Genomic DNA, 143826 nt, shown 5'->3' on the forward strand with positions numbered 1-143826 from the left:
AGAGTGGAAACATTTCTGCTTGCAGCTGTTGCTTCAGTGAATATCTACAGATTACATGTCTTCACTTTCACAAAGTATCTCTTTACCTTTTCTGTATTTAAGTCATTTCAAACTATTCACTCAACTGTTTCAACATTAAAATAACATGAGTAATTGATAATATTTGAGTCAAAATGACCCAATTAGATATTTTTTTGAAAAGATACAGTAGCAAGATGTGCTGCTGCGGGAACAAAACAGAATTTGTTACACCTGTCAGTGCATTATAAATGCCTGGATTGAACAGAACTTCACCAGTTTGAGGACTCCTGTTCAACTCTTCTCAATCTACCTTGACAATAAACATGTACTAAATGATCTCATCTCTGCGCTGCTCCCTTGACTCCAAACAGCGGGGAAGTATTCCTCCCTCTCACCCACAGGTAGACAGGGCGACTGTCAGAGAATGAAGATGTATTTGTCTGATCCGGACATAGCTGTGTGACAGCTAGTGCACCCCCCCGGAGAAAGACTCACACCCCGGGGCAGAAGAGCGACAAACACACACACACACACACACACACACACACACACACACACACACACACACACACCCTCCAAGGAGGAGTCATGGGGCAAAGCGGAGGAGGGGGGAGGGAGCACAAGAGAAAAAGAGTGTGTATCTCTCATACATGGTGGGAGGGAAGGTGTGTGTCTGTAGAGAGAGGCAAGAGAAGAGAAGGACTCACATATGCAACTGTTGTGCAGCCAGTCACACATTCGAGAGAGAGAGAGAGCGAGAGAGAGAGAGAGAGAGAGAGAGAACAAGAGGACAACTACTGGTTGCTCACAGACACTCAAGCTCAAGGAGGGGATAGACAGCCTGCCTTATGTGTGGCTCTTCTCTAGGCTTCACAGTAAGTATGCAACCTCTATCACTCCTGAAATTGATCCTAATGATAACTATTCTAGAATAAGTAGCACAGAAAAACGAAAGCTTCTGTTGCAATCCATCGATGTGTTTTCTACATTGCAATCTTCAGCCAAAAAAAGAGTCACATCAAGGTGAAATGTGCTTTCTAGAGTCAGTGCGGTACATGCAGTCTTGCGAGCTTCGGCTGCAAGCCTTTTGACTCATGTCTTGATTTCTCAAAGACTATTTTATGCTGTATCAGAGGGTTCGGCAGTTTCAAAGTGAGCTGTCACACTTGTGACAGTCATTCCATGTCAGCTGTGGTGACACACTTCAGAGAAAAACAGAGTGAAACATCCCATATAAAAGCCCATTCCTGCGCACTCTTAATTGCATTTATCTTATTCTGAGAAAAGCTTGCCATGTTATGTCAATAGCATACACGTCACGATTGTAGAAACGTGCCAAAGTACCGCATGAGATTTTTAACGCTATCTGATGACGACCTCTTGTTTTTCATAAGTCAAAACGTATGTGCTGATTTTGGAAATGTTTCATTGGTTCGTCAATGATGTTTAGTTTTTTAGTTGAGTTTTTGTCTGTGCAAGAGGGAACATAGGTCATGTGAGTGCATCCCAAATAATCCCAAGCACAAAAGAGGTCTAAAAAAACAAAAAAAAAAACACAATCATTTAATTTTCTCATTTTCACTTTGTCTCTTTTTCACTGATTTCCAATCAGTAAAGGCTTTGTGCTTTTGTTTGGACTAAGCTACCTGCCAATACACTCTGTGAGCAAAAAAGAGCAAAGAGACTGTCGGGAGCAGACAGAGCGAAAGAAAGAAAGTTCAAATCTGGCCGAGAGCCAAGTCTCATTCAGTTCAGAGGAAGTCTGGTTGATTCACGGGGCGCGCTGGTTTCCTTGTGAAAGTGGTCCTGCTCCTGGGCTGACGTGCACAGGAACCTCCCTTACAGCTGAAGGGCTGTGTTTCGGAGGGTGACAGGATGTGTGGGACAGTGGGGCCAGTGGGGCAGCCAACACGAGAGGCTCCCCTTTGAAGTTTGTTTGTCCGGTACAACCAGTTGATGGGAGTCTTCATCCATAACACACACTGTGTGATTTTAGTCAAAGCATTTCCTTCAGCTGTTGTTTGCATTGTCAGTGTTTGTTTCTGAAAAGGTGGAAGAAAAGCGAGGGGAAAAAAATGTTGTTGCTCAACGGGTGAAGTTATCCCTATAGCCAGAATAGTGCATTTAGCTGATAATATAATGAGATGTGATGTGGAACGATGCATACTCTGAAGCGTATAAGCGCATGACTGAATCCTTCTGTCTTTCCTCTAGGCCTCCTCCTCTGAGTACAACAAAGCCATGTTAACGTCAGAAAGATCATCACAGAGCAGAGGGCTCAGCAGTGCAGCGATGCCAGGGACAGAGGATGTCGACATGACGTTGTGGAGGGAGGCAGACTTTGAGGAGAAGTGCACTTACATCGTGAAGGACCAGCCTCTGGAAGAAGAGTCTGAAAATCACAGAAAGACACAAGCGGAGAGATCCTTACCCAGAAACCTGACTCTGAAACGCTGCCACAACTCAACAGAGGTACAAAAGGCTTCCTTTGCTTGTTGGTTATTCAAATCTTAAGAGGAACACAAGTCCTTATAAAAAGCTTACAGTCTTATTCTCAATGATGTCACAAAATTATGCAGAGATCTATTTAACCAAATCCATAAATATCTTACATTTATGTAGGTATTTACAGCAGTTGTTTATCCACTTCTGACTCCTTGCGTCAGTCCGACATCCTTCCATGCACTCATCCATCCCCAAGCAGGAAGTACTTGACATGTTGTTGTCTAATTTCAGCTTTTCCTCTCTGGTAAGTGTGTGTAGAAGCAAAGACAGAGACAATGGCTGAAGTACTTCTGTACAAGCTCAAAAGCTCAATAACCTCAGATTTCCATCCCTTCGTTCCAGCAGAATTTGCACCATAAAGAAAATGTGATGCACTGGGACCTGTTGTAGGGATAACACCACACAATGGATCAAGTGTGTAACAGTTACAATGAAGGACAGGTTAATTGTGACTGAGATTAACGTGTTAACATATCAGAAATAGTATGGAAAATATATGAAAAGCTCTACCAAACAGGACAAGTCATGAAAAGGAATCATTCGGTTTCCTTTTTTAAAAGAAACATGAAAGTAGCCAAGAGTCGCTGTGCCTGAATAATATAAATCAGGTCAGACCAGAGGAAGCAGCCACTCTGTCTGTTTCAGAAATACTTGCATTACCACTTTGACCTTCTAATGAGATATGTTTGAAGTCTCAGTGAGACTAAAAGACAGGATGCATAACCACAGATACAAGGGCATCTTATATGCAGTCATAAGGCAAAGCCAGAGAAGCAAGGGCAAAACTAGCTCAATAGAAATAAACTGCAAGGACAAGCAAAATGTGGCTTATCTCGCTGCATACACGGTCAGTACGCACCTAGATGAAAGAGAGAGTACATCATTGCTTTGGGGCTTTTTCTTTTTTAACATGGAGCTCAAGGTGCAGTCAACTGCTCAGGGTGTGACCGTGACACCTTATCCACTCTTCCCCACCCTGCAGGCTTCAGACAGGGAGGTGAGTTTCACACCTGTAGCTAGCAGAACAAGAGTGGTGGTGAAATTTTAATATGGTCGAGAGAAACTGAAGATAACTCGGTTGATTGGCTTATGAAAAATTCAGCATGTGAACAAGGCAACATGTTATGTCACAGCTTTGCAAAAGCCTCATTTTCTCTATGGCAGATTTATCACCAAACTAAATAAGTAATGACAAGAACAAGGAATGTAATTTTCTGTTCCTCCTTACTCAATAATGACAATTCTCCATGGAATTGACTCAACTGTCTTGGTCAACCATAGATAAGAAGACAGAGGGGTAAATGATCTGATGAAGTACGAGAGTGTCAAGAACCTCATCCAGTCCAATTATGCTTTTCAATACAGCCTACTTCTGGCTGATTACTCAAACCTCCAGCTTTGGATACGCTGGTTAATTGATTCAATGTCCTCTGTGTTGAACAGGTGCTCGGCGTGTCCAGCAAGGAGCTGATTCCTAAGGGCACACGTTTCGGCCCTCTGGTAGGGGAGAGTTACACCAACGAAACCCTGCCCAAAGACGCTGACAGAAAGTACTTCTGGAGGGTAGGTGACTCGTATGTGAGCCTGGATTTATGCACATGCATGTCAACTTCAACTTCTTTTCAGAACTGTTCACATCCTGTCTCTCCAGCCAGAGAAGCTGCTGTGGCGGCGGAGTGGCACAAGTTAGCAGTTGTGGTCAATGTTTGACATCCTGTGAAACCATGAGTCTGCCTGTTGTTGCTTGGGCTGGGTATTGTAAAGATGGTTCACCTGTATGAATGTGCACATACTGCATTGTGCATCATATGTTTGCCAGCTCAGTGCACAGCTCATCTGAGGTCACGCACACACAGCTGTTCGGTTTCAGTGACGCAGCATTTCTCCTTTCGCCCCGCTTTGCTCAGTAGCGGTATCACTGCCAGTAAATACGCCATACACGTGTCCGCACATCTCCATGCTCACAAACTCTCACACTGACTAAGCAAGGATGTGGCTTCAAGCCTGAGAACTGTTACGCCTCAAGTCAGCAGCATCAGGGCATCTTCCATTACAGACACACTTCTGTGTAATTCTACATTTGAGAGTCAGCAACCTTGAAACCGAGCAGCTCTAACCAAAACCTACAGAGAATCTGTTCAGCCATGACTTAAGCAGCAGCACGCTTTAAAAGTTTCAGATAGCACGAAGTAAACTCTTTTTACTGTAAAGCATCGGTGAATGTATAACATCAGGGTCTCAGATTCAGACCATGCCAAATGAATTGTCTGTAATGTGTCTAAAATTTCACACTCTATAGGTCTTCTCGGAGGGACACTTACACCACATTCTGGATGGTCTGAACGAGGAGCGAAGCAACTGGATGCGTTATGTGAATCCAGCGTGCACTGTGGAGGAGCAGAATCTGGTCGCATGCCAGAGTGGCTTGGACATTTTCTTCTACACAATCAAGCCACTACGGCCAGGCCAGGAGCTTCTGGTGTGGTACTGCCCTGAGTTTGCCCGCCGGTGTGGCTACCCTCCGCTTGGACAGCTGGTTGTCGAGAATATCGGTAAGTGTCATGGTGCTATCCATTTTGCGGAGGAGTGTAGCGTAGATAGAGTAAACAGAAACCATCCCAGAGCCCACGCAAATGAGACATATCTGGTGTGTACTGTCATTGTGAAGTAACGCTCCCAGTCAAAACGCCAGGCGACTGACAAGTTCTTTGTGTGGGTGTTTAAGAAGTTACTCAGTCACACCCATCGCCGCTTTGTTAAAGGAGAACACAAAGGAGGATAGTGGAGTGCTGAAAGTAGAGAGGGGCTGTCTCCAGGTGCAGTCACAGAACTGAAGTAAGATGACACCAATTTCAGGATTTCAAGCAATGTTTCAGTTTCCCTTTTTAAGTCTTTATAGAAAAACCGCTGGCAGCACATGAACACAAACCTTTAGGCTTTCATTCACAAAAAGCGTGCATACCAGCAGAAGTAACACATGAGAAATATCACTTACATACGCACATACACACACAAGGCCACTGGAAGTGCTGACGGCATTTTGGCACAACTCCTCTTATTTATTTGGCTCTTAAGAGGGAAGAGAGGTAGGAAGTGTTCGGCTGACTACTTGAACTTCCTGACAAGGTGACCTGCTGACAGATTGATATCTCACTGAGTGTTGGCTGTTTGTTTGCTGAGAGCTGGCCCCTCAGGAGTGGTGGGGGACGCAACAGAGGAGTGAACAAAAGATAAGGGTTGCTTTGTTTGTTTATGTTGATGTTAACTGGGTTAGAGAGTTGGTGAAATGTGCATGCATACCTCTGTTTTGTCTTCTGTTGTTTGTCAGATTGAGTGCTTTGTCTAACTGAAGGTAATTCAGTAAAGTAGGATTTCTTACTTGAAACTTTTTGAGTATGAAGTGGGAGCTTTCCCTTTACGGTAGAAAGATTATGGATCCAGATGTTATAGACATAACCGGTACATGGAATTCAGTGATATGTTTGGTTTTTGATTTGCACTTGATCGTGCAACTTTTAAGATGATCTATCCTGTGATACACTAATCCCCTTTTACAAGTTTGTTCCTTGTATCCGGTAACCTGTGTATCCTGTTCTGCATATGATAAAAAAAAAAAATACAAGGCAGGCCTCACTAATGCAAATAACATACTGTATCCACTCGCTCATTATCTGTATCCTGATCGGACACCTATTGTTTTACTTCTGGTGTCCACTTTCATGGAGATCAAGGGTCTGAGAGAGACAGACAGACACACCTGATAAAATCATGCCTTGCTATCTTGTTATGTTTAAAGAATAAAACAACAGGTCTTGATTAGAGTAGATGCTAGGGTGAAGAGTGAATGAGTGCAAACATGGAAGTGTACCATTGGGCAGGATACTGGTTATTGCAACAACTTAACTTCTATATAATTTTCTCCGTTTGTGTTTTGTACCACAGATCAAAGACAGGCTTCTGAGAAGACAACAGGAAAACGAGGACACAGTGTTTCTGAAATCCTCAGAGAAGAGCCCTCCAAATCACACTCTACCTGTCCGACACATCTAGAAAGTGGTCCTGTGCCTCAAACCAATGCCTCAGCAATCTATCCCATGTGTCCTCATGTTGTCTACCCAGTCAAACCGATCTCAGACTCTATCCAAAGCCTTAGATGTGCACCTCTGCCATCTATACCATCCTACAGCCCCCCAGCTGCCAAAAGACCAGCATTGAATAGTCCTGTCCCCTCCGGTGTGCACTTCACTTTTCAGCACAATCAAAGCCCTGTCATAGCCAAAGCTTATCAAGAGCCCATTGTGTTTGATCATGCTCATCCTGCTCTGAGGCACAGTCCTTATCTCCTGCCTCCCTACTCACTCAGCCTCCTACCTCATTCATACCCATTCTACAGTGATCAATTGAAACCTCACTTTGCCCTCTCATCCCATTTACTACCTTTTGACAACTATGCACGTTTTCTACATCCCCTGGCCAACAGATGCAAAGACTTTACGCTTGGTTCTGCTCATACCAAACAAGAACTTATTCCTTCGCCAACTAGTGAGTACAAAGACGACAAAGACCTCATGTCCAAAAGGACAAACTATCTCAGGATCCCCTGCCATGACCTCAGAGATTACAAGCGCTCTTCTACCAGTCATATTCCTGCAGACCTCACTGTACCTGCCACACATTGTGCCTCGTCCATGGTAACAGAGCGCAAAGGAGCACTGCCTTCTCTTGCTCCTGGAGGATGCTCACCACCAGTGGGAGTGGGCGCCTCGTCGGACTGCCACCCATCCAAACCTACCTCTGCCACACAAAGCAACACTCAGGATGCAATGGACCTCAGGAAGAAACGAGGGGGGCAGTACATTGGCTACAAGACCCTGTCCTACCCACTCATCAGGCAGAATGGGAAGATCCGATATGAGTGCAACATCTGCGGAAAGGTGTTTGGGCAGCTGTCAAACCTCAAGGTCAGTTCCACTTAGTACAGAGTTACAGCTGCTCAACAATACTGACAATTTACATTTTTACAGGTTTTTTCCTTTTTCTTTTTTGATTTCTTAGAATAAATGAATGATAACACTGAACTTAGATGTACTTTTCACAGGTCCATCTGCGAGTACACAGTGGTGAGCGTCCCTTCAGGTGTCAGACTTGCAACAAGAACTTCACTCAGTTGGCTCACCTGCAGAAACACTACCTGGTTCACACAGGAGAGAAACCCCATGAATGCAAGGTTGAATAAAAATCTTTTAATGTCACCATTCACGCTGAACATTGAAGCTAAAATTGACTGAGACCTAAAAATTAATGGAAAGTGCTTTACTTCCGCACAGGTGTGCCACAAGCGATTCAGCAGCACTAGCAACTTGAAGACCCACCAGCGTTTACACTCAGGTGAAAGGCCATACCAATGCAAGCTCTGCCCAGCTCGGTTCACTCAGTTCATCCACCTGAAGCTCCACAAACGGCTTCACAGTGGGGAGCGACCGCATCGCTGTCCTCGCTGTCCTTGTGCCTATCTCCACTACTGCAGCCTGCAGGTGCATCTCCAGGGCTTCTGCCCTCTGTCTCCCTCAGCGTCCCGCAGACACTCACCAGAGGAGCTACATGGAGTCAACACAGAGATTGAAAGGTTTGACTTGAGTGAAGCTGCAGAGCAGCTGGAAGCCATGGCAGCAGAGGTAGAGATGGACAATGGGATTGTTATCGAACTAATACAGAAGATAGAAACTCGTGTTTCCGGCCACCTGGATGGTGGCAGAGGAGAACCTAAGCTGAAGATGTACAAATCAGAAAATCAGTGTTCTGGCGTTGTGCAGCATCATGACAGTCCTCTACCTCTGCACTCATCCAGCATCAAGCTGGAGTCAGGCTGCATATCAGAGTCCTAAGACAGCCTTGCTAATCCATCCATATAATCCTTACAGGTCAACTCAGCAGCTGTCCGTTACTGCCCTATTTGAAGTAAAGCCTTATCTCAATCATGGATTGCCTAGCTTATACTGTAAAGAGAGAAGAGCTCATGAAGAACCAAGACTTTACCAGCATGGCCTGGGACCAGTATTTTCTATTTTTGATTTGATGTATGCATTTTTCTAATTTATTAATTCTGTCATTTTTACATAAATTGCATCTCATGACACATATGACATTTTTCTTTTGTATCTATGAATTATCTTGGTGTAAAAACAAGTAAATACATGATTATGTATGGAAGATAATTGCTTTTATTTGTGGTTTTGCTGTGTGAGAAAGACATTCTGTTTGTTTACACTTGCGTAATTATGTCTCCTGATTAAAGTGACAATCACTGACCAAACAAGACTGTGTAGTGGAAGTGGACGAACCTCTGAAGTGTCAACACTGTGATCCTCAGCTGCTTGTAAGCAACATAAGCCTATGTTTGATTGTACTGTGCTAATTTTGAGAATTGATGATGTAGATAAACATCCTATTATCCATCAGCCCTTCAGAAAAAAACATCCTGAAAAAGAACAGCAGAGAACAAAACAGGAGTTTCTATTGATCTGATCCTGAGGAAAATTTCAACCTAATTAGATATGCCAGTTTTGAAGAAAATTAGTATGTATTTTGACTTTGCTTTTAATATTGAGATATGGACACACCGCTGATTAGGCCATGGGGTACTCACCAGCTGCCGTAGAGCTTCTCCTGCGTGGAAGACAATGAAAGGGAAGAGCAAATGATCAAATGGGTGCTGCTAATTCCTGTGTACAGAGTCTACCAAATTATCAGATAATCTGAGTAGTATGATCTGTCTGCTGATTTCGATCCTCTGGTGACAGTGTCTTTCATCTTATCAAAACAGACATCTTTGAGGAAGTTACTTTATGAATACCCTTTCATAAATGAAGCCCATTTTTTTAGGTTATAAAGTCAGCTTACTATTGCTGCATTTCATCCACCAGTATAATTTAATTAAAACCAAATTTCTGGAGAAATGTGAGTGCAAAATAAATAAATAAATAAATAAATAAAAATTGCATGGTATTAGCTTTGTGGTACACTTTAGGGCATATAGTACTACATGCCACTTAATTCAAATGAAACCTATTCTTAAATTTTGAACTTTTGCCTGTTTTGGTTTGTTTGTTACGTCTTTCATTTGTAACTGCTTTTTCTCTTTTTAACTGTAATGCTGAAATGCTCTGGTGGATCTGTCAGGGGATTCAACATGCAAACAGCTGCCCGGTCTCCAAACCAAGAGTGCAAACCACTATAGCAACGTATAAAAATTAATCAATAAATAGATTGAAAAACTAAATATAATGATGAAGAATTGATCAATAAATGAATATCTAATCCTTTAAAGATTTAGGCGCATTGGGTCAAGTCAGGACCTCAGTTGTGGGGGACCAGGACTGATATCCTGATGGCGGCAGAAAGGGAATCCAACATGAACTCTATCCAAGTCTGTGTATATATTGTAAAAAAAAAAAAAAAAAAAAAATACTGCAAAAGACTGACGAAACTGCAACAAATGATGTTTCCAAGCTCTATGCATTCATGTAAATTCAACCTGACAGACTTTCAAATATGGAAACATAACTCACAGAAAATGTGATTATTCAATGAAAAATCCTAAAACAAAAGGTCAAACTGTCCCTCTTCTGAACAGCAGATGCACATAATAATAATAAAAAAATCAACTGATTTGAGAAAACATAAATAATGCAAATCGGTGACAGCAACTTTAAATAAGAGGCCTGAGAAAGAGCACTGTTAATTGGAAGAACACAACTCAAAGGTCAAAGATATTATCATCATCCAGTGTTTGTATTTAACACCAATCACGCTGCTGTTTACCTATTATGCTGATGAATGAGAAGGCTGGGGTTTGCTGTTCAGGGTAACAGACAAAAGAAGCGGAGCTGGAAGTGGAGGGACGGAGGGGGGAGGGGGAGGCGCGTGCAGTCACGGCGGCCGCTCGGTAGAAGATGCCCCTTTAAAACCTCCGGGTGACGTCACATATTTTGACAGGGGGCAGGCAGCGGGAGAAGAAGAAGAAGGAAAAGAGAAGAAGAAGAGCAGGAGGAGGAGGAGGAGGAGGAGGAGGCAGCGGGCAGGCAGGCAGCGGATGTACCCGGGCTGAAGGATGCCCAGCACGGTGTCACCATCATGATAAACGCCGCCGGAGCGGTGGTCCGCAGGATGCCGGCGGCGGCGGCGGCCCGGCGGAGCGGCTGCTGGATCGCGTGGTGCCAGGCGGTCCTGCTCGGCGTGTCGGCGCTGGTCATCGTGGCCGAACGGAGCGCTCGTAAGTGGGGAACGCCGCTCCCGCTCGCCCCCGGGGCTGCTAGCTTGCTTTGCGTTTTGATCACAAGCCCGCGAGGCTGAACCGTGGCAGTGCCCGGGGGTTGTTTACCGTGTATGTGTGGCGGATGAAAGGGTGCTGCTGCACAGACATGGTGCTTCGTGCTGGAACCGCCTCAGTTCAGGTTGGAAACACCGTTATGATGATAGCGGTGTTGATGCTCACTCGCTACTGTTAACCTGGCAGCTGCTGGGAGAGTCCAGAGCAGCTCACGGTGGATAAGTGGGGCTCCAAGTCCTCCAGGGGTCACAGATCAGAACTTTCAGCCAATGACTCAGTTTAACGATCAGCATTTATAACGATGTCCTCGGCAGCCACGTGAATAATCCTTAGCTTTCACCTTTGATCTGCCCTCTGTACCCTGATCGTATTGATAAAATAATAGATGGATAATATCTCAGGTGCTGTCATTATTGCTGCTTTCCAAAGCGTGCACGTGCAGTCTGCATGGTGCAGCACAGTGTGACGATTCCCTGACTAAGCAGATCAATGGGGCAAGGTCAGGACACAACACAGAAGAGATGACTGGACGTGGACTAAGTGTGACTTTGTCTTTAGCAGATATAAATACCTGACACGATACTTCCCGGCACTGTTTAGTCACCCTTGCAGAGGATGAAAAGGTGTTACACAAAATTATCACTGTAAAGCAATGATATGCCCTGACACAACAAGCTTTCTGGTGCTACATAAGAATAGAGGTTATGTAACTAAGGTAATTAATGCTTGTGTTCTAAGGATTTTGGTGCAGCCTGTATGATCTTATTAGAGAAGCTTTCTATTTAATTAAAGGGCAGCTCCAAGTGTGTGTGCTCTTTCATTTCTCAAGGACTTTGCAGTTCTTTGCAGCTGTCACAGTGCAACACATACATGCAGGGTTTTCTTTGCAGCTGCACTGATGTGATACAAAACACATAACCTTGCACCTCTGTGTGTGTTGTTTGTGTGTGTTGTAGTCATCTACTGTATAGGGTTCTACCTTTGGAATGAAGAGACACAGTGGGCAGGCCTCACACTCGGCCTCTTTCTACCGGGGACGACGGTTCAACTGCTCAGCGTGAAATGGTACTACGACGATGGAGATGACAGGCGATGCTACCTCTCTGTCATACACATACTCCACCTCGGCATCTTTAAAAGGTAAGCATCTTCAGATATTTTATGTATTTGATGCTGTTAGAGTTGAAATACAATGTGCAGTTTAACATGCACTGTTATTATGTTTCTTTTTCTTCAAATATCTACTAAAAGATGTATTTCCATCATTTTTTGTCATTGAAACCTTTGTTGAGGTTACATTGAGTTTCTGCCCTGATGTGTGCCTCTATCTCCCTCTTCTGACAGGCTGTGGGACTGCATGAGGTCTGTGTTGCAGATGCAGGGCTCGGTGGCAGAGCTGGGAGCCGCCGTCATGCAGCAAGCAGATGTTTCTGCCCTTTGGCTTCTGGAGGCTCTTGTTCTCACTCTGCCCCAGAGCCTGCTGCAGGCTTATGTCGTGGTGTCCACTGATGTGGGCATCATGTCGCCAGGTAATGTGGTGTATCGATTGTTGCAGAACTGCTCTGAAAAGGAGATGATGTGTGTTTTTATGCAGTTTTACCTCTGTTTTACCCCTAGTGGCCTACTGCTGTGGTCTGTGTGTGCTGTCTATATCCTGGTCCTTGGTATTGTACAGCCGAGCCTGCTGTCTGATACGGCCGGGTCACCTGGCCATGCCTCCAGCGGCCTTGCTCTGCCAGCTGGTGTGGAGGGCAGGCATGTTGGGTGCCAGGGTGACATGTCTTATGTTCTTTGCCAGGGTGTTTAACTGGTGGGTTTGTGGAGTAGCAGGTGAGTAAGAAAAAAAAAAGTGTGCTTTTGTTATGTTGGCCATATACTCCAATAATGGAAAACTTGTGGAACTAAGCAATCAGTTAGCAGCATACATCAACAACAGAAAGGCTATCGGCTATTTGAGGCGCTGAATGCTGTGTTCCTAATAGCTCTAAATTCATGAATAATTGAGGAGACTTGATATTTATTGAGTTGAAGTTAATAAAAAGATTGTGTAATTATCCGCAAAGTGATGCAGCCTGTCCTCTTGATCTACTTTTCAGTTGATCCTCTGCATCCACTGCACTTGAACATTCTGGTCTATTTTTACGTTGACCTCCAGGTTTTCACTGGCTCACGGCCTCTTTCTGGCTGGTGTCTCAGCAACCGGACATATGCACCGGTCCGTGGTGCTGGCGCGCCTTTAATGGCATCATGGGCCTCGTCCATGTCTTCCTCTTCCTCAACGTCAAAGACGGACCTTCACGCTTCCGCATGGCCAGTTTCTATGCCGTAAGATGTGACTTCAGTTAAATATGTTGCTCTTGCACTTGTTTCCATGTATTTTCAGTATATTGTTTGTACTCCATGTGCCCATCAGCCTCAGCAGGTACACACACAGATGTGTGTACACAAGCAAAAAGATTTCAGTGTCACTGTCACCTCTGTGTCCTTAGAATGCAGTGACGTAAAGCTGTCAACAAATGACTGATGGTGTGACCTTCTCTCTTCCTTCAGTTCATGTTCATAGAGAATGCCACTCTGCTGCTGGCCGCGTCCGACTTCCTTACTGAAGCATCATGGGACAACATGACCCTTCCCACCTCTGTGCTGTGTAGCTTTGTCCTCGGTGAGTCATTCCCTCCATATCTGCAGTATTCAGCCGGCTTCTCCCCAGATGTTTTGATGTTCATTGATCATAATTAGACTGACGCGGGCTTGTCAGATAGTTTCAGCAGCATCAGGCTGACGAACCCACAGGGGTGAAACGCAAAGGTCAAAACGATCGCGGTAAATACCAAGTCTTTTCTATGTTTTCTTTATTGTCCTTTCCAGGTGCGATCTCTCTTGTCCTGTACTATCGGTTCCTTCATCCCAAGTCGACAGAGATCTCCCAGGGCATGAATCGCAATCACATGGGCAGCACATGCATCGAGCAAGGGGAGTCCTCCTTCTCCCTTGGCGACAAAAGTCTGCCAGCCCCCTCCATTCAAAACCACGGCAGCTTCTCCCTCTCGGGTGTCGCTGGTTCACTGCTGGAGCACCCGGGGAACTGCGGGGTCCGGCCGAACAGTGCCTGCCCCTGCTACCATCATCACTGGCTTTTGATCCGCCTCGCCCTCAAAACAGGTGACCTTGGTAAAATTAACAGGGCATATGGAGCTGGAGGTGCAGCAGCCATACTGGACATGGAGGAGTACAACCAAGAGTATAAAAGTAATGAGGGCATGACCATTACAGCTGGAGGCAGCTGTGAAGGTCTTTCCACCTCTGAGTCCCAGGGGAAGGGCCTGGCACCCCTCTCAGACTGCAAAGATGAGTTCCAGAGCGTAAGCGAACCCACATCGACTGAACAGCCCGAGGAGGATGACAGTCTGGAGATGGAGAGCCCCATGGAGTCACCCGCATCAGATTTCAAGCGCAGTTCACCCGAAGGAAAGTCTGTGTTCGGCGACAGCCCGGAGCCGTACTTTTGCCCTACAGAATCAAGTTCAACTTTGTACTTCAGCGCCGATCCTCAGTCTCCCAGCAGCGCCAGCAACCCTCGGTTGGACCGAGACACCGGGGGGCTGGAAGAGGGGGTTTGCCTGAACTCAGTGCCGAGCGACCCTGCCCTCCACAGAGATGTTCGTGGACTCATGGGACGGGTCGGCCCGCGCTGCACTTCCACTCCCAAACTGGACTCTGGAGTGTTGGACTCTCCTTCCAGTGTCCCTCATCTCACGGGTCCCAGGAGGCAGCTCATAATGTCCCGGAGAGATGAGGACGACAGTTTCTAGCTGCCTCGTGACAGAGCCAGGGAGCAAGTAACAGCAGCTTCTCCCTCACTGAGAGAGTACACCAGCTTTTCAGGAGACAGATTATTTATCTTCTCATTGACATTGAGAATATATAAAATATTCACATTTCTTTGTTTCTATACATGAAGCACACTGTGTGTATGCAATTTTTGGGAATAAGCATAACTGTGACTCTTCTCGAGCTAGAACTTTTCTCAAGGCATTGCTTTCCCAAATGCTGAACAGCCTGAGGTCACTCCAGTAGAACTGCCATTGAACATCAAGAAAACATAACAGAAGAACTCAGTAGTCACAGCTTTGGGGTATTTAGCTCGGGCAAATCATCTCCCTGGCATTCAACTCGACAAACATATTTGTTTGGCAGCAAAGAGCTTAAGCCTCCAAGATTATAAAGTGCAACAAAACTCCGGTTCTACCAGACTGTAATCACAACAAGACGGTGATCAATAGGTTGATGATCGTCTGTAAAAACACACAGCTGCGTCATGGAGTGAAACGGCTGACGCTAAACACTAATACTGCTGTCGTTCATATAAACAGTCAGCATCAGCTTTTACACTAGAGAAGTTATTTCCAGATCTAAGTGTCTGACCTCTGAATCTTAACCATCTCAGTATAAGCCACAGCTATTTTGGCATCTTAAAGCACAAGTATCTTCTGTATCATATGACTATTGCTGTGATGCTGTGATTTTATTTATTTATTTTTATTAACCTAATAAGAGGGAAAATAAATCCCTGCCTCTCTAGGCTGTATTTTTTGTAAATTAACTGCCATTGCATTTAGTTGGGCCACTCGGTCAACCTGGGAATACTGTGTTTGATGTTTTATTAATATTATTATTTACATGTTGATCATGTAAGTGCTGAAATGTTTTTGCAAATTGCATTATGTAGGGGGAAAAATTAATGTCTCAGGCATTGACTTCAAAAAGCTTTCAGCTGTCTGTTGTGTAACAAATATGGTTTCTGGGACATTTGTGGTGATTTTTTTTTATGTGTTCTTGCAGTTTTCAGGGGGCAGATTTTTTTCCCCTCCAATGCTGTTTGAAACCCACAAACAAAGAAGTGAAATGATGCTGGGTTTTGTGTGTTACCCAGGTGACTGCCTATATGACACTTTGAACTGTGAGGTTCAAGGCCACTGGTGGCTTGAAATAAGCAATAAATAACCTACATGTTGGGGTTATTGGAATACAAGTGTGTGTTTCTTTCTTTCTTTCTTTTTTTTAAATAAATTGAAATAAGTCAATACTTCACTATATTCAAAAAACAAACGGTGCTACATTGTTGAAAAGTTCAGTCGTTTTTTTACCTTTTTTTCACGGTAGAGTGAAATCAGCTTATTGTGTAAATGGCCTCGAAGAAGGTATTTATGGCACTCGCCCTTTAAGACGACGCGCATGCGCAGACCGCCGAGAAAGTTAACTCCTGAACTTCGTAGTCAGAAAAATTCTGATTTATAAAATACCAGGGAATACTCCGTTGAGTTGACATGGCATTTCGCCGAAGAAACAAGAGTTACCCCTTCTTCAGCCAGGAGTTCCTCATACAAAACCACGCAGACATCGTTTTCAGTCTGGTGATTTTCATTTTGATTGGATTGATGTTTGAGGTGAGATGAACTCTGCTTCTTTTTTTTTTCTTCCCTCGCCTCACTCAGCTGTTTTAAGATGGCATGCCTGCTGCACGGACAAAGATGGAACGTGAAAAGATTTCTTCTGCTTTCTGAAGCTACAAACGCCTTCAGGACGCGTGTTTTCTTGTAGTCCAAACCTCCGCGGGCTTTAGGTCGCTTCTTCAACAACTTTTAGTGAACAATGAATACTGCTCTGTTCTCAAAGTAGCTGTAAAGTGTCCATACCGAGCCGCACAGAGACACTTTTTAAACTATTTCCCACCTTTTATACGCGTGCTGCTTTACACGTTAACTTTTCTGTGCCTTGCTTTTTAGTATTTACGTGTTTCGTACTTTGGGGTGCACCTGATGAAGAAACCCCTTTGTTGTTACGGACGTGACAAACTTCTTTAAAAAAAACACATTTTCCATCAATATTTACCTTCTTTTACGTGTCTTCATATCTTTTAAGTAAGTCTGCTGTTGTATTTAGTTTTTTTAAATCTGTCCAGCTACTGCATAAAGTCCCAAACAAGACAGGAAGTTAACATTTTAGGGGGAGTTAAAATAAAAATCGCTCCTTATGAGACGTCAGCCGTCAGTGGTTTTATTCTGAAACGTGTAACCGGAAGTTGTGTGTCTAGTTGGCGATGGCCTGACGTGAGTGGTTTACTGCCACGTCTCAATCTCTGAGCCGCTGCGGTGGGCTCCGCTGCTGGCAGCCCTGATCTCTGAAGACATCTATCTGCTCACAGTAGCAGCGTGCATCAGACTTTTAGTCGGCTCGTTGTTTCTGCTCTGTAGCTGCAGCCCGGGCGCATCGCAGCTGGGTTTCAACCCGGATCCCTGGCTGTGATCACACAGCTGGTCTAGTAGAAAATAACTAGGGGATTTCCTTGTTTTTTTTTTTTCTTTTCTTTTTTTTTTTTCTCGCTTTGGGGCGAATAGGAGAAAGAATAGCGGTGCAATAGATTTAGTCTTGAATTTCACATTTCAGTGTCGGATCACTCTCCACTGGGAGCCCAGGGAAGAACTGGTGACATGTTACACCGTGAGGGTCTCAAACAAGTCAGGGAGCAAAGTCCTCCATACAGGAGAATATACACAGAGAATATATTATTAAGAAAAAAAAGAGCCAAACCTGACAACTAATTCCAACCAGAAAACACACGTAAACACATTCTCTCTCTCTTTTTTTTTTTTACTATTTGCAATTCCCCCAAGTTTCTCAATATTGTGAAGTTTTCTGCTTTTTTAATCTACTGCATATTGAATATTTTTAAGTTACATGCTTCTAGAGACATCTAGCAGTTAGAAACCACTTTTGCCCCTCACTGACAGTATCCCCAGATGAGTCCATGTTTCAGGGCCTTTCTGCATGGAGTTTGCATGTTCTCCTTATGTGTGCATGGATATTCTCCCGTTGCTCTGGTTTCCTTCCATGGTCTAAAAACATGCCTATCAGAATAATCAGTGACTATCAATTAGCCCTTAAATGTGTGTGAGATTGACTTTACAGAGTGGGCACTTCCTTTGCTATTAGTCACGTGGGATTTGTCCCAGTGACACTTAGTTGTATGAAATTGTATGGATGATGGACTGAAATTGATTCCTGCTAAGGTGTATCATTTCAGGCCACTCTGATCGTCACTTTAATAATGAAAGTAGTGTAAAGTTTCCACTTGACTGAGGGTTTGCACCTTGAGGGAAGTGGTTGACTATAGTTTGGTGAGTTACCAGACAGCACTGTGCACATTAGTTTGAGGTTAGACACGTTTTTAACTGTGACAAGACTATCTTCGTCATGAAATCAAACACAAGAGTCCCATACTTCCTGTTCAAATTACTTTCAGAAAGAAGTTTTATTTCCTTTTTATGATACGTGTTTGTGTGGGAACTTCACACAATAATTGGCATGTCTTCAGACCAACGACTGGCAGGACGACTAATCCATTTGCAACAAAGTAAATGCTGATGAATAGATAAATATTTGTCAAGCTCTCATAAAATTCTGTCATATTTAACATGTGTAATATAAAAGCAGTTGGGGGTCACACATTGGGGATATTCATGCTGCAAGGTGAGGGATAACCCTGTTGTTGGATACTCTGTGCTTTAAAGGTTCTAAACCAGTTTCTTCAGATCGCATTCAGACTTGTGACTAATCACAGTTACTCTTCATTTCCAGGCAACAGCCAAGACAGCTATCCTGTTTATTCAGCCACAGTACAATGTCACCACATTATCACCAGGTATGATAACTGGCTCAATTTAAAATCATCTTTATTGAGTAAACATTGATTGACACAGTTGAAGTGTTTCACTTTCGTTTCTGCCTCTGCTGCTCCTGCACGTTGTCGCCGTGTCAACTGCCACTGCTGTGATTAATGAACCGTTTTCTATCACATCAGGATGTGCAATGCAAACCTGATTACAAGCATGCTCCTGTGTGTTTCCCTCCCCACCTATGTGTGCTTAGAGGGAGAGGTGACGTTGTACCATTACGGGTGGAAGGACTGCGCCACCATCCTGTTCTATTTCTTCATCGCCATCATCCTCCATGCAGTAGTCCAGGAGTATCTACTGGATGTAAGCACCTAAACACACACACTGACTGAACCTCTTTGTTTTTTTGCTGTCATTAACGTTAGGTTTGAAATGTTTGTGTTTTATGGTGAGGAATATATCACAAGTGCATATTTTATTCCTGCTGAGTGTGGAGTCTTACCAGCTGATAACAGACGAAAAGTTTTACCGCTTGGGGCTCGTCGTCGGTCTATCACAATGACACACACACACGCACACACTCCCTTGTGGGCAGCGTAAGAGATAACAATTAGCCTAATACACATGTCTTCAATATTGCAGGAGGAAAATCCACACATGCACAGAGAGAACATTCAGTAGTTCTATTATTTCTCTGCACGCACAGAACTAGAAAGCCCAATTTCTAAATTACGCAGGAATTCCCAAAATATAAAAATATTTCTCCACTTCAGATTTTTGCTTTCAGCATGAGTAAGGCTGCAACGACAGATGACAAAAATACTTCACATATTGTTTTCATCCAGTCATTCAGTGAGTCCATTTGAGCTATGCGTTAAAAAAAACAAACAAACCCCAAAACACATGGTGTTTGGTGATTTTAGATCAGGGAGTGGATAATATCGCATTACTCTGTGGAACGAGTTGCGGAGACAGAAACCCGGAGTAGCTCTTTATTTGTTTTAAAGCATGAGCCCGTGTGTGTTTGTGTGAAAATAGGTCATCAGGGAGGAATGAGGTTTTCATTTTAGCGCCATCGCCACATTTTCCAAAGTGTCTTGAAAGGATTACTCGTTCAAAGGAGGATTTTCAGCAGCAGCCATAAATAGTATCTGCTGTCTTTTCGCGTCCTACATTTTTGTGTTTCTGTGACACTTCCTTGTGCATGACACTGACAGTGTCAACATGTCACCCATCGTGGCCGGGTCCAGCAGTGCTCACATGATCTGCCGTATTGTTCCCGCTGCAGAAAGTGAACCGACGTCTTCACCTCTCCAAGAGCAAGAATACAAAGTTCAATGAGTCGGGCCAGCTGTGCGTGTTTCACCTGGTGTCTAGTGTGTGGAGCTTCTACATTCTCATAACGGTGAGTGAGACTTTCCTGCCGTCAGCATTCAAATGTCAACTTCCCAGTCGAGGAAATACCGCATGCTTATTTTTAAAGCTCAAACAAACACACATAACATAAACACACAAGCTGCTAACAATACGAAAGTGTTTAAGGATTTGTCTGTGCTTTGTCACACAGGAAGGATATCTCCTGCATCCCAGCAGCCTTTGGGAGAATTATCCCCATGTACATCTCAGGTATGATTAATTTCTTGGAAAATATACTAATTATGTTGGGATTTTTTCCCCTGCCTGACTTAGAATATGGCAAGAAAACAGTTGCCACTTATTGAGTCACCTCTTACTGGTAATGTTCAGCTTAGTTCTTACTTTATCCAGCGTATTTGCATTTCTCCACGTGTATTACTTCTTGTATGCACACAGCTCTATCCAACTGAGCAAGCTGATCCCGACTAATTATGGGTGAAGGCAGGATACACCCCAGCCAGGATGCTTTAATCACAGGGCAAACAGTCTCACACACTCGCATTCACACCTACAGACAGTTTAGTTTCACCAGCTAACCTCTCGTGCATGCGTCTCCTCCACGCATGCAAAACTGAGCAGACTTGGCGTGGGATCGTTCCAACATGTGCTCAGATTAGACTTCAACCTGAAACGGCTATGTAAATTTGGAGGCCTCCTGGTTCCTGTGTGAAACAAGCAGTGCAGAAATGTGTAAAGCTCTTTAGCATAAATGACACGTGTCTCGGCGCAAGGAAATATTTGAATGAGCTCGCTTCTCCCTGCGTTTATTTCCGCTCCAGGTTTCAGGTGAAGTTTTTCTACCTCACTCAGCTGGCCTACTGGCTCCACGCCTTGCCAGAGCTCTACTTCCAGAAAGTACGCAAGGTCAGTAAAGAGGCCGTGGGAACTGGAGGAGCACTGGAGTGTGACCAGATAAGCTCTGTTTACATTTCAGGATTTTGATGGCTTGTATATATACCCTGCTCTACAAACGGACTGAAAAACTTGAACTGAATGAAGTTCGTTTGTCTTTAAGGAAGAGATTTCTCGTCAGCTCCAGTACATCTGCCTCTACCTGCTGCACATCTCTGCAGCCTATTTGTTAAAGTGAGTATCCTGCCGAAGCAGCTTGCGTGAAGTTTATTTCAAATTTTCAGTTCACCGTTCAGCCGAAAATCTCAGTACAGCGAACCATCAAGTCTCTAAACGCCTTTGTGACCTGGCTCCCACTTCTTCTTTTCTGTGCAGTTTGAGTCGTGTGGGTCTGGTCCTCTTGTTCCTCCAGTATGTCTCAGAGCTGGGCTTTCACATCGCTAGACTTTTGTACTTCACTGATGAGAATCATCAGAAAATGTAAGTCTTGTTCGCGATCAAGCTTCATTAATGTCACCACTGGGTAGAAGTAGGGTGTAATAGTTAAAGGGATTGAGACAGGAAGACAGAACAGTAAAATATTTTTACAGGTGTTCCTAATGAGTGGAAGTGCTCTAATGAGCTGCCTCCTCATGGGGTGCAAGAGGAGACTGTCACATTTCAGATTAAATTTTCTGCATCACAAGAGCTGAAATCTTGCACCTGCACATATTATACCACGTGCCTTCAGTCACTTCCACAGCACCGTGCGTAACGGCCTTGTTTAGCTTTATGGTCATTATATTGAGTTGATTGTCGCAGTTTGTTTTATCTCTCCCTCCCCCTTTTGCCAACAAATGCGCTGTGTGCCTCCTGTCAGGTTTGATATGTGGGCGGTCAGCTTCGTGTTTACGCGGATGTCTACGCTGACCCTGATGTTCCTCTCGGTGGGGTTTGGTTTGTCTCGTGCTGAGAACCAGGGGCTGGACCTGGACATGGGCAACTTCAACACTGTACTGATAAGGTGGCGTTACTGTTTACAGCTCCAACAAACACGCTCAGTACACTTTGTACCCATTAAAAGTGCTGATTTCTTTTTATGGGTATTTTACAACATGCATGGTTCATATTTGCAGTGGAAGCACATAATTTTCTTACATTAGTGTAAAAGAAATGTGTGAATTACCATAATTCTAACCTTTTTTTTTTTGTTTGTTTTTGCTGTGGGCCCATTCAGGATGACTGTTCTGCTGCTGGTGTGTTTAACCCAGTCTTGGCTACTGTGGAAGTTTATCCGTTTCCAGCTGAGGCGCTGGAGGGAGTTCAGACATGAACAGGCTGTTCGCAAGAAGGCTGCCACAAAACAACCCCTGCGGCCACTGAAGAGGGATTCACGTGAGTTTAAATGCGATTCAGGGGCTGCACGGAGCAAACGATTCCAGAGAAATCAGCCAGTATTAACAAAAACAACCTGATTCTCCCTGACAGTTGGTCACCACGAAAACGGAGTCCTGAAAGCTGAGAACGGAGCCTCCCCTCGAACGAAAAAACTGAAATCCCCCTAAGAGAGCACACTGACTGGCCCGATCATTTGCCTGAGCGCCGGCCGAGGTCTCTCATCGGCGCCACAAGTGAAGCTGGGAGCCGCTGGCCGCCAAGCGTCTGGTTGAGTATGTCCTGAGGTGTCACATGGACTCTTGCCGTGACAGACTCGAGCCTGAATGCTGGAAAAATGAAATCCAAGGAAATGCCTTGAGCCCAACAGACATTTATTCTTATCATATCAGTATTTTTTTTTTTTTTTTTTTAATACATCCACGCATCCTGCTATCCCATCCTAAAGGCACACTATTGTATGCAGAGTGATTTAAAAGTAAAGTGAACTCGGTGCACACAGCGCGTGTGTGTCTGCGTTGAATGTGTCGAAGCATATCCTCAAACAAAAGTACTGTATCGGTTGTAGTGTTGTCAGATATTGCAGCTCTTGCCATTGAGCCAGCTTTGCTTGTTTTCTATACTGGTCCATTCTGAAGCTGAATCGTTACTGATGATATGAGCTTACTGTCTGAAAATTGTACATTTGTCACTGGTCACTTAACAGATACGCATCAAGTATGCACGTTGGATATTACAGCATGCCATTCCATGTCTTTTTGTTGTTTTTTTTTTTCCATTTTATTTTTTGATTCCTTTATTAAAAAAACATGCAATTTTCAATAATGTGCCTGGTTTATAAAACACTGCAAGCTGTGGGAAAACAAGTAGTTGTGGAATAGAAATAAGCGTAACTGACACTGCAGAGGCTGTTCGTGTTGAAAGACAAATTGAAAAATAAGGTGATTTGCTCCACAAGAATTTATTCACCATTGTAATCACAGGACTGGCTTTTCGTCGTGAGATGGTTCTGCAAGATCTGACAAAGAGAGGACAGAAATATCTGCATGAGTACTTTAACAGTTTGTAGAAGATAAGTGACATTGACAGGATGAAAAGTTATTATTTTTACCGGTTTGGTCAGCTGGCTGCTTGTTCGCCGTCCCCTCATCCAGCTTTTGCCGTATAGAATCCAGAGTCTGGGAGGGGATCTGATCCCAGACGGACTCCAGGTATGTGAGAACATAGCGGTCAGCGTCGGTCAACACGAAGCGGTGGCTGAAAACTAACGGATATCAAATGTGTTACAGTCCCTTATCAGAACACAAAGAATTCTAGATGTCAATACATCACGCTCACTATAAGCTATGAACGTCTTACCCTCCACAATGGCTCCGATGGCGAAGTCCGCAGGCGAGTAGTACTCTGGGTTTTCCACCGTGGAGCCAGGTTTGGGGACACGAGTCTTTTTTAAGAACTTGCCACCAAAGAAACAGAGGCTGGAGGACTTTTCAAAAATACTGATCATGTCATCTGAAAGGTAGTATGAGAGTATGAAACGGCGGCTTTCATCCTCGGGGTGTGGGGATTCCTGCGAGGTGAGACAGAAATATGTTTTCTTGTTTCTATCTGTAGATTGAGTTAAGTTTTGAGTCACTAAAGAAACTTCATCCTACATTGAGATAGAAATTGAGAAATGAGGTTTAGACTCGAGGATTTTATCTTACTTTACAGTAATGGAGTGGTACAAGTCGATCTGTATAGCAAGTTTATCAAAAAGGCAATGAAATTGGAAATATCTCACCAGCCGGGCACTGTAGCGCAGCACCTGGTTTTGTTTTTCCAGCTTCTTTAATGGATTGATTTTGGGAGGCTTCGGGTTCAGAAACAAACAATTCTGAAGTGAGTCTTCAAGAGAACCGAAACCATTGTAGGGAGGAACCTCCTGTAAATATGTGAAGGGAAGAAATTAGTGACGATTAAAAAAAAACAAACGCAAAACTACAGAGAATTTTGCACAAAATAAATCTCAATATTTCACCTTCTTCCTGTCCTGAACAACATCAGATTTCTTTGGAATCTCAACCGATTTCATCTCCATGTCTGGGTGGTTCTTCTGGTAGTATTCTCTGGTAAAGCCATCGCACTGGTACAGCGTGAAGCTTCGACCAAGCAGATTTATCGTTTGACCCAGCTGGAAGTCTTTGGGGGAATAATACTCCACCTCTTCATCTGACACCTCCATCACACAGATGGGGAAGTTCTCTGAAAAGAACCATTTTTAATAGTAGAAAAGTGCAATAAAAGGAAAAACCAATCCCAGAATTTGTTGTGTTAAAAAGAAAACTGAAGGTTTGATTGTTTTTTCCTGAAACATTAAATCACACCTTTTTTGATTTGCTTGGGTATCTTCAGTCTGTGCAGCAGAACAGGGAAAGGATCGTCACTGCTGCCTGGCTCCTGGACGTTTGTGATTTCTACTGTGTCATCAACCAGGTAGTAGTGGATTTTAACAAACCGGGTCTCATCAGCATCATCAAACAGAGCAAAGAAACGTAAGACCTGCAAAGACAAAGGTTGCATTTAGACAAAGAGCAGAACTGGCATTACTGTCAACATCAAATGACAACAACAATATTTATTAGGTTTTGAAACTTGAGGTAGAGGCTCTAAAATATTATTGAAATCTTATAGATTGTTTGTACTAGATTGGTTTTTATAAAATCTGATGTGTGAGGACACTAAAAGCATCCAAGTGACTGAGTTTGGAATTAGTGGCATGTTCTTCACCTTGCCATCCATATTGAGGAACTGGTACAGCTTGTCCAATTTGGAGGGAGTGCTGTACGGCGGCTGAGGCTTCTGGTGATCTTTGCTGTGAGAATCTACCGGCATCGGCTCCGGGTCGTTCACAAGTATGCCCTCACTTTCCATGAACTCCTGATCATGAGAGAGAGACACAAGTGGATACATATTCCAACAAGAGAAGAGGTTCTTCAACGGAATAAATATTTAAGCCAGGCCAGTGTTGTACCTTTGTGAATGCATCACATTGTGTGATGTGGTATTTGACCCCATAAACATCCAGGTCCATTCTGAGGTTGAGGTCTTTCCACTTGTAATACTCCCCACGGTCATTTTTAGGAAAACGCTGGCGTTTGATGCGTTTTCCCTGCTGCGTCCCGGAGTTCTGCACTCTGGGCTCAAAGATGCACATGCTGTCATCCACTAGGTAGTAGTAGATGACCACAGGGCGCACGCACTGCCCCACCTCTGGAGAATCCAACACGTCCTCCACAAAGTATGCATAGTAACGCAGCACCTAAAACACAGCGAATGAAGGACATTATTGTGGTTGTGGATTACCCCACATTTTCCTTTACGTCTGGGTGTCACTGGACCTTCTTGTCCAGGGTGACGTGGGCTGGAATGAAGGCTTTATGCAGCTTCTGGTCGGCGGGTCCATAAGTAAGGTCAGTGATGTCCTGATGGGTCAGATGATACTCTGATAAAAGACTGTCCTGCGCAGGGCGAACACTGGCTCGATGGGGCAGAGCGTAGCCATTCTTATAGCCCAGTGTCTGGCTCCGATGAAATGCTGACTTCTGGAGAAAGAGATCATTTAAGAGGAAACAAATGAGCAAAGTTGAATCCAGTAAAAAAAAAAAAAAAAAAAAAAAAAAGGGAAACTGGATACGTTCCCCCCCCCCAAAAAAAAAAAAAAAATAAAATCAAGTAATGTATAAACCACCAGTGAACAAATTTAATTACAACAAAAAATACCAATTTTAATCCTTCTCTGGGTGGTATGTCGTTGCCATGCCAACGTTATTAAGTGGAGAAAGTTACCATCCCAGTTCCAGTTGCTTATATTTATTACCTTATGGCTAAAATAGAGAATTATATCTAGTGTAACACTAAAAATAATGTTCAGATTGATGATATTATAAGTGTAACTCAAAGTTTGCTGATAAAAATAAATTTATTACAATATTATTAATTTAATAACTGATGTGTAAGTTTCACATTCACAAATGCAGATTGGCAAATGTAAACCCAAATTTTAAGTTCTTTATTGAATATAAGAACACATAACAATAAGTTAAACACACAAAAAAGTCTCAAAAGAACAATGTCACCCTCTGCTCTCCTTTGTACCAAATGTTGCTTTTATTCAAAGTTAAGCAAAAACTCTGGAGTTATAACTTCTAGCATAGTCGAGAATGGCATTCAAAACGTTAACGTTCAAACTTGACGTACTTACCGACACGTCCCGGAATGAGTATCCTGGTAAAAACGGTATTCCGTGGTTGTTGAAATTGTAGGTCATTTTCGATCCCAAATTGAATAGAAAGAGTAGTATATGTTCCCAAATTCTTCTCCCGGGTAGTTTTTTCTTCTTCTCTTATTTAGCGGTACCGTTTCTTTTCTGTGTAAAGCTGCTTCACGACCCACAGTGAGTTTATGGTCTCCATGGCAACGGCAGGACAAAAGCGATTTGATACATTTCATGAAAATTAAGTTCCGATCCAAAAAAAAAAAAAAAGTGAACACATTTTAACAAATAAACGAACACGTGCAGTCATGAAACAGGTTTTCTTATTAATATCAGTAGTATTGTCCTTGTGATCTTTGAATCTTGTTGAGGTCTAACATCACCACCAGGGGGCGACCTCCGCCAATAAAGCTCGCTGATGCAGTTGCCCAGGCTTTTAAATGGATAAAAGAATAAAAAATATATACATATACTTCATTAATCCCTGAGGAAAATGACTTAATACGTACATTGATACTTATGTAAGTCATGCACCATCTGCAGTATCAAACTGTTAACTGAACAAAGCTGCATCACATACAAAACACCAAACTCAAGGATGGGAGTCAGCTTTTTGTTTTTTTGTTTTTTTGAACAGTTTATTCCAAGCACAGAAGTCATATTTTGGTCTTGTGTAACCAGTAATTGGCACTTTATATACCTTTTTTTTTCTTAAAAAAAAAAAAAATATGCAGAGTGGTGGTCTTGAGGAGGAACCTATTATATCCTGTGTACAATATATTTAAACTCTCGTTCATAAAAATACAGAGCTTTCTGATGAAAACTGGTTATTGTTATGCTTGTATCCAGAGAAGCACAAACAAGTCTGGATTAACAATAGCTTATATCAATAAACTGGCAGCATGATCTCAGAGACACAGGTCATATGTCTGTTGTGAAGTTTTTTTTTTGCAGTGCCATTTCCTTCTTCAGATGGACATGAACATCTGTTTAGCACTGATACATTTGAAATAAGGGCATAGTTGGCACGAGATGTGAAAACAACACAATCTTTTGTGAGCAATGACCAGAAAAAAAAAAAAAAGATTCTAGCAAAAACTACTGGTACAAAGTTGGCATATTCTGGTACATCATACTTTACATCTGGGGAAATGGCAAGTGCAATGTTCAACAGAAACATTCAGATTTGTACAATGCTCCACTTCAGCAAAGCAACAGTCATGACCATGAGGGAAATATTTACGATGAGGAAAAAAAAAAAAAAACGCAAAATTTCCAATTAATAAATAGTTTGACCAGTTAGACACACTAGCTGTAATCTTGAAGTTAAACAAACTGCATCAAAAGATAAGTTTAAGCCACTAAGACCTCTTTGAGGCTCTTTATATGATAGCTAATTCTTTTCAGGAAACGCTGACAAAGCTGTTCAAATGGGCTGATCCCCTTCTTAGGAAGCAAATACATCAACCAAACACAAACACTAGGATTGCATCCCTGAGGTGCCGGACAACCTTCGCCAAGTATAAAAATATCTCATAATAAACCATACTTGAGAACAAAAAAAATACACAACATCAATAAACTATTAAATATTATAAAATATATTTCATAAGGGTCGCGATAAGTCCCCCCACGATATCTTTTGGTTTTGACATAGCTCAAAAAGGCAGTGTGGTTTATTCACTGGAAAGATTGTCTTCCACTGTCCCGTCGCGAATGAACTTGCTCTGCACTCTGTTAATGTTCACACTGGAATACTGGAGGGTACTGAGCGGAAAGTCTCTTCCGGCTGCCCTGCGTTCTGCGTGAAACAGGCCACCCGAGGCCCTGGTCCTTCGGTCACCATGTAGTTCCTGCAGGCCCGTTTCGATCGCATAAATCCTCACTTCAAAAAAAAAAAAAAAGGCCTGCTGAGGTCTGGGGCAAGGCAACGTAGCCTTTCAACCGCTCACTTCCGGGAGTGAGTGCCGGCAGAAAGGTGAGCTTAGAAAGCGGAGTGGGAGCTTCTTCTCCTGTGAGCGGGGTATCGCTAATGACACCCGGAGGAATAAGCAAACCGGTTCAGTCTGCAAAGCCTTCCACTCTTCTCCTCAGGGCGGACAGTCGTCGGCGAAGCGTCTCTTTCTGCGTCCAGCTCAAGTTCATCATAAAATTCGGTTTTAAGACTAGTGAGCCCTTTATGGACGCTCCTCAGCAGGCTTTAGTAATACCGATTGAGACTCCGTGTCCCTGGTATGTCGGGCTGCCCGTTCATCCAGATTTCCCGAATAATCCGCTCCCTCTCCTCCAGCCGCTGCGCTCTCTCCAGCTCCTCCGCCGACGTGAACACGTTCATGTTAAGCGTGCGCTCGAAGCGCCGGTGCCTCCGGGCCGACAGGTCCGAGGTGGTGTCCCAGTCCGAGTCCGAGTCGCTGGAGTCGGAGGACGAGTCGGCGGGGCGCGCTCGCTTCTTGGCGGGAGGCCGCTGCCGGGGCTGGCAGTCGGTGCGACAGGAGATCTGGACCACCAGGGCGAAGAGGGTGAGGAAGAGCCCCAAACACACGCCGCAGACGAAGAAGAGCGCAGCCCTCTCTGGGTGGTCTGTAGCAGAGGAGGACAGAACATGAAAATGAGGAAGGGAAGTGCTACGCTCAGTTGATTTCCGACACAAAACATTTAATCTGACCTTCATTTATCTTCCTTGCACTGGTAATTCACTTCCTTTGCTTGTCCTTTTGGTTTAGTAATGACATCTAAAAAACCCTGATGCACCTGCAATGTTCTGCAATGTTTCCTGTCATCTTCAGAAACTGAATCTGAATCTCCTCTTCTTATTGAAATGACATTTTTCAACTGAAAAACAATACCAAAGGCCACACGGCTGAGTAGTGAGAACTTCTGCCTCTTTACAGGAATACCAGGACAGGACTGGAGACCTGCCTTCACCCAGAGGTGGTAGCATTTATACACGTGATCGAGAGCCACGCTGGGCCGTCCGACCTGATATGTAGGTGTACGCTGCCAGCGCGTTGCTGATGAGGGCCATGTTGGCGCCGGAGGTGGAGTTGATGATGGGATTGACCTCCGGGAGCCGCGCTGGACGTTCACCTCCTCCCTCGCTTCCTGTTTCTGAAGACTTCTCCTCGTTTGGGTTGGTCTCCCTAACCTTTTTCTTATCTGTACAAAAACAAAAAAAAACATAAAGGTTAAGCAGTTTAAGACACATTTAAATGTAATGAGAAACTCTCTCAGACACGTGTTTATATTCACCATTTTTAAAAGCTTTTACAATACGGGCGCACTGAGATCCCAGCCAGGGAGTCTTGGCCACATCTCCAGTCAGGTTATGACGGTGTTGTTTGGATTTACAGTGAAGCTGGAGTGTATCGTCTGAGGTTACGTGACGACACCAGTGAGAACAGTGAGTCACTGACGGCCTCTGAGCAGCTGGCTGCAGATCCTCTCCCGTAAAGAGGAGCATGGTGTGTGAGACGCAGACATGTTCTGTGGAACCGAGTGACTCAGAAGACAACCAAACATCCGTTTCTGTTATGTTCATTCTGACTCAGGTCGTTTGGAAACAGAAAACCACATGGCCTGAGTTTGCATGTTGGGATTCTGAAGAGTTTTTAAATTGCTGCCAGTGAGAGTTCTATTTTTAGACGGAACAACTACTTCCTTCTTGTCGATTTCCCCCCCGCCCCCCATCACCTGTAGTTTCATTCTTGCATTTCCGAGTGTGCAAACAATGAGAAGCCAGACACATAATATCAATTTCTGTTTTTAAATGAAAAATCCAAGATACAAAAATACATTCAGAGGAGTGACCTCAGGCTTAGAGGTCTGAGTGAGTGTGGAGATATTCAGACGTTTCTGTCAATGTTAAGTATGTTTTGTTGAACCGTCACCCGCACCGCTGACCTCTAATTGCAGAGTCCCCGTGGTGCGTCAGGCTCTCTTTATCTAATAAATGCAGTTTAGACGGGAATTGCTGACGGAGGACGTAAATGTTTCCACCTGGATGTACTGTTCTACAGCTCGGCAAATATTCACCGGCGGGCTTTTGTGACACATGAATTACCAGTCAATAGAAAACAGTTTCAATTGTGTCACTTCACTGCCATGAACTGAGGTGTGTTCTGAGAAGAAAGAGGAGGATTTGGGTACTTTTGGGTATAATACGTGATACAGGAAAAAAGGATGAAAAATGACTTCACTGGAAAAATACAGAAATACTTGAATATGCCAAATAATCTGTGGGAAGAGAAGTTCCTAAATGCCACAGTGAGTAAGTAGCATTTGGGACCCGAGATGGAAGTAATAACACGCCAAAATCCTGCGGTCGATAACTTGAATCTTTTGTTTTGAGCTGAGTCTGACAAAATGATCCCGATCTGCCAAACAGGGTTTAAAGGCACACAGATTTGTTTAAAATCTGAGACAAGATCAAAGTTCACAAAGACATAAAATAAGTCCTCTAGCTGAAATCAATATTCAACTTTATATGACGGTGTTCATTTAAAATCCTTGGCAGAAAGATTTGACTTGCTGTAAGCCACTTCTACTGAAGTATATTAACAGAGGGAGAAAATACAGTGTTGAAGAATTTAATACTACATGTGATCATCACTTTATGAAATGTTAGTGAATTCCAGTATAAAATTATTTAGGATTTTTTTTCTTTATCGCTCCCAAATATCAAAATAGGTCGATTTTGACCTGAGCAGGATGTGAGGGTTAAAATAAACACTGAACTGAGGAAAACTGACTCCTATTCATCTGAAAATAACATGAGCCTAATAAATAAATATCAACTGTGCCATAAGATTTAATCCATTCAAACAATTTGTGCTTACAGTGTCACTTTTCTGTTAATCTCACTGAATTCTTTCCAGCTGAGAGATCACGTTGTCCCATGTACATGAATATCAAAACACATTGATTTGCAGATTTAAATGCACCAAGAATGTCATCTGATTTGATTTAGACTCCGATGTTGCCGTTTGTGACGTGCACACCACTTTAACGAGGAGCTGGCACTTTTCTTTGCAAAGAATCCCTCTCTTTGTTCAGACTAAGATCAGAAAGAGACGAGCACAAAGTGCTTCTGTGTGTGACGTGGCGGCGTTTCTCCTACCTTTCCTGTCGGCGTTTCCCTCAAAACACAGTTTGAAAAGCGACATACGCCGATTTCACACAAAAGGCATGCACACACACACACACACACACACGCCGCAACAATGGGAAGCAGTAATCCAATGTGCCATTCACATGGACTCTGATCAGATCATAAACTCGAGTTGCACCACCTTCATTGTGCTTTCTGTTATATAGGTCCAATCTCATCAGACAGATATGTAAACACGTCGTGTATGGCTTTCACAGTCTCCTTCTTCTGTTTGCTATCACACAATCAAACCGGAGGAAAAGCAGGTTCTTCCAGGCCGACTGTGTTAAAGGCTGTTAAAGGCCGGCGCACGGAAGTGAAGCCATTCATGCATCGGACGCCGTCAATGCTGGGGCACACATCTTCTGTTGTCTCCCCCCTCGGAACTCCTCATTCATTCATCTATCTTCCTAATCACGGTGCCGGTAGCTGAGCAGAATAATTATGGTGCTGGATGCGGGCCACCATCCTTCATGAATGACTTTTTGTTGGAGTTTCTTTCCTCGCTGGCGTCTCTGTTTTCATTCCTTCATTTAATTGTTGTTGTTCTGTCTACTACTTCCTTCTTCCTCCCACAGTATTTGGGAGTGTAGTGCACTCACTGCATCTTGCAAAACCTTTTCTTTCATAAATGCTCTAAAGCAATAGTTTTATGTTTCATAGCAGATGGAAACACTTGAACTTGTATGACTTTCAATATGCGTACATATGCGGCCTGGTTTGAGACTTGAATTATGGATGCCCTTGGTCGCTGGGAGGCCCCAAGACTGTTTAGTGTTAACTGCTCTCTGTGGGGGGCCCATGAGTGTGTGTGTGTGTGTGTGTGTGTGTATAAGCTTAGATGTTTGTCATTTCTGCTCACCTGGAACAGCGTCGGGCCTTTTGACTGAGCTCCCCTCCGGAGGGCCGTCTCCCACTATGTTGGGGTCATGGGTGCTGGGTGGCGGGTGGTACACAGGTGGTCGGGGGCCCTGCTCCTGCAACAGCTTCTTTGGAACTTTGAAGAAAAGAAGGGATGAAGACAGCAAGGTTAGTGTTAAAGGAAATAATAATAATAATTTAAAAAAAATGCAGGTATTTATTATGCAATTCATTACAGTATTTTTCTGGACACCTGAACTACAAAGCTCTTTCATCAGTGCCTCTTGTGCTCCGTTTCTGGAAACAGCTTTAGTCATTTCAGTTCATTAGCAGACGACTGCAGCTCTGTTGAACAGAGCTTGGAAAAACATGGCAGTGATTCATTTGTTCTAATGCGCAGAGAGTCATATTTTATATTTCACAGAGGACGTTGCTGACCACGATTAAAAGAAAAGCAATGCATTTTATCAGCATTAAATAAAAGCAGAAACACTGATGGGAGGCTAAACCCAGTAGACGGCTGCAGTCAGCGTCATGGCAGTGATTCACATACTCCCCCTGACCTTGCACGCCGATTCCCAAAAGCGAAGCTGCTCCCACCTCCTCAGCCCCCAACCTAACGGCGTCCTGTGAGTCAGGGAGTCTGCCCTCCTCCTCCCAGACGCAAAAACCCACGCAGCGGAGCGCGGCTCCATACATTCCTGCCTGCTCACATGCGGTTTTTGGAGGCGGGGCCACGCTCCGGTCACCGTGCTCATCTGCCCCGTCTGATGGGTGGTGGTTTCCAGCTCAGCCGGTGACTGCCCATCCAGCTGTTTCTCTCTCCCTCTCTCTCTTTCTTTTTTCTATTTTCAATAGTCTGGACAAACAAAACAGGCCATCGGGGGGATATCTGCCTCCAGGTTTTGCTGACATCGGTGGTCGTGCGAGTTCATTTCAGTTCAGACAGCTCCATTTATGCCATTCATGTGTAGATTCATTCCATAAAGTCAGTCAACGGCAGAAATAATCTGTCAAGGAAACACACTGAAGCGTGGGGCAGAGGGAAATGTCAAAACGCTGCAAGTAGCCAATGTATACAAGTCACAGAGCAAGATGGAAGAAGATAAGATGAATACAAATCAGGTAAAAACAAAACAAGAAAATGTAAAAACAGTAAAAAAAAAAAAAAAAAAAGGCAGTAATTCTTTTGAGGGGAAATTGGGGTAAAAAAAAAAAAAAACTTGTTTAGAAACCAATGAATAAACATACTGATCAAATATCCAGACATTTTTTGGCACTGTTCCAAAAGCCAATCAAAGCACAGGAAGGAGAAATACAGACCACGCTCCCCCCATTTCCACTACCGCCTGTCTCCTGGACGCATTACAAGCTTTTTCCAATTGTAAGCACTGATGAAATGATTGCGCCGGGGCATTTAACCACTGACATTTACAGGTTTACGCTCAGAAGTTCTGACAGAGCGGACTGAGAGGAAACCTTGGTTAGAGGGGCTTTTCTTGGGGCGATGTTGCAGCGGTCATGTAGTTTGCGGACAGACAACTGGGTCAGTATTACATCTGACTCAAAAGCACGTCACATGGAAAACACTTAACAGCGGTTTGTGAGGAGGCTGCGGAGGACATCTTATTTCATTTTTATGATATTCTGAGTCTAAACTAGCCGTCTCAGCAATTATATAATCATGTAGCACACGTAAAGGAATCGAAACACAATTGCAAAGCTTTCAAAGTCAAGTTTTATGAGAGCGATCTGTTTTTTCTATACTTTGAGAACCTTAAGCTGAGCGTCGACACTGGGAGAATTTTTTTGGAGCCAAGTTTGAAGTGAGAAATGAACGTGAGACAAAATGTTGAGGTGAAGACGTGTTTTAGGGTCGGCGTTATGGTTAGGGTTGAGCAGTTATGGCTCAATTGAGAGTAAGTCAGCAGGAAATGAACGGACAGCGGAAGGCCCTGTAAGGCCTTAGAAACCCAGCATGTGGGTCTGTGTGTTATTTTAACGAAAACAGCGATGTAAGCAGGATGAAAGCTTGCGATGCTATCATACTGGAGAAAAGTGCAGAGCCAATCAGGTTCACATGCGCTCGGAGAAGCTTGAGCAGTAAACCACTTCTATTCTTTCTTCCAGTCTGCCATTCACTACCCTGCATAACACGGTGAGAGCGGAACTCCTCATATATGTAGTGCGAGGCGAGTTGCATATTATAAAAACATATATAGTTGCATTTAAATACCTTTCTGTAATTGCATCATCCCCTGTGGCAAACCACACCAATCTGTCGGCTGGAAAGGTTAAAGCACCATGAATCTGAAACCAGGTTTTACCCGGGTCTGGTTGGCTCAAGCTAAATAAACACAGGCCCCCAGATGAGGGGGTAGAAACTGCTGCAAACCGAAGAAATGGGATTTGGCCTGGCAGCTCCCCCCCCCCTGTTCTTCATCACCGTCCTGACACACTAATCACGGGGTCCTACTACCCCCCCCCACTGCCACGCTGCCACCATCTTAGCGCCACGCCCTGATTACAGCTCTCTGATTGGTCCTAATTGGCTGCACATGTGGCCCAGGGTCACAGCTGAGAGATGTGACATTCGCATTCCTTCACAGTTAAAGGACTTATAATTGACACACGGCTGGAAAATGAAAGCAAGCGCAGGCTGGCATAAAACAACACTCAGATCAGTCCCTTTACCGTGCAACACCGCTAGCATTTTGGGGTTTTCTTAAATTTTGCAAAGTACAATATAGTACATAGATGACTGCTTTTCTAAAAATAATTAAAACCTCTGGAATAAACGACCCACAAACCACACTTCAGGAGCCAGGCATTTAAGACTGAACCAGTAAAACAGTGGAAGAAGAGTGCAAGGGAGCGAAACCCAAGCACATAAATCACACTCCGCAGCATGCATTATAATGACACGGCCACATAAACACAGGACAAACGACTCCGAGGAGTTCTTAAATATAACTGTACTGAGTGGAGCTGCGCCAGAGTGCGGACCTCTCAGAGCCCCGGATCGCCACAGGGCGCGAAGATACGAGGCGGGAAAGAGTGCCCATAACAATGGCCTGTGTTTACACTGGCAGAGCCCGGCTTTGTTTTTACTGGGCTCTGCAGGCTGGAGTCTGTGTGCATGTCTGTACGTGTCTGTGTTTGCGGGCCATGTGCTGACCAACGCAGAACACAGCCGGGACAAAGCCCCGTAAGCCAAAGGGGATATAATGAAATATTAAACCGCGCAAAATCGGAGAGGAGATCAGACCTCAGTCAATAATTTGGAAACGCTTTGGCCTTTAAGATATACATGGGCATCTGCTGAGAAGTAAACATTTTGGATATTGTTTTAAAGCTTTTCCTGATGCTCGGATCGCTTTGGCTCGGTGACATTTTGCACTAAATAGACACAGCCTGATCTAAAGTAGTTTCTCTGAGCTGTTTTAAAGGGGTAAACTGCACTGCAATTCTTCCTTTTTCTGGGCGAAGCATCATTTAAAAGTGATATGTAGCTCGATTAAAGTCTGGCTTAAATATTTGAGAAACTGTGTCCGTGCATTTGATATGGGTTGCAGCTCATTTATAGCTGGATAAAGGCATTCATTATTCAAAGTGGATTCATCCTGGAGCTGTCATAAAGTAAATAAACAAGCTTGAATGAGAAAATATAAAACACGATGGAAATATATTTTCCTTAAATGGCTCGTTTCAGAAAAAGTCCATTGAAACAATGTGTGGGCTTACGTGTGTGTGTGTGTGTGTGTGTGTGTGTGTGTGTGTGTGTGTGTGTGTGTGTGTGTGTGTGTGTGTGTGTGTGTGTGTGTGTGTGTGGAGGAAGCCTAAGCAGAAGCGTCTGGTTTCAATCAACCAGTGCCTACTTAATCCACAACATTAAAGTGCTGGTGGAGACTCAACATTCATTTGATACGCTAAAAAAAAAAAAAAAAAAAGCAGTGCCTCAAAAATTAAATCAATGTTTAGAGACACTTAGACTCACTTCTTTGGGTTTTTTCCCTCCCATTTGGTTTTGGATGTTTTGTTTTTTTTAATTTTATTTTCCAAACAGATAAGCACAAACACACACACACACACACACACACACACACACACAAAACTATTTTTCACCGGGGTAATGGCACGCCTGCAGAAGAACATGCAAGGTGAACAGGGCAGAAGCTGAAGGTGTTGAGGCTGCATTCCTCTTTTCACTCCCTCTTTCTTTTCTCTCCATCCCCCAGCGTAACACTCTAACAGTATCCAGCTGACAGCAGCGTATTTGAATTGTGTGGGTGCATGTCAGTGTGTGTGTGTGTGTGTGTTTGGGATGTGTTATTACATTGATGTTTATCCACCTCCTAAATGAATGCACTGCCTCGACCTCACACTATGTCCTGCTGTAAGCGTGGCAAACAGTGTGTGTGTGTGTCACAGGCATCATTAACACACTTGCATACAAAGTGTATCAGGTTGAGCTACTTCTATATTTCTGATATTGCTCCATTTCAACTGATGATTCCATTTGCACCAACTTTACGAGAGTTTTACCCAAAAGCTCATCTCTACTCAACCCAAATCAACTCATGAGAGTCAATGAGAGTCGACTAAACTCCAAAAGTCTTAGTTATACTCTGACAGTATTCTATAATACAAAGCATGTAAGCAGCCACGCTGCCTCGGAGCGGCTATGTAAACTTAAGACATAGCTGGATGGTGACATAGTAGAAAAACATCCAAGGTTTGGGTCGTGGCGGTCGGGATTACATTCCACACTGTGAGTGAGTGGAAGCAGTCAGCCCCCTCCTCCCTCCCACCATGTCTCAGTCAGCCCCCCCGACTTTCCCCACATTCAGCTGCAGAGCGTAAGAAATTTACTTTAATGCAGAACACACAACCCCTCTGCTGCGAGACACCCGCAAATGCAAATGTGAGCGCAGCCACACGCAGATACAGACGCCACAGCGCGAGCCCTGAACGTGGCCACTCTCACTTCACCACAGCTACCAATTAAAACTCCAAAATCCCAGCTGTTTTGGCCGTTTAAACCCTCCTCTTACACACCACAAGTGGGCACGTGCACACACACACACACACGCACGCACACACCGAGCTGGCGTCATTAACATGGGTGCATGACAGAAATAGATGATCTGTTGACAGTGTGGGGTCATAACAATCATCGAGATAATCACTCGGTTGTGGTACTCCCCCTTCGGACCCCCCACAAACACACACACACAAACACACACACAGGCCTGATTTTATGACTTCAGCACTGATAATATCGACAACCTCGTACGGTTGGCATCAAGCAGACAAGCTGCCACATTCATGGCATACTCCTCTTACTGTAACATATTCTGCATTCTCCTCTCCGGCGTGTCCCTGAGCCGTCTATTTTCTTCCCAGCACTCCTGTGTACGTATATATAACAAGCCACATTTCTCAACACTGTGACTGTGGAATCCGTTCTAACTATATCATTAAATTATCCCCATTGTTTACAAGAATTCACAGCCATGCACGACCTTGTGTGTTTTCAAACTGGAGCTGCCTACAAAGCTTGAACGCTGGAACGTCCACATCTATTGTAGCGCGATCAGGGAGAGGCTTCGTTGTTATCTGATGCTCCGCCGGATCAACGTGGGTGTGACCGACGTTGAATACAGAGCCGTCGTCGGGACGCAGAGCTGCTGAACTCATCAAACGCAGACAGAGACGCAGATTTACCGCCACTGATGCGGAGCGCAGAGAGGACAAACGGTTGCAGGACTCGACCAGTAAGGCAACGCCGAACAAGCATGTTCCAACATATGTCAAGGCTAATCTAAACAATGGTGCTATCTTTAGCTCAAGGCAACAACTGTTCACTCAGGGCAGTTAATAAAATCAACGCTTGGCAACATTACAGCTATCTGAGACCCGAGGACTGCCTGGCATTTTGATGAAGGATTAATCCTGATAAAAGTAGCGCTTTTCTGAATGCGCCCTCATATACAGGTGGATTTACTCTACTGTGGTGTGTAGGGTCAGGTCCTTGTCATTTAGTGACACTTTCAAAGGCTGCTACGAACGCTGGCAGAGTTTCATTAGAGCGCTTGGATCATCTTCCGAGAGTTGATTATCTGAAAGGGATGGGTTCATCTTTTTTGAAAGACATAATCTAAAGTCTAAAGTTTTGGTTTACACTTTTCAGGTTTATACAGATGGAATTTTCTTTGCTTTGTGGGCACAGTTCCCTTCTGAAAGCATTAAAAATAATCACTGAATTAGGAAAAAACAGTCCTGCTCTGCTTCCAGGAACACTGATTGAAATCCCAGCCCGAATCAGCAAAATCATTTCTGAAGCTGTTTTCACTCCTGGTTGTGGTGAGATCTCAGCTTGTACATATACAGCTATGATAATCTCACCTGCACTGTATTTCACACAACCACACATATATACTGACAGTTCAGAGCCACCAGTTAGACCAAGCATGCATTTGAATTGTGGGAGGAAATCAGGGCAGATGGAGAAGAAACCCACAGACGTCATAGAGAGAACATGCAAACTTCAGGGAGTGTAGCGCCGTCAGAGCTGGGATTTCTGAACAAGGAGCCTTCATTGACTTCAGTCACGACTGACATTTACTTTGTTAAAGTATGGATAAAATATAAAACGCAAGATTTTCAGTGAATAAAGTCTGAGTGATGTGAGTCGTGGTATTGTTTGGTGTATCTGAATGGCGTTCTTTCAAAACTGAACTGAAGCAGGGGCTGAAAAAGACAAAAGCCCAAAAGTTTTAGAAGGAATACCGCCGGTTCACAATAACCCAGGACAGGCTCTGCTTCACTCTGCTGACCCTCAGAGGATCCTCTGAGGCTCACCGGGGTCGGCACAGAACATGCTGAATGGGTCTCTTTGATAAAACTAACTCCATTAAAAAAGGTTATTAGGAGCAGCGCAGACAAAGATCGGGTGTTTCTGACAGTAGTGAAGACCTCCCTGGGGTGGTCAGTGTGACTCTGATCTCTTCTCTTTTTTTGTAGATAAATGCTCTATGAGTTATGGTTATGAGAAGTCCACATGCCAGATCCTGTCAGTGGTGGCTGGATGGTAGTATAGAAAGTAAAATAAATGTCTGAAAATCGTGCAAAATCCAACTGTGTTTCATATTTACAGTGGAGGCTATGGCGGGTTCAGGCAGTGTGACTGCAGAGTGTGCAGATAATGAAACGGTGTGACCTCAGTCGCATGCACTGTTCAAACCATTGTGATAACATTCTGATTTTTCAGTAAACACCAGAAAGGAGTAGATTAGATTAAAAGCCATTGTCCAAAACAATCAAGGAAAATGTCCGTACCAGTGAAGGTCTGCAGAGTTTCCTTCACCATCTGTGTGTCATTATGCGCTCTATGATTTCATGAAGTGATTCTAACTCAGATCTCTTCTTGATCATTCTGGTAAAACACTACCACCTGCCTCATGCAGCAGCTGCCTATCATCTGCACTCTCGTGCCCTGTCATTGTCAGGCAGTTAAACAAACCCAAACTGAGAGTAGAATCGTAACCAACAGTATTCAGTCAGTAACGCGTTACTGTAATCAACAGACAATCAGCGATACTTCAGGCATCATCATGTTCAAACTGCAATGTGGGAGTCAGCTCAAAGAGAACGGGAGGACTATTTTTTTTCTCTCTCCATGTGTTGACAGAGAGCTGAGGCCATATTAGTGGTCAGGCTTGGACAGAGATGATAACACTGAGGCTCGGGTCAGCCTGAGTCTGTCAGCAGACTGATCACAACAGCTGGACATGGCATAAACACGCTCTGTTTAGTCTACTGTGAAAATGTTGAACTTCACCTATACACCTCGTATGACCGCTTCAGACGTCTTGAAGCCCTTCACGCCGTCACACTCACACACACATTGCACTCACACGGCCGGTATGGAAGGTGCTCAACCTCCACCGCGAGCAGCTTGGAGTTCACCGTCCTTTAGGACACTTGGATCCAACGACTAATCTTAAGATTGGAAGTTAACCTGCTCTACCAACTGAAGCATCAATGCTGCTCTTTTAAAAGTCAATATCATGGAAATCCAAGAAATAAGTGGTCTCTGACTTTTCTGTGCAGAGTTTGCATGTTCTCCATGGGCATGAATGGACTTTGTTTCAGGCGACTCCAGCTTCCTGGCCACTGATGTGATGTGAAACTTATCCAGCATTTACCTCAAGCTACCCATTGACACCTGGAATAGACTCCAGTGACAAAGCAGGTATAAAAGATGTGATACTGAATTTTGCTCCTTCACAAACTTTCTTCAATCAAAGCGCAGTTTGAGAAATAACTGAAAATACAGCTGAATCATTGCGTGGTGCTGGAGCCGATAAACAGCTGCTATACTGAGCACAAAGTGTCTTCCTTATATATTCACTCTGGTACAGTTTAATGTGTAATCTCAGCTGAGTTTGTCTGCATTTCGTGTAACTCCCAGAGTGTGTCTCGTCTCCGCCTCCCCCCGTCTACCCAGCAAGGCTGTTAAAACAGCCTGAGCCGCGGCGGAGGCAGATGCATGTCCTCAGGGTGAAGAGCCGAGAGAGTCCAGCAGAGAGGGGAGTGATCGACACAGACGCAGCCAGAGACACTTTTACAGCAGTCTTTAAAATAAACACCTGCTCTCGGGTCTGAAGAGCCTGGTGGACATCATAGTCGGGTGAGGAATACATCTGCGCCAGACGTCTGAGCCATATGTATGCTATTAGATAAGGAAAGAGAGTTAATGCGCTTACATTACGCATTATCTCTAGAGTCAGAGGGTCTAAAACCAGACATTTTGCACACATAACTCAAAAGCAGAACTTTAAAAAGTTGCTTATCCAACTCATAAATGTGTCACACTGACAGTGATTAAACTATTACGAACAATATATCTATATGCTGTATATTGAAGGTGGTGAGACTTGAGGGCATTCAGGTGACAAGCAGGGGGGTGGGGTGGGAGGTGTTTTAGGCTTGAACAGATCTATTTTGCAGAAATGATTGAAAATTCTACATATTATATGTTTTCACACTGAATAATTATGTTGTTATAGTTTAATAGAATCCAACTTGCAGCGATAGCAGCACTGTTGGGCTTCTTAAGCAGTGGAGATGGTTTTATGTGAGCAATATTTTGAATTATGGTAGTGGACTGGTTATTGGGCAGGTTTTCAGTGATTGTTTGGCTGGTTTTGTCTTTCAGACCTGGGAACTCTTATGAGTTTTGCTTTTATTGCACGTGGATGCCAACAGCCATTAACAATAATACCTTATTATGTGAAAACAATAGAAAACCTAGCATTGCACTAGATATTACTACTTTGCATGAGCTGTTCTAAATATTCAACAGACTCTGTGGATCCACTGTAAAGTCATCAGGTTAGATAAAGACATCTGGATTCAATAAATGTAGTTTGCACAACTTCTTTAGACACAGTCAGACTTTGTCTTAAACTTCATTAAAGAAAATTCAGTTTTAGAGAATATTTACCTTCCCTTCAATAAAAATAAGAGCAATAATAGTGATCGGTATTATATTTTAATGTGCGTGTGTGACATACCTTCTTATTATACATATTACACTCATTATGATGAGTATGAGAGGTTTTATCACAAAATTACAAAAACTGAGACAAGTATGAGAAGTTTCATATGATAATATGATGTATAAACATTTTTTGCGCTTGGCTGTAATTGACAGCTTCATCATTTTAAAATTAATGTTAAAAATGTTGGTCAGAGAAGTAAAATATAGAACTTGACCTGTGGTACCAAGCATTAGGAAAAGATAACTCGCAGTTTAACGGCAATCAGCTCCTTGTTTCAGATGAGAAGACCTGTCTCCGGAACAGTGTCTCCCTTCCAGCTCGGCTGTAAATCTTTCCGGTGCCAAACAGCTGTGAAAATCTTCTGACAGTGAGTGGACTGCTGCTTGCGGGACGAGGAAATGCAACTGGATATGGGACGCTTGTTGATTCTGACAACGCCTCGCTGCAGGGGGTTTAGTGCCGACTTGACGAAAGGCAGATGTACGTGAGAATTCACCGACAGACGGGTCAACGTTTGACACTGTAACTCTCAAACACACACACTAGTGCGTGCACACATACACACACGCAACACAGGACTCTTTACCAGGCCCTTTTGCTCAAGCGTGACCGAATATTAGAGGAAACATGAGTGGGAGGACTGGAAAGATAACATGAGAAGTGAAGGATTTTCTGAAGACTTGTATGGATGAATTGTTTAAACTATACATAACTAATGTGAAAACATATGTGTAATTTCGGATACAGAAGGAAAATGTATGAGAAGACAGTTCAGAGGGTAATGAAACACTTTTTTCTAAAAGACCAGCTTGCATTTCTGCAAAACAGAGAATTATTCTCAAATTATCAAAACAATTTTTAAAACACAGTTCTAATACCTTTACATATGCAGAGAAGTTGGAACCGACTTTGGAGAGTTGCAGAGATGCCAGTATTCCAAAGTCAAGAGTTCTGATTGGAAGGATTCTTGGGTGAAGGAGGACCACCCATGAATTAATCAAAACTGCCCTTTATAGGGCAACTGTCATGTTGGAGGGCAGCAGGCATTAATAGACAAATGGAAGAGTGGAAATCACACCTCCCAACACACAGACCATGTGTTTCTTATAGTATTTACAATCACACCCAACCTAATAGCAGAAAAAAAGAGAATCTGTTTCTGTCAGTAACATACAGAAGTCTTGCAATGTATTAAAAACATTGTGTCTCTGGATTGGTCAAGGCTGCTGCAGGCCTGGATCGTCTGGTTCCACCAAACACAAACTTGAACCTCTGGTTTTGCTTGAGCTGACAGACGTCTTAATGCGTGTCGATTAAAAACAAACACTCCGGGAGTGAAACGTCCAGCTTTTCATTGTGAGCCTAGGGGTGGAAAATCCCCACTAGACGGAGTCAGACAGGGGAAAGCGAGTGAAAAATGGCAGGACAACATATAACTGATGATGCTACTGAACTGAATTGAAATGTATTAATAATCTCAGAGGGAAATTCTCAAATGGGCCGATAAGATGTTGACTCATTTTTTGCAGTTACCAATACCATTTTAAGTGTGAAATCAATACAGCAGTGTCCAGGATGGCCAAAAAAGAATGCATTACCACGTCATATCAGCCACCGAGAAGATTCTATTTGAACCCATGATATCGTGTCGATAGTTCCAGGTCGGGTAAAGTGCGTCTGCAATATCACACTTGGATCACATGCAGCCACATGGGCCAGCTAGTACCAACATAAATGACTGGGCGTATTAGTATAGAAGCTAATCGTAAACCCTGCTATTGAACACGCACGCACACACACACCTCAAGAGAAGTTGAACCCAATCGGGCACTGGTGTCGAGTTTCAGACAGGAAACAGATGGCCTGTTGGAAGAAGGAGGCAAGAGAGAAAAAAAAAAAAAAAAGCGTGCCAAAAAAGGGCCAAAGAAAAAGCCACCCTGGTTCTTTCTGTTCCTCCATCCCTCCTTCCAACATCCCCTCATCGTCGGTTTTAGAAGGAAAAGGAAGAGTGAGGCCGTGGTGGTGTTTGGAGTGTGGATCAGTGGGCTCTGGCTCAACATCAGAGTGATTGGGTTCACTGTGAGATTCTTAAATAACAACCCAGCATGGTTATACTGTACTGGGAAAGACTGGCTCTCAATGGCTGCAGGCTATTTCAGACAAGCTGTAGGACGCATCCGACCGGGAGAAAATATAGCCTGAAGACATCATGGAAAAGGATCACGATCGAGTGAGGCATCGGACATTTACGCCACAATTATAAGTGCTAAATAAAAACGGAATTGGTGGTTTCTGACTCGCCTGAGCGATTAAAGTTAGTGGAGTTTGACATTTATGGAAACAGACTTTCTCGCGGAGAGTCAGAGGAGAAAATCAACACTGGTGTGTGTCTGTGTGGGAAGCACTCAGCTGGAGTAAGGAAGTGATTACTCCAGCTTAGCCTAAAGACTGGAAGCAGAAGAAATCGTTGTTCTGACTTTTGCAGCAGACCTAAAAGCATTTCTGTGGTTCTTGCTGGTATGAGATTGGTTTTATAGTTTGGAAAGAGCTATTCTCTCTTAAGACATAAAAACTGAGAGCGAGGCCGACGTCGTCGCAATTAAACACAGAGGACTGCTGAACCCGGACGAGCAGACGGTTTGGCTCAAAATGCTAATGACGGCTATCAAAAGACGCATGACTAACCTGGGAAACTGTTAATGATCTCTATAAATGTCTAACTATAGCCTCTTGCTCTGCTTGACTTCTTGTTGAGACAATAAGAATGCAATAATATTGAACGACTTGTTAGGTTTTTAAATATTTTACAGCAGACAGAAAATAAACTGACTCAGATATCTTATCACCGACTCAATTATAATGCAGGGATATCACTCAGACACTGATAAGACCTGTGAAGTCTACTTCCTCTCACACAGTCGTGACCCGTCAGCTGCTGATGACCGATAACCTTTGACCCTAAATCCAACAATTACTCATCAATACTGTCCTGAGTAGAGCCTGATAAGTGCCCCACTGACCCCGGAGGTCACCATCCATCACGTGTTTACTGGAGCTCTGAGTCGCGTGTTTTCCAAAGCAGCTCAGATCTCTATCGAGGTGAAACTCGCACACCGGAACCGCGTCGGATCGTCTGACATCCAGGCTGCGTCTCACGGTTTGCAGCAAAGGACTCTGGATGATCTGATGTCTAATGGATTACCTGGCTACACTTGTTCTTCCATACTTGATGCTCCTGCCTTAACATTTAGGACTTTAATACAAATTGTGCTGAGAACACATGCTGGGAAATGTTTAGGATTTAAATGTGAGGATAGTTCACATCAGGTCACTGCAACATGATTCATCTATTATTTTCATCAGATGTCCTTCCTGCTACAACAAGCTCCTCCTACATTCAGGATATTACCTGATGAGCTACCAGAAAGCTTTTATTTATATAAAAACCAATGCATTTAAGAGTTAAGATAACAAAATGCTTTAAACCAAAATTCTGCTAACATCCTCTGGATACATTTACCTTAGCAGCAGATCCTTCTCCCTCAGCCGGCCACCTCTTCATTTAATGCTTCATTTAGAAAAAAAAAAATCCTCTACACACAACATTAAGCGCTTTTCCTAACTTCTAAAACCTGAAATACAGGAGTAATAAAACTTCAACACGACCCAAAACACGTGTTTACTGTACGTCGAAACCTAGAAAATGCACCAGACTTAAAACACATGTTTACATAGAGGTCCCTTTCCCCGAGTCTTTTCATCTGGTGCTGAGTCTTTGTTAAATCTGGACCCTGTAATCCTGAAGAAAAACATTTCAACCTTTATTGGAAGTCTCACTGGATTCCCGAGGGAAGTTTGGCCTTTTTGAATGACTCCGAGCTTGTAATATGGAATCGACCGCAGAAAATAAAAAAAGAAAACTTTCTTGAAATGAAATGCGAGCTCATCTCATTCCTCCTCACTGTACGTCTTTGTCCGCCTTTTCATTTCTCCTCCTCTATTCAATGGGTTTGTTAAAACATACTGAAGTTTGCTGGCAGGGCCAAAGCACACCCAAAATGGTCCATAGATTCATACTATATTTGGATGATTACCACTAGAAAACATACACTGTGAATGTTTCCTCCTCTTCTCTGTTCATTACGACGCTATTTTCCCGACAGCGCCATGAAGTCCTCCTCAGAATCAAGCTTTTCTGCCTGGTTGTGCCAATGCAGCACATGTTTCTGGGCTTGCGGAGATCTTCGCCTCTCAGAACAAATTGAGTTTAATGGGGGTGAGGCGGGGTGAGCGGAGGGGGAGGAGAGGGGAGGGCCGAGGGGGTGGCTGTAAAAACACACCACACGCTACTCTATGCCATTCCCTGGCTGAAATAAACTGCAGCCTCAGTGCTGTAACACTCCAACGTCACATCTCCAATTGAAAGCTCGCACAGTCGCAATAAATACACTCAAAGGGCAAAGCGGTGTTAACATATAGCAGAAGAAGCTATTCTCAAAACGTCTGTCATTTTTCCAGATAAAGGAATTTTTAACTGGATTGCGAAATAAACTGATGTCAAAATTTTCCACTGCATGCAGGTGAAACCCGTCAGTTACCAGCAGATACCAGTCGACCCACATCAGGTACACAGAAATCCAGCCAGACAGGCGAGTGAGCAAACATACACACCTCTGAGCAAAATCCACGGATGAACACTCACCGCTGGTATGCGCCTCGACGCCGGCCTTGTTCTGCCGTCCTCACGATGCAACGCCAACGCTCTGGTTAATTAACTGGAAGCTCCTCTAAAAGTCAACACATCTCTCTCTCTCTCGGCAGAGCAGCGTCCTTCACCCTTCACCAAGGTGCCTCAGAGCTAAAAGTCATCTACCTGGGTGAGCCTGGCCTGCTAAAAGAATGTTCAATAACGGCGTTCTATGGATTTTCTGGCACACCATGCCAATGTCTAGATCTTTCAGTGTGTACACACACACACACACTGCTGCTGTCTGGTTACTTCACAAAGTATTGAGTAAGCAGCTGCATGTTGGTGCTGAAGAATGCTGGGAAGCGTTTTAAGGGGCACATCTGCTTTGACTATCAGGCCATACAGAATCTATAATTCAAGATGCCTATTACTGTAGAGTTTTTCAAAGGAAGCACTCATTTGGGAAGGAAAGAAGGACTAAAGGAAGGAAGGTTAGCAGGGGAAGGAAGGAAAAAAGAAAACACTCCTCTCGGAGAGCTGCAGCCATCAGGAATGCATGCTGAGTTTCAAAAACAGAGAACAGAGAAGAAAAGGATAAAAATCAAATCAAGGGTAAAGAAAAGAAAAAAGGCTGGGTGCTGGAAAGGGCTTTGCTTTTCTGAGAGCAGACCAGCCCAAAGCCCACTGCAGTGCCAGTTTCCACTCAGACCAGACAAGGTAAATAAAACCACTTGCTGAAAAAGGGCAAAAGGAAGGAAAAGGACAGAGGAAAGTGCATTCAGGACGGCAGGGTATGAAGCTGCAAAGATGATGAGAGAAAGAGAAGGGCCTGGTTTTTTTGTTCATTGTGTTTTTTTTTTTTTTTTATAAGAGAGCAGTCGGCCTTATCTGATGGCTGCTGGACGCAGACTGACGCAGATTATCACAGCATTGTCAAACATGAGGTCACATCCGTATAGAGGAGAAGAAAAAAGAAGCTCTAAACTGACAAAAAAATGGAGGGAAAAAAAGAGACGCTCATATGGTTTGCCAAAAAAAATCTTTCTGACATTCATGTAAATCTCTCCTTCAATCTTTAGTGAACATCCAGAATATTAATCTGGAAAAACACACAAAAGCGAGTTAGCGTCCAGCTAATCAAAACGAGCGCCGCTGGGCTTGGTCTTGTTCCTGTGCCGTCAGCTTTTGGCCTGCCCTCGCTTCTCGTAACCCAAACCACACACTAATTCATAAATTACAAACAAAGAGTCCCTTGTGGTTTGGGGAGGGACGGGGCCGGCGCTGCAGCCCGGCGCTACGGGGGGATCGGCAGCAACGCGTCAATTAGAGGGGAACCTGGCGGGCCCCGACCACGAGAGGTAGGTGTGGATGCAGGCGCACACTAACACACCCACACACACTTAAAAGCCACACAATAACGTATTTACTGTATGCTCACAACATGCAGTAAACCACACACACACCATTTGGAAGTCATCTAAACAATTTTGTCAATTTGGAGTCCAGGAACTGACTGCAGCATTGTCTGGCCTGAGCGGCTCACTGGGCCTTTCAGGCCTGTTTATGAGGGCTGACGTGTGCCGGAGCTCTGCTGGGAGTCAAGCCTGCATGTGTGTGTGAGATGAGCGACTGTGGAAAAACACACTCCCGACTGCAGGAAAGGTTACAGTGATCCAGTGTGTGGATAACAAACTAAAACTGCATTGAGATCGCCATGAGATGAGTTAATCCCTGACAATGAAAAGTCAAGGTCACAAATCCTGCTGGAGGTCAGACTTCAGGGTCCCAGTAAAATTACATGACAAATACACAAGATCATGAAATAGAATACAATGGATTTCATCATCTTCTCACTTGAAATGATCAAAAATGAAGTTATTTGAATCCCACATAACATCAAGCAACAGCGTTGGAACAGAGTTGATAAAAGTATTCATATACCCTGTATTTTAGGAACTGTTATGTAACTGTTCTGTAAGGTGATGTTGGGAAAATTAGTCGTGGATTGATTGTACAAATCTGCGAACCCGTGTCCACTTCAATGAAAACAAAATGATCCCTCCCCCCCTCTCTCTCTGGGATCGATGGTCAATTCCACTATGGGAGACTAAAAAGTCAGAACACCAAAACCCTGAACGAACAGGCTGTCTCTTAGGAGCCATGATTGAGGGATCGCATACAGAACATCAATTGCAGCTGATCCATGAATCTAATGAGGTAACCCGGACCCAGTGGGTGCACGCCGTTTACTTAACCCCGGGATCCTGCCATGTGGAACCGGCTCCCAGTTCTGCTCCTTTATCTCATTTCAATGTAATTTCATTCTAGTACTACGTGTCACTGACGATTGTTCCTCCTGTAGCCTATGTACTCTCTGTTTATACATGAAATGTATGTAGATACAAGAAACTGTCTGTCCAACCTCCTTCTCTTTCTGTCCCCTCACCCCAACCAGAACAGCAGAAAGCCGCCACCTCTGAGTCTGTTTCTGCAAATGTTTCTTCCTGTTAAAAGGGAGTTTTTCCTTTCCACAGTCGCTTATGCTTGCTCATGTGGATCTGTTGGGTTTGCTCTGTAAAAGTGCCTAGAAACTACTATGTTGTAATTGGCACTTTATAAATACAGCTGAATTTAATGGAATTGGATTAAGGTAAATAGAATAAGCTACACATGTGGCAATGTATGGCAATAAAGATCATAGTAAACCTACATAGGTACATCGCAGTCAACCTTTACACTACCAGTGAAAGGTTTGGATAACTTTCTATGATTTTTTTTTTTTTCCTGCATTTGTTTGGCCAAGAAACACAAAGAATAGACATGTGACAAGTGGAACTCTGTGCTTTGGTCTCCAGAATCCAGATTTCAGATCTTTGGCTCCACCCACTGAGTCTTTCTGTGACGCAGAAGAGGTGAATGGACGGTTTCTACATGCCTGGCTCCCATCGTGAAGCATGGAGGGGGTGTGATGGTGCACTGAACCAGCATGGCGACCACAGCATCCAGCTGAGACATGAAAACCCATTCTTCAACAGGACAATGACCCCAAGCAGAGCGATGGAGGGCTGCACCAGATGACCGGCCCTCCACAGTCACCCGACTTAAACCCAATCAAGATGGTTCGGGAAGAGATGGAGTCCGCACTGAAGACAAAAGGACTCCTGCATCTCTGGGAAGTCCAGGATATTTTGAAGAATGTAAAATATACCACATGTTTTGAGTTATTTAACACTTGTTGAAATAAATATTGTAATAGTCTCACTATCTTTGGTTTTCAGATAAACGACCGGGAATCTAGTCACGCACTGTTTTACACCGTTAGAACACAGAAATAAATAGATTATTGAATAATGAAAACAATAGCCAGCTGCAGCCCTATAATCATGTAAGTGTTGTCATAAAGTTAACGCGGAGTGTTTTCAGCGAGCGCACCACACGGCCGGCTCTCTGACTCAGCAACTGGTGTTCGGAGTGTGTGACTCTCACTGCATCATGAACCCCGCGGTTAATTACAGTGGAGTCAATCTCCTGCCGGCAGACCGTGGAAAAAACACTGACCGCTCATGGAAGGAAGCGAGCATCATGAAAACAAGCTGCCAACGAGACATCATCAGCTTTCCAATAAGTAACACTGTGATTTCTGTTTGAAGCCGTTTTGTTGATGGTCTTGTTCTTGTCTGAGGTTACAGCTCTCTGTCATGATGTAATACAGTCAATCACCCTGTTAAATCTTCCTCATGACCACTTGTTTCCTCATTTTTTTCCTCATAAATACACACCAGCGCAGACATGTTTACCACAGTTTAAACATTCCCACATCATAGACTCCAAGAGCAGCGCTGACCGTCCAGAGAATGACGCCGAGCGAGGCACTTCAACTTTACAATCAGAAAAATGCTCAGAAAATGTTGCAATTTCACTTATGGACATGTGAAGTTTTGAAGTCTGCAAGAGGACAAAAAAAGCATTCTGGTCTCAATCCTTTAAAAACATTATTCTCAAACGCGTCGCAGATGCAGAAAACCAACAGAGCCAGACAAGAGCGGGGAGATTTAAAAGCGAGGTGACACTTACACACACATTGCTGAATGGAAAATCCTCCCAGGTCCGAACAGCAACTTTCTCTCTGAGCGTGCGCTTGTGTGTGGCTGTCTGTCTTGTCAAACACCCCCCCTCCCTCCTCCTCCTCCACACCACTCCACCCCCCCCGCTGCTGCTCCGATCCGTCCCGCCAGGAGAGCTGGAAGTCGCTCCGCCGTAAAAACAAGCGCTCACGTGAATAGTCCACCGTGGCTCTGACGAGAATGAAAGGAGCACGGCCCAAAAAAGGAAAAGAAAGGAGGGAGCATGGAAAAAAAAAAAAGGATAGTCCCTTTAAGAAGGTACACTTCTTTATGGTGACTCCCCCTTCTTTAAGCCAAGTGGACTCTGAGGAGAGTTTCCTCTTCTTTTCTTCTTCTCATCCGGACAGAAGAGGGCTTTTCTAATGCTCCTTTTCTTTTTGCTTTTTGCCTTCCCTTCCTTCTCTCGGTGAGAGAGAAAGTTAAACCCGGCTTTAGACAGCTGGAATGTGACAGCAGGAGAGAGAGAGAGAGAGAGAGAGAGAGAGAGAGAGAGAGAGAGAGAGAGAGAGAGAGAGAGAGAGAGAGAGAGAATTAGGGATTGAGGGAGGAAGAGAGAGAGCAGCGGAACATGTGTAGTGTCCACCTACACGGCCCACTGCTGTGTGAGTGAGCAGTCAAAGAGAGGTACAAAGGGGAGGGAAAAGAGCAGGCAGCAGAGGAGGAGGAGGAGGAGGAGGAGGAAGAGGGGGGGGGGGTATGGAGGGATGCATGAGTATGTGAGAGAGAAAGAGAAGGGAGGGAGGGCATAAAGCAATAATAATAATAATAATAATAAAAAAAAAAAGTACAGCTTCAGGAAATGACCTGAGAGTTTCATTCAGCTAAAAGCGGAGTTGTGGGGAATGTGACGCTTACGAGCTGGAACACGACGCGAGAAACTGAACATGAACGGTGGGGTTGGGCAGTATTATTGTATTTTTCATGAGATTTCCGTTCCTTATAAATGAAGACATCACTGTCCTGACCAAAGAGTGCATCGACTGATACACCTGTTAAACACTGTACACCATGGGGAGGCATTTTAATTGGTCTCTTCATAACTGCATGGATGAAACCAGATTTCTGTAAAGCTTTAATGACAGTTCATAACTCTACTACCAGTCCAATTAAATAACTAAAATAAGAAGACATTTCTATCAACACAGATGTACTCGTTTTCACCTTATTAAACTAAGAAAAATATTCAAAAATTGCAACAATTGCCAAAAAAATAAAAAGAGCATTCAATTAGCATTTGTGATGTTTTCATGACTTGGCAAACCTGTAGATGAAGTTTGGAAGCATACAGTTCAGTTAATTCACGGTTTCATTTAAAACCCCAAATGTATTTTCCTGTATGAATCATATCTCCAGCTGAAGATGTCCTGGGAATTTGTCTCGTTGAATTCCACCCCCAAAAACTGCCCCCCGACTACCCCACACACATACACACACACACACACACACACACACACATACACACTCTGCTCCAATAATCTGGCTCTCCCCCTTGTCCTGGTCCACCGCAGGAGGAAAACTGAAACCAGCCACAGACTGGAAAGCATTACTCTGCCCCCCTCCCGTCTGATTCCACACACTCCGCACACAAATGAAAACAAGAGAGATGGATCACACAGAAAACACAGCGAGTAGCTGTTGCTGTGAGCACAGAGTGACACAAAACAGTAGTGTACACAGTTTATGAGTTTGCGAAGCCGACAAAGTTGGCAGCAAGTTCTGGTCCAGAGCTCTGCTTATTTGGCAGTTTCCAGCCCAACAAAGAAGCTTTTGCACGTTTGGGGAGCATAGCCCAAGCAAAAACCACAGGACGGGGTGTGTGGTGTGTGTGTGTGTGTGTGTGTGAGTGTGTGTTCTGCATTAACTGTATGTTTGTTTTTACAAACATGTGACTGTATGAATGTTACCTTGACTGTTTGCTCCTATTATACTGCATTTGTAAAGACGACGGCCACTCCGAAGCTAAATGCAGAACATTCCTCCACTCTGCTGGGAGCTGGAACAGCGACATAAGTGGCTTTGGCCAGTTTAAAACCGGCCCACAGAGCCTTAAATGTTCACGAGAGAGAGGCTCTTTATCACTGACTCCAACAGACAACGTGATCTACAGCATATAAAACTGCCACAACGAGGTTCATATGATTAGAAGAATATTTATAGTCATATCAAGAGGGGATAAATCTCCCTCCATGTCCCTCTGACCTTGAGCCTGAATGAGCAGGTGGAACGTTCCACAAACATCCTTCATGTCTGTCATTCATCAGACGGAGACAATGTAAATGTAGAACGTGTGTCAGGAGCTGACTGAGTAGAGAATCAGAAGTGAGTAAGCTGCTGTCCCCCACTTCCTGCCAGCCTTATCAAGTCCCCCGTCTTATCTGTCTGTATCTTGTTGCTTCTCCACAGCTGTGTTTACCGAGCGGTCCGAGGGTGGTGGAAACAAAGCGTCTGGCTGGCAAACTCTCCATCTTCTTTTGTCTGTTTGAATTCAGGGGAGTTTTTCAACATTTTCACAGTGATAGGAATCAGTACGATAAGGAAGGATAACTAACTGACTTGATACTGTGGCAGAATCAACTGGCACAAAGGTTTTCTGATTCAGGACACCGAGTCAAGTTAGCAAAGAAAAAAAAAATAAAATCAGAAACAATAACTCACCTGTTTATCCTTAATTTACTTCACTTGTCTTTTAATGACTGTATAGTTATTTCTTCGCCCACTGTTTCGCTGGGTTTCTGCTTTGAAGCCATGCTTATTATACAGCATGCAGCTCCTGAAATAGCCAGTGGCAGTGTAGTTGACTGATCAAAGGCACCTTAAATATAGTGTCTGCCTGCCTTATTTCCTCACTCAGTCCATCCATCACAAGACACGACGCAGAACCTTAAAATGAGATAAACTCATATTAAGTCACTTATTGATCCAGCAGGAGTGTCTTTGGATAAAAGGAATGTGAATTACCAATAAACTACAAAAACGCCACATGGAAAAGCCACATTCACCTGCAGGATCAAACCACAAACTTCCTCACCGTGAGGCACCAGCTCCAACCACTGCACCACCGTTCTGGCCTGCAGACGTTGAGTAAAATCCAACCGTTTACGAAAAGAGATGTTACTCATCAAATCAATGCATTTTTTGGGCGCTAGCCAACAAACACCACTATTACGGTGCGCACATGCACACGCACACACACGCACACACACACACACGCCCACAGGTCAGCCCAGGTCACGTGCTCTGCCATTTCTCGCAGCAGCATTCCTTCGAGTACCAGCTGAGGCGATTATCACAAAATTACTGCACAGTCAGATTTGTGTTACGAGACCACAGAGCGCTCAGAGGGGCCGGGCCGGTCTCTCTGCCGGCCCCTGAATAAACTCAGACGTAACACAGATCACATTCGAGTCAAAAACTGCCTGAAAAGCACTTTTTTGTGGGTCCTACATAGGTGGCTACTAGAACTTTTAACTCTGACGCAATGAGACTCGGGACGCCAGGAGGTCATGTGAGATTATTCTGCCCTGTGATTGATGCTCTATTAGTAGCGAAGCACACCCACTCTCACTGTGCACACAGGTCAGGACACACACCAGGAATCATTTGTTTTTATTGAAGATGCCAAGTTAACAGCATCATGATGCGTGCTGCGGCAGAGTCAGGAGAATAATTAAATAAATATGTTGTAGCTTGATAGCTGCTTCATTAAATTTATCTGTGGAGTAGGTCAGGAATTAAGAAGCCAAAGTCCACTGCTGGTACGAAACAACTGCACCAGATGTGTATGCCAGAATAAAAATACTGGAAAAAGAGCTTGTTTCATGGAATATAGCATACTTTTTTTCTGGGGAATACGTCCACCAGGGGTTTACTATGAGCTACAACAGGGAGCGGTGGGGCCCGGTAGCAGCTTCTGTCTCCTCTGCTGGACTGCAGCGCCACACATCTGGGCCAAAACAAACATGGTCGCCGCAGGATCCACTGCTGACATGACGTGAATGTGTACGGAGCTGCTGGAGGAGCGGGTGGCCTCAAGTGGTCACGCGTGCACCTAAAATATCTTTTTCTGTGTGTGTGTGTGTGTCCGTGTGTGTGTCTGCTGAACCAATTGGGATGGTTCAAGCGCTCAGGTTTCTGAATTACATCTTTATTTTCCTCTCTTTTTCCCCCGTTACATCTAAATCAGGCCCCGCCGCTCAGCTATGTGTGGGCAGGCGAAATCCTCCACTACTTGTCCTGCGTCCATTAAAAATAACCTGCGGAGCGGCCCAGCGGCCACGCCTCCTCCAGGATCCATTTAGTTTTCTGAGAGACACTGTGTGTGAGAATTAAAAATTCATTTTCAAAAATTAAACCACAGATTTGTATTGTGATTGTCAGAAAATCCAGAAAGTCACTTCCTGTACCACACACTATGTGCAGCATAAATACACATATAGGATGATCATAGACTCATTATGCTTTCATTAGTGCTTCGCAGGGATCTTGTTTCCACTCTGAGGTTTTCAGCCTCGGGGTTGGAAACGCCTGAGCCCCCCTCTGCTCTGACCCCAGATCTCACCTTAACCAGCTAAACGCCACAATTAATCAATTTCCTACGCAGCAATTAGAGTTGTTCATTAGGCTTTCCACAGAAGTCCAACATCGCTGAAGTCTGTGCTTAAAGGCTCAGAAGAGGCTTGTCCAGGAATGATCCATGATACCACAGTGGACGCCGACGTAAAGCCTCGGAAGGAAGTTTAAAGCGAGGCCCCCTCATTTTGATATAAAGTTTGAAGCTTTAACGCCTCTCAGAGGAGGAAAAGAACCGAACTCTGGATGAGGCTATAGAGGAAGGAGGCAGCGAAAGGAGAGGAAGGTACTTCTGGATATGATCCGACCTGAACGGGTGTCCGTAAATCAAACTGAGTTCAATTTAGTGTGAAGTTATTACTGTTTTCTATTGTTTAAAGACACGTGCAGAGAGAAGCGGGATGACTCCAGGCTGGGTTACTTTACTCACTAATAAAAACAGGAATGTTGGCAGAGAATTATGTTGGACTCTGGGACAAGGCTTGAAGGGCTGCCTGAGTTCAATTCATACAAAAATGCCTTCTTAAGACTAAAATAGCAACATGTAGTGCAAAATACATAGTTGGGCCAAGAGAAAAACATTGATCATAGCTTTTTTTAATGCCAAACTACCTCAATTTCAGTTTTTTGAAACCAACAACACGTTTTAGAGGCACACCATTTGCCAGTTAAACATTTTCCAAAGACACGGGGTCAACCTTTGACAAACTGATCAACAAAACTTAACAAGAAAGAAACTTCAAAGGAGTCACACTGGTCCCCTACTTTCAGAGGAAATGGCCCAAAGCAGAGTCATTTATCAAACTCCAGCGTGTATGAAGACAGAGTAAATATTTCCAAGTTTAGGATGGACTAAAATTAACTTTACTCTTGATCCTATTAAAATATTCAAATGTCACATTCTCACTGCCGACTCCTTTGGGGCTCCCAAAGTCATTTTCTGACAAATCACAGGGACTTCCTCCTCAGGGTCTGGATTCAAATGAAGCCTGACAGTGGCGGCTGTGCAGCGTGTGTGTGTTTGTGTGTATGTGTGGGTGTGTAGGACTGATGGCAGGTTCCAGACCATTTGGTGCTGTGTTATTCCTGAGGAGCCTTGAGCCTGTGAAGCTGCAGGCTGACGCTTCAGTAAATCACAGGCAGGCCGAGGCTGATGATGCCTCTGCACTGCGAATTAAACACACATCCACGCCTGCGTGTGCACGTGTGAGCCTGTGTGCGACACCAACCTTTAGAGGCATACGAAGGTAAAAATATGCACTCATAAAAGTCTCTTTCCAGAAATGTTCTTTTTTTTTTTCCTGGCAGCTCACGTAACTCTTATAATAGAGCAATAATAGGTCATTATGGGACAATAAAGTGGGAAACACGTCCTTCACTTGAGACAGAGCGATCCAAATAACAAATTTACTGGCATATAAACTCACACACGCACATACACACAGAATGTGGAGGCACCAATTAAACTAAACCCAACAATCGATAATACCAGGGTCCAACACACGCCCCTCACATCAGCACCTATTTCATAATGTTTGATGTAGTTATTGAGAAAATCTGGTGAAGTGAGTGTGTCGTCTAGACTATACACACACATAAGTACTCCCAGTTAAGTAGAGAGACACATCTTCCAACCCCAACTCCAACAAAAAAATGGGTTCTTTCCCACAAACATTTGACCACCAATGAGAGAAGATAGCCCCAAAATGATCACTCTGCAAAAGCCGACAGCATGAAGTGACTTCATGTCTGCAGCAGCTATCCTGATTTACTCAGATTCAACCCTCTCAACTCCCACCGCAGCAGCCCCGAACGGCCCACTGCCCCCTTCACAGCACGGCCCCCCTCCATGCTTCACCACCCCACATCCTTCCTCTCTCTCCTCATCGCCTCTCAGACCCAAGAACACACACACACTGACCAGCCCGGCTCAGTCCCAGAGCCGTCAGCAGACTACATGGTCTTATCAGTCAGAGATAAGGACGTTCAGGCAATGATTCAGTCCAAACGGCTCCACAATAAACCCCAACAGGCCGGCCGCTCTTCTCTGTTTTCACGATTTTGTATCAGATGATGACTGGATGAAGTCTTGATGAACAATCTGACAATTGTTCCACGTTGTGGAACAACTGACTCAGAGTAGAGATGATCTTCATATGATTAAACAAACATCCCACAACCACCGGATGTCGATTATCCTGAATCTAGAAGTAAATAAGAAGTATAAATAACAGCTAAAATGAGAAACAGCATGAAAATAATGCCAAGGATTGATTTTAACCCTCAAGCGACCAAGCTGTTTTAGTGACTAATATGACTGACTATGGTCACCAACATCTGGTTTGTTCATATCATAGATAATGTTTAGATATGGTAATGCAAATAATAATAATTATCCACTTTCATCCCCACTCTGGGCATCAAACATCACTCTCAGAGCTTGTGCAGCTGTAAATCTTGCTATTCCAGGTCTCTTTACTATGCTTCTTTGCAAAACACTAAAAGACAATGATTAGAGTTGTCAAACTACACTATAATGTCAAAAACCTCATAGATCTTCCCGGGGTCATAACTGACCGCGCATAAGTTTGGATTATATTAACCACGCAGTTTGGGAGATCCTTGCATAATTCTGTGAAAGAATGCAGGACATACAGATTGACAAATTCATGGTAGGAAGCTTTTTTCCCATTTAAATAAGAAAAATGGTGCAAAAAAATATATGCCTGGGGTCATAGATGATCCCACTCACTCACTTGAGGGTAAAGGTCACAGAGCACAAAATACATCAAAACATAACATGAAATTACAACTACTTGTAAAATTTGATGTCGAAGAAATGCTAAATCTAACAGCGACCCCGTTGTGGTCGGAGGTCAACTGGTCAGTGATTTGGAAGGGTTTGAAATCCTCCAGGCCAATGTAGTGATTGATCAGTTCCTGGTGCTGGAGGCTTAGTGGATGGTGTGTGTGTGTGTGTGTGTGTGTGTGTGTGTGTGGGGGGGGGGGGGGGGGGGGGGGGGGGGGGGTGTCTTCAAGTTAAATTACAGCCTTGGCAGGTCAGGTTGGTCTAGGGATGGTATATCTATCTATCTATCTATATATATATATATCTATATATATCTATCTATATATATATATATATATATATATATATAAGAAGCCTGTCGTTTTCGTCATTCTCACAAACGGAGTCAAGACAAGTAGATACTGATAATTTCGAGGAAAACAAACATCCTTTTTTTTTCCCCCACAAAAAAGCACCAAACAAGAAACATTGGCTTTTATATAAAGGGATTGCAACACTGAAACTTGTGTTTCAAAACCACAGTAAAAGTATATAGTGAAATATATAGTTTGTAGCACTAAATGCTGGGCTGTCAGATAAAAAAAAGATGTTCTGTTGTTACACATATCATCATATGGATGATTCTCCTGTGTGAGGAGCATCTTTTGGTTTTCCTCATTGGATGAAGCAGACCAGCAGGTGAACACCGCCCCCTGGTGGCAGTAAGATGAAACCTGCAGTAAGGTGTTCTGGCACTCACCACAGGTGTAGATGACACTGAGGTACTTCCTGGTCCCGGGGTAACAAGGATCTCCAAAGTCTCTGGTGGAGGCTCGGACCAGACAGCTTTTCTTCCCCTGGCAGCGGGAGGTGAGAAGCTGCAGAGCCACAGAGGACTGGCACTCTGAGGAAAACAAAAAAAAAAAAGATAAAATAGAAAAAGCATTTATTAAACTTACACAGCAAAATTTTTTTTTTTTTTTTTAAGTAGTTGTGGAGCAAAACTGGAACATTTAGTGATTTTCTGTCACACAAGTCAGGGCATTTTGAGTAGTATTGAGGCCTAAAACAGCATGTAATGATCGCTCCAATCACCCCAGTTTAACACAGGGCAAAGACAAAGACAGACAATCACACTTAGAGTCAAAACAGCGATATTAAACAACCTAAAACACATGCTTATCGGCTGTGGTGGGAAACCGAGGTGCCCAGATAAAAACCTGCTGATGCACAGAAGAACATGCAAACTCCACCCAGAGAGGCCAACAAGCTGAGACTAAAGCTGAATGTCTTGCTGAGAGGTTAGAGAGCGAACCACACCACTGAGGCAGGCTGCACATCCAGGCTTTTTCTCAGTGCTCTATTTAACAATAAACCATATACTATTACTGAGGCTGTGCCGCACGATCATATCGATATCTTGCATCAGAGTGTTTGATGCACAAGTAAAATTATACACACACACACACCTCCCCTCAGCTCCCACGTAGGAGCCGCTTTCCATATAAGGTCTGTATAGAGAAGCTTCCCAAGGCTTACATTATCTGAAGGGATACCTGATCCTGTGTGTGTGCGTGTGTGTGTGTGCGTGGACTATCACACTGATGGATGGGCCTCTCATTCATCATCACTGAACACCGGTCAGCTCCTCCACTACCTGCAGCTCTCTTCATTCAGGCAGTGAGTCCACATCTTTTCTTCCTATCATCCCAGGATTACCCGATACTTCGCCCTAGATAAAGGCAAACTGCACAGTGAGCGAGTGATTTAAATTAACTGTGTGTATCTGAAGTTTCCAGGTAAACATCAATGAGGAGCGCAGGTGAAGTATGAAGACCCTCCTGTTGTGTCCTGTGGGAATGCAGATGGTCCAGAGTTCCACTTGGATGCCTCTCAGACCCCCAAGATCAATCTGACCCCTAAAAACAACAGGAGGAAATGAGCCTTTGAAAGCCGACACTGGCTTGTCGCCCTGTCTGCCCCAGTGAGAGAAATCAGGGTTTTAAAAAAAAATAAAGGTTGAAAGAACAGGCTGGTTAAGGCTTGGCTCACATGTCAACAGGCCACAAGAAATTATGGGCACAGGTCAGAGGTCAAATGTCCCCGTCAGGAAGCGTATGAGGTCAGTCTAGTGGTCGTACACAGTGTCAACACGGGCAATCAGGTTAATGAGCCTGAACTGTGTGATAATCCAGTGATGGGACAACTTACTCCACATAAAAAGAAGATCAACTAGTGATCCCAGGTCGGAGCTTTACAGCTAGATCGGCTTCACAATATGAAACTCAACTTGTGTGTGTGTGTGTCCAGTTAGACACGGTTACCCTGGTGACCCCCAGCTGGAGCCAACATACTGGGACTTCTAACCAGGATGGAACGCAGCGGACGCCTGTGGGAACCAGCATGTGACTGGACAAGAAACGACAAAGCTCAGAGGTTAAACCTTTTACACTTCAAACACTTTAAACCATTTGCAACTGTCATTTTATCGGCAGACTCAAACCCAACACACACACATATATGAACTGTCTTGTCAATACAAACCAGACTACCTGGAGAAACGTCATGTGTGCACAGAGAGAACATGAAAACACTACAAAAGAACGGCCCTCAATCCTGGAGTCAAACTGCGGATTTTCCCACAGTGTGGCAAGATGGATAAACACTACACTTTCTAACAATTCATTAAAAGTGAATCAAATCAAATCATCTATTCAATAAGCTGTAATCAGAGAGTTTTACTCAAGAAAAGAACAAATCAAAACCAACAGTTTAGCAGGCAATTTTCAGACAACATCCATTTGAAGTTGTGCATATTTAAGTATAAAGCCAAGTGATGCTTCCAGTTCCTCAGAAATCAAATTTCAAAATTAGGTTCAAGTCAAGTTTAAAAACAAAAATGTAAAATGCTAACATTTCACACTTGGCTTCAGTATATTCTGTTATGCATTTTCTCAACAAAAGAATAAATTTTCATTGTAATAAAACTCTATCTTACACTAAATAATGCAACGATTTCTGCAGCGCATTTCCATTGCTAAATCATTTGTTTCATTGCACATGCTGTCCATGTAGCATTAATACAGCATATTCGCGCGTGCAGCGGCGTTCATGCTCAGACTGCAGGACAGTGACCTCCTGCTCGGCCTCATGTGCATTAACTCTCTCTCCCTCTCTTTCTCCTGTTCTTCCCAGAGGGCTTGTTTGAGCCATCGCGACATGCTGAAAACTTCCACCCTGACAGGCGGGCGCACTGACAGACGGGCTCCCATTAGCCGCAGCTTTGATTCCCCGGCTGGGTGATTAGCTCAACATAGGGCTCACACACACACACACACACACACACAAAAAAAAAAACGGGTGGGGCAATAGGGTTGAGAAACTGTTAGAGACTTAAGGCCTCAGTATACTTCCCCGTGGCCCGTTACCGCGACAAGGGGGATGAAGACACACACACACACACACACACACACACACACACACACACACACACACACACACACACACACATATTCTTTGTCCACCAGCTCAGGCACAAACAGCACATGCACATGGGATTTCTATGTTTCAACGCTCGTTCCCCAGGGTCGGACCCCCTCTGGCTGTCATTATCGGTTTTAACACAGATAGACAAGCGTACAACGGTACTCTCTCTCACACACACATGCACACGCACCACAGGAATGAATAACCCTGGTTGCCTCTAACCTTTACCCTCAACCATTTTCCAACCACCACTCCATCTTCCACACACACAGACAGGCCTAAAGTTCAGAGAAAAAGGTCCACAGTCAGGAGAAGGAATGGCTGAGGAAAGGAGGAGTGTCCCGTGCACACGCACGTGCACGCACAATAAAGTTTGACATTGGTACATGAAGTTCAAGTGTCGTCTTTCTCTGCTTTTTAAATGTGTGTTGACGCGCCGCCCCAGACCAGCAGCACCTCCGTTTCACATCAGTCATCTTCCACTTAGCTCAAACTTTCCGCTTGCTTCCGACATGTATCAGCATTGAACATCTCCAACATGAATCCAGTGGCTTTGCCACCCCCACACCTTCACGGAGAAAACACTTTTACAGTAACACATCTCAGATGATTCCCATCATTAAGTTCGGCTCGTCAGAGAGCCCTTATTTTGAAAATAATTGTCTTTCAGGTGAGTGTGTGAGTGCGAATTATGCTGGGTGGATTGAATAACTGTCAAATATATAGGTCAGCGCTTGTGTGTTTAATTCTCCAATGACAACACACACACACGCGCGCAGACAAAAACCTCTCCCAGAAAATCATCTCGGCAACGCCTCATAACAATCCTTCAGGTCTTCCACCTACGCACACTGTTCCTGGAATCCGAAGACAGAGGACGGAAAAAACTTGTGTCCATCTCCTCTTTCACTCTGACTCACCTCCTACAGGACACATATCATTTAAAGAGCAGGTTCGGGTGGTTGTTGAGGGATTAAAAGTATTAGTATAATAGAGAAGTGACTTCCAGATACTGCAGGGAGGCGGATGTGCACATACCTTGTTTTTGAGTGATTTTCTAAACCACTCTCTACAGACACACCTTTACCTTTCTATATCAGAAACCTTTCATAGCATTCTTTATAATTGTATTACCTTCGAAACCATGAAGTCCCCAAACATCCAGCAACACATGTGCACTCAAACAACCAGGGATCTGTCTTCAGCTGTTTGTAAGTTGATACCATGTTATTAGAGTATCATCTGTCTGAATTGGAGCCATTTGGCATGAAAACAGTCAATCCTACACCCGTGTTTCCAGAGAAATCCTGCAGGAACCAATGTGTTGGGAGCCAATGTGAGGCGTTTTACCTGGTTAAATAAAGGATGCGTGTGCCAAACAAGTGTAATGAGAACCAGAAAGCTACTATTGTTGCAAACATAAATCCACCGTTGAGAATTTAGTAACTGAAACCTGTTAATTACTGCTGCAACTGGAGTGAACCAGTGAAGGCTGATTTTATTAATATGTGTCATTTCCAAAAGAGTACTGGAACCCTGTGCGTGTTCTATAAACATCAACATCAGTAATAAATGTCGATCGAGTTACAGCGAAGCCGCTCACACCCCAAAACTCCTGCAGGCGTGTGTTAAATTAGAACTTGCAGCTGTGCATTTTCTGCAACTATAAAAGTGACTGTGACCGTCCGGCTTGCGTCTAAAGTTAAAGGGCTTGTTTGAAGCATGCACTCAAAAGTGAAAGCAAAGAAGAAAGGGAGGGAGGGAGGGAGGGAAGGAGGGAGGAATGTCGTCGGAGATTTTGCATGCCAAGCATGGGGGACTATTTGGATGTCAGGAGGTGTGTGTGATGGTAATGGGGCAGATGAGAGAGGAGGGCTGAGGTAGGCCTCTCTTTTACTTTGAGGAGTCTCCATCACCACTCCCGCCCCGCTACTGAAGAACAGCCAGGATCAAAGGGGGTCTTACTTCTGCGTGCGCTTGCCTGTGCACACACTCGTTTTCTGTGTGGCGTTTCGTTTTGGTTATTTCAGGTTCAGAAAGGAATCGGGCAACCGCTGCTCGTCCTGTCCAGGTTGTGCTCGAACCTTTAAATAAAACGGTGTGTGCAGCAGCTGGGCAGGTGCAGCCAGCTGCGTGAGCTCAGTGGGAAAATCTTCCACCTCAGGCAGCGGCGGGCCTGCCAGAGAGGTGCGGTTTAAGAGATTACTAAAACCCAGCAGTTTGCCCCAAGCACGCATTTAAAGCAAAGGATGAAATCAAAACAGGCAACTTGCCACACACACGCACGTGCACGTGCGCGGCGTCACTTCGGGTGGGCAGAGAGAAAGGCAGTTAAAAATAATTAACAGTGTGTGTCTGAGCCGTCACTCAAGACAGCCTCACTTCCTCCTCGCTCCTGGTGACATGGGAGCCACATCAAAGATGGAGCTGACGGGGGAAATCCCACCGCGATGGAGCGGAGCGGCCCGAGGAGCTGGCTGTGTGTAAACACACGAGTGTGTGTGATCAAGAGACAGAAAAGGAATCTCAACAGGAGCAGCGAGGTTTAGTGCACGGTTGGTGTTAACACGCAGGTTTAATCCGCGAGCTGACAGTAAACACTGGTTTTTACCTGCTGTGATGTTCCATTTGCACATTTGCAGAGTCAATTTTCCCTTTACGCTAAAAGCTACTGTACTTAATCCAGAGTCTGAAACCAGATATCAGACCAGGCCCGTCTCACCTGTTGCACATTCCTGATCCACCTGTATGAGGGGAGAAAATGCTTCAAAGGAAGCCCTCAATGCTCATATAGAGGACAATAACGCACAGGGAGATGCATACAAACTCACACAATGCCATTCTTTATATCTGTCTCTGATTACCCAGTGACTGACGCCTGTGTCAGCCTTTCAACCTCGTCCTGACACTTCTGTAATAAAGACGAGAGCGCACACAAAGGCTCAGACACCCACCCACACACACAGACACACACACACACACACACACACACACACACACAAATGTTTACTTAGGCGAGCCTGGATACTTATTTACCAGCAGAAACCTCTGTGTCCATTTCCAGGTGTACGTTCACGACTAAAACTAAATAACTGAGCCGCCTGGCAAAGCGCCCGAGGCCACCGGCAGCAGCTACGGCTATACTAATTCTTGTCATGGATCCAAGATTAAAGTCATTAACATTCCCCTAAACAAGGGCAAGGGTACATCTGGATACCGCACGCACTCACGCGCGCACATACGCACACACACATATGCTTCAAAAGGAAATCAATATGTCCCTTTTCTACGGGTCCAACTCCACTTCGGATGACGGAGACATCTGATCCACATTCCAGCCTATTCCCCTGGCAATGCAACCATGTTTGTTTGAGTCTACTTTACCCTGAGTGCCGGTTTGATATATCTCCGCATGCATTCACGAAAGAAAAAGGAGAAATGCTAAACAAGGGTTATAATTTCAAAAGTGAGTTATCATCTGGTAAATGTGGGAGAGGTGTGATAGGAAAGGCAGAGGTGGGTGTGCAGCTGAAGAGGAAATTGAAAGTCTATTAAATTGCAACAGTCACTCGCGCCAATATCAGCCAAGCCAAAAAAAAAAAAAAAAAGTCACGGAACGGAGACTAAGTAGGCATTATGAACTCAGCAGCTTTTACAGAACATTTTGTGGTTCGGAGGTGTTCCAGTCTCAACGTGTAAAGCTCACCAATAAAAATTACTTGATTTTTCGCTTCTGCCCAGAGTAATAAGGCTCGGTATGTCTTGCACCGATTCGCAGGACAGGGAGGCTTATTTTAACATCATGCAAAAACAAGCAGACCTGATTTACATTCCCAGCTTGTGTCTTCATGTACGAAATGCCACTCCTTCCCTGACCGCAGGCTGACCTCAAAACCATTGATCTGATAAAGGCAATCATATTTTTCCAATGGACAATCGCTAGAAAAAGAGCATCCTGGGAAAACTGGATGAAAAATGTGAAAACAAACACTTTGAGGAACACTGTTCATGGAATAACATTCAAACTTCACTTGTATTACTGTGTCTATTGGAAGTTTTGGACAATGCTTACAACACAGCAGCCATCTTTATACATGCAAACTAAAAGTGAGAGTCGGACGGCGCCTCACCTACTGACGGAGTCCTCCTGTGGTGTAGCGGACACTCCAGGGTGCCTTGCTGCGTGCGGCCGAACATGGCAGAGTAAACAGCAATTTGCATACCACGTTTACAGCTCAGCCTCATCCTCTCCTCCTCACAGACCACCTTACTCTTATACTCATCTGCAGATCGGGAGAGAGAGAGAGACAGCAGGATTAGTTGGCATGATCAAGAACATAAACCAGGACACACTATAAACACATTCAAATGAAGCGATTTCTCTGCAAAGTCAATATATTATACGGAAGAAAACAAGCTTAAATGAAGCTTTCCAGCTGTTAATGAAAGCTTTGCAGACACAAGAGGAGGAGGACAGAGGGAGAGTGGCTCAGTGGACATGTAGAGCCATGCAGAGGCATTCCTCACACACATCCTTCCAGAGTGACCTGTGACAGGAAGGAGCAGCTTCACTGGCCTGCAAATAAAAACACAACAGCAGCCGTTCCTTCAGCCATGAGGGGAGTGGAACAGGAATGCAGAGCGGGGAGAACGGGCAGGATCGGCCGGGTATGTCTCCCGATGACGGATTCACTCCCGTCCGCGCTCACACTCCCGGTTCCTCTCCACTCTCGGGGGTGGTGACACCTGCCCGACGCACCTCACTGACATCCCATGTGGCCTTTCTCTCCTTCCCTGAGAAGTCATTGGTTAAGTGACAGCGAACAAAGAGCTGTTGATTGGCCCCGAGGTTTGGTACAGAAAAAAAAAAAAAAAAAACAAGGGATGGGGGGGCCAGAGGGGGGGATCAGTGGATTAATTCTCACTTGTGGTCACTCTAGTGTGAATTTTTGCAAGGCTCAGTGCAGCTCGACTCAACACGGCACTGAACTGCCAATGGACACCAGAATCTGGGTGGGATTACAGCTCTGTTGCGGCTCCCCTCCGGGGTGATACTCTCAGCTTCCTGACTCACAGGGAGAAGAAAGGATAGAGGGAAAGACACAGAAAGAGTATTTTTCTCTTTAACAAAGTGAGAAAATCTCTGAGACTCTAATAGATAAATACTGTGACTGCGCTGCACAGCTGGTCTGCTGAATGATGCAGCGCTACCTGTAGCTCACTGAGTTAGCTTTTCTCTCCCTCCCGGGACATCCTGGTTCAAGACCCCATCATGACAACATACTTTAAGATGAATCGTTTTTTTCCTCTATGTACATTTACTCGACGTGTACTCAGTCCGCCACTGCTTGAATTCAGCGTGTCATCCCAGATGCCTCCCAGATGGACGACTTCACAGCTAAAATGTGCATTTCAGGACAAATTCTGGTCAAAAAATCAGTGCCGTGATACAGTCACTGACGTCACCTCCTCCGCTGCTCCGATTGTGAAGTCAGATTTAATTTGGCACCTTTTTTTGGCGGGGCAGACATGAAAATGAAAAAGCAATTTCTTTTCAACTCTTTTGCTTTTTAGATGTGACACAGAATGTGCAACCTAAAGATCCATTCAAATAATACCGCCAAAACCTAAAATGAAAAACCATTTTAATATCACTTTTGCTCCATTTGCTTCAATATGTGAACAACTCATCCAAGCCTCTTAACATGCTCTGAATGTAAAGACATAACAGGTGAAAATCAGCTGATAACAAATTCAAAACTTAAGATAATTGTAAAACTGCTTCATAGATCTTTTTATGCTTTATTACTCAATAAATCTGATCTAAACAGATTCCTCCAGATTGGGCAATATTATCAGTCTACTCCACTGTGTGGACTGGATTTCATAAACTCGGTGATGACAGTAATTTTGACTGCATAAGGTCACTCCCCACTGAATAACAACCCCTAAAACCCATCTCTGTACACAACGGCAATGTATGTAATCAAGGAAGTCAAAAATCCTACAGTTATTCTGGTACTTTTAGTGTTAGACCCAACATTACCTGGATGACTTGAAACTTACACACATACAGACGCATCTTATCTTTTGAGAGGGAGACTGTGGATCAGTATTTAACCTCTTTTTTAATCAGATAACGAGAGACGGCCATTATAAACTTAGTGAAACTGTTAGACTGTTATTTTCAGGTTTTCTGTGGTTGCACGGTTTTAAAAACACCCCCAAAAAAACACAGAGGAAGAACAGATATGTGTCACTGCGAGGATCCAGGGCGATGAGGGACTTACTAGGTCTGCATTTGTACCAGACAATGAGGTATTTACTGCTGCCAGGACACTGGTCCGTCCCAAACACACGGCTGTTGACAAGGACTTGACAGCTCCTTCTGTCCTGGCACTCGTCCAGCATTTTCTAAAGAAGGAAAGAGTGACAGGGAGCGGGAGAGGACCAAAGACAGGTTTAGAAGCAGAACAATGAACTGCCAACGGTGAGACCAGCAGCAGGCAAACCTAAAACCACTTCAAACAGTTCGCTCACAGCCATGGGAATACGGCAGAGAGGAGCGGGTAAGTGGAAAAGAAAATGGAAGGAAGAAAACTTTGGACAGCTTCGCTCTGCTCATTTCCTGGCGTCATTTTGCAACTCCAGTTTCATCATTTTTTTTTCTAAAGCCTGCTTTAGCCCAGGTGAGCCAATTTCAACTTATGACATTCTTCCGAAATCCGAATTGGCGGGAAAATGAGTGAATGAATCCTGTTCAGAGCCCTTCATGGATTTAGCATCGAGAAATGCTTATGTTATGGCAAATGGAGGAATGCAGAAGTGAAGTGAATACATACTGAAGTGAAATAGGGAATAGTATTTGTGTATATCCTGCTGAAAAAAGAACAAATTCACATGGAAGTCAACTTTCGCAACACCGGTAAAGCTCAGGCTCAAGTTTTTGAAATCCGTATTTACCTGTAATTCATCTTCATTCAAACAGTTAAACAAGGGGATTGCTATGAAGTAGTCTAAAAAAACAGGAGAAAAACTCCTGCAATGTAATGTTTTTCTATGGAGAAAGTCCTGCTGTGACGCTAACAAATCAAGGGTCATGAACAGGTGGCACGGCGGGGGTTGTGCTCATGTGGGTGGCACAGCAGTCAGTCATTCTCTCACTTCGGCACAATACTGTCTCTGTGTCTGTGCATTCATGGCTGTCCTGTCTATTATGGAAACGGTGGGTGTTCAATGCTAAAAAGGCAGCGGGACTAAGAATAAACCAAACAACCGAATGAATGCTGAGCGGGACGTGTTTGTGTGTGTTTGTGTTGGTGGAGCAAAGCGGGCCTTCTCGGGTCGACCACATCCCAATTTAGGAGAGGATGCTCAGGCAAAGACCCCATGAAATCGCTTTGTGTCATGGGAACATACGAGCCAGCTTCCTCTTTAGTGAGTGTAATTTGCCGGAAAACGTCCCCACAAAGCATTACATAATCAGCAGTCCTCCAAAATTTAACCCTCGGTCCATTTGACCATTTTACAGCACGCTTGCTCTCAGAGGGACTCGCAGCCCAAAAGCTGAGGCCGTGCGAGTGGGCTAAAAATGGACTGACAGACAAATTAAAGCAACGTTGTGAGTAAGATCACGACCTGGGAAGCATCTGAGTTCTTCTTAATGATCATTACCGGCCTGTGCAGAAGCTTAGTGAAGCTCAAATATTAACAAAAATGAATGGAAAAGGAAAGCATGAGCCCAGTTTCCTACCTGTAGTGCTGTAGAAACGGAACAATATCGATCATCCTCCCAGGCGTTGTGTGAACCCAGGAGGGCCTGGTAGGTCTGAGGACACTGCTGGAGATCAGCCGCTCCTCTTTTTCCATAGAAAGCCGACTGGACGGTGATGGTGGTGCGGGGCGGACAGCGGACAGACAGGAAGTCTCCGTCACAAGCTTGCTCGGTGTAGTTCTTCAGCACTTTGGTGAGGTAACCTATGAGATTAGGTGACAAAACATCATTACAGGGAAGGGGATTTCTTAAAATGTGGGCTTATTTCATTCCTTCTAAAGAAAATCGTCTGGGGAAATGGCATCCCCGACGCCGAGCTACAAGCATACAGTAAATACTGTGGTGTTCCCAGAACTTGGCAGCAGTAGAGATGGACCTATCTTTCTCAAATGTTTCATTAAAATGGTTTATTTATTTAGCGTCATACTATGTAAGTGGGTTGTAGGCATAAAGCACTCCCATATACTAACTCTTATATCCCATTAAAGGTCTTTGAGAGATGCCAGTCGACCGTCAGTCACTCAGGAGAAGTGAACCCATCACAAAGCCTCCATTAACATTCCAGCCTCTGAGGAGGAAGCAGATAAAGGAGAGCGTTGATCTGCTCGCCACTGTCATATAATGTCTTTCTGGTCTTATCTGGCTCTTTTATGAGCCGACTGCTCTGCAGAGGGAATACTTAAAGTCTTCTATTGCTAACTCTGAAACCCAAAACTGGAAATACTATCTCCTTGTTTTCAAAACTGAAAGTTATGCCATATCTCAATAGGGATATTTGATTTGAATTCTGGGTTGAAACATACATTAAATCTACTTTTAAACAGCTGAAAATAGGTTCCAAACTGAGCTCCAGCTCCACTCTGCAGTAAGTGCTCTGCAAACACATTTACTGAAAAATAAACGCACACACACATACACACACACACACACAAACGCTCATGCAGTCACAAAGTGGACACCCTGTGATTCAATTACTTTTATTTGATTAGTGCCTGGTAGGAAAGAGGAAATAACAGTAAAACCGTGCTCTCTAAAACACACATTAGCACCCATGGGCCAATGCATACAAACCAAGCACAGCCATTGTCCTTTTATCACCATGGCCACAGTTAAAAGGAGGAAGGGAAACAAGACATTCTCAGGCTTTAAAAGGTCAGCCCCGTTCTAAATGGAGATGGTTATTAAACTACCCACCTGTGGCTTGGTGGAGTACATCTATATGCAACCTTACTTTGCACCATTTCACCAGTGCTTGAACTTGAAAACAAACACACACTCTTTTCCTAGTTTTGGACGTGATACATAAATGTTTCTTTTGCTCCTCAGGTGCAGCACTGTGGCACCACTTCCCTAAGAGCGCCTATATAATTTTCTTCCTTTCTCTAGGAAAATAGCCGAAGCAACTTTAGCATTACTTTTCCTCATTCCCCCCAGTTTTGCGTCGTAGCTGTATGATCGGAGTGTTGGGTCGGACTGATCCTCTCACTCAGATCAGCCAATGGTACTTCTACTAATTGCAAGATAATATTCTATAATTTGTTGTGATAAGAAACAAATGTGTGTACTAATGATATTGAGAGGAAGCTCCAAAAGTAGGCTAATTCATATCATCTCTTATAAATAGGAGTTTAGTGAAACAGTAACAGAGCTAGTCTTGCTAGGCTTAGATCGTGCTGAAGCTAATGGTTGGCTTAGACAGCACGTCTGAAAGAGAAAGGAGCTCCAGAACTGTTTTCAGTACAACAAAGCTAATGAGTAGCGAGCCCGCTTTAGCTTCAGAAATTGCTACTGTGGTACTAATTTCCAAATAGCAATTAGCTACGACAGCAGTGGTAGCGGTACTACAATAATGCATCATTTTACAACATCATTTTGACTCTCTTCATTTTGCTGGGCTCACGTTGGGCCAGTCTCTCTCTCACACACAGGTCTCATTCGCCCGTCACATTCCACAAAGGGTGAGAGAGAACTTGGCATTCCCCTTGGCAGCAAGACCACACACACACACCCCTACAGAGAGACACATACACACACGTATCAAAAACGTCAACACAAACAACGTGGTAAGAACAAGCCCGGCCGCTTGGCTCTCTGAGCCGGGGTGTGTAGCGATGTTGTAACAGTATCACATTATTAGGAGCTGGTTCTTGGCGGAGCGCCAGCGCCATGAGAGACCACGAGTCTGCGCGGCCTTCCAGTTAGCCGGGCCTCGGCCGAGGTCGCGAAACCATGGAAACTGACGAGGTTGGGAAAGGGGGTAAAAACGGAGCGGGCTCACGATTGATAAGGAAATTCGCCATTCGGAGGCGGAGCTTCCGGAGAACGCCGGTCTTGAGCAACACAGACGCACCGAAACACCTTCCTCTGCCTTACAAAAGAGAAGCAGGAGCAAAAGGCAAACAGATTATCTCACACAAACCCTCAGGTGCTTTCCAAAGAATTCATTTCTCTTCCACCATCCCACCCTCGCTATCCGTCTCTCTCCTCCAAGATCATCGCCATTGTTCCCTTCACTCTACCTGTTGACTGAGTCCTCTTTTCAAGCTCAACAAATCAGGCGGGTTTGAGGCACCTGTGAGGACCGCCCAGCCAATGACAGGTGTCCCTCAAAGGCAGAAGGTTGAACAATGCTGGAAGAACACCCAAGCGTCTCTCCTAACCTCCTCCTTTTTTCCTCGGCGATTCTTTTCATGTGGGGCCAGACTCCTTCTTTAACTAGCTCTCTGCCCTTTCCCCTCACAAAAGAGCTGCACTATTATGTCTACCGCTTCGTTTATCCGCTCATTAAAAGACAGGAGGCTGTGGCGGCGGTGCTTTTCACAAACAAACAGGTGACTCTTGTGATGCATTGGGCTCAAAAAGTCCGTTTAATCTCTTCTCGAGCAGGATAGCAACCCGCTCCTGCACCTGCCCTTTGTTTGGGATCTTGTCATATGACGCAACTTAACTTGTCAGGAGGCGGGAACGTCCACAAACTTTCAGCCAATCATAAGAGTTAAAAAACACCAGTGCTTCTGATTATTAGTTCCTCATTTGCCACGGTCATGTGATGACCCTCAAGTCTGACCCGGTAATGGAGGAGGTCAGGTATGATGGAGATTAGTGACGGGCCACTGTGTTGTGTCAACATGACCCAGAAAGAGGCCGGTCGGGGAACCGCTCCTGCACTGGGATCTTTAATTATTTCCAAACTTCCGGGGACAACACTTACAGCGAGCAACTTGAGTGGTTAGGTAAGCTGAAAATACTCCATTGTGACTTCTGCATACAGAGGTAAAGCACATAAGTACTCTCCCCCAAGCAGGAGCCTCTGCTGCAATCTCACCTGTCTCTCCTTTCAGGTCAGCCTGGGAGGAAGCTCTAACTAATTCTTCTCATGGTCGACTAAGCCGAGGTGTTCAGTGTCTGCTCGGAGAGAATACGGCATGAACTGAGGTGGGAGGAGGAGGAGGAGGAAGAAGAGGGTAAGAAAGGGTGGATCGAGCATTGACGCAGTTCAGGTGGAGACTGACAGTTACTCACACTCAGGACTTTCCCCTCTTTTTGAAAGATGCAGCCTCTTCCTATTGGTCGGGCCTGAAGAAGAAACGATTCAGGTGTGACACTGTTGACTGAATGCTGCTCTTGTTTAGCTGCTTACTAGTTGGACTTAGCTTTATGTTGCAAGTGAAGCAATGTTTGTAAAGCCTCTTGGACTGAGCAAGAATGTATACGATTGTAAACGTGTACAATATCCTAATAAGACAGCTTAACTTAATGCCACAAAAGTGACTGTTTATACTGAAGTTTAAAGAGAATCAACAGACTTTGAAGTGCAACTACAAAACCATGGACAAATAATGTGTAACAAGTAAAAGAACGGTCCGAATTCCACGAAAAGTTACATTCTCTAGAGATTCTTCAGGCACTGAAATCAAACACTGCACCACGTTTCATCTTGGTATATTAGGTATTTAGGCATTTACAGCTTCATAACTTTATTGGTGTTATTTTAAGCAAATTATAGCCATCAAACCATCAAATGTTCAAAGAAGCGAAGCTGCAGGCCTGGTGCTGGAAGAGGAATTCCCTTCAAGTGGTTACCCAGAGGAAAAGTTGAGGTTTCCCTCAAAGACGCAGGCCACACTCCAGCAATGCTGTAAAGAAAGCTGGTGGAGACGAAACGGGGAAGCAGTGGCTGGTGTAAAAACACCGGATGGGTTGAACGATGTGAAAGGAAAGTTGTTGATGGAAAAAGACTTTGTTACTGTACCTAAGTACATCAGTATCAATGACAACTGTCATGCGCATGCTTGTGTATATGACCTCCACATGGCCAAAAAAACTTTCTGTGGTCAAATTTGTTTACAATTCCTTATGAAAGTCATCTGTCCATCTTTTATTCAGCTTTATCCAGTTGAGGATCATGGGCCACAGGAGCTGATCCATCACAGGACAAACACAGAACGACATATCATCACACTCCCACATGTTTACAGGCGATTTAGAGTCACCTATTAACCTGACACGGATGTTTTAATGCAAACATGTCAACTCAGTGCTGAAACTTCAGACTCAAACATTCACAGTGTTTTAAATAGACAATGAAAAAGGACTTTAAGTGAACAGGAGAGAAGAAAATCTGTAAAGGCCTGTACAGTGGGAAGAAGACAGGTCTTCTGAAAGCACGGCCACTGCTTACAGGATGTGGCAGGCAGAGCCTAAAAGGCCACAGCGGGTGGCTTTAGGCCCTGTTGTAATTACTCTCCTCCGCAAACCACAGAGGCAGAGCACAGGCCTGCAGCACGGGACGGCTTTCAGATAAAACAGCCATCAGCTGTAAATCATATGTGGTCAAAACTTCACATTCATCTTTTCAGGGCTGGACGTCGTCGATGCCGAATGTGGCAGGTTGACGAGGTGCGCAGACATGAAATGAGATCCTAAAATAAATCTAAGAAAACCAAGCCGGGGTTCACATGAATGCCACAAAGGACCAGCGAGACAAAGGGCATGATGTCAAAGGAAAGTGAGACGCAGCCATAAACATGCAGCCAAGTACAGTCGAAAAGCAGTAATCTGTTTAAAAAATGCATTCCTAAAATACACCAAGTTCCACCGCTTATAATACATTTAGTCTTGCTTTTATGGTTACGTTTATGATTAACCAACATTCTACATAATCACACTGCGGGGCAGAAAAATGTGCACAGAGATCCTGTGAAAGAAGTGAAGGCTGATTCTCATGAATTTTCTCAAATGACAACAAAAAAAAAATCCCGCTTTGTGTTTCGATCTAACCTATCTGATGAGGATTCAGTGTCATAAACCGATCAAAATTCAATCGGAATTTCAATTGGAAAATCTGATTGCACTCCGGCGTCTCTTCCTCTGCAAAACACAATGGTGGGAACTAGCTGAAGCCAAAACTAGTTACAGTGTGAGCCAAAGAAAGGCAGCAGTTTTTATTAGAATGAGTGAAATGAAGGTTTTTTTTTTTTTTTAGTAGTACTGTGTGCCCAAACAATGAAAGAGCGGAGTGTACAAGCTGTGGGGTCTTACTCACATGAGGAGTAAGGATTTAACTCCAAGCACTGATGTAGCTGCTTCACTTCACATTGAAAGCCACAGAAGATTAAAAGTTTGCATGTTTGACACTTTGCTGTTAAAGGGATCATGCAAAAGCTTACGAAAGTGTGACATAACAGTAAGGTTGCACTTGTTGCACAGCCTGGTGTGTATTAATTACATACATGCATACATTTAAACAGCAGAGACACAAACAGTTGGTCCCTCCTTCAACCAGAGCCCGAGCAGCTGAAGCCATTAAAACTGGAGACACAAACACAAACAACTGAATTGCCCGCTCCTTCTCTCCTCCCAGCAAGCCTCTCTTTCTAACACCCACACACACGCACTCACACGTGCACACCCAGCCACCTCTATCCCCCACCTTCCTGAACACAGCCCATTTATTTGTCGACATGATGTATGAATCAAGAAGCGGCAGTCTCCCAGGATTATAATGGGTTCAGTGTTTCAGAGCCTTAAGGTCTTGATAAGCAAAAAAAAAAAAAAAAAAAGTAACAATATTAGTAATTTAATTAATTACTAAAAACTGCAATATTTCATACTTTTCATAGGTACAGTATCAAGCAAACATGAGTTTGACATGTGCTAATGGGTAATGGTTAAAGGCTTTTCATTTAAAAGCATTGATAACTTTTATTATGAGCCTACATTATATTCTATTTGTTTTGTATCACTATTAGAAAGCTCTGTGTTTTACTTAAATTAATGTCATTTTTACCTTCTATTTTGTGGTCAATAGCAAGATCTTCACCCACATTCCATTAAACAAATACAGAAACAGTATTTTAGGCAGTTTCTTCACATAAAAGGTAATTCTGAGGAATAAAAGGATCTCAGGAAATGTCTCATGCAATGGGTTGTTTTCAGAAATTCCATCAACGGTCCTGATATAACGGAAGCAAACCCACTAAAATGAATCAAACAACATGCAGAAGCCGTTTATGTCACTTGACAAAGTTTAAGTCTGACAAATGTTTCAGTGTGAGGACACAAAAACTTGTTTTCAAAAATTTCACAGAATGACTAAAAAGAATAGAAAATCAGAAATAACGACAACGACGAAGCAAATCCACATAAAACTGTGGCTTAAATGAAACTGGAGAAACTTAAAAAGACAATCGAGGGTTAATCAGTTGTCTTCACAGAGGCAGGTTGGGTGTTTCAGCTTGCTGTTGACCCCTGCAAACAATGAGAATACGTCCACCTGTTGGCCTGTGCTCTATCCTGAGGGGGGGCCACTGTTTAGACAACATCTGCCCTCCTCAGAGATGTCCTTCCAGTTTGACAGAGGCTCCTTCAGGGACTCCCCAAAACCTAAATGGCGGTCGCGCCCGAGCCCTCCCACGACCCCTGTCAGCACGTGCCTTTCCTCCTAACCACCGGGTGTCAGAGGGCACGAGGAAAGGGATCATTTTACCCAGAATTCTGCAGCGTGTGTGTTGTGGGTGTCTTATCGTTCGGGGGGGGGGGTTTAGGGAACACCCTCGCCGGGCGTTATTGAGCATGTCCCGACACCCACGGACACATGGAGAGCGCCCGGAGCGAAAAGGAGGACGGAGTAATGGAGAGCCAGAAGAGGAAAGATCCGTCATTTTAATGGTCACTTTTACGGCCCGGGAGAGTTGGACGGCGGCCAGGCCGGCCATCACGGACCGCAGACACCACAGAGACGCATCAGTGTGTGCGCTCTATTGTCGCGGCGTGAGCGACAGATGTATCCTTCAGCGGACCTCCTCAACACAGAGGATTGGATTTAAGTAATTGCTTGATAGGGCAGTCGCAGCCCGAGGCAAAGAGAATTGAGCTTTTGAAAGAGAGGTCATGGTGTGGAGAACTCTCTGTCACTCATTTAATCCTGTGATGAGCTGTGAAGAAGACACACACACACACACACACACACACACACACACACACACACACACACACACACACACACACACACACACACGTACACACACACTTAGGCCTATTTCTAACAACCGCTCTTGCAGTTAGACTCAGCAAAAATAGCTCTGATGCTTCTGAAAAGCCAGAAATTTGTTTGAAAACCAAACTAAACTCAATCAAAATACCGAAACCAAATAGATGGAAGTGAAACACTTTCTCCAACGTGAAGACGAGGTTGAGGTGGCTTCTGCAGTAAAGAAGTTATTTTAAATCGATCTGGAAACAATCTTATTTTTGGAAAGGGTCACGGAATCAGCTAATTGTTTTTGATTATGATTAGTGCTCAAATAATCCTCTAATTTCTTTTCAGGATTTTTCTTTATTTTCCTGGATTTTCACTCTCGGTGTTTAAGCTTTTCTTGTTCTGGTCCTTCAAAGGAGTTCATAAGAGTTCACTGAAGATCTAATAAATTAGGAGTTCAAAAACAACATTTTATCTTTTTTACACTAAATGTTGAAATTTTCCTGCAACATATTCTTTCAAGAAGTTGTATTATTGTTACTTAATATAAAGAAATTGTTTTCTGGATAATAATTGTTCATTATAGTCAACAGTTCAGACAAATTAACTGTTAGAATTTTGAAAAACAAAAAATATAAAAATGTATAATAAGTCCATGAAAGGTGACTTCCTTTATAAATAATTTACAAAAACTAAATAGTCTCTTAGTGTCATTTTCACTTTCTGTCACCCATTTTTTTTTTGTCAAAACTGCACAGACCCCTTTCAGAATTAATCAGTTTTAATGCATTAGCAGCAAGACAGCATACCTTTATAATTGTCCAGGCATGCTGCGAGAGGAAAGAAAAAAAAAAAAGATATTTTTTAAAGAAAAAAACCTGCATTGGAGTGGGTGGGAACTGCAAGACTGGGGCTTTTGGGGGAATTAACAAGCTTATCTGGGGGTATGTCCTGTGAAAACAAGCAATTGAACGACTCCTGAGGAGCTGAGAGAGTGAAAAGGCATCTGCAGCATGTCCAATGGGACTTAGCAAGGAGATCCCCTCCCATTTACAACAAACCCAAAGTGATCTGCAGGAACGACCAGGCGGAGCATCAAAGCTCGCCGTGGTCATTCAGAGTTTGAGGGAGAGTTTGTTTTTGCAGTTAACAAGTAAAACAAGTAACGGAGGTCTCACCGGGTCGAAGCTTTCCCTTTGAGAAATGAGTTTAGCTGCTAAGAACTGCTGTGCAAAGCCGTCTGCGCTCAACAATTAAAAGAAAAACTTCCTCAACAAGTTTTTAACATGACTTTGACAGAAGTCTGAGCAAAAAAAAAAAAAAAAAAAAAGAAGCTTTTTTAAATAAATTTGTACTAATTAAGAGCATTGCTGACTCTGAAAAACAAACAATATTACAATCAAGAAGCTCTACCATGGTGGTGCAGTGGTCAGTAACCCCATCTGCCTGTTCAAACACAATAAATCCATCATTACTGATAAAGCAGTAGAAGCAAAATAAGTACTAAACAAGTACAAACAAAACTAAGTGAGGATTGGGAGCGTTTCTGTGTTGCATGTTGACAAGCACATCCCAATAACCGGTCGACTCAGCGTCATCTGCTGACTTGACATTTTGTTCCTGGTACCATCCGAAAGAAACACTTTGCATTTATACAGGAAAATAGTTTGAATTATATCGTTATGGATGCAAAAAACATGAATAGATGACTGTCCCAGTCACACGTTTTGCAACTTAAATCCAGAATCTGTCATTCAGTAAAGGAGGCAGCAGCTTAATTCCTTGGCTTTTTAGAATGAATCAACTGCAACATTTTTCATGTTACCTATTTTTTCTTTTACATGTTTATATATTGTGACTACAATATGATAAAGAAAAGAAAGCTGTAATCCAGGTTTGTGTGGCGATAAAGAGTAAAACAAGAGGAACTGTGTGTCGTCGTGGTCTCTCGCTCCCTCCCCCCTTACCTGAGCTCGCCAGAGGGGCCAGTAAGCGACAGATTAGCGGTGCTTTGGGGAGCGGGCTGCTGTAGCGTGCTATAATGCAGACTGTCAGTCCGACACAGTTGGGGGGCGACACAATGCCTCCTTGTTCAGACTGGCCCTTCTCTGCCCCACCTCTCTACCTCTCCATCTCTCTCCGTTTCCCCGTCTCTCGCTTTGCCTCTAGGGGGTTCATTCAAACCATGAAAACTAACGGCGTTCAGAACTTTTTTCAAACCCATACCAAAGAAAGCATAAGGTTGACGGGAGGGGGGATCAATGGATGGAGGGGGGGGGGGGGGGGGGGGGGGGTTAAAAAAAAAGACACATCAAGGCAGACATGTCTACTCCTAAACCAAACATAAATCAGCTCCCAGGAAACAGAGGGGGAGACAGAAAAGTGGGGGGAAGGAGGGGCATCAAAGCATGGTTGACATTCTCCAAGAGGCAGCGGCAGGAAAAAAAAAAAAAAAGAGGAAAAAAAAAAAAGGTGTGGGTGCCGGTTTTTTGCATGCGTGCTGTGGGACTGTTTACAGCCTAACTGAACGGCCGCCGCATGAGTAGGGCTGGACATGCAGGGATAACTACCGGTGCAAACACCCACCAGATCCTTCTCAACGCTACTTTTCCTTTATTCACGGCTCTATTACAGCCTTCTGCTCGTGTGGCAGCGAGCACCAACACTTATCTGACCTGTTGCTTGAACATTTCCTTCTTCATAGGAAAGAAGTGGGCTCAAAATACGATAGAAGCAGCTGAATTCTTGATTGATGACTCCGTCTTTGCCTCAGACATAGCGGAGAAGTCAAGCAGGACGCGTGCAGTGACGGCAGAGTGCCACTCAAGAATCTTCTGCATGCACTCCTCGGTGTTTTCTTTGGGGCTTTTAACTTCTGCTTATGCAAGAGAGGGCAAGTGCAAACACACACCTGCAATGTGTATATATACATCTCTGCAGGTAAATGGTTTGGGAATTAGACCCCTGCTTCGGTTCGCAATAACAGTCATTACTATGCAACCATTCGGCTCAACATGTGATTGGACCATTTGGGCGTACTTCATGTATTGAACGTATCTATGCAAAATAATGATTATCATATTAAGGGCTGACTGGTTGAATGGCTTTCTGATGATAATAAGCATTGATTAAGAAACCAGCTCATCTCAGGAGATGGTTAGATCTCGTTCTTTGCCAACATCGGGATTTTAAAATGCAAAGTCAGGCACGAGACAGACACTTTCTGAAAAAGTGATACCCACTCTCTCTCAAATTATAGTTTATTTTTGACAGCAGCCAATGCAAGACCTCACTTAGCAGCCTGATAACAGTCCATTTGAGCACAGTAGGCTTCTGTGATGCAAAAAGGTACTTTAAAACCAGCTTTGAACCACGAAAAAACAAAGTTACACAATTGGTAATTACCATTTTGCATTGTCAGCTTTGCACAAACCCATTAAGGTAGTTTGTAGGCATCATTACTTATACTATTAGACTGCATGTGGTCTTGGTAGGACTAGATTATTAGACCAAGGTCAGGGCCTCCGTAGTGGGGGAGCACTTCACATTTCCAGATCTGAATCTCGATGAAATGGTTGTATTTTCTTGCTGTACATGCAGTTTTTCCACCAGGTAATCCAGCTTCCTCCCACAGAAAATGTCATCCATGTGATATTTCTACACCAATCTCTCAGTTGCCTTCCAAATGTTGCTCAGAGCAAGAATATTTCTAGTTGAAGCTAGGGGGTCGGTGATATTGGTGTTTGTGGGGACTGTTAGGCTTTCTGCGCAAGATTCTGCATTATATACCATTGGTCGTTCCTGGGTACTCTGGTTTCTTTCCCACAGTCCAAAAACATGCATTTTCGGTGAATTAGTGACTCTAAAATTGGCCGTAGGTGTGAATGTGATTGTGTGTGGGCATCTGTGTCTCTGTGTTTGCTCTGTAATGGACTGGAAATCTGTCCAGGGTGGACTCTGTCTGTAAACACTAATCATCTGGGATGGGCTGCAGAACCCCATGATGTTCAGTGGGATGAAATCATGTGGAAGATAGAAGGATGGATGGATATTTACAAGTAAATCTTCAGTGTGTCTGGCTTTCATTGACAAACAAACTGAACTCTGACAAAACATCGAGGCAAAGCATTCACTGATAGTACACTCCGATTTTAATGGTGCCGGACATGACTGACATACCACATTTAATGTAGTGTGACAGCATCCAAACAGCAGCCAAGTCACTTATTAAGCTTTACCTCAGTCAGGATCGAATCTCCTCCTTTGGAAACTGGGCAAAAACTCATTTTGACTGCATGTTAATATCGCCTACAAATCATGCCTCGACTAACACAAAGCTCACCTTTTAAAGCCACATCTGTTTTGAAGAGAGCTTCTCATTAATTATGCCAGTTTTGTATACTGTAATCTGTTGGGTTGTTTTGTTTTGTTTTTTTTTTAACCCAGCAAAAAAACTTGTTTATAAGTCACTTTTGTTTATCTCACAGAAAAACTGACTTAACCTTCCACGTTTTACTGCAGTGATGCGTGTAATCATTAAATGTCCTCCTTCCAGACGCAGAATGAGAGGAGGGGATTTGTTTCCTGCTGTAAACACCCATCTATCATCGCCGGCAGCACTTTGTTGTTCCCTGGTATGATATGAGGCCCTGCCTCGTGTGTGTTTGTTTATGTACTCTGTGTATCCCGGGGGAGGCCCTTAACACAGTAGGTCATGTCTTTCATCACGATCGTGTCGTGCCGAGCCAGACTTCCACCTTAAATTACACATACACCTCACACTGTGCCATGAATTCACACAGACACACACACACACACACACACACACACACACACATCCAGACGTTATCTACATTGCATTCCAGTCTGCATTGTGTTGTTTCTTCTTTCAACTCAGTATTCATTGCTCAATCCAAAAGGACGCATGAGGGGTTAATTGGTGTGAGTGTGTTTGAGATCGTCTGCCTCTGTGGCGGGACCATGGCGTAACCTGCCTCCTCTAACTCATCCTGCCTCATCTCTTCTTATTTTATTGGTTAAGTATTCAGCTTTGTGGTGCAGAGCGGCACTGAAAGGCCTGAAAGGCTCCTATAAACAATTACTGCAGTTTGTTATTATGCCTGTGTAGCAGCACTTTTTTAAAATAGAATTTGACGCCCCGTTATGCATCTTCCGCAGTCGGCTATTAATGTTACGTGTCACACTACACACACAGCTGCATAACTACACAGTCAGCTGTAAATATCTAGAGAGCCAAACACACTGGAGAAGCAACAGTCTCGATTACAGTGACACATATAAATATAAACCTATAAAACATAATTCAACCTGCGGGAGCTCATACATTTCAGAATAACATGCGTATAAAATAAGTATTGTCTTTTCTAAACGGTGAAGACAGTGAAGACCGAGTGGTAACTGAAACGTTCAGTTAGCCATTGAAATAAACGTCAAACAATCAGCGTTGCTGTATTCAAAAGTTTGTTTATAAGTCATGATTTCAACTCGTACATTATGAACTAATTTTCAGGTTAAAACTTTGTAAAAACAAACACTAAGAGGATTTGTAAGGATTTGGGTTTGATAAGCAGATTCAGAACACACTTCAGATTTGATAAAATGCTATAAATCCAGAAATATCCTGTCTTTTGTGCGGGATTTGGCTGGATTTGACAGACGAAATCTCGAGGGGATTTCATTTTAAACCTGAACTTCTAGCATTGTGAGCGCCCCCGCTGCATTCGCTCCTTCGGCGGTGTCATTCACTGAAAGCATTCTTTGAAGGGAAACATCCCCTCTCCCATTCAGTCCGAGAGAAAAGCAGCCCTGTGCCAGGCCCTCGCCGTCCGCCTCGCCGCCTGCCTCTGCCGCGGCAGACAAAACAAGTGGGAGGCAGGATTTGTTTAGACAGAGCTCACCTGGCACACAACGCAGACACAGAAACAGTGATCAGGCAAGCCCTGGGGAGGAGTAAAGGCAGCGGGGAGGAGGGAGGAGAGGGGGGGGGGGGGGGGGGGGGGGGCATGGAGTTCGGCGTGTTACCCACATCCAGAGCTACTCCAAAATGAAAGCGGATTACGACTGGAGGGGGGTGTGAGCAGCGCCCACTGAAAGGTGGAAGGGCGGGTTTGTGTGCGTGTTTGTGAAGAGGGTGGGCAAAGCCAGGGTTAGTTGGAGGTAGCCTGATTCAGGAGAGGTGGATTTGTGCGTTTCCTGCAGAGTCATGAAGCTTGGAGCACTTGGTTTAGAGGAGCACTCAGCTGATCTGAGCGGGAGATCAAAGAGGGCACACACACACGCTCACACACACACACACACACACACACAGAAACAAACACAAGCTGCAGGTCTGCAAACAGATATCAATAATACGAGCGCTAATGTGCTGACTGAGCCTTTATTTCCCTTCAGCTAAGTCATTTTTCTATTCATAAAGTCCAGTGTCTTGTATAAACACCAGTCACAATTTCTCACGAGAAAGTTCATTCATCCACATACACACTAGTTCATTCATCAATACCAAAAAATTAAGTTACTGACAAAATAACAGATATGGACTAGTTTAGCGCTTTAATGATTCCAGAAAAATGAACAAAAAGATAGTATATGTCAATAAAACACACCAACCGACTGCCTGTTAGATCAGTGATACATTTGAGAGTAAAATAAACATTTATTATTAATGTATTCTTCTATTTCATTATAGTGTATGTTTTGGTCAACTGTGACTGTAAGCTGATATTTCTTCATGTTTTGACTCCTGTCGATATGACAAGAGGACTGAAAATTATGATGATTATCTATTTTATTTCATGGTCTTATCACAAACTTGTTCTCCCACTTATTGACGATGTTTAAAAGACCACAATTAAACTAAAGTATGAGTGAAAGTGGTTCTAAATATCCACAAAAATGATTTAATTCCTTAAATGCACAAAAATGTGTGCTAGTTTAAGTTATTCAATCAATCATACGTTGTTGTTGTTTTTTTTTTTTCAAAACTGAATTACCAGTAATATTCATGACTGAAAATCAAGGCTGGGTTCGTTCAATCTTTCTCATTTGCAGAAAACTCGAGCGATCAAACTCGACAGGGACAACAAAGAGCAAGATGGATGATAACTCCCCCAAAACCACGCACTCCCGGGTACTATGGGTTAACCTCAGTTGACCCCCTGGCCCCTCAACAGCCTCACATCCCATTGACTGGAGTTAAAAAGGGTTTTTATGACGCACAGAGAAGGAAAGTGGCTTCACTGTAACCCTCTGGCAGCTCTACAGGCTCCGGTGTTCCTCGCAACATTTGATTCACAATGTACAAATTCTGAAGCTTTCCACAGCTAACAGAAATAAACACTGAGAGACGCTTCGAGATAAAGTCGGGAACGTTCCGTTCAAACACCCATTTGCCGCAAAACCATGATTCTTATTTTTCCTCTTACCTTCTTTTTTCCCCCTCAACAGCCTTACACTCATCACTTTCATTTAACCACACAGCTCTGTGTTGACAAAATTATCTGTCGGTCGATAACAGCGGGCAGTTTGAAGATTGAGAGGCAAAAATAAACTGCCTGCAAACATGTGATGTTCATGGAGTTCCAGACTGTACAAACTAAAAACAAGCATGCTTTTGAAAAAAAATCATTGTTCCCGATGGACACGCTGTAATACAATCTGAGTGTGGAGAAAGGTTTCATCGTGACATTTATGAACTTACTGTATAAAAAAACTGTTAAATGATCACCAGTAGAGTGTTGGAGACTCACAGGATGGAGCATTTATTGGCTGGCTTGACACTGCCGCTCGCCCAGAGGCTCTTAAATGCTGCCCAGGACCCACTGCATCATTTATCACTTCCATACAAGAAAGAGGAACGAAAGCAGAATTGGGTTCCACTCCAATTTTCTTTTTTTTTTCCTCTTCCGCAATGAGCTCAAGGCAGCAAACGACACATGACACTCCAGTTATTTCAAGCTGTTAAGAAGAGACACAAATGTAGAAACCTAAACTTTCAAACCAATAAACATTGGGCTGGAAGCTGACAGCTGGTCCCCCTGGGTAGATTCACCTCAGTGACAGAGCAGATTGCTCACCGTCAGTGATCCAAACATCTGATTGTAAAAAAAACAAAACAAAAACAAAGTCTGACTGACAGATGTTGGATCTAAACCCTGCACTTCTGTCATTCCACACTTTGGCAGCAGCTGTCAATCAAAGAGCTCAGCGGTCTCCAGGGAGACTCCAGCTGGTCAAGAATGCGGGTACTGAAGGATTTCTTTGTCCGTGAGGTATTCTGAGGCTGTCCCTTTTCTCATTTCGCTCACAGAGATGCTTAGTCAGCGTTTCTGCAAAACCATGCTGCTACAAACTGTGCACCAAAACTAAGGTCTCAACGAATTAACTCTGAGAAAATGAATCGGTAGTTCCACCGCTATGCTGAGGCCTGGTCCTCGGTGCAGAAATCTGAATTCAGGTGGTCTTACAGCCATCCTGTTCTTGCCTAATTGACCTACTCATTCATATACTTGTGCAACAACACAGGTTCCACCGTGCTTGGCAATTAGAGAAATGAAAGCCTGTTAACAACCTTCACCAGACCATGATCTGGAGTCACTCATTAGGCTGCAACATGGACACACACACACACACACACACACACACACACACACACGCACACACACACACACACACACACACACTGCAGCATACTCAGGGGGGCCATTACATACATGTGCTGTTTAGCACCTTCCCCTTCAGTGTTTCTCTGCTGTTTCTAACCATTAGACCCATTAGAGGCCAATTAACACCAACACAAAGCCCCTTTCCTGTTTTATGGCACTGTAAACAAAACCTGCAGGCTTGCCTTGGGCTGAGCACAGCTTCACTGACTTCAACACCACGCTGGATCACTCAATTTTCTGATATGCTTCATTTATGGACATAAAAGTCAACAACTTCGGTCACACAGAATTACAGGCCATTCCAGACATGAAGCACTTGTGTGCCGACTGTGGCCTGGATATGAGGTGCAGCTACGGCCATAAAAGCTGCTCTGCTGCAGGCATTTGTCTTCCTGCTTTGACGGGTAACTCTAGTGAAGTGGAGCATTTGGTCTAGACAACAGTTCCCACCGGGTAACACATTAACCACATTATTCCGTTTATCTCAATTGCATCACCAATGGGATGAGTGTTGCAGATCTATAGAGCGCTGATAAACCAGCCCCTAATCCCCGCGGCTTGAGTAAATGAGAGCATGTTGTTTGAAGCTGCTGATGCGGGTCATTCTGCTCAAACTGTGTCAGAATAGGTCACCAGATAAGCGCAATAAGGTGTGTTTTTTTTCTTCCTCCCCTCTTCATGTTTAAGGTTGTGTCCTGGTGGTTTTATGGAGAAAACATCTGAGTGTGCGTGCTGCAGCATGCCAGAGGCACGAGTCGCCCTGAAAGTGCTTCACGAGACACGAGCACCTTAAATCACAGTTGTTGTGGGAGTCCAGCTCGACACCGAAACACACGCGCACAGACTTTATCCGAGCCGTTTGGAGCAAACTGGAAAGCCTCGAGCTGAAACCGGAGTGACGCACGAGAGAGGATACGCATCAGATGGAGTGTTTATCACCTTCCTCTGATGGTTTTTGAAATCCAATAAAGAATAAGACTAATTTCCTAAACATAAAAACATGAATTTGTTACCTGAAAAGTCAGAGGAGCCCTGGCTGAAGACGGTCAGACACGTTATTCCCAACAGGAGCGCAAAACGGAGGGCTGAGACCGTCCCATCTGGGAAGAACATCCTTGAAGCCTCAAAGTTTGGGATTTCCTCCGGATCATCAGAAAGTTCAGCGGCAGCATTGAGTTTCAGATTGTGCGTCGCTTGCGGGAGATGTGCGGGGCCATCACGTCTCTATCCTCCCCTCATCCTCCTCCCACCACACCGCCTGTGTGCGTCCGGGGTCGACGTCGTTCCGCGCTGGAGTCTGTGCGCGAGAGAGAGAGAGAGAGAGAGGAAGAGAGAGAGAGAGAGAGAGAGAGAGAGAGAGAGAGAGAGAGAGAGAGAGAGAGAGAGAGAGAGAGAGAGGGAGCACATTTCCAACTGCGTGAGTTGGGCTGTGGTGGCAGCTGAGCCCACCTGCAGGAGCGACGCTCCCCTGCATGGTCTCAAAGACCCAGAATTCCCTGCCACAGCAAAATATAAATAAATAATAAAAAACATCTCACTAAAGTTAAAAAAAAGCAAAGTCTGAATAACTTTAAAATAAAAGTGTGACCAATTTGTGTATCCAGTACTGCACGCGTTCCGTGTTCTTGGTCATTTGGTCATTCCATATCAAATAAGCAAAAAAAAAAAAAAAAAGGAAACATTTATTTCTTGGTCATTTGGTCATTCCATATCAAATAAGCAGAAAAAGAAAAAAGGAAACATTTATTTTATACAATAGCAATTTTTCCTTATCAAGAAGTTCTCTAAAAAGATTACCAATTAAAGTAATTCTCCAGAAAGGTTTTTCTGAATGTATATGTGACTATTGTCAAATATGTAAGATATCTCTGATAATAGGTAGAGCTGGTTGTTATCATGGGATGAGAGATGGTATCATGACGTGTGAACTATGTCTCAAAATTCCCTCATAACTCCATAAGTCATAAAACACTAAAACAGTATAAGATTCAATTGCAGCTAACTGAAGTCTCCCCAAACAACATTTTGACTGACTGTAGTGCAACTTAAACTTCATTTCAGCATACCGATTATATCTGAAATGAAGTTGGAGGGATGCCACCTACAATTTTGGGGAAATGTTTCAAGCATTTATTTTCAGGCTTGATTATTATAATGGTGTGTTGTCAAATAACATGCATCAGTAGGAAAAACCAAGAAAAATCTGTCAAGACAGCTGCTTGCTCAGGCCTTCCATTAAAAAACAGGTTTTACTTATTTCATTAACTTTACGTTAAGGAAGTTTTTGCATCATTTATTATAATTTTTGTTGCTCCAAATCACATTGTATTTCATTGTGAGGCACTGTCAAAACGACTTGTATCTGAATGGTGCTTGAAATACATTTCCCTTGCCTTGCCTTTCAACTATACTTATAACTTCCCAAAAATGTGATAAGATTTCACAAAGAAATCTGTAATCTGGGAATTAGGGCCTTTTTCCCCACTTTAGGATTTACATTACCTTGGATTACCACATTTATTACTTGTATCAAAATGAAACTCCGAATTAAATATCGTTTTATCAGAAAAACAAAATCATCACTTGTAGTGGGATTCAAGTAGCTAAAAAATAATTTTGTAAGAATCAATCTTGTGCCATCTCATCTAAATCAAGTCGAGGCAGAGACAGAGAAAAACTAATATAGTGTATTTCTACTTTCATCAAAGAGGAATGCCCTGTGGTCCGTGGGGCGTCCCTTAAAAGAACAGTGGCGCCACCGTGTGGACTTCTGCCTAACCTGCAGTCTGTGCTGAAACGCGGTTCTGTCCTTCACGGCTTCCGTACACGTTCACATGTGACAACAGAAGGTCAGTCATGGCTGCCCGCTCCAGAGGACTCGATAAATTCATCCTTTCGCTGAGGTTATTAGGAAACGTGCAACTCCAGAATGAACGTAAGGACACTAAATACTTCCTGCAGGATTATTTACGCGAGGCTGCCGTGCATAAGATTGTTGTTAAACATTAAAACAGAGCTAACGTGGCTAACTGCTAGCTAGCTTCCTAGCTCACTTGAACAAATGACTGATGTTTCTCATCTGTTCTCCTCCTTCAGGGTTTCTATCCACCTCTGTGTGCCGTCGTGGCCTTGGGAGTGAAGGCGACCCGCCTAAGTTCATTCCTCCATCCAAACCTGTCATCATTGATAAAACTCAGGCTGCGGCATCTCAGAGAAAGTATGATATTCAACCACATTTCACATCGACTGACACATTGTGTGAAATCAAACTTTTAAGGTGTTTTCCTGCCTTCTTCCAGGTTTCTGAGCCCAGAGTTCATCCCGCCCCGGCAGAGAACAGCCCCCTTTAAGTTTTCTCTTGAGAGGAAAGACATGATCCGCCGGAGGAAAGTGATCGATATTCCTGAATTCTACGTTGGTAAGCGTGAGAGGAGACCCATGCACACAAGAGGGGAACATTATAATGTGCCTCTTTAATGAAAGCTGAGTTTTGGTTGTCACACCAGCTTCTTCTCATCCTGATTTGCTTTAAACAATTTTCATTGATCTGACAAGAATAAAGTTCAAAAGAAAGACTGAGGTACAGAAATGAAGTTATATTCCAAGCCTGGACTCATCATTACATGCTTGTTACTCAGCCTTAACTTTAGCTGGTACTGTTGAATAAGTCAGTGTTTTGGGATTCATAAGTGTGGTTTGTAATTTAATGTCTTTTTTTCTTCGTTTTATGGGCAGTCAATTAAATTTTATAAAGTGTGAATAGCATCATATTTATCTTGAAACACCTGTAAACAAAAACAAAACCATTTCATTTGAGCAAGCATAATTCCTCTCTGCTTGTCATAAATTGTATTCTGGGCTTTTTAAGTTTATGCCAGATGGAAACTGCTTATGTTTGTAACGTCTCTGCACATGAGTGCATTTGCTGTAATGCCTCTTATACCATGCCCGCCATCACTGTGGCACATATGTAACGTCATGCTGTCAAATATGGTATACTCATGGTATAGAAGTTAACAGCTTTATTAAGGATAAAAAAAGTTAAACAATAAAACACTTTACTTGTGAACACGTGTATTTACAATGACCAGCACTGGCAAACATCTGAGTAGTGCTGCGCCACGAAGCATTTCTCTCTGCAGGCATGTTTGGTTTTTGTCCTCTCTATAAGTGCCCAGTAAAAATTTAGTTTTAAAACATGCTTGAAATTACAATATTTGAGCTATTTGCTACTATTGTGACATTATTGAAATATTTTCGTTTTCTTCTTGTTTTCTTGTAGGGAGTATTCTAGCGGTGACCATGGCCGATCCCAATGCCAGCGGGAAAACCAACCGCTTTGTGGGCATCTGTATCCAGAGAGGCGGGAAAGGGCTCGGGGCCACGTTTGTTTTGAGGAACATTATTAATAACCAAGGTAAGGCCTGATTTTCAGCATGTTTACTGAAGTGTAACAGAATGCATTGCCTCTACAATTATATCTGGCAGTTAATCAATTAGCGTGTTGTCTTACTTCTCCAAAAAGCAAGTGTCGTGGAAAACAAAGCCCAGAGAACATGTGATGAAGCTTTTATAAATATGCCTGAAATGAAAAAACAACCAATACCAATGATTTTTGGTATTTGAAAGTGGAGCTCTGAATCAATAAGCATGTTTATTTCTCAGGCCTTGAACATGAAGCTGGAAAGCATCGTGTAAACCTGAAGATTTCATTCCTGTGTGCGTCCTCAGGTGTGGAGATCTGCTACGAGCTGTACAACCCCCGTTTGCAGAAGATTGAAGTGCTGAAGTTGGAGAAAAGGCTTGATGACAATCTGATGTACCTGAGAGACGCTCTGCCCGAGTACAGCACCATCGACCCAGAGATGAAGCCCGTTCCGTTCTCGGCTACTGACGAAGTCCCGATCAGCAAGGTGAGAGACCATCAAGCCGCACGAACGGCCGCAGCAACAGAGACTTCTCAAACGCAAAAGGAAGCATGAAAGCATGTTCTGTATCACTTTATCCAAGCGAGGGTCTCACAACATTTTTTTTTTTCCAACTCTTTCATCAGCTGAAAGTAAAGATGCGTCCCAGACCGTGGTCCAAACGCTGGGAGCGGCCAAAGTTCAACATCCAGGGAATTCGCTTTGACCTCAGCCTGACACCGTCCAAGATGGAGGACGCCCAGAAGTGGGCGGAGCCCTGGAGGGAGTACGACATGCTCAAGGAGTACGACACCTCCGAACTGGAGAAGCAGATCCTCTCCGAAGTCCAACAGGAGATAAGCAAGTGAGGGAGGTCCTGTCAAGGAAGATCGTTGTTGCTTTTTCCAGGGACTGGAAAATGAAGTCGGCACAGCCGAGGAACGACTGGATGTACTTCAATCGGGTCCTCCAGATGCTTGACTGCTGCCTCACTGACGCATTTAACAAGCAGCCAATAAGGAAACTGGTGTTTATGTTTGAGGTATTCATGTTTCTTGCATAACAGTCTGCTGTACAGTATGTGAGTCCATCCAGTGTCCCTGGCAGGAGATGTTGTACAGATATTATGGGTTCTATAATAAAAAGCTCTCAAACCTTCAAAGGTTTGTAAATGTCTTTCATTGACTCTGTTTTTTTTTTAGGAATTGAGATGTGTTGTTGGTGAACGCTAGGTGGCACTACTCCCCTATAAGTGACTTCCCACAGCAGTTATATAACTACCACAGTGTTTAGAGGGGAACTCCTGCCAGGCTAACATAAACAAACCGTCTACTGTTCAAACAAATGATGGGACGCCTGTTCCTAAGGAACAAGGTTAACTCGAGTTTTCTGAGATTCTTATTTAAGCAACAAAAATAAGTATTAAGGTGCCGCTGGAGTCTGTAAAGATTTCCAGATAAATCGCTAAACCTGTGTGCTGGTGGAAGGCTGCAGTTGTGTGCACAAAACCCACACACACACACACACACACACACACACACACCAAAGACACCCGGTAGTGTTTTACTGTTGTGGATGGAAAATTGTGGTGTTGAGATGGTATGTTAGAGCGTCAGTCGGGTAGTATAAAAACACTTGGACTCCTTATGTTATGTCTGCTCCCTGCGAGTGTGTGTGTGTGAGTGTGTGTGCATATAAACAAGCCGAATGAGTCCCTGCACTCTAATTTCTCCATATTACAGGATGAGACACGGAGAAAATGGCCTCTAATACAGGAGTAGCAGATGTTTGCAGAGCTCATTACGGACCACACAGAGTCCCTGTGTGGAGATACCGGAGGAATAAAAAGAGCGATTATTGGTGTTACTTTTAGGGTTAGAGGACGGGAAAAAATGTCTTTAACCAACAATACACAGTGATTTACAGGATACTGGGTGGAGTTAATAGTTTTTTAATCATTTTGGTCCAATTGCCAAATCTGCACCTGTTGAGCAAACGGAATCGGAGTCGTCTGATCATCATTTGATCTGTAGCGAAGGAAATGAGCTGCGTCTTGTTATTAAGCAGCCCACTGAAGCAGGTGGCCCTTTCACCTTCTCTTTTCTCACTCTGTTTGCAACTGATTAATGTCAAGCGGAGGCGGGAACGGCGGTGTTTATCCTGGGGCGCATTACCGGGTCTATGGAGGCATTCCTCGGCAACACCGCTGGACTGGTAAACTAGTCTAAACCGCAGAGCTACTCAGCCCGAGTTAGTGCTTCAATGAAACTTCCTGCCAACGTGTGTGTCTGCGTTGAGGCTTGTGATGTGAACTGCGTGTGCCTCCCATCCCGTGCCCTCGGGTCGGCTTTCCTGCACCTGGAGAGAGAGAAGTTTGAGCCCCTTGGCTGGGAGAGGAGATCAAACACGACACACACAGGCTATCATATCAGCCTGTGCCACAGACAGACACCTTAAACAGGCCCAACTGTAAACGTTTGGATGACCTGTCTGTCACTCCTCGCGAGAAACCAGATATGCCCCCTTCACGGCTGCCGTGGAATCGGGGTGGGGCATGCAGGTTTGGGGAGCGCATAATCCCACCCCTCAGTAACATCCGACTATAAAGCATGGAGGCCTGATGATGGCTACAGTGCCACAGTGCTATGAAGGTCAGTGCAGGAATGTAGGGAGGGACATGCTCCTCTAATCTGTCTTCCTCCCTTTCGCTGGTGCTCCCATGACCTTCGTCTCTTTCCCTCTCTGAGGGGGGGATCGCGCCGGCTTTGAAAAGGAGCCAGGTTGATGAATTGGAGAGGATGTGATACAGGGTGAGCAGCAACTCCCACAGGTTGAGAATTTGGGGTAATGTCCTCCGCCGGGCCGATACAGTAAACGCCATGTGGCTCCCCGCCTTTGAGTGCGCTCATCTCTGACATCTCTGTCACCGTGTGATTTCTCCCTCTCCTGTCTGCAGGTCTGTGGAAATTAGTTTCACTCTCTCCGGCTCTGTCAGGGAGTGTGAACTGTGTTTGAGTTGTCTGTGTGTATGACAAGTGCAACGGGATACTGGGCCACCCATCGGCCCCAGGTAAATTACACCCTGTCAGTGTGTGTGTGAGTGTGTGTGTGAGCGAGCTGCTCGGGGCCACCCGTAGTCCTAGGTAAATTACACACTTGAGTTTCACCATATGTTTCCAGCGAAACGACACAAGCGTCTGCTCCTCTCTCTCCCATGGGCCTGACAGGGGCTCCTGCTGCCATCACTCTCCCTTTGTTACGCACGCACACACACACACACACACACACACACACACACACACACACACACACGCAGACAACCTGACGGTGCGACAGCTGTTAGGAAACATTACATTGCCAGCAGCTGATAGCTGAAGTTGAACAGGCACGAAGCACAGTCATTTTAATAATGTGGTCCTGTGTGTGAGTGTGTTGGGGGGGTTTGGTCCTGCCAGGGTCAATGCTTCACTTCCTCTCAGGAGCGAAGCATCCTGCAAATGTTGGGATAAAGGTGTCCATCAAATGTTGCATGTTCAACAGGGTGTTTCAGGTTTTGACAGAACTGCAAATTTAAGTTAACGTTCCAGAAATTTAAACTGTCGAGCTGCTCTGTCAGAACTGAAGAGTCTTTAATCGAGAAGATGTAGTTTCAATAAAGTGCTCTGACATGTTTCATTACATTTTTGGGGGAACCTAATGCCATGGATAAGACACAAATCACCAGTGATTCGATTGAACTCTTAACACAATCATTGTCTGCGAATTTCATACTTTATTGCACTGTAACACACACACACACAGGCATAAGCCCCAGGGGCTCTGGGCCTTAGAGTCTTCATGTCCTCCCTGTGCATGAATGGGTTTTAATGTTGTTCAGTTTCCTCCCGCAGTAAAAAAAAAAAAAAAAAAAAAAAAACATTCAATGGAGGTTAATTGGTCACTTAAAATCGCCCCTGGTGTTACTGTGAGTGTGTGTCCAGGATGTTACCTGCCTCACTTCTTAATCAGCTGGGATTGGCTCCAGCAACATGTGACTTGAAGTTGGATACAGCAGGATGGACGGATGCTGATCAAAGGATGTGTGCCATGTTATTTAATCATGATGAGCCTGGGTGCTGCAGTTAATGTTTGCCCCAAACTGACTTTCCTGCTGTCTAAAATGCACATCAGAGAACACAGATGGAAACAGTAACCAAATAAATACCAAGCATTTATAATATACTTGTTGGTTATTCTCTAAATGATTTCAGAGAGCTATACTCATATTCAACCTATTACTTTGTTGTCTTCATGTCTTCACCAAAAACACTGAAAATGGAATGAATCTACCACTGGCCGTGTCTTTGGTTGGGCTGCAGAATTAATGGCATGCAAACCTAAAGGTGGTTTTTCTCCGTTTATGCCAGAGCAGTGAGAATCCAGGAGAGTTTTAACGGAGTCGCCTGGATACAAAGCAGACTAAAGTCGGTCTGGGTCATATGATCAGAGGAGCACTGCGGCCAGACCCACGCTCTAAATAATACTCAAACCTTTTGTTTGAAGGTAATCCCGTTAGATGTCAGATGATCACAAAGACTATTTATATTTTAATTTATCCATGGGTCATACAGTACAGTAGATCGGTACATTCAAAAAGTACAGTACTATAAGGCCCTAACAGAATGTCTATAATCATCCCGGGGTTTTGGGATATCGGCATCAGTGTACGTTTCAGTGACATTTGATTATAAGCCCTGTATGTAGGGACATGATGTCACATCAAATATCTACCAGCCCAAACAGCATTCATGTAGCCTCAAAGGTCACAGCTGCCTGACTTGATCTACTCTGTTTACATGTCTTCTTCAGTACAAAAAGAAAAAAAAAAAAAAATCAAGTCTTTTCTACTTCGAGGATGTTCCAGCCCACACGCTTTCCAAGGTAAGATCACCCAAGGCTGTTGAACACATTCTTCACATATCTTACTGCTTGTTCCTGCCAAAGCCAGTATGAGCGTTAAATTGTGTTTTATTATTAAGGGATTTTGCCAGAATAAAATACAATATTCATTGTGACAGATTTTCAGTCCTGTTTGCTCATATTATTGCTTTTATTACTAATAATTTCTGAAAGCTTGCTCCTGATTTCAATTACAGGTAGTAATGGGTTCACTTTGTTGCCTCTAGGGGGCGCCCTCTTCTTTGTCTTTTCCCTCTTCTAGCTCCCAGTTCCCCTGCACAGCTGGTCTTCTTCTCTCCTGAGCTGTAATTGCAGCTCTGTCCTGGGAAAAAGAGGGAGGAAATCCCACAGCTTTCGCCTTGCAACAATGACAATAAAAAAGAGGTGAGGAAAAGAGGAAGAAAGCATTTCAGCTGAGATGAAAGAATGAGGGAAGGAGGGAGTAAAAAAAAAAGGGAGGCGGAGGAGTAGTGCTGGCTCAGGAGTGCAGAGAGAGCTGGAGGAAGAGAGGGAGAGATGAAGGAGAAAGCAGGGGAGGAGGCATGGTGTTGGTGATGGTAGTAAACTCTTGAGTTTATTAACCTCATTTAGTTGAGAGGCAGAGAGTGAGGGGAAGGGGAGGAGTGGTGTGTTCATACTGTGAACGCAGGGCTGGAGTTTACTAATGAGGGCTGCACATGCACACACACACACTCACACTTTCCTTCGCTCATACCAGATTCACCTTGATCTGATGCCAACTATGCGGGCAGAACACACATCCATGGGACCGGGTAGCGCTAAATTCTTACTGCCGCCGCTCATTTCTTCATTCAAGCAGAAGACAGCACATCTGTGTCAGGTGAGGCATAGTTATATGATTCGCACCACAACCAAATCAACTTGTCTGACAATCTTCGTTTCTGAAGCACTGTCAGTGTAAATCACACACATCATTAACTGAAAGACATTCACATGCATGGGAACAACTCAGAATTTGCTTGACGCCACAGTCTCCACTCCACTTTCAGACTTTATCTTTGAGCCGTGGGAGGAAATCAAAGCAAACTATCCAATGCAATGCTCCAGGTCAAGAAGGTCAATAGACAACTAAGTGATTCATGTAAGGTCCTGTGAGGTAATGTGGAAAACCCTGCAGTGATCCTATACAGAAATATCTTACACCAAAAACGAGAAGGACACTTGTTAAAAGTCAGCTGACAGATTATGTAATATGAATTTCTTTGGTTAATTTTATGTTATTTATAGGACTGCATGTACTGAGGTGTCTAAACTGGTTCATGTATAATGTGTACTTAAATTTAAGACTGTACCGTGTTTGTTTGTATTGTTGAAATGCGCCAATTCAAAAAGAAAGAAACGTCTACAGTTGTGTTGTACAATCAGCTTGAGATAAGAAGAGAGAAGCCTTCATCTCACCCTGATAGCGACCCATCCCATCCATCCATTCTGCACCCTGACCACTAATGACCTGAGATGGGCACAAAGAATGCACACTTAGGACATTTGCTGAAGACGAATGAGAGAAGATGCACTCTGAACTATTGACAAATGGTGTTAAACACACACACACACACTTAGAATTCACGGTGAAGATGGATGACGCAGTGAAGATGCTCTCCGAACTGAACTGTAGCTGACAAATGAGCACACAGCTCAGTGGATGCTCTGACCCCCTGTGATGCTGACCATGGGGGGTGGTATTTTGTGATTTGACAAGGGTTAAGAGACCATTTATTCTGCTGACTGGTAACACCCTAAGATAAACTATGCAATCTTAGTTCAGGCATTATTGATTCCCTTTGGGAAATATATGTAAAGTCGTTTAAAAAAAAATAATCTATTCAATAGAATGTGTCTTTCTGTGAAAATGTGCTTAAAAAAACCACTTCTTCAATGTGTGACATCAAGTTTAATCACAATTCTGTAGTTGGATTAATATAAAACCTTACTCTTCTTTTTCCCTCGCCATACCAAAACACTGGATTGTGAAACGGTTTTGTGACGTTTGCGATTAAACTATTTAGGGGAACAGATGAGTGGCTGAAAACACAAAAACCCAATGTCAACCTACATGCCTGTGATTGACATTTTACCAAACACTCTTTGAACTCTCCTGATGCAGTAAGCCCTTTACCATCTGGAAGTTAAAACAAAGAAAAAAAAGGAGGAAAGTCAAACTAATTAGCAAATATGTGACCCAAGCCTGATATAAAAACAAATCTTCCAGAAAGCAGAATCTGCTTGAGAACCTCATCAGTTCAGCTGACTTAAAGTTTCTCCTTAAAGAGGTGTGACCGGCCATTGAAGGCAGCCCCGAACCTTTTGTCTGACATGTCAATACACTGACCATTCGGCATGTTTCACACACGCCATCATTAAACTTTTGACCTTTCCGTGTCTGTCGGTTCCCGACTGAACTCTGTTCTTTGAATTCAGCGAGTACTGGCGATGTTGTGCTCGGCTTTGTCACGCTAAGTTTACTCGTCCAGCTCTTATTGTTTGGTTGTAATTGTCATCGGCGTCTTGACCACACACCTAAGGGTACAGATCGGCTGGCAGTGTACAAAAAAGACCCGAGAGTGTCCAGAAAAGCGTTGTACATCCTCCGACGGCTCTATCTGAGCTGTCATCTCTAAATTATGCACCATTACCCTGCAATAGCCCACAGTACCAAATTACAGAGATCTGCTTCACAGCTCATTACCGGGCAATAATATTAGACGGTTTAATTGTTTTATTGGTCATATTGCTTGACCTTCAATGAAACCAGACAGCATTTATAATTGAAGGTCATGAAATATCATACATCCCGAGAGAAAGTGAGTCGGCGGGTCGATATCAGATGTTGTTCTACCATGCGGGCGAGCGAGAACTGGTTTCTGTGGTTTTTCTACAGCCCGGCCAGCTGATCGCATTGATAACCAAAAAGTATCCATTACTCGATGGACCATCAGGCCACCATTACAAATACCCTGGAGGTCGTGACCTTTGAGCCGTTCCACTTTCTTGCCCACTCTCTTCAGCCAACCGCTGGCCAGTACCACTCAATACCCCAGGTCCAGTTTCCCCGTCGGTATCAACCCCCGCCCTCCTGTTCCCCCTCCACAGTCCCCACAGTGGTGTCTGGACGGGGGGCTGTTGGCGCCTAACCAGCAGCAGATGTGACTCCGCAGAGAACACCGGCCCTCATTAACTTCAATGGATTTCCTAATGCGACAGCTACCATATTTCATTTACCGCGCACCCAGACCCCAGCGGACCTGACGGGGGCCAAACGATACTTCCATTCTCTTGCACTGCAGAGCGGCGGTGGTGGTGGTGGGAGGGGGGGTTTATAAGGAGGTGTGCTGAGAGTAAGGGGTGAAGAGATGGAGGAATGAGTGAGTAGAGAGAGGAGGTAGGGAGGAAGAGGATGTCAGAAACCAGAGCAGAAGATATGACCCCTCTTACCGAGAGGAAATCAATTAATTCGGGCTTTTTACAGCGCTGCGTCTGAGAGGGGAGGGCCGCAGCCGAGTCAGCAGTCTGAGGAGGAGATCAGGGGCGGTGGCGCAAAGTCTGCAACATCACATTTCTCCAGGACCACGGTTGTTGTCTGGGCGCTCAGGACGGACGGAAAACGATAGAGGAGAAAGATAAAAAGAGAAAAACAGGGACGCTAAGGGAGATGGATGCGGAGGGAGAGAGGGAGTGAGAGAATTTATGGAGCCCGGTCTTATTGTTCCTGTACACGTGAGCGTGCACAGCTGGGGGAAACGAGGGAAATGGGGTACAGATGTCGTGTATCAAACGCAGAGGCCTGGACTTCAATAGATACATTACGATGCGCTCCCCCGCTGCACTCTCTTTCCCAACATCAAAACCTCCGTCTACCTTTCTCACCCTCCCAGCTACTGCACCGTACCCCGCCCCCCACCCCCCTACACCCCCCTCAGCCAGGCCCACCCCTCATCCAACACACACGTTCACCTGATTGCCCCTTTTTTTTCAGCTTTCATTTCCCTTTACTTCTCCCGACTTTAGAAGACGCAGCAGAAATCAGGATTTACCAGCATGCAGTGGCCTCCTTTGAACTGTGACTGGCTTATTGTAAAACCAACCTCAACACACACACACACACACACACACACACACACTTACAGATGTTAGCAATGTCCAGCCAGCCTTAATGACATGGGTATATTATCATGCCCCAGACGACAGTACATCACAGCTGTTCACACTCCCCCCCCCCCCCCCCCCCCCGCCGCTCCCTTCTTCCACATCCCTTTAACACACATACAAATCATTATGAGAGGACATATGGAAGTGGACGGGGAAGCTTGGGAAGGTGGGAGAAGCACTGCGCCCCCCCTCGGATCTCCAGGATTTACCCTGTTTCGGGGCTGAAGGCAGAACGGGGAGGAGCGGGGTTATCAGCACAGGCGGGAAGTGCGACTGTCTGTGACCCTCCTCTCCTCCTGAGAGAGAGCGAGAGAGCGAGAGGGAGAGAGAGCGAGAGAGAGAGAGCTTCCCCAAGGAGCAGAGAGCTGAGACGCTGGATAATTCCCGGTGCTTTCCCGGTGCCTATAGAGGAAGGGGCCCCTCTGGATTTGTCAGTTGTGGCTGCAGCTGTCTCTGGGCAAAATGGACCACAGTGGACCTGACACTTGATCTCTCTTCTCTCTGCCTTCTTGTCCTTTTATCTCTCTCTCGCTCTCTCTCGCTTTCTGCACTGACTCTCTGTCTGTCTTGCTCCATCATTCCTCTGACTGTCTCATATGCGTCTCTCTCTCTTTTCTTCTTTTTTTTTCCCCCCTGTTGCCCTCCCATGAGTAAGTTCACACAGCTTTGGCTGAATTTATCAATGTGCATTTTTCTCAATTTTTAGCATTTTTGGGCCAACAAGGCCTTTGTTGTTCTCAAGCACAAACAGAAAATCTAGACTGTAGAATGAAATGTGTGACAATGAGGAAAAGAATGACAATGGGTCCAGCTTTCACCTGAAACACACACTTTTTAACTGCAGTAGAAGCACATCCAGTTATTAATCTATAACATAGCTGAACTGCAAGATGAACATGCACTGAAATATAGTGATATAAATGACATTTGAGTGAGGCTGGTACTGTTTGACAGGATGAAAATCAAACAGCATCCTAATTCTCATTCTGTTGTTTGACAACACACCCAAAAATGTGCGAGCGCGAGATCAAACAGATTCCGAGTTAAGCTGTCATGTAAGCCCAGAACAGGTGATCACTGGGAGCAGGAGGCAGCGAAGGGAGACTTAACCAGCTAAGACTCAGAAACAAATGTGTGCTACAGCTTGTCCTACTGAAGGATGTTGGCTACAAAAAAAAACTTGTTTGCAAAAAAAAAAAAAAAAAAATTGGGAAGACAGCATGGCAATTAAGTATGAACTGTAAACACGACCTTGAATATGAATAATACAATTTCCTTCCTGCCTGCTCTGTGTTTGATAGCACATATCATCAGTATAAACACATGGATTAAATGAAAACTCTCCCTATTGGTATGAATAGAAAGTGAGTGGATGATTAGACCAGGTTCCCAGTGCTGTGGCACACTTCATTTTTTTTCAGCCGTCACAGCTGCTGCAGCTCCAGATCGGGGCTACAGCTGCCAGTGTTATCGCTGTGATTACTTCATCATAATCTACACCAATCTTGTGGGCTCTCTTGCACTCTCAAATAACACAATTAATGTATTTATGGTCTGTCTTGGGCATGGCAAGCTCTATGGTCATTAGATAGAAAACCACTGTTGACAGCAGTAACGTTATGTGTGAAACAGATTTCATTCATAAAACAGCGTCTAATGAATGCGTCTTCACACACAGTCTATTACATGACATTAATTTACACCAGGAATTTTCCGAGTTGATAAGAAAGGCAAACAGTGACTAAAAAAAAAAAAAAAAAAAAAGTTTTGATCAGGGTGTGCAGAAGATGATCTCTGACTGCCGGACCTGCCAAACCTCGAAGCCGATGGGCGACAGCAGCAGATGACCACTCTGTGTCAGCTCAGAACAGAAAACTGTTTGCACAAGCTCAGCAAAAATCCACAAACCTGGACTGGAATCTGATTTGTGCTCTAACATACAGATGGAAATACTTCAATTTCCTGTAAACAAGACAAAAGCTGCATCTTCCACAGCAACTTGAGCACTGAGCATTGTTTCCCATCATGTCAATCCCCTTGGAACCACTGAGGACCCGTTTATATATGAGTGTTTCCAGCAGTATCACAGAGATTTAATGTTGTTCTTGCGTTTTGGCCTATTTGCAGGTGATTAGCTAAGAATAATAATCTACGTGACATTATGTGCCCTCAAGAAGTATTTAAATGAAGATTCTGCAAATGTTTTCAGCATGAAAAAAATCATTGATTTATGCAGTAGGAACAAAGGGGAAAAAACTATATGAATAACAGTAGAAATTAAAAAAGACGACTAGATTTTATGTAAAAAGAGAAATTATCTCATACTAAAATCTAAGCAAAATATAACTGGTGGGTGGGCGAATGAAAAAATTCCTCCCACCAAAGTAACGGCAACTATCTCGGCTAAAGTGTGAGTTCATTTGCATCTCATTTTAAACCTGTTAAATACAGACACATTCACCCACAATGCAAACGCTTCACGTTTTGTAAATCACCTGTGATAAAATAATCTATTAGAACCTTGTTCCCACAGTATGTTTTCAGAATCCAGAAATATATTGCATAATCAATATTATACACCAAAATATATATATACAATAATTTGAATGTAAAACTAACCCAGATTAAACACATTTCATCATTTATTCCTAAAAAGTGAAAGATTTGTATTGGGATTGCTTTCACATTACTGAGTCCTGCTACCCGACTACACACATATTGGAACTTGCTCCACAGGAAGAAATGAGGAAGTTACCAAATATGGTCACTTGCCTCATGAAGGCTTAAGGCAAGTTGGCAAAATGAATAGTCTCTGTCATTTGTGAGTCTTTCAGATACTAACCTCAGTATGCTACTCAGTAGACAAGCTTTCACATGTGATTTTACGTTTACTTTTTTTTTTTAAACTAAGCCCTGCAAAAATGCAGATAAAATTCCATCAAAATTGAGCAAAGACAAACATGCTAATGTGATATTTTCATAGTGAATTAATAAAAAAATCTGTGGCTTATAAAGACTCAGGCAGACTGAAGGTCTCACACAACTGTCTGGAGAGAAAAGTAACTTATATATTCCAGCCAATACCTGAGAAAAGCATCTTAGTGCTCTTTCATTCTCAAGTAATTGACCTACTTTGTCCATATAACACATCTGGTTCCCAGAGACGCTCAGTCAGGCCCTCAGTCTCCATAAAGTGAAACACCATCCATAAAATCTCCATTAGAGCAGGGCTGCCAGGAGGTCGCCGTGAGGAGAATCGGGGGGTCACAGCTCCACTGTAATGCCTTCACACAGGGGGTTAGAGGTGAGCGCTGTTGACATTCCTCCCATGACTGTCTGATATCAGCGTGATTGATCAACCAGAGAGAAGCTCTGGCGGCAACGCACCCACTCAGCTCCTGAACTTAAACATTTATGTTTGGCCCAGCACCTTTCAGTCCATCCGCCCGACTTTCTTCCTCCTCTCCTCCGTCGGCGCATCACATTCTCACTCCGTCACCTCGACGTCTGGTGGATCTCCAGCGAGGCCGCGGTGTCACACGGGGATTGACCTTGGAGAGACAGTACCAGAGAGTGTTTATCTGGCTTTCCTCTCAGCTAAACCAGATAAAAGAAGCCGTGATTGATCGCCCACTCCTCGCCTGAGCCCTCATAGGTTTTCTGTTAGCAGTTCCATGTGAGCTACAGTAGAGGGCTGTGAATTACAGCCTCGCCAAATTCCTCACTTTCTCAAAGCCATTGGCTTTGCTGCGCAGGTAAGGACTTTTTTCTTTTTTCTTTTGAGGTTGCACTCCCTCTTTAGACGGAAAGAGACAAGAAAATTTGGACTGTGTGGGAAAAGCACAGCTTTTTTTCCTCAGTGAAACAAGTTGTAATTGGACCTTGCTGGCAAAAGAGATCTCTTGTTAGTTTGGACTGGGGCCGTGTGTCTTCACTGCGGGCCGCACCTCACGCAGCAAGAAGGCGGATTTGTTGAAAAAACTGACATGAAAGACAACAAAGTGGTTCCTGCTTCTGACTGCAGGCTGCAAAATGAGGATACAATCAGGAGTTTTACAGTAAGGACACAATTGAACCGAACACGCCCAGCTTTCCCGTAGGCAGCCGGCCACTGGTGGCCACTCTCAGTCCATCTTATCTCTCCTAATCAGACACACCAGCCTCACAAAATCACATGTAATTGGAGGTTCTTTTTTATTTTCCAGCCTCTTACAGCTCAGGCTCTGTGAAAATAACCTTTCCCACTGCCGCTGCCTCTTGTGTGTTTGACTAAATAAACAAACAAACAAACAAAGTTGGAAACAGACTGTCAGCAGTCGGGGCAGGCAGATCAGGGTTCAGTCCCCAGGACAACGGGACTGTTAGGTTTCCCCCTGGGAGGTGTGTGTGTGTGTGTGTGTGTTGGGGGGGGGTTGACTTGTTGTTTATTACTATAATTTGTCTGAGTGGCTTTGGAGAGATTTCAGGGATCTTTGAAGTGGGGTGGGATGCAGCCTGGAGTGTGGCATGCTGTGCCTGGGATTTGGGCCTAATTTCCAATTCGTTTAACTTCTACCTCCACCCGGCCTCCACCGTTTCTGTAATCTTCCACCAGGACCCGTTATCTCTGTGTCGTATCACCCTGGATCCTGCTGCATCTTTAGGGCCACACAAACGGAGAACTTCTGTCTCAATCAGTGCGAGTGGGTTTTTCTCTTGGCTCTCCGAGTCCAAAAACGTGTGTTTAAAGTCTCGTGGTGATTCTTAATAAACTCTGAAGTGTGAACTTCAGTTTCTCTGTGTTTGCTCTCCAGCATCCCACTGCTTTAACCTGGATAAAGCATTACAGAAGTGAATGGATAATTGGATTATACCAAACGTTGGTGTGACTTATTAGCTTCGCTGTCAGCTGTGCGCGGGCCAGTTTAATGACTGATTCATCCAGAACCTTCCGCTGAAGTTACACCAGCTGGAAGTCCAATGGTGGAGCACACACGTTATTTTGGTCAGCTTGAGTTAATCAATTACTGCATTTCTGTATTTCTAACTGCGAGTGAGTGAACAAAACACATTTATGAGCTAATCAGCACAAGAGCACTGGAATAAATACACATGAAGCAACAAGACAACAGTAGCAGACTGAACACGAGAAACACAACTCATAGAAACTTTAGTGATGGAATCTTAAATTCAAACAGTGATCATGAGCACAACATAGCAAAAAGGAGAGGTGCCTGTGGTTATATTGTATTCCTACATAGGAAGTCCTCTCTCCCAGCTCCTGCCATCACTTACATGGGTTGTCTGTGTGTTTTGTCCTGAGGGGGCGGTGGGGTGGGTGGGGGGGTCGTCATTTATTCCCAGCGCAGGTTTAATTGGTGTCAAGCAGCCTCAGTGAAAAGCCATCAGAGAGTTTGGACGCTCAGCGAGACAGGAAACCTTTTATTAGGGGACTTCCTCCGACTGCATGGCTCTGTGTGTCCCGGTCTGTCCTATTGTCTCTCCTCATATCCCCCCCCTCTTAAAATCTCTCATCACCGCGCCACTTCCATCTGCTCGCTTCCTCTTCCACTCACTCTCCACTGGCTTCAAACATCTACTATTTATCGCTGGTGCTTCCACGCTGCCTGCTCCCTCCATCGCTCTCTCTTTCTCTTCCTCCGCGGCGATGCTTTGTATGTCTGCTGTCTGTCCTTGAGCCGCTCAGGGAGCCGATCTCTGGGGGAATCCGGCGACCACAGAGACACGCCGAGCCAGTCAGCCTAATGATGAGAGCACTTCCTGACAGGCTGCACACACACACGCACACACACACAGACACACACACACACACAGACACACACACACACTGTGTTGTAAGTGACTAAATGCTGAGTAACCTCATGAAGTTCATGAAATTCACTTAAGATAACGTCCTGAAACTGGAAATGATAAAATAACATGTAAAGTCAACTTTAGCCACAAACACCTAGTGACATATAGTACTTTATTTATCTCTTACTCCTTGAAAAACATGTTTTTTTCCAGACACATCCTTCACATTGTCAGATGATTCTTCCTAGAATTTGAAACCTTGAAAACAGCACTGACAGTATGAACTTTAACAATTTACAGTTTACATCATGCAGCGGTCCATGTAAATGTTTGGCTTTTACTGTTTTTCAAAAAAACATTTATTTAAAACCGGCGACTGCTTGGTGGAAATAAGATGATAATTTGTTTTGTGACCCCAAACAGACCTTCTCCTGTGGCTCCGCAAAACAATCTGAGATATGAAAATAGAAGAAAGATAGATGTTATGGCAAAGTCTACCATGATTTCAGTTCAGTGACTTATTAGGTACGTTTTCCGTAATGTTGATGAAAGGAGAGTATATTAGCTGTATAACATTGAGCATGTTGATCGATCTTTGAGTAAACTGAAATTCTTTGTGAAAAATGACTTTTAATTGAATTTTCTATAAATTTGAAGGAGACGTACAAAAATTATAGGACATCTTTAACCTGAAGGATCTTTTAAGCATTTTGAAGCCAGTCCAGCTGTTCTCTTTTTGGGAGGGATTAATATCATGTAACACTGAATATATGTGTTAAGCTGGATATAAATCAGTGAGCAATCAATAATGCTATGAAGTTTTTTCTTCAGAATGGTACAAGTACTCTCACAATTAGAATTTACATGGCAGCCGTGAGAGTGTGTGTGTGTGTGTGTGTGTGTGTGTATCAATGGATTGTATGGATGAGACTGATTGTGGAGAATAGTTTGCTGAGGTCACTGTTGTTCTTTAACCAATGTATTTCAAAATGAGAATACAACTCGGATACATCTGAAAATGAATGTATATCATATCAAAAGCTTCATAAACTGAGTGAGTCAGACGTGGGGAAACTCACTTTGCCGACGGCCGGCGGAAACACCGCTGGGTGGAAGAAGATCCGGCGAGACAAAATTATTTAATAAAAACAAAGACACCAATGTGTCCGCTAAGCAATTTCTTCCTGCATTTCTTTTCACATAATCTTAAAATGAGCATCATATTTCATGTAGCGTTTCATTAGGGGTTTGGGACTCGTGACATTGTTATTGGAGGCTGTGACGTATAGACTCATTATGATTAAATAATGAAAACAGCTTAATTAAATATATAAATAATTGATTTTATTTGAATTTCTTTACTGATGTGACATCTTGAATTAAAATTTAGTCATCACTCAGGGATAAATGTCAGTTTAAAGAAGAAAAAAAAAGAGTCTTCGCTTCATTTGCATACAAACACAAAACCCTTCACACACTCGAGGATAATGGAGCAGCTGTATTTCTCAAGTGTTGCCTGCTGTGTTTTGTCAGCAAGTCGGAGTCTAACCGTAACTGTAATTACTGTTGCACAAGACCAAGCAGACAGTGAGGGAGCGCACAACTGCAGCGTAGACAGTTCGTCTTCCGACGCATGTTGTAGCCACACTCAGGGAAACACCAGCACACCTGCCGTTCAGGTAACAGAAGAGATCACTCACACACACACACACACATCTTGCTTTCACACTAGTATTGTTGTGGCAGCTTTTTATTCTTTTTTTTTTTTTTTTCACAGAATCAGGCAAATAAATGGCGCAGTCAATTCAGAAATAGCTGAACCAAATCCAAGAGCACTCCTGCGCCGGTGTGTGTGTACGTCACAGTTCATTGGAGAGCTGGTAATATCATCTTTGTAACAGGAACCAGGAAGCGCGGGCGAGTACAAACCCATCCTGACAGCCGGGCCGTAACGGCGGATGCCTAACTGCCATTGTTACGAAAGCATGCGCAGAGTTCGTTTCTTGTTTCAAGACAAGACAAGCTGGTGTGTTCTTCCAGAAAATCTCTCTGAGTGATCTCTGTGTACCTGCAGGACGGGAGATGTGTCTAAAAACAATCCAGCAGGTTTTGGATTTCTTTATGAGAACACGTATTTATATGGATTTTTTTTTTTTTTTTTTTTTTTTGGGGGGGGGGGGGGGGGGGGGGGGGGTGGTCCAACCTTTTATCTCACAACAAGACACTCTGCAATTAACCCTCCTGCCAATCTGCTTCTCCCTTATACTTTTTCCTTCCTTTGTTCCCTTTCTTTGCTTTTTTAGAGCCAATCTCTGCTTTTCTTCTCTTTCAGCCTCTCCTCCTCCTCTCCACCTCTCATTTACTCTTTCTGAACTCCCCCAGAGCTCCCCCCCCCCCCCCCCCCCCCCCCCCTTTTCTCTTTCTCCATCTTTCATTTCATTTATTTCTGAATGTGGCCCTTTTCTCTAAGACTCCCTCTTTTCTCTTGGCCCCCTCCACCACCCTCCTCTCCCACCACTTCTTCTCCACCCCTCTCTTGTTCGATCCCTGACTCAACTTTCACATTCCTGGAGCATTCCTGTAGGATTAGCCTTTAGCATTCTCAAGCTATGCAGAGGCCACAGCCCCCCCACTGTGACGGTGGCAGGCACTAACGGACGGCGGAGCAAAGTGTGTGTGTGTTTGTGTGTGTGTGTGTGCTCGTGTGAACGTTATCCTCTCACTTTCTTTCATCACCGTTCCCGTTCGCCTCTCTCTGCATGCTGACCCATTTCCTCGGCGCACAGCTTCCATCACAGTTTGCAGAGTTTGATCTTCACCCAGAAGATTCATCAGGACTGACAAGGACGCTGATTCAGCAAAATCACAAAACTCATAAAGTTAATAATTCATGAAAAAAAAACCCTGAAAAGATGGAATATTTCTTCAGAAACTGGTACAAATCTCACACTTAGTAATTTTTCTTGGTATTTCTTTGAAAACATGGAATCTAGTTTTTAATGTTGGTGAAAAAAAAAAACTCTCGTTAATGTTGAAGTTATGAAAGAAAATCACATGTGAATGACTGTCATGGGTGGAAAATCTGCTTCTAAAGTACTCTAATTAGCAACCATTAAAAAGGGCAAATACAGAAAAAAGCTGTTCGGTTCAATCTATTTCATCTTATTCTTCATCTTTTCTAAATTCACAATTCATAGCAATGTCATGTTCGTAGAATGAATCTGGCTCAGGGAAAAAAATTTCTCAAATAATGTGATAGAAGCAAACATCCCTATTTGAAATACATTTATTTCGTGGAATTGGCTCGGTTCGCTCACTTCAGCGGAATCTGTGCCATCATTAAAATAAATAAAAATCCAATTCAAACCGCACTTTAGCAAAGAGAAAAGAGTAAATAAACCGCTCGTGCACGTCTCTGATGGACCGTGCAGTCAACCGCAGCTGCCAGCGGCACCGCCGCTGCAAACAGATTAATGTTTTATTCACTCACACTAATGATCCTCGGTAACGCCGGCGCGGCGGCTGTATTGAGACGTCCCAATTACCGTCACAGTAACCTGCCTGGTGACTTTAAAAAAAGTGGGATGGGACACAAATATGTCAGTGAATGTTTAGAAATAAAAAGGCATGCGGGAACTGCATGATAACACAGATTTAAAATATTAAAACAGAGTGAAAGATGCAGTGATAAAGATGGACACCCATGTGTCTCTTCCTTTAAAGTAAAGCATGATGAGGTGATCACGGCCTCCTTCCTGTTTGTTCCTGTGTCTCTATAAGGGAGCTTTGTGTCGAGTCAGTGTTACAAGCCAAACTAGTAGCACAGGCCGACCACATGTGGAAACACTCACATCACCTCCCGGGATTAAAAAAAAAACTTGGCAGCGACAGATGGAAGGAGGGGCGGGGTGGGGTGGGGTGGGGTGGGGGGGTAGAGAACGAGTGTGTGTTGGTGAGGGAGAGTGCGAGGAATAGAGAGACCCCTTTTTTTGCTCATAAGTATCACCTTACTTCAGCCAAAATAAAAGTGCGATCAGAGCCAAAGACGCACCTCAAAAACCTCTCAGCTGTTTCCCCCCTCACTCCTGCCAACATGACTCATTTTTATCCCCACGTCCCCTCCCTCCCTTCCTTTGCTCTCCCTCGTTCTGTCATTAGCACAGTCCCACTCAGATGCCCATCCAACTTTTTTTTTTTTTTTTTTTGCACATAATTCAACATCCGATGCTCTTATGGATTGCTTTTTCTTCTGCTAATGCCTTGCTACTCTTTAATTTAGTTTGCTGTTCTTATCTCTGATAGCCCTTTGCTCAGCGTACCTCTAGTCTCTTTTCACTCCCCCTGCTGCCATTTTCTCTCCTTATCCATCCCTATATCTAAATCCCCCTCTGCTGGCTCATATTGCAGCTCTTTCTGTAAATGTACAGTACAGTATTCAGTTCCTCCACATCAAGCTGATTGCTTTCTGTCAGGCTGTGCCGCTGTAGGGGCCCCCAAGAGGACCCGGTTCCTCACATCTAAACATCTGTCCATCCCATTACCGTAGCTGCCGCAGAACCTGAGCCCCTTTTACTCACGCTGACAGCAACATTGGTGAGAACGAGAATGATATCCAGGGGAATGCTGCGGTTCCCGGGTGTCTCCTCAAAGCTCCTGATTATATGAGCCAGCTGGTTGGGAGACGCGAGGAGTCGCCAGGCGGCGTTCCGCAAGGCGTCCCCGTCGGATCCCGGATGTTTTCAAAGCGTGGGTATGGGCAGGAGCATGCACGGGGATCAGCGTGAGGATGGGAATGCGTGCCCTGCGCCGGGCATCAGTCGACCGGGTCGTTTGGTTGGAATGCGTCTCCGGAAACCCATAATGGGGCCGACTGTCTGTGAATGACGGCTGTCTTTTAGCACCGTGAGGTACAGAGGAAGCAGATATGAGCAAAGGTGGTGGTAACGATGACGACGAGGATGATGAGGGCGCTGCTGCTGCTGCTGATGATGATGATGATGATGATGATGATGATGGAAAAGTAGCCATGATCAACAAGGTCGCAAAAACAAAGCCTGACGCTATAAACTCATCTCATACTTATTCATCATGTCAGTTCGAAATCAGTTTTAATAGTCTGAAATATTTTGTTGGAATAAACATATAAATGACTAATTATTACCAAGACGAGGATCACTGTCATCAAGTGGCTCTGCACTGCTTTCACAGTGTCATGAGTGATAACATAAAACATAAAATGCAAGGACAGAATCAACGATTTAGATGAGTCTGGGTGATGAGAGATGAGAGATTTGGGTAACACTTTATTTGAAGCCCCCTGTATAACACATTATAAGTACATTTATAAAGCATTATAATGCCATTATAACACATGTAGCTATAGTTATAAACATTCATAGATGATCACAATGCCAGGACCTAACCCTAACCCTAACCCTAACCCTACGCTGTATAGTGAGTTATAAAGCATTGTGATCATGTATGAGTGTTTATAACTACTTATAATGTGTTATACCAGGTGCTTAAAGTAAAGTGTTACCAAGATTTGGTATAGTTTTACCTTAAATGAAAATCTTCTTAATTACTTAAAGGTATAATGGACAATGTTTTAGCCAATGAATGGCGTGATGCGAGCGTCAACTATTGGTCCGCCGACATGTCAATCACGCTGAAGAAATGCTTGCGTCACGCCGTCAAGTGGTGGATGGTCTGGCGCATGCGCGTTTCAAAAAGCGAGTAACAGACGTTTGGCTTCGACTTTTTCGAGAAAATCGTCCATTATACCTTTAAGATTGGTGCCAACAAATCAACAGATGAAATCTGTCGTCTGTAGATCTTCCATTGACAACAATATTTTCATATTTGATTTAACTGTACTCCTCCCCATGGCAAAAAACTTATTGAACAAAGGCGGATATACCTACAGTAGACAGGAGAGTGGGCTATGCCTCCAATTCGACATAACAAAAGCTGCAGATTGCTAACAATTATAAAATACTTTTCTTATAGTTTCAAAGTTGCCTTATTGAACCTTTGCGTGTGTAGGTGCACATGAATGGAGCAGTCATAATATCTTAGAGCATATAATTTGTCATTGATCAAAGAAATAGTGTGGTATTTGCATGGAATTTAATAAAAGACAGATTCAGAGCTGATCTACAGGTAGAATCACAGAAAAAGTATGTCTTTAAAATTAAAGCAGAGGCATGAAAATATGACAACACAGAAAATGCACCAAATCTGTATTTATAAGTGGCATTGATGGAAGACATGCAGCCGCTGGAATTTGGAAAACCAAGAGAGAGACGGCCCATGGATGGATGTGGTTTCATCCATCACGTCCAGGCCGAGTTACCAAACCAGAACCTCTCCCTGAATCCCTCCGTCTCAGCCATGCCTGGATACTTCATTTTGATGTGCTTGGCATGGTTTAAGCGGCGTCTGTGCGACAGTGATCAGCAAATGGGAGAAAGGGGCCGTTCCTCGGAGATTCATCCATGAGATTTACAAAACACAATCCTGTTGTGACTTTGACCCCGTGTGTGACCAGATCAGATAAGAGCTGCAGGTAAACACCAACAGCCACAGAGGACAGAAAACAAAGCTCTGATGATAAACGATGCCCCGACGCTTGGGTGCACACGGTCCACAGTGTAAATGCGGAGACAAAAAAACCCCGCTCTAATGCTGGCATCCTCATGCACATCCTCATACACACACACAAATGCAGAAAAAGTGACCCTTCACTATTGCTTGTGGCACATTGAGTGATGAGGGGTCATTTGCCTCGAGCACACAAAAGCTTCTGCCGGCACATGCGTCTTTTTTTTTTAACATATATAAACACCAACAACGCAAAATGCTCACATGCATATAAATCTACAGATGTTGATTCCTATATACGTGCGCTGCCCCCTCCCCTCCACACACACTACACATTTGTCTCGTGTAAGTGAGATGTCTTCTCTTTCAACAATGTGTGTAGTGTGTGCTGCCTGCCTTTTCTTCCCTTGGCAGAGTTACCCAATCCCCTGACACGCATTCTGCATGGATGACGGCGAGCTCTTCTCAAGACGCCGCCGGAGCCACCCCTTTAGTTCCGCCTTGGCTCTGTACACGCATAGTTCACAGGGTCAGGGGACCGAGGGGTGCCGTCAGGGTGGAACTGACTCTGTGTGCGAGCAGTTATGAAAAAAAAAACGCTGAGAATACGAGGTCTCTAATGAATAGCTTTGAGCCCCGCTCAGCCCGTCCTTGTCCGGGGATGCAACTGCAGTACAGTGCCGTGCAGTGTGGACTGAAAGAACAACACAAGAGGTCCTCAGTGTGACCTTCAAGGGCCGAAGCACATGAATTCAGCCCTGGAAGCACCAAGAGTCCTTGTGTTGACCTTACTGAAAATCAGCAGATAGAGTGTGTTTGTGTGGGTCCACGTATGTGTGTGTGAGTGTTTGCATTTGTGTGCTCTTGCCTGCGGCCATTCCCTCACCTCCGCTGACCCCCCAAGAGAGGGCTCAAAGGCAAGGAGGTGACGCTCTCTGACCTCTGACAGGATCCAAGCCAAATTAGAAAACTCCACTCATTTATTATTTTGGGTGGCGACGCTCCGCGGATAACATGGGAATGTGCTCCGAAATCAATGACCGGGTCACGGCCCGCCTGTTTACAATTCAGTGATTATCATTCCTCACCTATTTACACTTTTGTGCCTCCTGTTAGCTCAGTGCTTTAGTCAGATGACTGCTGCAGCGGTCCGATTATTCAGTTAAAGAATGAGTCAGCAGGATCGAGCAAAAAAGCCTCCCGTTTGCACGTGCTGACCTATTTCACTGAAGGCGCTGCGAGGGCTTCCACGTTTCGCCATCATGGGAGAGTGGAGTGAGGAATTTGAATCGAAACCAAATTCAATCTCAAACATTAATTGCTGCGTTTTTTTTTGTTTTTTTTCTGCACAAGCTTCTGCTTGCAGCTGCTGAGCCAGCAACACCCAAGAGCCTCTCCCCAGCTGATTCCCAGAGAAAAACAAGCCGTGCGCCCGTGAGACTTTCAATTAAGACACACTGAGCCAGTTATACTGAGCCTGAGGTCTGGCAAGAGAGGCTCCCATGCTCACTCTCTTTTTATGACGCTTTCAAATCTATAAACTCGCTTATTATACAAACATATTGCAGAGACTATAAACCGGAGCGCTTGCTTTGGATTATTAGGATGCATTGCGGTTCATTTAGAGGTGTGTTTGGGAATACAATACGAAAAAAACCTTGGAGCTGAATAACTGTTTTTGTTAGTCACTTTTTAGCCCAATTTATTCGCGTATAATAATCTACAACAACACACACACACACATATAGGGTCTACTCAAATAAATGAATGCATGCTTGTGCGGTGTGTGTACGTACTGTAGACTGGGGTTTGGCATGAGCTGCTGGCAACCTGCGGATGAAACTGGCACAAGGTCATGTTGTGACGCTGCATGTTGCGTAAAAAAAGCAGAGAAACACACTACAGGAGCCACAACACGCTGGATGGGAGTGAGAAATGCACAAAAGATGCTTTCACACAGTCAGGCTTTCTGTTTGCTGTTACTGGGAGTGATGCCGCGATTGCGAGGTATTTTATCACAAGTCTGACAGCTGAGGTATATGAGCACTCCTTCTTTGGTCCCATGCTGGTTAAAAGTGTATGTTTAAATACAACCAATATTAATCTATAGTAGTCTGTTCATTTTTTTTTTTTTTAATTTCACAAAATAGTTTAAATGTAAAATCTATTTGCAGAATATTTGACTTGGTTACTGATCATGCATTTTATGTGCAGAAGGCAACAGATTCCTTCACCTATATATAAACAAAAACGTGGACGGTAAGGGAACCTGTCACATTCTCCCTTATACATCCTGCTCCCTATAGCCCCTCTTATGCTGCACAGGACCTCGGCTTCCTTCCAGGGTTACAGCCCAGGCCTTGGCCTTTCACCAGGTGGCTCCTGTCTGGTCACCCGGCCTTCGTCATCCTATGTTGTCTGGGATGCCAGACAGCTTAACCTTAATGTGTGGCGGTTACCTTGGAACATTTTGTGACAATTGAGTCTGGCTGTCTGGTTAACTCACACCACGCACAAGGCGATGTTACAGAAAGTCCACAGGTCCCTCGGTGCCGTTATGCATTTAGATTCTGCAAGCTGTCCATCTTTACCAAGGCACTGAGTGTTACAGAACAGACCAACGGGTTGACCTTGAGGTTTTAGAAAAACTGGTGGGGAGATCTTCAACTCATATAGGACAAAGAATCTTGCTTTAACGTACAAACACAAGGTGACAGAAATCCTACCTGATGCTCTGAGTGTTGTGCAGGAAATACTGAACCGTGAATGATTTTCATCCATTCTTGGCTGGGACTTGGGCGTGTCCGCTTTATATCCAGCAGCTCGGTCTTCCTGTGTCTATGTTATCACTTCCACTCTTCTAAGAAGCCCACCTATGTGTGTGTGTGTATATATAATTGTTTATTTTTGTACACAACAAGGAGATGACTGAGTAAATATTTGTGTTCTATCCCCTAGATGTTCTGCATTATACCTGGATCATCAAGATCATTGCTGCTCATTTTGGTATTGTTTGCCTCTGTATGTGTGTGTGTGTGTGTGTGTGTGTGTGTTATTGAAAGGGAAAAAGCACAGCGGATGTCGGATGGGGACTCCCCGTCCAGACACCTCAGGAACAATCAGAGGGTCTCCGCTCGGTTTCCTGTTTGACTTTTTATTGGCTGTGCAGTCATCACCACAGCGCCACAGACAGGAAGTGCTGCACCACTGCATGATGGACAAATGGACAGGAAGATTAAAAACATGAGAAGAGAATGTGCGGATACACTCCCAAAGCTATTTCAGGATTTGAAAGTACACGCGCACACACACACACACACTAAGGATGCCTTGCTTCCTGGCCTTTGCCATCAGTGAGTCAGACATATTGACTGTTGCTTCATATTTGTTTTGAATACCTTTCCCTTCCGTTACGATGTCAAACAGCATCAAGCATGTTGTCTTATTACAAGAAATGAGGAAATGAGTGTATATACAGTAAAATAGGTTTGTGCCACTTTAATAAAGTCCTGTTTTTCTTTGATTTATGAATTGCTCTTTAACTGAGGAAATGCCAGTGACATTGACAATCTTTTTTTTCCAGACAGTCCTGGTTAACAATGAGACTATATGGATAAAAAAGGGATACAAAGTTAATGACAAAAGCCCATACACTCCACTGTGCACTAAAGTAAATCCTCTCAGGAGTTATTCGTGTTGTGTGTGACAGTGCTGACCAGTGTGAAAATGGCTGAATACAAACAAATAAATGTGAAAATGGCAACAACACTGTGAATGCTCGTTCTAAGACTTCTGTATAAACTCCTCAACCAACGAAAGGGTTCAGGCTTTTTTGGTACAAGTATTCTTAGATATTTACAAAGCAATGGCACAAGTCTCTTTAGAAAACAGTATGGGTCCAACATAACAGACAAAAAGTCCATTACAGTCTGACACTTTCATGCTGTGCAGCCTTTCCTGTCTTCTACTTAGAGACAGCCGCCCCACAACTTCCACTATTCCTAGAAACCCAACATCAGAGAAGGACGCTCAGTGTTTTGACTGGTTCTTGTGGTGCATCTTTCCACTAATAGGAAATTCTTAGTGTGATTTTAACATGATGCTTCCTCCAAGGACTTGTAACGCATACAAGGCTTTATTTAATAAATCAATATTGATCTGGTATTGGTTCAATATCAATTCAGTACAAACAACGTGTGCTAACAACCAATGAAAAATTAGTACACAACCAGATCAGTGGAGAGCGAAACCTCGAATCTCACACAGGTTGATCGTTTCAGGGATTGTTACCTGATTTAGGCAGTTCGACTTGATAGAGATATAAGTGATTGAATTTGAGAGCATCTATTGGGACCCTCAATGTTTAAGCACAACTGTGGTCTCTCAGATGGTTGCTCGTCCCCGACCCTGTTCAAAGGCTATTTTGACTAGAGTCCCTCTCAGAACTTTTTACATTCCTAATTAAAAAAAAAAAAATCTTATGACCAAACTATTGCTATTGTTGAGAAATAGCAAGTGTTCTTATCATAAAAATTGGAAAAAATTTAATTGTAAAAATGTCAATTATTTGGAAAAATTGTCTGTTTTTGCATGTTTGACATACATTTTATCTCTCAGCATTTTTGTTTCATGTTTGCATTAAGAGTTGACATTCAAATTTAAATCCCTAATAACAATTTTTTAATGTCCTCCATGTCAATTTCCCATCTTGCAGCCATGTCCCCAGTGGAGTCAAAAGTAATCGGTCCTTCTTTGATGGGGAAGCAGAGGCACGAGGGATTATGACTGAAACAGCCGGAGCTTTGGTTGTAGCGTTGATGTGTTCTAAGCCGGCACAACGGAAATATGGGAATTTTCCACTGAATCACAGAAAAAAAAAGGCTGGGAGGAAAACATGCCTTGCACATGTAATCACAGAAAAATGTGGGGACATATGTGTGCAACAAGAAGCAGCACGGGCAACAGCACAAACAATGACGCACAATTAGTACGAAAATCATCTGAATGTGCTTTTTCTGGTCACGTAAAACACCTGTTTTAGAAAACAAGGAGACATTAAGAAGTGGTGGTGAAGGTTTTGATATTAAGACAAATGCACAGCGCCCACAACAACCAGCGGCAAACGATTCTCGGGCTGTATAAACTTCCTCTGATTCCTCAAGAGCACCGCTGGAAAACTGACAGAGTGGATTGTAAACAACAAAACTATCATACAGCTAATTAAGATGCACACTTCTGCCTCATTTCCACATTTAATCAGCTGCCTTCATCACCGACTCTCCTCTCTGGATGAACTAATCATTCCCATTATCTTGAACACACAGTAAACACAAACATCTTCCCTCCTCACGTTCCCTTTTATCTCCTTTTATTGTTCTAAGCTCTTCCTGACTATTCCCATCGCAACCCCTATTAGGAAACATCCCCAACAGGGATGAGTTATAATAGACCACTTTATTGCATATTCATTTTAAGCTCTTTAATTCCCCTGAAGAGTTCATCTCTCTTATTGCTGTGTTGGTGTGAGCTGGGTATTTCATTACATCATGACCTTCTTTCAGGGCCTCATTAGCCCGCTCGCTATCTCATTAGCAGATCGAGTGGACCTCGTTAGCACCTGCGAGCTCCCAAAAAGTATGTTATTTGTTAATGAGATTGATTTCTTTCTCTTTTTTTTTTTTTTTTTTGTAATTTTTTTCACAGATTTGATGGTGCTCCAGTTTTTCTTTCACGATTGCCGGTCGATTTTTGAACTCAACGAAATCAGTTTGAAGAGGAAAATCATGTTATTTAAACAGACGACTTCAGTCCGCTTCGCACGCTGCTGCTTCAGTTTCTGACGGTAATGTTTCATTAAATCGATAGCCGTCTCCTCTTCTGTGTTGGCAACAACAAACACACAAATACACAACTAGAAGAGCAGGGAGAGAGGCTTTCCTTTCAGACGGATGAAAAACAACAAACAGCAGCTAAATATTTCCTTCTAAAGAGCTTGTTTGAATTACTCCTTTATTTGTGTTAAGTGCCTGTGCAGCTCTGGAAGTGGACAGCCTGAGGAAAAGAAGAGGTGGGGTGGAGGTGGAGGTGGTGGGTGGAAGGTGGAGCATGTCCCGTGGGTTAATTTGGCTCTATTTTGTTGGTGGTCATGGCGAAACGGCGCACTGCCCAGAGGGACGTGTTGTTTCGGGGGCGCTGGGGAGTGCTTTCTTTTCCAGAGGGGTGGGGGGGGGGGACACAAAGCGCACAGAGGAAACACTGGTAGCACTTAAAGAAAAGCCAAATAAACAATTTGAGTTCAAATGATTCGCAGGTGCGGGCGGGCAGATCTGCCCGCGGTGGCACCCGCCGTGCCGCGGCGGTGCCACGGTCGGCGGCGGGGGACACGATTATGTAATTGTCTCAGCTGTCGTCACAGCTCAAACCAAAACCACTGACGGGGAGGACGGCGGGTGCCGGTAATTCTATGAGCCGCCGCTTCAAAATGTGACTTCCAAAAGGACCACTTTATGAATAGTTCTCTGCGCGCATGAATGTGTGGCATTCCTGGCGCCCCTTCTGTTCAGAGTTCTCACATTCCCTGTGAGTTTTAGGGATCTGCTGTGAGCGCACTGTTCTCGACAACTGGCCGGTGGTGTTTCACAACACCGACTTTAAACAAACGTAACAGACTCTTCGCATGAAGCAAGACGTTCTGAAGGGGCGGGTCGAAGGTTAAACATGAGATTTTTTTCTTTTCTTTGCGAGACTGAGAACTAAAATTACATCAAGATATGTGATCTTAAAGCACTTAAGCTGGTTAAAACTCACTGAGCACAACAAAACTCAATAATGTCTGAATCAGGCGCCCAACACAAACGCGCAGCGCCGCTTTCTGAACAACCCTCTTTTCAATGGTGGCCACAGCGGTCAAAGCCTTTACTTGATTAGTGGGATAAACATCAGCTTAAAAGCATTAGTGCGGTATGGTAAAATGGTGACCTCACTGATAATGCACACACACACTTAGCAAGCACTAAAACTAAGCTCGGCATGGGCAGCTGCCAAGGCCAATCAAAGCCCTCTGTACATCCTGGGAGCAGCTGTCCCGTCCAATCATGGCTGCACGTGTGTCATCTGCCTTTCAGTTGGAAATGAAGTTCAGAATAGCACTGTGTTAACCCAACTGAATTACCGTTTTCTTTTTTTTTTTTTTTTGGCTCTTTTTATAAAGGGACAGGAAGGATAGTGTTTGATGAAGCCAAAGTATAGGATGAGGGGAATGTTGAGGGGAACTGAAAGCTTCAGGAAATCTAGATATCTTAAAACAACCCCACCGTTTCACTTTTATTCCTGAAGAAAAGTCTTGATCCGCTCATTCTGCCTCCTGCTGCTGTCCTTCTAATAACAGCCTGCTTTTTTGTCACCTTCTCAGCAGGCGACGGAAACCGCCACGGCCCCTATTTTAGCTGCCATTACATTCCTTAATAAGCCATCAAAGTCCTATCAGAGCACACTAGGGCCCGGGCAGAGTGGGGTGACCTCGGGCGACCTCTGCGTGAGTGAGTTCCTGTGCCCAGAGGGCTCTCATGGCTTGTGACTAGCCAAAGGTCACGTCGAGTTGGGGAAGGAGCGATGGGAAAAGAGGTCTCTAAAAAGTTGGTGGTTGGGTTCCCTCGGACGTGTACGCACAGCTCGGCCCAGCGACTGGAGTGTCGGGGCTGTGCAGAGGGGGGCGGACAGAGAGGAGCCCTGTTTCCTTCACGTCGGAGCACAAAGTGTATCTGTGGTGAGGTCAGCTGGTGACAGCTGAACGCTCCCAATCCGTACACCTCAGCCAGCAAGCGCTTCACATGCTGGCTGAAAAGGCTGATTCATGCATTCATCCCGGTAGTAAAATGATTCACAGCGTGCTGAGACACTCTCGCCCAGGCACACGCTACACAAACACATTTGGAACCCCAAAGCACCGGCTGAGAGGTCTTAACACAATCACCTTTTCTTCTTTGTTAGAGGGAAGGAAAAACAGTGGTGCGACACGGCGGCTTCTCTACCCATGTGGAAAGACTCATGGAAGATTATCGCAGTGTAGCTGAGGCCTGGGCCGAACAAGGGCCCAGCTGTTGAACAGGAAGTCACCTCCGGCACGGCCCCGCGCCGCCAGCGGTCCTCCTCTCTGCCCGCTCCGCAGTCAGCCGAGGGAGGAAAGTCAGAGCTGACACTGATACAACAAAGTCTCCGCACTTAAGAAAGCTCCTAGTGTGCAGAAAGTGTGTGTAAATCAGAAAGTGTCGGAGGGAGATGGAACGTAGTGAGAAATGAGTAGAGAGAGAGAACTACAAGAGATTGTTGAGTGCAAAAATGGGGAGGATGTGTTCAAGATTGAATAAAAACATTTCTCCGGTGGAATAAATCCGGTGGAGCTGCTGTGAACTTGTGGTGGGAGTAGACTTATGACTTTACAAGAAGGTGTTTAATCCTCAGCTGAAATTTGAACCTGAAGGGAAATCAAGCTGCACCGTGTGACGAGAGTGGAACGGTCCGGGAGCCGCGGCCAAATCTGTGAAAACTGCAATCCGTTTCCCCGACACAATGGAATCAAAAAGATGCCGTAAATGATCTTTCAAATGACATTTGCTGCCACGATCCTGCAACATTCTGCACTCAGCTGAGACAAACAGCTCCTTTTGACGGCCGGAGCTTTGATTCAGCCTCAGATGTGCTGCCTACGCAACTGCAGCGCAGCAAAAAAAAAAAAAGTCAAGAGAAAAAGACTTGTTAGAACGACAAAATATAGGACAGAGCTGTATAGAGAAAAGGCAACATCTCGCTGCCAGGGAGAGAAACACACTCAGTCATTAGCATTGCAGATGGTGGCGATAGGAAGTGTGAAAAGGCCTCATGCATACAGCCTGAATCTGAGCATTGTCCAAGGACTGCGCGGCAGTCTTACTGTATGCTGCAGTGTGGGAGTGGAGTTAGGATCCAGCGGTCGGAATTCACTGTGGATATGTGTGGGATTCAAGGCTTTCCTCTTATCACAGCCAAATGTCAAAGTGAGGATGTAGTGGCGCGGAAACAGAATAAAGCATAGCAGGAATACTTCTCAGGCTGTGTCAGCGGCGTGCTTCGCATTCACAGGCAGATTCGAGCGAAGCGCCCTCTCCATTTAGCTCTGAGAGCTCCAGCTGATATGCTGAGCGAACGAGAATATGGAGATATACTGTATGAAAGTAGGCCCTCCCACTTCGTTTTCCTGTACGCATGTTTGAAAGCTGGAGCAGCTCATCCTGTATTACGAGAAAGAACAACCTGACAAATCCTGGCGCTCTGCGATGTTCGCAGTGCAGTCAATTGTAGGGGTGTAGAGTTTGATAACTTTATAAAAGATGAGGAAATCCCCAGGAACGTGTTGACAGAACAGGTCACTTCTCCTTATCTCCTGTAACCTCCCTGATCTCTCATCCAACATGATCAAATGCAGCTTAACAATGTTAGCTTTGCCCTAACCACAACCTATACTCCCTTACGACCCCCATTAGCCCGCTACGTCTGTCCGCCGCACGCTTCGCCAGCTCCGTTTGAAGTGTGTGTGAGTGTGTGTGTGTGTGTGTGAGTGTGTGTCACTGTCGCCTCCAGCTCTGTGACAGATGACCTCCTGACCTTGTCCTTCAGGGGAAGAGTGATCAATAGATACGAGGGCTCCTCCTGCTGTCATCAAACAAGCCCAATCCATGAGTGTGTGAGCGCGCAGGGGTGACTGCCCGTGCACTCACACTGGACTTTCACTGAAGCGGGGTGCGATTCTGAGAATCAATACCAGCGGGGGCGCAACAAATGATTAGCATTAAACATGTCTATTGATCAGGCCGGGCTGTGCTGGATAGTCCCTGGTGCATACTTCTGCATGTTTAAGCAAAAGATCTATACGCCCATGAACACTGGTTAACAAACGACGACATGAACATTTACACGCCGGCACTTATCGCTACATCTGCCAGGTAGAACACGTGAGGAACTATAGAAATGTTACGTATGGGTGGAAGGACCACATTCCTAGTGCTTGAAGTGGATGCAGCATTCTTCCTTCAAAGAAGAGTTTGCGTAATCATGATGTGTGATTCTGTCTTCTTTCTCACGGCGAAACAAGACTGACTCTGTTTTACTTCTCATATAATCAAAAAAGAAAGCCAAATAAACTTAAAACGAGTAATACTTTGAACTGTCTTTTTTAAGATTACTTTCAATAACTTTTTGTTTCAAAAACTTTTAGTTAGAACTAAAATCAAATGAAAACTACCCTCCTTTCAGTAAGAGTATTGCTATATTTAGCGCTGAAACACTCTTCTATTGTAGTGAGCAATACCAAAGTCATGTGCAGCGGGAGCCGTCTCGCCTTTCTTCCTGTAATATATCAGTTCATAGGAGGACACGAGATGCGATCGCTCACGTCTCGTATTTTCCTAGGTTTGGGAAAAGAACGAGCTGAATATTAATGTGTTTGGGAAGTGCTGAGCGCTGCAGTGACAGTAAAGATGTCATCCCCGCCTTTAAAAATGGCTCGCGCCGTGTTTTTTCTTTCTAGCTTCCATCAACCTCAAATATGCGGTCTAAACTGGACGGTCACAGCAGCTCCCTCAGAGTTCGGCCGGGCCGCATAACTTGAGGTGAAGGCGTGTGTGTTTTCCATACTCGCCCGGCGTGGAGGGGGATTCGCCTTTGCGTCTCACGGCAATCTGTCAGGGAGCCGCAAGCGGCACGCTGACACACCAAAACAGGGGCTCTATTCTCCTCGAACGTTTCTCAACCTAGATGAGTCACAGACGAACTGGCATTGCTTGAAACGGGCGCGTCGGCCCTTCGCTCCCTTGCGGCCGGGGCTGAGGGGATAATAAGAGAGCTGCGAGGAATCACGGGCCTTTCTAATCCTAACCTCCTCATAGACAGCGCTATTATCAGCCTTGTGTTTAAGTCAGATTACACGCTGCAATTAAAGGAGGCATCCGCAGGATCCTTTATGGGAACGGCTGCAGCCGGCCGAGGGCAAAATAAGGCTTGCAGAATTTTGGAGAGAAATGCCTTGTTTATGGAGCGCGGAGGCCGGCGTGCTGGCCTGGTGGCAACGCTGGAATTGTTTAGTCATGAGCTTATGCTAAACATGGGTGGAGATGTATAAACACAGACTGTACACAGGGGAATATTTTCATATACAACACGGAGGGAAAAAATCCGAGAAAGTGTCTTTGCACATTTAACATCCTGCAAATAGGCACATGTTGGAGTCATAGCACAAGAATGCCGCTGAGCCATTTGTCAAACCTTTTATTAAGGCTATACCCCCCATAAAAGAAAAGTACCGGTCTTTACGGTCTGTTTTGGTATACAGTCGCTGGTTATCAGTCGTGTTTTTTTTTTTTTTTGCTCTCGGATAATCGACAGCTGAGAAAATTAGAGATTGGAAACAGATTATGGGGATGAAGAGGCTTGTTAACACTGAGGCGTCTTGAATGCATTGCAGCTACTGAAATGCATAAAATGTGCACGCGCACACACACACACACACACACACACACAGACACACATAGCAGTGCATGCAAACAGTCAGATCTGATCTGTGGAGGAGCAGATGACAGCTGGATCAAAGCAAAGTCGGGCGCAAACGCACAAATGAATAAACAAATGTGTAAATGAAGAAGCAAACAGACAAGTGAATGCATAATTGTGTGAGGACTTCTTTGAGCTCCTCCCCAGTCCCAACTGAATACACAGCAGCGTGTGTGTGTGTTTGTGTGTGTGTGTGTGTGGCACTGACAAGAGGCCAATGGGGAAATCAGTGCAGACGCTTTAAATGCCTTAATGCAGTCAAATTGTTTTCAGATTTTCTATTGATGGACAGTTTCCTTTCAAGCATTTAACTGCCTCCACACACACACACACAGACACACACACACACACACACACTATAACACCGGTCAGTCTGGACATCGTTACGATGCTCTTTGCTCGACCCCTGACCTCTGACCTGTGAACCTGAAGCGCTGCTGCGTCGTGAGCGGGCCGCCGAGGTGGGCAGGATGGAGCGCTAATCTGAAACAGGAAGTCGCGGCCGGAAAATAAAGACAGCAGCCGGCTAGGGCTGATTGATATATTCCCAAATAAACCAATACAGATCAAAGAGGCAGATAAGTCTGGAAGAAGCGCTGAAAGCCTTAATATCTGCATCTGCTTTTCTCTCAAGGAAGCAGAACCCGTGAGGTGTGAGGGATATTTGAAACACCGGTGGCATCCGGTTGCTGCCCGGACTCGTGCTTTACACCTGATTAGTTACAGGAGGCGAACAGATGAGTACAGATGCAATGAGACAGAAAACAAATGGGACGGAAGAGTGAACAGGAGATGGAAGGAGAGCCGAGAAGAGCAGAGGCCAGTCTTAAACCAAGCTAATGCCTCTTATCCTCATTCAAATCTTATCTATCTGGAGCTAATCTCCAGCCATTTAAGTACTCAAGGATTACTCCGTCCGCTCAGAAGACCACTCATCCTTTTACAAATACCGAGTACTGTATAAGACCGAGAAATCAATATCCTGTCCTTCGGCACCTCAGTCAGAACAGCAAGACCAGAAAGCAGTTTCATTTGTTTCCCCTCATTTTGACTTTAATGGATTAGTCTATGAATTATAAATTAGTCTTTTTCTGTGAAAGACTTCAAGCTTCATGCTTTGTTCAATAATAGGAGCTTTACTTATGAAGGGAAGCTGTTGATATTTCTGTTCAATAATGTAATGAAGCATTGATTTTCAAACATGTTTTAAAGGCCAAACCTGCTTTAACCCATTCATATCCTTGACGAGCATCAGGATTCAGGGCGTCAGTGGTTTATGAAGCTCAGTGGTAGAAGAATAAAGAGTGTAGTGATGCCACTCAGACCCCGTTTACACAACAACGTTCGACGAATCAACGCCTTGTTCATTTCAGGAAAGCGTTTTGCATTTCCATGGAAATGTTCTGAAAAAGATCTGCATGTACACGGCACCGACAGAAACACTGAAAAAGATGCAGTTAGCACGCCGGGCCACCAGGTGGTGTTGGCTGTGTGTACAGAATAATACGCTGTAAACGTTAACAATGGAGAATAACGGGCATTTATGTGGAGCGATGAGGAATTGGATGCCATTAAGGGTGAATTTCAACTATAAGCCTGGAATACGGACCGGGAGTCAAGCCACTCTGAAGGCTGCCATGTTTGTTCCTTGCGTACGACCGGGCGAAGAGCCACATGTCCAGTAACAGCGCTCCCGCTGTTAAGTTTCACCTCAAGAGCTGGTTTGAAAAAATGAGAAGTGATATGAAATTACTTTCCTTGGGTAACATTAGAGAACCTGCAAATTTTGAATAATGTGCTTCAAAGTGATTTAGACCATGTATTTGAATGGGTAGAGTCTAACAAACTAGCTTTAAATGTTAGTAAAACAAAGTGCATGATTCTGGACTCCAGGAAGCAATCTAAGAACAGAAACGTTTTGTCCCTCACCGTAAATAATATACCCCTGGAGCAGGTGCAAAAGTTTGTTCTCCTTGGCGTAACTATAGATGGTCACTTGAGCTGGACTAGTCACATTGGAAAGATTGTGACAAAAATGGGTAGAGCTCTTTCTGCCATTAGACGATGTGCTTATTTCATGACAGAATCATCAGTTAAATATGTCACTCAGTCTTTAGTTCTATCTCATCTGGATTATTGCTCAGTCATATGGTCGGGTACCACAAAAAAAGATATTCATAAACTACAGGTGCTGCAAAATAAAGCTGCACGACTAGTTCTTCGTTGCCCATTTCAGACTCACATTGACTATATGCATCAGTGTTTGTCATGGCTACATGTGGAGAAGAGATTACAGAGGAATCTTGGAACTTTTTTTCAGAATATACGGATAAAAATGAAACCGAGGCCTCTATATGAAAAAATTATCTATGTTCATGATCGCCACTCTCATTTGACTAGATCCCATGTGGCAGATTACATATCGCTTCCAAAGGCTCAATCTGGGGCAATGCGAAGAACGGTGATGTACAGGGCAGCGAATCTGTGGAATAGTCTATCTTCTACTGTAAGAAAGGAGAACAACATAAAAGCTTTTAAAACTATGGTCACGAAAATCCTCAAAGTGTGATTGCATTGTAGGTGCATTCTTAGTTCTTGTTGTATGTTTCATTTGCATCATTGTCTTGTTCCATCTGGTTTTCTGGTCTTCTATTTAATTGTGTGTGTATATTTATTTTACTTCTTTTTCTTATTCAATTGTTTAATGGTCTTCATGCACTGCGTGTCATGAGTAGTTGTTTCATCCATTCTGCTCACTGTTTTATGTACTTTGCTCATGTTTTTATTTATAATTGTTGTATGTAGTTATGGACCCCAGGAAGATTAGTTGTCACCCTGGTGACAGCTAATGGGGATCCAATTTTTAATAAAATAAAAAATAAATTAGAGTTAAAGATAATCTGATTTTGTAACGCATTCAAAGTCATCATTTCCTTTCATTAATTTATTACAAATTCCTGGATAATCTCCCAAATGTAATAAACAATTCTCCGTATTTACAACACCGAGATCATATTGCACATACTTTCACAATGGTTAAATAATTCGACTGATAGGAACAAATTGGCTCAGATTTGCTCATGAAGACTTTCATAGTGCATTTCCGTTGTCTTAGTACTCCAAATGATGTGACTTCCTCAGAACGAAAAGGCTACAGCATTCCTACTGACCACAGGATGGAATATTAGAAAACAATGTTGTCTCTCAATATTGTCTATGTTATGGATCCGATATTACATAACAGTACATATAAGTCATATCAGTCAAAAAAAAAAATGCATTAAAAAACATACATATCCAGATGTGTCTGCGTGAACAGCTGATGTTTGAGAACTCATCTGTGAATTGACGACTCAGGTCTGGACATCGTGATTTCAGCCCTCCGTTAGTCATCATGGTTTTTTGTCATCACGTTAATAGTTATTTAGCTTTTCTCCAGTCCTCGATAAGCATCTCAGACACTTCAAACTGTTGCAAAATCTGCTGCTACTTTCCCTTTTCCCTGCCTCATAATCTAGCAGCGTGCTGCTTCAGTACAGTGATATAGTGAGTCTGTACGGTGCATCATGGCAAATTCTGATACATAACTAGTTTCTTTGTTTTTATCTATGTATGTCAAATTATACCATCCAAACAACAATGAAAAAGTGACTTACTATCTGGGAAATATGGTGATCTGAGAGGTCACTGTTACTGTGCACCTCTCCCGTGTTTTCTGCACACAGTTCTGTTACAGAGTCTGGTGTAAAGTTAGAGTTCTTGGGGTTGAAGCGTGCTACTATATCTCAATTTATCTTCAAACAAGCAAATTTCCTGGACAATTGTGCCAATTGAGATTGTGTGGTTATCATAATGTTCTAGTTTTCTTCAACTGTGGTAATTGTAGCTTGAAAATCATATTAGTCTTATTCATTTCTTTTTTTTACGATAATGATGTTCTATTGACCCAAAGTGCTAAATTAGTTTATGGCTTGCTTGTGTTCTTTTATTCTCTCAATTTCTGGAGTTTCGTTTCATTAATCCCAGTCATGTTGGCGCTCGTCTTAAATTCAGACTGGCTGAGTCACGTTAAAGACTCCAAAACACTTCCTAAGTAAACAGTGATTGCCAAAGATTGTTGCGTGTGAACAGAATTATACTCCTTGTAATCCCCGCCACTAGCCAAAGTTAAACAGAAACATTCCTATTTCACTCATTTTTAATGATTCAAATGTTCAAATATCAGGATTGTCAACTGTTACTACCTTGTCCGGTCTTTACTGATGTATTGTCTTCTGGATGTTTAAATTGACAAAGCAGTTTTTGGAATATTAGCTTTCAGAAAATTGTTTCTTTTTTTGTTGTGTTACTTTTTTCAGCTTTTGTTTGCCTCTGTTCATCCTGTAAATGAGCAACCTAAACCACTTTAAACAGCATTTTTATGGTTCAATAAAATGTTGTTTGATTGACCGAAGCAGCAAGTGCCAGTGTTTTATCGTTTCTGGTATTGCTACTGCAATGATGACGACTGCGTTTACACACGCACACACACACACACACACACACACACACACACACACACACACACACACACACACACACACACACACACACACACACACACACACACACACATTAACATCTGTATATGATGAAGTGGTCAGCGCTCCAGTAAAATTGGATGAGGCTTTAAAGACATTCCTTCACTTTATGGCTAGGTGAGAGAGAGCGAGAGAGAGAGAGAGAGAGAGAAAGAGAGAGAGAGAGAGCACCAAAGGTAATAAGGAGGCAAACGGCTCAAGTGTCATTGACACGACAGCACCTCCTTGATCCCTATCTCAGCTTTCCAGCAGGCCAAACAAACAAACAGCGACAGTACAAACAATGCTGAGGTAATTGACATTCCTGATGAGGTGGAACACAACCCCCCGTAGGATTGGATGTATGTCGGTTTGTGTATACGTATTCAATTCTCACTCGCTCTCCAAACGTCAGCTGGTGGCCGCCATCCACACATTCCAGGTGATGCTTCCTTATCTACCGCGGCTATGTTAACCTCTGAGACTAGGAAACCTGATGTGAAAATGAGAACTGTGTAGAAATGAGATCCACAGAATATCCTCATGCAGAGAGGACGACCAGCATTGACAATATATTCAGGTACATAGAAGGCTTTTTTTTTTTTTTTTTAATTAATAGTTGTTTTTCCATCACAGATGACTTTTAATTTATTCTGTCATTCAAATATCAAAACCTCATTTATTCTGGTCAAAGCAATTCAATTGAATTCCATCTGAAAGTTTTATGATTACTATTTACAAGTAAAACACCAAGGTTCTAGTGCTTCCTTAGCATTAAAATGTCATAAAAGATGTGTTATTCAATCATATTGATCTTCAGCTTCTGTAAAATTGTAGCTCACAACACAGCCTCTGTCCTTATTCCTCGTCCTAGGACGGGCTGAGAAGATGAAGGTACACAAACATGGATGCAAATTTCAAAGATAGAGTTTCTGCTAAATATGTCAGATTAATATGTTAAAAAAAACTAAACCAATCACACTTTATCAATTGTGGAAAATCCTTTTTTTTTTTCCTTCTCTTTTACCCACACTGACCAATGTCAAGCTCCAGGGAGCTGATAGCACACTGGTTGCAAAACAAGACAGAAAAAACAGCAATAAAACAAGTTAATGTCAGGTGTGTAAATCATAAGTAGTGCAGTGTCAGTATTGTCATGCAGTGTCATTTGCAGTGGCAGGAACGCTAGTCAAGAAAATGTAAAACAGGAATTCGTCAAAATAAAAAACAGGTCGGTGCCATGCTTTAATTAGGACAACACTCAATAAAAATAGTCTAATGAAAATAATAAACAATCTGATAGTGACCGTTATGCATAGTAAATGAGGATCTACAACCATTTACCATAAACACTGATCACGCACGGTCAATAAAAGCTGTCTGTGCAAGTTTCATTTATAAACAATCTGCTCTGAAAATGTGAAAATCTACGAATAAAAAAGTAGTATTTTCCTCAGAAAGGATAAATGAAATGTATATAAGAGGTTTGGGAGGAACTGACTGACAGCTCTTTGTCGTGCCACATTCCTCCCATATTGAATCACGGCACGCAGCACATCATAAACCACCTCCTCGGCCGACTCTGACTGAGTAGGTAATGTGGAGTGTCACACTCTCTCTCCGATTCCAGGCCAAGCTATCCAAACAGTGCCGGGGACCAGGGGGAGGAAATTGAATTTCCCCCCTCAAAGACAGGCCTCCAAATCCCCATCAACAGGAGCTTAGAGAGCCTGCAGTCCATCAAGTTTCATCTGCCACGGTGGTCCGGCCAATCAGGTTCCTCCTTTTGCACACAATGCTTAGGCATGCATGAGCACACATGCAAACATGTCAAGATACATGCACAAAAACTGGCACACACACACATTCGCACTCAGGAACCCACGCATACGCAAACAGAAAATACGCACTCAATCACATGCAAACAAATGCATTCAAACACACACACACACATACACACAGTCCTGCTCCTCCTCTCAGCACTGGTCTCAGCATCAACAATCAACAATCTGAGGCATTGTGGAGCCTGTGATCCTGTGCCCTCTGACCTCTGGAGTTAACCCCAGAGCAGTCAGCGCTGAGAGGTGAACCAGGCCGCTAACTGAAAAGAGGTGAAGTTCCCATGAGAACAAAAACAGGGGCGGCTCAGAGATCCAAGACTCTTACCAAGACGGTGGCGAAGGGTTTGAAGTAGGCTCCGGAGCTCTGGCACATGGGGCTTGGCTGGTAGAATAACACTGTAACAGCCAGAAAAGTTGATAAACCCACCACACGTGACAATTAATGCATCCACTCAGGTGACGCCGACTCATGATGATCTGGAGAAAATGCAGGAAAACGTTTGAGGATTTCAACGGAATGAAAGATGTCCTGCAAACGAAGGAAAAAAATCAAGAAGTTCCTCATGTAACCTGAGAGAAAAAGAATCAAACAGGACCTTGTATTCCCAATTTGAGCCCCCCCTCCCGCCCACCGCCTTCTCGTTCATTACTGTGATGACAGTCTAACACACAACAGCTGCTCTCAGCAGCACCAGCATCTTCTCTCTGGGGCAAAGTCCAGCTGCAACACCTCTCTCTGGGCATCCAGGTCAGTAACCCCGCTCCCACCTGGAGGCTTCGGGGTCTCGCATGCAAGGGACCAAAATAGTCCAACGATGAGGCTCAGTAATTCAGTGCAGCATGTTTTTTTTCTTTGCAATAACACAAAACAACTCTGCAAAGTTATTGGATTCTGCGATGACAGTGTGAACATGCATTGACTGGTGATGATATTAACTTTGATATGACCGTCAGGGGATGGATTTTCTGAAACCCGCATCTTCCTTAGTGCCACTTTTGCAGTGGTAGAAGCTACTTTGCAACTTTTTTTGTCAATTGATTCACACACAAACATTTTCTCACCAGCCAAAGCTTATCTGAAAGTGTTTATTGACAACAAACAAATAAACATAAATTAAATGACAGCAACTTGAATAGGATGATTTAAAAGTCCATTTTCAAAAGTAACAGTAATAATGTATTGAAAGGAAAACCAGCTTTAAAGCTTCCACTATATGACTAGCCCCCTGTATTCATTGATTTATATATATTTTTAATTGATATGCTTTTATTTAACACCAAACAATGTAACAATTGTAGTGTTTTTTAATCAGCTTTACTATACATTCATCTGATCTGTTGCTTTTTTATTTATTCTAACTCACTTGTTGGTTATCTTGGATATTTTTTCTGGAAGCATTTCTACAACGTCCTTGATTGATGAGCAGGTTCAGGATGAGGTGTAGTTTTTGTGTTTCTGATGGTTTGTTGACTCAAACAAAAACACTTGAAAGAAGAACAGCGGCGGATCTTTAATTACTTTCCTATTAGACAGACGATCAGTGTTTCGATCAGTGTGGAGGAATATCAAAGCCTTCATGAAGAAAAGACACCACTGGAAAAGACTCTTGTGGTTGTCAGCACTATGCCGCTCTGTTTTGCTCTGATTTGATTTTGTAAATAGCTTTCATGGATATCTATCATGGAGAATCAGGAGCTTACTGTTAATTATTATTACTTGTTTTATTTATACTCTAAATATATTACAGGCTGAAGGAGCTGTTTAAGAGAACATATGTAAAGCTTTAAATACGTTTGATACTTCAGGCCAAAAAAGAAAAAAAAACATTAAACTTCTGAACATTAAGGCTAAAACAGGTTTTCCTTCCTCAAATATTGGACATTATCTGCAGAGAACTGGATCTTAAAGAGCTGTTGATCGACCACGTCAAACCACTGAAGTACTATTTATTGTAGCGCTGACTTCATGCGTAAAAACATTCTGTTGTTTTACGCATTTGCCTTTTTGATTTTGGAGAACGGACAGCCTTTGATGGCAGACGTAGAGCAGGCAGCTGCAGTTATGATTCAGTTTGATCCATTAAAAACACAAGTGTGACACAGGGCTTCACCTTTTGGACGGTGTGTTATACAACCACGCACGGCACACGCACAGCCGCGGACACACTCTCTAACAGCGGTCTATATCCTGTGAGGCGGCGCTCCGGCAACCTCCAAACAATGTATTCTTTAGATAACGATCTGATTGCTCTGTGTGTGTTGCATGTGTGTGTGTGTGTGTGTGTGTGTGTGTGTGTGTGAGAGAGATGCTGGCTATAATCGGCAGTATTCATGCTGTACGGGGCTCCCAGCGTTTCTACAGCTGTCGCCTCTCGGACTCGCTGACCTCCACCAGCAGGTCCTGAGGCCGCCGGTCCACTCCAGCAGATCTGCAGAGCTCCGGCGTCGAGGACGGTTTCCACCGCATGCGAGTGTGTCTCAGTACTGACCACAACCTGGAAAGTCAGGCAGAAAATAGTACTCTGTGTACTCAAACAGAAGCATTTCTTTCAATTTAAAGGTACATTCAGTCCTGAAATTGGTTCGGAGTAAAATCAGAAACAGTCCGTGAGGAAACTTTCACAAGACTGTCAGTATTCTTTCTTCTTCTAGCTTCTCTGCTGACTTTTGTTCTTCAGGTGATTTACATTTAAAATGGAAATCTATGAGTTTGGTCCTTTCTGGATATGAAAACAAATGCCAGGATGAATTTATTTAACACCTCGACTCTTTATGAACACATGAATTTTAAGCATAGAGCAGTCCACGATCAGTCATGGGAGGAGTCAGTCATGAGGTAGTAGAGTCCTGATCTGACGGTGAAATGAAAATTGCTGAATATGTTGCAGATTTTACAAGAAATAAATATTTTGCAAAATAAAGCATATTTTTCAGTGACATATTTTCTTAAATTCTGACAGATTTGTCTTTGTAAAGACTGCTAACAGGCAGCTGTACCTCGACTGGTACAATGACTCGTATCTCAATCAGAAGGTTGTAGGTTTGATTCCCTATATCCCCGTGTTCACATGTTGAGGTGTCCTTAAGCAAAGCATGGAATTGCTTCCAATGGGTGGATCGAGCGCCTTGCATGGCAGTGGGAAATGGAAGACTCTTGGCAAGTGTGTGCAAATAATAGATATTAATTACAATTTTAAAGCTCACATCTTCCAGAAAAGCAAGAAAACCAAAATATACTTGGATCAGACTTCAAGCTAAGACTCAAACGACACCAAAATTCACAAGTAACTTCAGACACAAATTTGACTTTGTGAAACAAAAAGCTTCAAATTGTCCACACTAACCGTAATGCAATTTTATGTAATTATTCATAATTATTCATAATTAAATTATTTATTCAGTCAGAATCTGATCATTTTTTGCTTTTTTTAGTATTTTCACTGACAAAACGGCTTGACAACTGCGCTCTTGTTGCGCTCACATGCACAGACACAAACACATTCATGCAGGCCTGTCTCCAGCCGACTAAATACCCACTTCCCTTCCACACACTTACAAGTCTTCATTCGTTCCATACGTAATGGCCATCGGGCAGTCTTCCGGGGGCCTCAGATGGATAGACCCTCTCTCTGTGGACCTTCAGTCAGTCACATGAGCCTCATGAGTACGCCTGCCCCCCACCCCCTCAGAACAAGGCATACACAGACACAGTGTGATATCCATCACCAATGGCATTTATATCTTCCAGCTTTAAGCCCACATCCAGTGCAGATTCACTATTAAAGTCATGTGCGAGCAGATGAGTGCCCAGGACAAAATGGCAGGATGGGAATTGATGGGTCGGCTCTTGAACAAGAGCATCTCCAGTCCCCCTCTCCAACTGCAGGAGAGGTCAGCTTAAGGAGAGGGACAAACCATCTCAGGAAAGGGTCAGCGAGATCCACACAGATGCTCCTCTGTTCTCGCTCCCCTTCCGCCAAATGTTTCTCTCCCATGTACACATGCAGACATGCTGCGCTGTCCATGCGTGATGGATGTCCACTTCACAAATGTGAACACGTGAAGTCCGGGGGATTCCCATCTCCCAGAGGCCATCGGGCTGCTCTGACAGGAGAGGATCTCTGTTACGTAAACAATGCGGGCCGCACTTCCTGCTCAGTCACAGAGAGAGAGCGAGGGAGAGAGAGCGGCCGAGGCTTTATCTCATTCCTGAGACAAAACACGGATCATGGAGGAGGACACGGGAAGAGCAGCAGCAGGCGGACCGGGGGTGGCAGAGGAAGAGCCCTTTCCCTCTCAGCTGCACCTCCACTTCCTGTGTGGGGAGGAAGTCCCTTGTTGGGTGCACAATGATCTCATCCTCGGCTGCGAGGAGCTTCCGTCCTGGCGAGCAAGCGAGCGCTTTGAACTGGCAGCCATCGGAGGCGAGCGAAGGCGCAAGGCGCACGCACACACACACACACACACATGCCTGCGCTGATTATGGCGGTGGAAAACACACACGCCCACACAGCCGGCCTGACAGGAAACAGCGCCGCTTGGAACAAACAGCCACTTCCTGCGTGCACTGGGGCTCGTTTCCAGAGACAGTCCAATCAGAATCCAATGTTTTGGACGCTACATCATTATCACCATCATTCAGGGGACATTACTGCTCATTTGCTAATAGCCACAAGTCCTTATTTATGCTGCGAGCCCCCCTTCAAACCCAAACACCAAACGCAATCCTTCCTCCGATGACCCGAGCTTGGACTTTCTCTTCGTGGACGTCCGCTTTTCCTTTTAACGTCGTCCGCTAATTGAAATACATTAAACCTAAACGGCCTCTTTTTTTCCTTTCACCCATCATGTTGACAGACGACCCAATATTTAAGTTTGCCTCCCTAATTTGTTGTAGAAATACCGAGGCAACGAGGCAATGTGGCTCAAGGGGCTTTGGGGTTGTTGGTTTACAGTACCATTACATTGAGAGATGGCAGGAACAGGACGGCCATTATATCCCCAGTTCATAGTGCGGTCAGCGCCGGCCTCCAAACCAGGGTTACCTGCTGCGCTGGAGGACTTAATGACGGCAGCAGTTCCAGTCTCTGATAATGCTAAATGGTTCGGCACACAACATGATGGCCAAGAAGATTATTTGCATTTTATGTAATATGCGACTGAGAGCAGCTAAGGTGAAATAAAATAAATCCAATCAAATAAAAAAAAAATTAAAGAACAAAGACATTGCATGAAAACTGTAAAGCACAAAAAACTCAATTTTGATGGAATTATTTATTTTCCACTGGTTGCGTTATCCTTCTTCTCTGTAAAGTTTAGATAAGCAGGCAAACAAATTAGCGAATCATGTTTTTTAAAAAAATATTTTGATATACTGCAGCAGAAGTCACTTCAGTCCTGAAGACATGTTTGTCAGTCCTGCTAAAGATAGAATAAAAGTCGGGGCAGGAAACAGGAAAGGTGAGGACTTGAATGGAGTTGAACGTGATCTTAAACCACCCAGGCACTGGGAACAGGAATCCTAAAAAGTGTCGGTTTAGACCTGATTTAAACAAAAGTTAATGCATTAAAACACATCAAATGTATTCATATTCAGCTGTTAGAAGTCTGTACAGGACAACATCTAATAAATAGCAACAGTGACTCTAACGTTACCTGTGATAACACTTTGCCCCCCTTCCTTCTGTCTGTTTGCCTTTCAGCCTTTATTTTCTCTTTGTGTGTATGTTTAGATCAGGAAGCAGCCCCCTTTTCTTTTTTTTTTTTTTTTATCTGAACACACAACCCCTGTGAACGGCGGGGCAGCCTGTGGAAGCTCAACTCTGGGTAAACTTTGCCTTAACTTTGAAGCTGGCCGTGTGAGTGCTTGTCCCGGGGGCGGCCTGCGGCACTCAGCGCCGGTGGCTCTCCAAAGAGGAGGTCAATGGGACAGGTAAACAGGAAGTGCCGGCACGGTGATTGACAGCCTGTTTAGACACAAAGAGATGGATACCCGGAGAATGCTGACTCACTGACAAATGAGCGCTCGTTTGTATGCAGGAGCGCACACACTTCTTCATGTGTGTGTGTTCCATCCGTGCATGAAGCGAATGCATTGCATTGATGCTGTGTTATTTATTTACTACTGTTTTTGCTACTATTTATGGCTGATCACCTTCTCTACATGTTTGACTGATAACGTCTCTATCCTTTTTTCTTTTTGTTACACTTTAACTGGACAGTCTGGATCTGCAGAGGTTTCTTCCTGTCATAAGGGAGCTTTTCCTCTTGTTGTTAATAGTGTTGTGTAAAAAAACACCGACATGAACAGTCAGTATTCTTAAACTTCTAGTTTTGCACGTTATTTTATCATTTTATTTGGATTTTTTTACACTAACAATAAATATAGTTTGAAAAGTGTATGTGATAAGAGGCAATTTAATATTTACACATTTTATTTATGTCTTTTGGTTATATATTTCTAAATAAAAGGAAAAAAATTTATGTGAAGAGACCATTTTTTTCTTGAAACTCTGATATTCTCCAAGGCAGACTTGTCTAACAATCACTTATTTGATTAAAATCATTTTCATGGAAACATCTAAAGCTGCAGGAAGCAGAACACAGATGCTCTCCACCATGCTCTTTCTTGAACCAACATTTTCTACTGGATGTGACTCTTGACGATGGAAAAATCAATATTGCGTTTCTGCAGCTAACAGGCAGGGCGACGACACGCAGTGAAGGGCTGAACATCTTTACACTGTCTGGAGCGGCTTTCCCAGGGGGAGCTATTTGTTTGTGACACAGAGCTGGTTGGTTTTCTGACCCGGCGTCAGAGGAAGTCGCCTTCGTTTTCCCACAATTCAGATTCTAAATAGGGTAACTATCTTGAACTTGTGGGCTTCAATGGATCTTGTCCGTCCCTTCAGCCACAGTTTACTCCGTTATCCTCCGACTTGCTCAGCTTTCAGGCAGCTTCTTTTTGGATCGCTCTCCTGCCGTTCCAGCAGCATTATTCCCATGCAGTCGAGCTGAGGGTGCTCACAGGCCAGCAGCAGCCTGGGTGGCAGACTGAGGTCTGGCGCTGCAGCTTGCTCAAGCTAATCATGTTGATTATTGCGATTACAGACCATTTCCCCCCCTAGTGTCACGCTGCAACTTACTGACCTGGATCTAACAGGAAGTCCTGCTTGCCATAGGCGATCTGTCTTCCTGTTCTCCTCCGTCCGAGTCCACACCACCCACCCGTCCACCCCAGACACCCCCTCCCTCCCATTCCTCCACTCAAACACAAATGGTCCCTGAGGTAGCTCCGAGACCGTTTCCTTCAAACTTAAACTCGAGCACAGCAAATTGCACCAAAACTCTTCTCTCAGACACTCTAATATAGTGTCTCCATGTCTCATTTGGCCATCTTCCTCTTTTTCATTAAAGGCTGGCAGTGGGATAAAGTCTTCCCTGCTGCTACTGTGTGGCCAGCAGGCGTGCAGATGTTTGTGCCTCGCTCCTTGTCCATATGTTTATCTGATCACCGCGCTGTTTCATAATCTACATTATAAGCACTCAGCAGATAACAAACCCTTTGATTCGGGCCCGATTTCCCCCTTATCCACCATGTTAAATTTAGCACAGTGATTACCAAGTGAGATTACGGGCCTCTGCGGCCTTATGTAAATCATATGGGACTCGCGCAAAAGCACACACACATACACACACAAAGTTCCTGATGTGAGTTTGTATAATGTGGAAAAATGGGAGTATAATCAAGGATAGAGCAATTCATTATGTGTGTTACCTTACTTTACCTACTGAGAGGTACTCATGCTGAAACCATTTATGTGGGAAAGTTCTTATCAGCTCTCTTTTCCAAATAGCAACATTTTTCATTGCTGGCAGCATTTTCTAAAGCTACACTCCCCATTGTGGCAATATAATAGCCAATTTGACCTGATTTGTTTGGAGGAGAGATGTTTGTTGTTGCTGTAACCGAGAACTGGTTGAGAACCCTCAGGAAACAACTCCCTCCTAACACCTCAATGGAGCAAACTTCATGATTCCGTCTGACAGACGAAACAGCAAACAAGGGAGATGGAATAAGTGTTGTTGAGCCGCGTTCAGGAGAACTTGCTGAACACGCCGGTTCTGTCTCTGCACCACCCTGTTGCATATTTGCTCATTTACAAACATTCCCACTTAAAAGCCGCGCTGTGTAATCCCGGCCCTCATCCTGTGCAGACACACTCATTTTCAGCACCGTCTTGAGTCACGTTACTCCAGCAGCTGTTGCAAAAGAAACACACAGATGAGTTTGTACATATATTTAAAGCCTATCATTAGGCGAGAACACTGAAGTGAATTTTGCAAAAAGCTGGATTATGCACCGTACCCAACTCTTCAATTGCAAGTACGAGCTCGTACAAACACCATCCATTTATTAATCATCCATACCGCTTTATCCGACTTAAGTTGGTTTGGGGTCTGGAGTAAATCCCAGCTGTCTATAGGCGAGGCGTGGCACACCCTGCACGGGTCACCAATCCATGACCAGGCAAAACCGGAGAGGCAGAAAATCTGCTTCGAATACTGCTCATAAAATAAATTACTTGTGTTGGAGACAAGTTTCTTCTTCTGTTTTTTAAATTCAATGTTTTTGCAAAACCATGCCTGGCTCATTAAAGTCCAGTTCATTACCACTGACAGCTTTTTGCTGTATACCCAAAAAAGAGTGAAACACAAGGAGCCGTAAAGCTCAGTGCTTTTGTTGACAAACAGGTGCTGCCGCGAGTCGCATTACCGCCAAGGAATGTATGTAACTCCCAGACGTACATTAGCGGCAGAGCCGTGCGCACTCTCCGTCCATCCTGAGCCAGATTAAAAATACACTGGACGAATAAAAAGGAATCCCGATGCCGCGGCCCGGCAGGGGGTCAACTCAGGCCGCCAGGCGGAAACCCTGGGTTATGGGAGGATTGTGATTGTAGTTAATAAAAGGTCACACATTAATTACAGGCCTGTGACAGGACTTGAACTCCAGCTTCCTGCATGAAAGTCCCACACGCTACAGGCACTTCTACCAACTCAACTTCTACGCGTATTGCACTAAAACACCCGGCAGAGACATGCGGTGAGGAACTTTTAAAGGAAACCGTGGCCGTGCTTCTTGAATGCATATAAAAAAGTAAAAGTTCGTATGTTGGAGGTGATCGCACTTGGATCACATCCAAAGTGTGCGCTTACAAAATGGAAACGTTAAACCTTTAGGAAAACACTTAGCGGACTTGTGTAAGCCACTTGAGCCCGAAGGTTTACGGTTTCTGCCACATGTCACAATTTTGAGAGGTTTTCCTCTAAATAGTGGAGCTGAATGAATTAATGTATGGGTCCATGCCTTCCAAGGTGGTTTCCAGGATTTTTATGTGCTGAATTCACACAGAATGTGTCATAACAGATTTAAAAATGAAACATTTTGCATCGGTCCTGCGTGGTCACGCTCAGCAAAACCTGCAATTATCGACAGTGATGAGATATGAAGAATCAATGCTCCCATATGTCTTACACCACTGCATCATTAGATAACCTTAAAAGATTACTCATTTGAAAACAACTTGGCTCATTCAGAGTCCCTAAAATATGAGTTTTATTCAATTAAATGTCACTATGACGAGAATAAAACTGCAGTGAACTAAAAATATGTCCATTCTCTAAATGAATTGTATCAGAGCCAAATTAAATAAGTCCTTCTGGCTCCACGAGCACTTTCGCACAAACAGATTTGTTTGGCTGCCGTTTATTTCAAGAGACCTGGAGAAAAAAAAAGAATAAACGTTTCTCATAACAGGCAGAGCTAAAAACCCTAAATCAAAGCCTGTTAATCAAATACCACACGCTCATGCTGTAGAAAGAAGGGGGGGATCGCAGACATATTGGCATGAAGAGGAAAAGGGAGGAGGGCAGCAGTCATTCAGGAAAGAAATCCCCTGAGGAAATGTTGGCATGACCTCACAGCAGAGGAATGTTAGATGCAGCTTAATTGATTAGAGCACCACATGATGGAGGTCTTGACAGGATCTGGAAGGAGGGGGAGGTCTGCCGAGCAACTCTCTCTCTCTCTCTCTCTCTCTCACTCTCTCCCTCTAGCAGAGTGGCGTGGTCATTGGGTGGTTCTCGACCTTGTGTGAGGCACAAAGGTCACAGGCCTGTAGGCTGCTGGTGCCTGTCGGGAATTCATCCACAAAGACCCCCCCTTTCTAATGCATTCACATCAATTGACAACTAAGCGTGATGCATGATGACAAGGCCGAGCAATCTGCCGACCGAGTGACTGTAGGAACACAGACGTCCCTCCTTTTCCATCATCTCTTGCTTTTTCTCACCTTGCAGTCAGTTTTGTGTCACCCCCCCCCCCCCCCACCCCAATTTTTTTTTCTTCCCCTCAATTTCCAGCATGTCCGTCCGTGCACGTCGTCCACGCGACGTGGGTGACGTTGAGTGTCACATCCCGGTAGGCGACACGTCCTTAATTGCCACACACACCCTCGCACATAAACACCGCGAGCAGATGGAGCGGCGCGATGCGTCTGGCAGATTACCGTGCTGGTGGTCAGCCTGAACTCGCTGCCCAGCGCGACGCTTCCCTCTGCACCAGCAGCCGCCCTTTGTGGCGGGAACGCACAAACACAGACCGACACACAAGTGTGAGCAACATACTAAATCTCTTCTGCCCATCTATCTACTTTACAGATGGGATTTATATCCCCCCCGCTTTCAGTCTGACCTCCAAAAAAACATTAAAACACATCATCCACACAAAGCATCTAAATATAAAGTGCTTTGCATAAGTTGCATAAGTCTTTTTTTTTTCAGTTTTTTTCTGTTTTATGTCACCAGTACTTGACATTACTGCTCAGAACAATAGGGTTTTTCTTTCTTTATTTATGTGGCAGGCTGTTCAGTTTCTTAGCATTTTCTTATGAAAAGCTCAAGGGAAAAGGATGTGCTGCTGAAAGGAAGGAGGAGAGGAGGAGAGAGACGAGACGGCGCAGAGCTGTCAATAGTCCAATCAAAGCCAATTCTCCGGGGACGGTCAGAGGGACTGAGGGAGCATCGCTATGACAACTGCGAGACCCCCAAAATCAGGGCTTCAAAGGTGGAGAGGCGTCCCACTGAGAGAGCCGGAGACCACCTCCTGCACTCATTTACATCTCATTAGGATATAACTGCCTTTTAACAACGGGGCCTTTAAACACACACGCACACCTTGGACAAGATGCATTGGTATGCTTCTTTTTTAATTCGCACATTAGACTCGACTCATTAATCCATACAAACAGGCCTGCCAGCTATTGCTTCTTTGTCCAATAGTTTGAAAGCATTAAACACGTTTCTGCTCATTTATATGATACATCCAGCCAGCTGCTGTCAGACGAAGACAAACTTCAGGGGGAAAAAAAGCTGAACTGCTTTACATTTCACTCTTAGTGTGTGTGAACACTGAACACAGTCAAAGCTGATTTATTCTTGACATTGTTTCTATATTAAACTAATAAAGCTATTAAATCTATAAAATCTGTAACATATAAATTATTGTTAATACCTTGTATGACTTTATTATGCGAGCAGTAAAACCTATGAGATACAAATGATTCATTTAAAACAGATGAACGTAGATTATTTGAGACAATAAAAGAGATGAAAATCATGAACTCTACCTTGACTTTGCAAAACAGTCTTAGGAGTACATGGCAGTGATCCTGATTCTTCACTTTCTGTCAGTCCTCATAAATATTTTGTAAATTATCCCACCATAATAACATTAATTCATTCATACAGCTTTAACCCAGTCAGCAGGGTAGGTCACCAGCATTTAAGTATATCCGGAGTCTTATTTTTTAAATTTCTTATCTGTGGATGATACATGATGAGTTTTCATTGTGAAGAGGTTGTGTGATTCTGACAACCAAGAAACACTGTATAATTCAAGTATTAAAACAAAAATCTTTACATCTTCAACACAACTTCATGTTTTTGTTGGGAAAATGTCATAAAAGCAGCGAAGTAAGATCATCATAAATGCAACACTGTCAGAGGATAACAAAACGTCTTGCGCTGGAAACACATGAAATTGTAAATTCAATCACATTTACTAGTTGATATGAGAGAAGTGATTTCTGAGTCAGTTTGGAGTCTCATGCGTGAGATGTACTGTAACTGTCGTGCATTACGTAGAAGGTAAACGTGCCAACGAAAACCAGTAACCGGAGCTGTTATTAAAGCAATTACACAATAATTTCAGCTTGCGCTTTATCAAAATATTCCGTCAATGCAGCTCTGTCGGATATAATTGTTCCAATTATGACAAGAATTAGTACAAAGTACTAACCGTTTTTTGTTTTTTTGTTTTTTTTACTGAGGCGATTATCAGTTGACACAAAAAAATGTCATCGTCTGTTTCCCCCTAATTCAGTCCGTATAATCCTAGTCCAGGAGGACCTTTCCTTGTGTTTCAGATGTTTCTCTGCTCCGCTCTCTTGATTGTAATATATAATTTGTGATCAGACAAATTGAAAGGGATCAGATTGAGTCAAGAGAAGAATTTTTTCATTTGTTTGGCAGCATGTTGTGTTTTCTAACACCGAAACACAGTCATGACACACATGAGGCGACACACAAGCGCAGACCAAACAAAGTCATTTGGGTCAAGCGTGTTGGGTCATCTGTGGAGAAACGCCGCGAGAGCTGAAATTATGAGCTCTAAATACCACGGGAGGCGCGTCCGGCTCAGGAGGAAAGAATCACTCATCGCACGGACAAATGAGTCCTTTTTGCTACCGATGGCCAAAAGTCAGGACGGCCATCTTTCTCTGAACGGCCGACTTCCTGTTCAGGTCCAGCTTCAGCACATCGCTGGCGATCTTAATAAAACGGTACCAACAACACGGTTTCCTGTCAACACAAACATGCACCTGAAATTTATGGCGTCGCTTTCCTTCTTCTGGCCGCGCGAGCAAACAACCATTCTCCTTTCTTCACCTCTTCTCTTCTCCTTCTTCCCCCTCTCTTTTCTCCTCGGCCCTCTCCAGACTCTCATAACTCATGCTAATCTGACTGCAGCAGACTGACAGGACGAAGCATGTTTGCAGGAAGTGAAACGTTCCATTTTCTTTCTCGCCCCGAACTGCACATTGATGATCTCTGGGGTGATATATCGACCAGGCTGGGAACCCAACCCTGGAGGAGGAATGTATTTAGACACACACACACACACACACACACACACACACACACACACACACACACGTACACAGAAGGCCTCTCCTGCCAGAGGTGTTGAAATGCTTGTAAGTCTTGAAATGCCAGTTGAGACGCTAAACTCGCCTTTCACACACTCTGCAGCCAGAGAGAGGAGGGCTGACAAATGGACGCGTTGAAACATATTAACCATCTCCCTTTGTGAGCAGACAAACATTTAGTCTGGCTAATGACCCCTGAGGATCAAAACAAATGCGGGGAGATAAAGATGGGTAAAGAGAGCGGGGGGGGGAGCGAGCTAAAAAGAGCTCATTGACCTCCAGGAGGGCTTCACAGGGTTCACACACAGCTTGTTTGATTCTGTGAGTTTTCCGTCTATGAAAGTAAGCGATATGAAGAGGAAGCGTAAGAATTAAAGACATGAGGGCTGCGTTAAGCGTGCATGTGTTTTTCAGGAGTCTGTGTGAGGTAAAGGCGAATCTAAACAACCCCCCCCCCGCCGAGTATCGCGGTCGACATCAGTATTCTTCAATAAACACGTCACTTAGCGTAACCCTATCTTCGTCCTGTTTTTCACTGAAACCCACATTTGCACTTTATCTCCAGCCCGTGATCACACTGGTTGTGTTATGATTACACAAAGAGCACTGCATATTATGTGTTATCAATGTTTCTATCAAAACTCGCCAACAGCTGCAGCATCCAGAGCTGGGAGGTCATCTACAGCTACAAAACAACCATATTACAGCTTTTTTCTGTTGTTGCTGTCGCTGACATTGTTGCCTCTACAAATAGCCTGTGTTGAAATATTCAGCTCCACGAAGGAAGAGTAAAGATCTAATTTGGTTCTTCAGCCATGCCTTTTCTTTAACCAAACTCTCTAGTTGACTTAAAAGGAATCCGATCTGACTTTAATTTTGTTTTGATCCCTTCAGTCGAGAGACGTCTTCCCATATTGCAGGGTTAGCAAACAATTTAATGCCCAGGCATCTTGTAAATATCAATCAGCATCGTCTTTCTTTCAAGTGATGTTTTGGTGATTCTACCCTCTTCTCGACGCTGTTTCGGTCTCCATAAACACCGAAGGAAAACACCAGTGTCTCTCTTTCTATT

General features: G+C 43.9%; 6 protein-coding genes across 10 annotated transcripts; 4 read left to right on the forward strand and 2 right to left on the reverse strand.

Moving 5' to 3' along the window:
• The first annotated feature begins 771 nt into the window (after positions 1-771).
• prdm1c (PR domain containing 1c, with ZNF domain) lies at positions 772-8867 on the forward strand. Its single transcript, XM_030110153.1, has 7 exons — positions 772-896; positions 2236-2493; positions 3970-4089; positions 4826-5078; positions 6469-7487; positions 7625-7753; positions 7854-8867. Exons 1-7 carry the CDS (start codon positions 870-872, stop codon positions 8409-8411), a joined length of 2364 nt encoding a protein of 787 aa, XP_029966013.1. The 5' UTR covers positions 772-869; the 3' UTR covers positions 8412-8867.
• A 1730-nt stretch (positions 8868-10597) lies between these two features.
• Positions 10598-15383, forward strand: xkr5a (XK related 5a). Its single transcript, XM_030110462.1, has 7 exons — positions 10598-10798; positions 11812-11995; positions 12200-12384; positions 12473-12685; positions 13011-13180; positions 13406-13517; positions 13724-15383. Exons 1-7 carry the CDS (start codon positions 10660-10662, stop codon positions 14665-14667), a joined length of 1947 nt encoding a protein of 648 aa, XP_029966322.1. The 5' UTR covers positions 10598-10659; the 3' UTR covers positions 14668-15383.
• Positions 15384-16086: 703 nt separating this feature from the next.
• Positions 16087-22511, forward strand: tram2 (translocation associated membrane protein 2). The gene is made up of 11 exons (XM_030110096.1): positions 16087-16302; positions 18494-18557; positions 18785-18894; positions 19820-19936; positions 20099-20157; positions 20727-20811; positions 20963-21033; positions 21175-21279; positions 21659-21802; positions 22016-22173; positions 22267-22511. Exons 1-11 carry the CDS (start codon positions 16183-16185, stop codon positions 22341-22343), a joined length of 1110 nt encoding a protein of 369 aa, XP_029965956.1. The 5' UTR covers positions 16087-16182; the 3' UTR covers positions 22344-22511.
• Positions 22512-23150: 639 nt separating this feature from the next.
• On the reverse strand, positions 23151-26500 carry efhc1 (EF-hand domain (C-terminal) containing 1). Its single transcript, XM_030110830.1, has 10 exons — positions 26417-26500; positions 25554-25757; positions 25187-25474; positions 24943-25092; positions 24540-24714; positions 24194-24417; positions 23957-24097; positions 23533-23743; positions 23285-23437; positions 23151-23191 (listed from the first exon to the last, which is right to left on the reverse strand). The coding sequence occupies exons 1-10, from the start codon at positions 26480-26482 to the stop codon at positions 23151-23153; spliced, it is 1653 nt and encodes a 550-aa protein (XP_029966690.1). The 5' UTR covers positions 26483-26500.
• A 562-nt stretch (positions 26501-27062) lies between these two features.
• Positions 27063-86868, reverse strand: eva1aa (eva-1 homolog A, regulator of programmed cell death a). 5 transcript variants are annotated; one of them, XM_030110663.1, is made up of 8 exons: positions 86610-86868; positions 69415-69638; positions 67952-68075; positions 65792-65944; positions 58936-59079; positions 32437-32571; positions 29408-29584; positions 27063-29008 (listed from the first exon to the last, which is right to left on the reverse strand). In XM_030110663.1, the coding sequence occupies exons 1-8, from the start codon at positions 86707-86709 to the stop codon at positions 28629-28631; spliced, it is 1437 nt and encodes a 478-aa protein (XP_029966523.1). In that variant the 5' UTR covers positions 86710-86868; the 3' UTR covers positions 27063-28628. The 5 variants fall into 5 exon arrangements, with proteins under 5 accessions (XP_029966523.1, XP_029966526.1, XP_029966527.1 ...); XM_030110666.1 differs by lacking the exons at positions 58936-59079; positions 65792-65944; positions 67952-68075; positions 69415-69638; positions 86610-86868 and adding an exon at positions 50769-50849; XM_030110667.1 differs by lacking the exons at positions 58936-59079; positions 65792-65944; positions 67952-68075; positions 69415-69638; positions 86610-86868 and adding an exon at positions 49117-49130.
• A 1498-nt stretch (positions 86869-88366) lies between these two features.
• Positions 88367-91158, forward strand: mrpl19 (mitochondrial ribosomal protein L19). The gene is made up of 6 exons (XM_030110119.1): positions 88367-88531; positions 88693-88813; positions 88896-89014; positions 89879-90013; positions 90328-90509; positions 90650-91158. Exons 1-6 carry the CDS (start codon positions 88453-88455, stop codon positions 90869-90871), a joined length of 858 nt encoding a protein of 285 aa, XP_029965979.1. The 5' UTR covers positions 88367-88452; the 3' UTR covers positions 90872-91158.
• Positions 91159-143826: the final 52668 nt, after the last annotated feature.

This window comes from Salarias fasciatus, chromosome 15 (genome assembly GCF_902148845.1).
Source record: "Salarias fasciatus chromosome 15, fSalaFa1.1, whole genome shotgun sequence".
NCBI classification, from domain to species: Eukaryota; Metazoa; Chordata; class Actinopteri; order Blenniiformes; family Blenniidae; genus Salarias; species Salarias fasciatus.

Coding starts and splice junctions, on each gene's coding strand:
- mrpl19 (XM_030110119.1), top strand. CDS start 88,453: ATGGCTGCCCGCTCCAGAGGACTCGATAAATTCATCCTTTCGCTGAGG. Junction 88,814..88,895: donor GCTGCGGCATCTCAGAGAAA/GTATGATATTCA, acceptor GCCTTCTTCCAG/GTTTCTGAGCCCAGAGTTCA. Junction 90,510..90,649: donor ACGAAGTCCCGATCAGCAAG/GTGAGAGACCAT, acceptor CTCTTTCATCAG/CTGAAAGTAAAGATGCGTCC.
- efhc1 (XM_030110830.1), bottom strand. CDS start 26,482: ATGACCTACAATTTCAACAACCACGGAATACCGTTTTTACCAGGATAC. Junction 24,418..24,539: donor ACCCAAGCAAATCAAAAAAG/GTGTGATTTAAT, acceptor GGTTCTTTTCAG/AGAACTTCCCCATCTGTGTG. Junction 24,098..24,193: donor TTGTTCAGGACAGGAAGAAG/GTGAAATATTGA, acceptor ACATATTTACAG/GAGGTTCCTCCCTACAATGG.
- prdm1c (XM_030110153.1), top strand. CDS start 870: ATGTGTGGCTCTTCTCTAGGCTTCACA. Junction 5,079..6,468: donor GCTGGTTGTCGAGAATATCG/GTAAGTGTCATG, acceptor TTTGTACCACAG/ATCAAAGACAGGCTTCTGAG. Junction 7,488..7,624: donor GGCAGCTGTCAAACCTCAAG/GTCAGTTCCACT, acceptor TACTTTTCACAG/GTCCATCTGCGAGTACACAG.
- eva1aa (XM_030110663.1), bottom strand. CDS start 86,709: ATGTTCTTCCCAGATGGGACGGTCTCAGCCCTCCGTTTTGCGCTCCTG. Junction 32,572..58,935: donor CAGTGTCATCTACACCTGTG/GTGAGTGCCAGA, acceptor TTTTCTTCAAAG/TTCCAAAGAAGCTGTTGCAG. Junction 29,009..29,407: donor AGCGTACACCTACATATCAG/GTCGGACGGCCC, acceptor CCTCTGCTACAG/ACCACCCAGAGAGGGCTGCG.
- tram2 (XM_030110096.1), top strand. CDS start 16,183: ATGGCATTTCGCCGAAGAAACAAGAGTTACCCCTTCTTCAGCCAGGAG. Junction 19,937..20,098: donor GCTTCTACATTCTCATAACG/GTGAGTGAGACT, acceptor TTTGTCACACAG/GAAGGATATCTCCTGCATCC. Junction 20,812..20,962: donor ACTTCCAGAAAGTACGCAAG/GTCAGTAAAGAG, acceptor TTTGTCTTTAAG/GAAGAGATTTCTCGTCAGCT.
- xkr5a (XM_030110462.1), top strand. CDS start 10,660: ATGATAAACGCCGCCGGAGCGGTGGTCCGCAGGATGCCGGCGGCGGCG. Junction 10,799..11,811: donor CGTGGCCGAACGGAGCGCTC/GTAAGTGGGGAA, acceptor TGTGTGTTGTAG/TCATCTACTGTATAGGGTTC. Junction 13,518..13,723: donor GCTGTGTAGCTTTGTCCTCG/GTGAGTCATTCC, acceptor TGTCCTTTCCAG/GTGCGATCTCTCTTGTCCTG.